We start from the raw sequence: 144,179 nt of genomic DNA on the forward strand, positions 1-144,179 counted from the left end.
GTCTCATATGTGCCCTTAATGAGTATTTGCTGAATCTGAATCCAAGCCATTCTGAAGTCAGGCAGAAGACTGAAGATGTTTCCTCTTTAAAACTCAGAATACACACACACACACACACACACACACACACACACACAGTCACACAAGTGCATCTCAGACTAGTGAGAGCTGAAGAAGCTCTGGGAATTGTACCAATGTCAACTTCCTGTTTTGAAAATTATACTTCCTTATGAGAGATGTAACCACTGGGGAAAACTAGTTGAAAGGTATACAAGAGACCTCTCTGTACATTTTTTTTTTTTTTGCAACTTCCTATGAATCTGTAATTGTTTCATAGTAAAAAAGTTTAAAAAAATTCAGGGATAACAGTAGAATATAAATGAGAGAGAGAGAGAGAGAGAGAGAGAGGGATTGTTAAGACACTAATAGTAGAAAATGAAGCAAAGACCAAGAAAGGGCAGGGGGCAAGAGAAAGTACAGGAAATCCACAGGTATTGAAAAAGGCTACATAGGGGCGCCTGGGTGGCTTAGTCGGTTAAGCGTCCGACTTTCGCTTAGGTCATGATCTCACGGTTCGTGGGTTCGAGCCCCGCGTCGGGCTCTGTGCTGACTGCCAGCTCAGCGCCTGGAGCCTGTTTCAGAGTCTGTGTCTCCCTCTCTCTGACCCTCCCCTGCTCACGCTATCTGTCTCTCTCTCCTAGAAATAAATAAAAATATTTAAAAAAAAATGAAAAAGGCTGCATAAAGCTTCTAGGGAAATGAACAGCTGTGGAGTGTTAGTCCTACAGCCTCAGATGGAGGCCATTTTCTCTCACAGCCCAGACACTTCTTGCCTGCTTACTATTCTGCTCAGAAAAATGTCTCTGGCCCCAGCCAGACCAATGTCTGCAGGTAGAAATAGGTAAAGGGGAACACATGACTAGAAAGAGAAGGTGTGCTATGGAATGAAAAAGGAGACAGGGAAAGAATAGTCGCCATCAGAAAACATCCCAAAAGTGGGTCGTTCATCAGAACCTGCTCTGAGACAAAATCCTGAATAGTACATTTGGCTTTCACACAGATTGGTGATCATTTTCTTGTTTATACAATCCACAGCAAGGTTAATTATGCTAGTGACTGTGGCTGGGAAACAATTCTTGGGAAAAGCTTTGGTAACAACAGGTTGGCAGTGTATGGAAACCATCTGCTTCCCACAAATGTTAAGGTAAACTTTCAAACTTGTGGGGTTAGCAATTACAGATTGTATACTAGTTTCGTGGAGGGAAAATACATGCTGTGTTGATGTACACTTTCTGGATCTTCCTGACACCCAGCCGAAAAGGAACACCGTGTTATAAGAAGGATGGTCTTGGGGCATATCAAAACTTTGAGTAAGTCATCTTTGTTTGCATGTATTAAGGCCAACAGAACAAGAACATCACACAAGGGAATAGAGTATTTATACTGAATGTCTCCTAAGTAAATTAAGTCTCTCTGGTTTGCTCTTGCCCTGACCCACTAATGGGAACAGGATCATAGATGGAAGATTTGTTTCTTATAAAAATATTCAGTTTATTCTACAAAGGAACATAAAATGCTGCTCCTCTGACCCCATGGCATGAGCTGTTCTCGAGGGCTGCAATTGTGGTTGTTCCGGCTGCTTTGTCATGAAGCAGTCTATTCTCCAACCCTCCCGAAGGCAGAGCTTCTGGGCTCCCGCCTCCACCGTGGAGGAGAGAAATGGAAATGGCTAATGTGCTCCCGATGTAGCAAATGCTGTCAGGGCTGCTAATCCATCACTCTGAGGGTACTTCTCAAAGAAGCAGATTCTTGTGAAAATCATTCAGCTGAAGCAGAGAGGGAACATTTTAAGTAGAGTTGAATTCCAAATTATGAATGGCAGCGGGGAGTGGACACAAATCATATTTGCTAATGGAAGTAGAAACTCTAATTGATCCCTTGTGGTTTCAGCTTGAATAGCAACACCTTATAATGCTTAGGCCCTAGGTAGCTTGTGTCCATTACATATTGAGGAATGGCCACATAAATACAGGAATTAAAGTTTTAGGTAATCTTAGATCTGTAGATGATTAACACTTTCCACATTGCATTCTCATCCTGATTGTGAGTGAGGCTGCTGCTAAAGTCTGGGAAGGGGTGGGTGGGGAAATGGAGTTATCTACCTTAATTTGTATATGTGAACATATTGTAGGAATGATTATAAAAAAGAAAATATTGGGGCGCCTGGGTGGCACAGTCAGTTAAAGCCTCTGACTTCGGCTCAGGTCATGATCTCACAGTTTGTGAGTTTGGGCCCCACATCAGGCTCTATGCTGACAGCTCAGAGCCTGGAGCATGCTTCAGATGGTCTCCCTTTCATTCTGTCCCGTCCTCACTTGCATTCTGTCTCTCTCTCTCTCTCAAAAATAAATAAACATAAAAAAATAAAGTGATAAAACAACCATATAATGGGAAAATATAAAAAAGAAAAGAAAACTTACATCCCTATTAAGAGACTAAAGAGCATTAAAACAAGCACAAAATTGGAATCAGATGACTTGTTTGAATAGAGACTCTCCCGCTAAATACTTGACCTTATGGTGGGTGAACTCTGAATCACAGAATTCTCATAACTAAAGTAGATGGGTAACAATAATATGCTTCTCACAGGACTACTGTATGAGAGACAGCTATGTCTCCCTGTGACAGATTCCTATTATTCCCCCCTTCTCATTAATCAGGTCTTGGTTTTGCTTAGGTGTTCATATTCTCCCTGGCTATATTCAGAGAAAGGACCCCTCCCAGGCCTAAATGGTTAATCTTGAGCAGTCTAAGTGAAACATGGTCATGTCATTGCCACTCACAATATCTGGTTTAGGGATAGGCATGTGACAAAATTCTGGCCAAAGAGACATGAGAAATCTTTAGGGCAAGGCAGTCTCTAAAAATGGATTATTAACTCTTACATAGAGCCTCATAAATACAAACTTCACTTTCCTACCTCAAGACATGAGACACTTGCAACCATATCAGCCATAGAAGGACCATGAGAACAAAGCCAAGAGAATTTTAGAGAAGCCACGCTAGATCAATGATAGGAGGAGTGTTTGCATAAATACATCCTATCTCTGGACGTCTCATTATGTAAGATGATAAACTTATTTTGTTTAAGCTACTTTGTTTTCTTTTCTTTTTTACTAGTAGCAACCAAGGGAATTCTACCTCATACTACATAAGAATAAAATAAATAATGCCTGTGGGGGGCTACTCTCTAGATAGGGGGTAAACCAGAGACAAATGGAACCTTACCAAAGTCACAACACAGATTTAAGCCATGCCAGCTTAGGACTGTATTAATGTAATCTGTCCTTTATTTATCATCTTGAGCATATGATAAACTCACTTTGGAGGAAAATGACATCACTGAAAGCTTATATAAATTCTTATAAATAGAGTCTGGTGTTCAATTAAATATGCCAGACAGATCAACAAGTAGGACTAAGAGAAAAACAAATAGAAAAGGAAGCAGAGATGACCTGGTTTGGAGAGTCACTGGACATGAACTTCAAAATAATTAACATGTTTTAAAAAACAAATGACAATCCAGCAAACAGAACTCCAGGACCAGATGGCTTCATAGGCAAAGTCTACCAAACATTTAAAGAAGAGTTAATGCTTATTCTTCTCAAATTATTCCAAAAAACTGAAGAGGAAGGAAAGCTTCCAAAATGATTTTCTATGAAGCCAGCACTACCCTGATACCCTCTTTGTTACTACAAAGAAAGAGAACTACAGGCCAATATTTCTGATGACCATTGATGTAAATATCCTCAACAAAATATTAGCAAACTGAATCCAACAATACATTAAAAAAAATTATTCACCACAATCAGGTGAGATTTATTCCTGGGATGCAAAGGTGGTTTAATATTCACAAATTAACATCATAAATCACGTCAGCAAGAGAAAGGATAAAAAACATATGATAATTTCAATAGATGCACAAAAAGCCTTTGATAAAGTATAGCATTCATTCATGATAAAAATCCTCAATAAATGGGGCACCTGGGTAGCTTAGTCGGTTGAGAGTCCAACTCTTGGTTTCAGCTCAGGTCATGATCTCACAGTCTCGTTCGAGCCCCACACTGGGTATTGCACTGGAAGTGTGAAGCCTACCTGTGATTCTCTCTCCCTCTCTGTCTACCCCTCCCCTATCTGTGCTGTTTCTGTCTCTCTCAAAGTAAATAAACTTAAAAAAATTTTTTTAATCCTCAACAAATTATGTTTAGAGGGAATATATCTCAACATAATAAAGGCCATAGATAGAAAAACCCACAGCTAACACCATGCCCAATGGTGAAAAAGTAAGAGATTTTCCCCAAAGGTCAGGAACAAGACAGGGATATCCACTCTCACCACTTTTATTCAACATAGTGCTGGATAGCCACAGCAATCAGACAACAAAAAGAAATAAAAGGTATCAAGATTGATAAGAAGTAAAACTTTCACTATTTGCAGATGACATGATGCTATATAAAGAAAACCCTAAAGACCCCACCAAAAAACTACTAGAACGGATACATGAATTAAATAAAATCATAGGATACAAAAATCAATATAGAGAAATTCTGTTGCATTTCTATACACTAGTAATGAAGTAGAGAAAGAGAAATTAAGAAAGCAATCCCATTTAGAATTGTGCCAAAAATAATGAAATACCTAGGAAAATATTTAGCCAAGGAGGTTAAAGGCCTGTACTCTGAAAACTATAAAACATTGATTAAAGAAATTGAAAAACACTCAAAAAAATGAAAGATATTCCATGCTCATGGATTGGTAGAATACTGTTAAAATGTCCATAATACCCAAAGAGATCTACAGACTTAATGCAACTCCTATCAAAATACCAACAGCATTTTACCACAGAACTAAAACATATAATCCTAAAATTTGCATGGAACCACAAAAGACTCCAAATAGCCAAAGCAATCTTGAAAAAGAGGAACAAAATTGAGAGATATAACAATCTCAGATTTCAAGATATACTACAAAGTTGTGGTAATCAAAATGGCATGGTACTGGTACAAAAACAGACACACAGTTCAACAGAACAGAATAGAGAGCCCAGGAATAAACCCACACTTTTATTGTCAATCAATCGACAACAAAGGAGGCAAGAATAAGCAAAGGGAAAAAAGAATCTCTTCAACAAATCATGTTGGGAAAACTAAACAGCTACATGCAAAAGAATAAAACCGGACCACTTTCTTACACCATACACAAAAAGAAACTAAAAATGGATTCAAGACTTAAACGGGAGACCTGAAACAATAAAAATCCTTGAAGAGAGCACAGGCATTAATTTCTCTTACATCAGCCATAGTAACATTATTCTAGATCTGTCTTCTGAGGCAAAGGAAGCAGAAGTAAAAATAAACGATTGGGACTATATCAAAACAAAAAGCTTCTGCATAGCAAAGGAAACAACCAACAAAACAAAGAGACAACCTACTGACTGGGAAAAGACGTTTGCAAATGATATATCTGATAAGGGGTTAGAATCCAAAATATATAAGGAACTTATATAATTCAATACCAAAAATGATAATAATAATCCAATTAAAAAGTGGGAGGAAGACGAACAGACACTTCTCCAAAAAAGAACTACAGATGACCAACGGACACATAAAAAGATGCTCAACATCACCGATCATCAGAGAAATGCAAATCAAAACTACAAGGAGATATCACCTCACACCTGTCAGAATGGCTAAAATCAAAAACACAAGAACCCACAAGCGTTAACAAGAATGTAGAGAAAAAGAACCCCTCATGCACTGTTGGTGGGAATGTAAACTGGTGTAGCTACCTAGAAAAGAGTACTTAAGTTTCTCAAAAACTTAAAAATAAAACTACCATATGATACAGTAATTCCCCTACTGGGTATTTACCTAGAGAAAATTAAAACATTAATTCAAAAAGATATATGTACCACTATGTTTATTGCAGCATTCTTTACAATAGCCAAGATATGGAAGCCACCCCAGTATCCACTGATAGATGAATGGATAAAGAAGAGGTGGTATATATAAATAGGCAATGAAATATTACTCAGCCATAAAAAGAATGAAATATTGCCATTTGCAACAACATGGATGGACCTAGAGGATATAATGCTAAGTGAAATAAGTTAGTCCAAGGAAGACAACTGCCATATGGTTTCACTCATATGTGGAATTTAAGAAACAAATGAACAAAGAAAAAATCTCTTAATATATACTCTTAAATATAAAGACTCTTAAATATGAAGAGCAAACACATGGTTATGAGAGGGAAGGTGGGTGGGGTGATCAGTGAAATAGGTAAAGAGGATTAAGAGTACACTTATCGTGATGAGCACTGAATGATGTATATAATTTTTTTTCCAAGTTTTAATTTAGATCCCAGTTAGATCACATACTGTGTAACATTAGTTTCAGGAGTAGAATTTAGTGATTCATCACTTACATACAACACCCAGTACTTAAAACAACAAGTGTCCAATGGGGCGCCTGGGTGGCTTAGTTGGTTGAGCGTCCGACTTTCGCTTAGGTCATGATCTCGCATTTCGTGGGTTCGAGCCCCGCGTAGGGCTCTGTGCTGACTGCCAGCTCAGAGCCTGGAGCCTGTTTCAGAGTCTGTGATTCCCTCTCTCTCTGACCCTCCCCTGCTCACGCTGTCTCTCTCTCTCCCAGAAATAAAATTAAAAGAAATAAAAGGGTCCTCCTTAAAATTGTTGAATCACTATATCATACACCTGAAACTAATATAACACTGTATGTTGATTATACTGAAATATAAAAATAAATAGATTTCCTTCCTTAAAAACAAATGACAAAATGGAGAATGTAATCAGAAAGTTGGAAGCTATAAAAACTAAATTCTGGAACTAAAAAAATATAATAATCGAAATTAAGAATTCAATATGAACCTGTAACAGTGAACCAGAAGTCACAGAAACTATTCAAGCAAACACAAGAAGAGTAGAAAAAGATGGAAAATTTATAAAATACCATGAGAACATAGGAGAGATAATTAGAAGGTGTATCATATATATAATTGGAATCACATAAAGGGAGAAAAGAAAGGGTCAAAGGCAATATTTGGAACAGCTGGAAAGTATCAAATTTGACAAAAGACATGAAATTACGAAGTAAAGCAGGATTTCTACAAATAAAACCACACCTAAGCCTATCATAATAAAACTACTAAAAACTTAAAACAAAATCATATTAAAAGCTGCCAGAGGAAAAAACACATTTACTTTCATAAGAGCAATAACAAAACTTAATGGCTGACTTTTCAGTCGAAACTTGAGAAGCTAAAGAACTATAAAAATGCTTTTAAAGTGCTTTTTAAAAGTAACCTGCCAACCCCCAAAATTAAAAGCAATGAAACTGGTATATACTCAACAGAAATAGTGTTTACATCCTACAGAAAGAAGAAGACATGTACAGTAATGTTCATCACAGATTTACTCTTAATAGCCAAAAGTAAAAAACAACTCTAGTGTCTATCACTAATCAAATGGGTAAAGAAATCATGGTATATTCATATAATGGGATACTACATGGCAAAAAAAAAAAATGAACTACATTATTCATAAAAGATGAATTATTTCACAGACCTCATGTTGAGTATGAGAAGCCAGAAAGAAAAAAAAAAAAAAAAAAAGGAAGAAGCAGCAGCCAGAAAGAAAAGTACATTTTGTATGATTCCATTTACTTCCATTTATATGAAGGTTAAGAACAGACCAAACTAACTCATGGTTGGAGAACACAGAATTGTAGTTACTTCTGTAGCAAGGGTACTGTTTGGGAGAGAGAATGAAAGAGCATTCTGGAATGTTTCCTAGGCTCAAAACCTTGATACGAGTGGTACATGTAAAAATTCATCAAGCTGAACATGTAAGGCTTGTGCTTTTGAATATGTGTAAGTTGTCTCTCAGTAAAAACAATGTTACTTATATCAAGAAAAAGAAAATGAAGAGTAAATAAAAATATTTCTGTACAAGCAAATAAAAAAAACTCTGAGAAAATGTGTTGTCAACAGAATTACACTAAAAGAAATGCTAAAAGCAGATTTCTAGACAGTAAGAAAATGATCCTAGGCAATAAAATAAAAATGTAGGAAATTGGTAGGCGATTGGTAAAGACACATAAGAATACAAAATTAAGTGATATTATCTGGATAAAACAATAACAATGTCTTGTGAACTCTAAAACATGTGTATTATTTTACTTGGCGTTAATCACCAAAAGTCGGGAAGAAAATAAATGGAGTATAAGTGTTCTAGGCCCTAGCAATGTCTGGGAAGTTATGCAAGATCTAATTCATATTACACTGTAATTATTTAAGGATGCTTATTGTAATTTCTTGGACCCCACTGTGGTAGAAGAACGTATAACCAGCAAGTTAATGGAGTAGAAATCATAAAGGTAGACGTGGTAGAGAAAAGAGAACTGACAGACAAACCAGGAATCACAGTAAGTAGACTAAATATCTCAATTAAAGACAAACATTGTCAGACAGAATAAGACAAACACAACAATATGCTCCTCATAAGAATAAGAGATGCTCTTTAGGGATGCCTGGCTGGCTCAGTCAGTTAAGCACCCGAGTCTCGGCTCCAGCTTGGGTCATGATCTCACGGTTCGGGAGTTCGAGCCCCGCACTGAGCTCTCTGCACTGACAGTGTGGAGCCTGCTTGGGATTCTCTCTCCTTCTTTCTCTGCCCCTCTCCTGCTCTCTCTCTCTTGCTCTCTCAGTGCCTCTTTCTCTCTCTCTCTCTCAAAATAAATTAATAATTTTTTTTTAAAAAGATGCTCTGTAATCATGAAGACATAGACAAACTCTAAGTAGAAAGATAGCTTCTTAGGCCGAGTTTCTACAGAAACAGACCCTGGCACAAGAATGTGAGTGCCAATTACTTAGGATTCAGTGAACCCAGGATCATATGCAAGGTAGAAAGAAAATAAGGCAGAGGCAAAAGCGAATATTGGATGCATTCATGGACAGTTTAATTCTTGAGGCAATTCCAACTGAATCCTGACATGGACTGCTGAGAAGTGGCATATAATATGTGTCACATATTACAGTCTCCCCCAACAGATGAGGGAACAGAGGTATTTACCCCTAAACTCCCTAGATTATTGGAAGAGGTCTATATCTGGAGCACCACTAACCACCTATGTCCTGCCTGCCCCCGTGAGTCAGGTCAACAATACTTCAATGAAAATAAAGGAAAAAGAAAACAAATTTTTAAAGATAAATCTGTCAGGGGAGTCATGGGGGCCTCACAAGGATTCCATAGGATGGTTTGGTGCATAGCTCAAGTGGGAGTGCTGAGCAGATAGGAGCAGCACATCAGTAGCTTCAGCCACAAACGGAAAAATATATACCATGCCAATGTTAACTCAAGGCAAACAAACAGAAACGAAAACAAAAACTGGCATGGCCATGCTAATATCAGACAATGTAAGCTTTAAGGCAAAACACGCTAGCAGAAATAAAGAATACTTCACAAAAGATGTAGCATTTACTAATTAATATAAATTCATCGCATAGCTTCACAATACATGGAATACAAACTGACAGAAGTCAAGGGAAACAGAAATCTACAATCATAGCAGAAATATAAGCATGTCTTTCTCAATTATATGGACCCTGACAAAAATATCAGTAATTTTAAAAGAGGATCTGAATAACACAAATAATACTCTGGAACTAACTGACATAGAACACCACAAGTAGTAGCAGAACACACATTCTTTTCAAGTATGCATGGAACATTTATCGAAATTGGCCATATGCTAGACCATAAAGAGAGTCTCAACAACTTGTAAATAACTGAAGTCATAGAGAATATGTCCCTGGAACACTGTGGTTCACGGCTAGAACTCAGTAAAAAAAGTCTAAATAGAAAATCCCTAAAACCAAAGATTTTGTAAAATATTTCTAAATGGCCCTTGAGACAAAGAACAAATCACAATGGAAATTAAACAATATTCTGTATTAAATTACAATAAAACATATCAAAACTTGCAGGATAGTGATGAAGTTAAGCTTAGAGGAAAATGTGTAGCCTTAAATGGATATATTAGAAAGGCAATTTTAATCCCTAGCCCAACAGTTTAAGTAATTAATTCTAAAAGGAGAAGGGAGGAAATTTTTTTAAAATGNTATTAGAAAGGCAATTTTAATCCCTAGCCCAACAGTTTAAGTAATTAATTCTAAAAGGAGAAGGGAGGAAATTTTTTTAAAATGCAAAAAAAAAAAAAAAAAAGATGAAATGGAAAAATTCAATAGTGGAAGTGAATAAAGTAAAAGTAATTAGTAGAAAAACAAAAGGAATAAATTCTCAGCAAGAAGAGAGAAAGAAAAGAGAGATGATAACTAGGTCTGAAAAAGATTAGATCACAACAGATGTTATAAATATATGTTTCTTAAGAAAGAAGGATAAGAGGATATTATGAATAACTTTATGGCAATAAATTTTTAAAATTTAAATAAAATTGCCAAATTTTTTACAAAACAAAAACTTGCCTATTTACTTGGAATAAAAACTTGTAAACTAGTACAAGAATAAAGATAAAATGTGAATGATTTCTATTTAAAAAGTTAAATCTCCAATTAAAACAATCTACCAAATGTACAAGTCTCTAAGGCTTACAGAGTCTCACTGGTTAGTCTTTCATAACAAATTTTTTCAAATACCAGAAAAGGGGAGCTAACTTTACAGGACCAACATAACCTTAATTAAACTATCTAGCAAGAATATTACAGAAAAGGAAAATGTCAAAGAATCTCTTTCAAGAACATGGAAAATCCTAAATAAAATATCAACAAGTCCAATCTAGCAATATGTAAAAAACTATTGTACCCAAGGCCAATAGGGTTTATTCCAGAAATAAAAGCTTCTGCTTGGGTTAGCACTCAAAGTTCAATCCATGGAACCAGTACATTAATAGAATAAAGAAATAAATGAAGACAGTCTCAATAGATGAAAGCATTTCATAAAATCCAACACCCTTCATCTTAAAAATTCCTAGCAAACTTGGAATAGACTGAACTTTCTTAATTGGATAAATATAATCCTTTAAAAACATCAATTATCATACTTAATAATCAAATATTGAAAACTTTCTTCCTGAAACTTGGAATAAGAAATATGCTTGGGGCGCCTGGGTGGCTCAGTCAGTTAAGTGTCATATTTCAGCTCAGATCATGATCTCACGGTTTGTGGGTTTGAGCCCCACATCAGGTTCTCTGCTGACAGCTCAGAGCCTGGAACCTGTTTCAGATTCTGTGTCTCCCTCTCTCTCTGCCCCTCCCCAGCTCATACTCTGTCTCTCTCTGTCTCAAAAATAAATAAAACAACAACAAAAAATTTTTGAAAAGAAAACATAGCGACCTGGGGCTCAGCAAAAGGCCAATATTGTGTATTTCAGTAGCCTCTAAAACAAGTCTTTGAATTGCATTACAATTATTCAGTTTCATTTTATAATTATTCGGGTCCACTTACATATGCATTTGTGTCAGACCTTTAGTTAACATCGAATACCAGGTCCTGGGCTATGAACTGGAAATTTATGCGGGATTATTGTTTTTATTATGACAGCATGCTACCCACCCTCAATGACCTTACTGTCTAATTAGAAAGATAAACAATTGAATTAGCAACATGATAAAGTGTGTTGTCTGTTACAACAGGGGAAACTATGACCTAGATCATCAAGTAGAAATACAATCATAATTAGTATTGTTGTCAAGAAGACATGACAGACTAAAATATATTTTAGCTTAAAATCAAGATATTAAAATAAGTTTTAGGCTTTTATGTGGATGTTCCTTAATAGCTAGAAAAATATTAACTTTTTGGGATGGTGCAGAATAAATGAGAGATTACTCCAATATGATTGATCACCTGCCTTTGTTTTACAGTAAAATCAAAGCCCATGAGCATGTCTGATTCCACCTTCTATATCGAGGAGGATATTGTGAAATAAACAAGGTCTTTGGAGGTGCAAACATTGAGTATAAATATCAAGTGTGTCCCTAGTGTCTCTAGTTCTTTATTTCTATTAGAAAAAGCCATTCATAAGAATATTGGCACAGGCTTGCTGTGAGAATGAAGGAAAACTGTGTGTATAAACATGCTTTGTTAGGTATTCTCTTGATCAGAACCTTTTTGGTTGCAAGTGCTAAAAATCTAACTTAAGTTAGCTTTAAAAATTGGTATATATTGAAAACTATGGGCACACAAAAACCTGCACATATACAGTTATAACAGCTTTATACATAGTTGCTAAAACTTGAAAGTAACCATGATGTCCTTGAGTAGGTAAATGAATTAATAAACTGTGGTACATCCAGACAGTGGAATATGATTCAACTCTAAATAGAAATGAGCTATCAAGCCAGGAAAAGACATAAAGGAACCTTCAATGCACATCATCAGGTAAAAGAAGCCAATCTGAAATGGCTACATATTTTCTGATTTCAACTACATAACATTCTGGAAAAAGAAAAACTATGGAGGTAGTAAAAAGATCAGTGGTTGCTGAGGATGGAGGCCGGGGCACAGTGAATAGGTGCAGCACAGAGGACTTTCAAAGCAGTGAAAATATTCTATATGATACCATAATAATAGACACTTGTCATCATACATTTGTCCAAACCCATACAATGTATAGCAGCAAGAGTGAAGCATAAGGTAAACTATAGCCTTGGCTGATAATGCTCTATCAATATAGGTTCACCAATGCACCACTCTGGTGGGGGATATTGCGGAAAGCTCCAAATGTGTGGGGTCAGGAGGATATGGAAAGTCTTGGAAACTTCAACTATTTGGTGAACTTAAAATTGCTCTCAAATCATGTCTTTAAAAAAAAATGGTGTTTACTGACTCCAATGACCAAAAAAGGTGGGGTGGATCTTACCTCATGCTCTGTTGGACCTGGAATGAAATGATAGTCTGATTGTCCTCTATATCTTGCCTTTGGTATACTCTGTTGGCCTCATTCTTTCCTACTGTAAACAGACTTCTGAGTCTTCTTACCTCACCCTGGCTGGCAAGCCTACAGGAGAGGAAGTCTCTCTCTTCACTTTTGTGTATATACATTCCAGGGATTCTGATTGTCCAAGCTTTCCTTCTTTACCGATACTTTGAGTGAATAATTGTGACTGGCTGGATCTGCTCATACTTTTATTTGCCCTGTGTGGAAATGAAGAGGTATGTGGGATTAGCAGCCCTACAGAATACTGTGGAATATGTTCTGGTATAGGAGCACTTCTCCAAAGAAGGGCTAGAGGAAAGCATGATGGGAAGTCAAATCTATACAATCTGTACAGACAGCATACCTAAAATTAAGATCTGTCCATCTCTACAGACATGTCACAGTACTCGAGCTGTATGATCTTGGCCTAGACATTTCATTCCTCTGTGCTTCATTTTCCTCAGCTATAAAATAAGGCACTTCTAGGGCCATAAGCATTAAACAAAATCATAAACCTAAGATGCTTTATATCTTGGACACAGAATTACTCTGTACATGGTAGCCATTAGTAATAATATTAACCCCCCCCTCCCCCCGCTCAAAGATAATGGGAACAAAGGCTTAGAGAGGGTGTGACTTGCCCTTGGCCACATCCATTCAGCACCCTGATAGAGAGATCTTAACAGCAAGTACAAGAGCCTGGAGCCCTGCAGAAATCCTTGCACTCTGGGATTAAACACAAATGATTTATCAATGAGGACATCTGGTCCTGGGGGAGAACAGGCTTACTTTTAGTTGTGCTTCAGGACAATCGTATAATAAGCGTAATGTCTTGTACTGCATGGTGCTTTTATTTTCCAAAGTGTTTCCCATCAATTACATCATTTTACTCTTAAATATCCCTATGAGTCAGGGAAGACATTATCACCATTAGTTGTTGCTCTCATTATTGATTTTTTCCATGCTCTGTTTGTTATAGAGCAAATACAGCCATTCTCATTTTTAACGGTTTCTAATTTTTTTTTCAATGAATTCTCGTGGTTAGCTTTCTTTAACTTGAACTGTTGTCTCCAAATTGAAAATGGCACATTTTCTTGACAAATGTACGGCAAGATGGCTTAAAAGAGAATCACTAAGGAGTGGAGAGCTGAAAACGCCTCTTTGCATGCAAACCAATGGATTACAAAACCTGTTTCCCAATCCTGAACTTCTACAGCAGCTCCAGTCAGGAGGACCAAGGAATCTGTGAACTAGCTAACACCACAAGTTAGCAGATGTTCACATGGGTCCCAGGCAGTTGCCAAATGAATACATTTCTCAACATAAACAAAACCAATGGAAAGTCTGGGTCTCATGAGATCTTGAAATCTGCCAAATTACTCCAGCGGAATGGAAACAAATTTTTACCTTCTCTCATTATACCGAGTAGAAAGTCTGATCCAGAAAGGGGAGGTAAAGGCCAAAAGCTCTAGATTCTACCACTCAGCTCGGCCACTGACTAGCTGGCTTCCTTAGCAGCGTGACTTGTGCTCTCTAGCAGTCATTTCTGGAGAACAGAAACACCGTGAGCTTCTGGATTTACATCCAGACCTATGTTCTGAATACATGACATGTTACTCAATTTTCCCAGTCCTAATTCGATCACTTGAACTGCTTATCTTTGAAGATTAAATAGCATCACTATGTATGAAGACCTAATACAGTACCTGGCACATAACAGAGATCAATAATTATCAACTTCTCTTTCCCCAGAGCAAATCAAACAATTAAGTCTATATATACTTGATATGCAGATACATACATAGGTACATAGATGATAGTATAGACATAGTTATAATATATGCATACACATTATAAGTATAAATTAACTCAGTCATTTAAAATGATTATAAAAATACATAATACATAATATTTAATATCTATTACATTTTATGCCCTGTTTTATTTTGAATTTTTTCTAAATTTATTTATTTAGAGAGAGAAAGGGAGGGGCAGAGAGAGAGTGAGAGACAGAATCCCAAGCAGGCTCCACACTGTCAGCATGGAGCCCAACGTTGGGCTCTAACTCACAAACCAGGAGACATGGTTTGTGACCTGAACAGAAATCAAGAGTCAGATGCAGTCAACCCTACTTTGAGTTCTTGAATAAATATTACCTCTTCAAAGAGAGTGTCACTGTGTACAATCCAGAATAGGATCAGCCTGTTCTTCATACAATAAGTATTTAAGGGCCTCTTCTGTGCCAAACACTCTCATGCATATAGCTACTAGCCAAACAGATGTGGTCTCCGTTCTATATCTAATGGATGGTCGGGCAGTGGTGATAAGGGTTTGCTCCTCCCTGAGGAAAGTACCTAGGGAGGATCTCTGGAGAATGTATCAAAAGGCCCCTAAACTCATTCTCAACTGAATTTAGCCACATGAAAACAGAGGCAGAGGATTCTAGATAGAGCAAAGGGCACATTGGCATTAACTTTAAGGAAGAAGCTGAAAGACATCTCATAAGGCAGAATCTGTGAGAACTGACAAGTTGTCCTTGTGGCCAGAGACAAGATCTTTATCTATAAATGTAGGACAAGCAGCCACTATTTGTGAATAGTGTGAAGAAAGGAATTTCAGTTTCTTTAAAAAAAAAAAAAAAGTCAGTGTACATGTCTACAAAAACAAAACAGAGAGAAGCTTAGCTGCTTGACTTGCTTGGGTAGCCAAAAATTCTCAAATGAGTCTCTAAAGGAATCTGTCCCAGTCAATCCAATGCCTAATGGGAAATCTGGTTTCAGAGTCTGGCTGAATAACTCACATGTCTTTGGGCCAGTTGCTGAACACCTAGGCCTCAGTTTCCCCATTGTCAAATGGTGACAATCATAGACCAGCCCACTCCTCTTTTCAACCATTCTTAGGAGACCAACACTTTAATGAAAGGGGTGTTTTGATGTCACCTCCTGCCCCTGTGATTTTATTCATCATAAAGCCTGATTTTATCATCAGCCAGTAACCACTTACTTAAAAAAAATGGAAACATCCTTGTATAGTAAGACTCTTGTGGGAATAGTAAGGGAATTGGAACTCACTTATAAAAATCAAGTAGCAAAACGATTTAGCTGTTGGTTCACTCCAGCCTGGGCTGTGTTTTGCATGAGAAATGAGCTCATCTCTGAATGTAGCAGATTCTGCTTGTTTGGATAGGGCTTCTAATCGAGGCATCTATATTTTGCCTCAATCACAGGAAAACAAATTGTCAGTGGCATATTGCTTTGGTGTTTGAACCATTTGTTGGATTTCCCGCCTCCCTAAATGCCTTAAACAGAAGCATGAAGCATGAATAGGCCAACCTAGAAAACCCAGTATTTATGAGCCTATTCGAACCTTGTAAAGATTTGATCAGCAAATATGCCAATTGATACACCATAATGTTTTACAACCGCAGTTGTCTTGGTCTATAAAACTTATTATAATTCTGAAGGGATTTCGGCTTTCTTTGCAGACCTTTCTGTTTTACTGCCACCTAATGGCGTATCTTAGTATTGGCAGTTTTGCGGTTGGGAGTTTCGGGAGGCAGATGTTTTAAGTATATGACAAATGATCCCGATAGGCATCTTTCTCTCCTGTCTCACTCACCTCGCTCCTCCCCCCCCCCCCGCACACACACACACTATACCAGACAGAATCTATAAGGCTGTAGCATGGATAATGGCCTATGAGGTAGAAAAGATCCCAAATCTACTTTTGCCAAAATACTGTGATCTTTAATATCTACTGGACCATTAACAAAGCTGATATTTTGACTCCTGTTTCCAAAATCTCTACCAGCTCTAATGCAATACAGAGAAACTTCTAGAGGCAGATAAGTTTTCAGCCAAATCAGTTCCTCGGATTACTAGGCTGAACTTGGCAGACTCGAGGCCCCGGCCAAGTACACTGGATGTCAAGTGGAATTCCTTTCTAAGAGATTCCTAGAGTACAGAGCAAAGGAAGTAAGAGAAAAAGCTCAGTTATAAATGCTGAGCATACAGAGAAGAAGAAAGGTCCTATTCTACAGAGACTCTACAGGCTTCCACAGAAAAAGTGGTTCTGAGGCCACACAGTAATGTTGAGTTCCATCGATCAATGGCTTTCAATCCAAGAATAGCATCCCCACAATGAACATTTGAAATTGAAGGAGGCCTATATTTTGATTGCTACCTTGAGTGGGGTGCACTCTTAGCATCTAATGCTCAGGGGTTAATGTTGTTAAATGTCCTGGACAGTCCTGCACAAATAGGAATGTTCCATCAAGAATGCCAATACTGTCCCCATCGGGAAACACAGCGTTCACTTGAGGGCTGGGGCAATTCTTCAATCCTTGTTTCATTCTTGGATAAAAAATTTTCTGAGCCCCTTCATGTCAGACCTCAAGTGAGAATCTACAGACCCGATATTAAAGATGCAGCTTCCCATAAATTTCAAAGGATCCCAGCGGGTATTCCATTCATTCTCACCAACACACCAACACTTTACTTTTGTTGATTTTCTTTTTTCCCTTGAGGATGTGGTAACTGGCCAGGGAACCACAAGACAACAGCAGAATTTTGCCACCGCCTCAGATGAGGGTGTTCTCCAGGAGAATGTTGATTACCTGCCAAAAGTACCGTGGTCCAGAGCAATGACAGCATCAACCCCCCAGGAGACTCTAGCAGAACTGCCTTCTAATTCTCCCCATGTTCACACCAAAGTGGACAGAAACATCCACTTTTCTCTTTTATGTTACACCTTGTCACCCACTCACCAAACAGGTGCCGTTCGTGTCTCTGTGTCTCAGAGTCTCCCCACATCACCCCTTTTATCATGTGCTTCTAGACTTGGGTTACTTGGGTAGGATACCTAAATTTCAGCCAAATGCTCTTATGTCTATCCTATTTCAGGCTCAGTCCTATATATTCACATAAAACCAAGTCATTCTTCTCCTTCAGCAACTCCTCTCCATTCCTGGAAAAATCTCTCATGCAAACCCAGTATCTCAGGTCTTAATCACCAGTTCAGTTCATCAATACATCTAAATCTCCGTTTAGACTAAAGCTGAAACATTCTCTCCCACTAACTAGGAACGGAATCACTGTCCTTATACATGTTGATGACAGATGATTGATGAATGGATGATAAAGATACCATAGAATATCACACGTAAAAATGCTTGACATAACACCTGGTTCTCAACTTTATTATCGTAAATATATTTTTCACAACTGTATTGTTAGCAATGCAGTTTTTTAAAATGAAGAAACCAAGGCTCAGAGTCACAGAGCAATTAATTCATAGAGTTAGGCTTCTAACTTATCTCTGATTCCAAAGCTCAGGCACTTTTGCTCAGATCCTACTAGCTCTACATTCCATTTTATGTAAAAGTAAGAAATTTTGAGACCATATAGCATGTTAATATGACACATCACATCACATAGGTGTTCTTGGCTCTTTAAGTATGTGTTTCTCTCTCATCGCATTCTGACAAGGAGGTGTTTCTTTGGAAGATATGGTCTATATTAGTTAGAGTGCCACTTGCAGCTGAAACTAGAGGGGGAATCTACTGTGTGTTGGCAGAGGTTACATCACGGGCAATGTATATCAATTCATGTTACTCTAGAGATCCGAAAAGGCAGATTATAGAAAGAAGTAGGTATCTTTCTTTCATTATGTGCTGTGGGTGGATAAACCGTAAACAACATTCCCTTCATTTGAAAGTGGTAAATGCAACAGATGGGAAAATTTCTGTTAATAGTATATTGGAAATCTTACATATCTCTATTTTGTTTGTAAATACAGTCTTGTTCTGAATCATAGTAATTCTTCTGTACGTGTGGATGTGAGACATGTAGGGCTCATCAGTGTCTACTCTCTGTTTCCAGGCATACAGACAGCATACTTCCCAGTCCCCTTTTGTAATAAGGAGGCCATGTTCCCATCTGGCCAACAGAACACTGCATGTATGGTTTCTAGAAACAGTCATTAGTTCCAGGTAGGTAACCTTCCACAACTTTCCTCGTCTTGCCACAGTCACCACTGAAGCATGTGTTGAAATGGAGGTGCCATCGGGTCCATAGAGACCAGATTGCTGAACCAACACATGGAGGGTAATTGTCCTAGAGCACTGCTAAAATGCACAGCACAATTTGCATGAATGAAAATAGCTTTTTTTTCTTAAGACACTGAGATCTTAGCAGGGCACCTAGATGGCTCAGTTGGTTAAGCGTCCAACTCTTGATTTCAGCTCAGGTCATGATCTCATGGCTTGTGAGTTCAAGCCCTGCATCCGGCTCCACACTGACAACACATAGCCTGCCTGGGATTCTCTCTCTCCCTCTCTCTCTTCCCCTCTTCTGCTTTTTCTCTCAAAATAAATAAATGTAAAAAAAAGTTTAAGAAAAGACATGGAGATTTAAGTATTGCCTCTTGCCACAATATAACGTGGACTCTCCTAACACTGTAAGATTGTTTCATTCATACTGTAAAATAGAGTATATATTTCTCTGTCCTAATCAAAAATAATAGATGCATTTCAACGTGATACGCAAGAGCTTCTACAATCTGGGCCAAACCTACTGTCCAAATTTTGTCTTCCACCATTCCACCGTGAAACTAGACACTATTCCTTGACCACATGCCATAACTTCTTGATTTTTTTTTATCTCCACTCATGTTATTCCCTGTGCTTCAAATTTGTCTCTTCCCTTTTCACATATCATGCAACTACCTACCTTTCAAAAGCCCAACTCATATGCTAGCTCTCCCATGAAACCTTCGCCAATTCCCCTATTCTGAATTTCTCCTTCCTTCACATTTTCATATTTATCTTTATCAATACTCCTTACATTTTATCCTATAGAATGATTTTTAAAATATTAGTTTCAAGTGTACAACATAATGATTCACTATTTGTAACCATTGCGAAATGACCACAAGAATTCTAATTAATATCCATCCACACACAGTTATAATTTTTTTCTTGTGGTAACTTTTAAGGTCTACTCTCTTAGTAACTTTCAAATACACAATACAATAGTATTAACTATAGTCAGCATGTTGTACAATACATCCCCATGACTCATTTATTTTATAACAGGAAGTCTGTACCTTTTGAACCCCTTCACCCATGTTATCCATTCCTCATGCTTTACCTCTGACAATCACCAAGTTTCTGTGCCTATAGGTTTTGATTGCTTTTTAGACTCCACATATAAGTGGGAAAACACCATATTTCTCTTTCTGTATGACTTATTTCACTTAGATAATGCCCTCAAGTTCCACTGATGTTATTGCAAATGGCAAGAAAATTTGTATGTACTTATCCGTCAATGGACACTTGGGCTGTTTCCATCTTAGCTACTGTAAAGAATGCTATAACGAACATGAGAGTGTAATTATCTTTCTGAGTTAGAGCTTTTATTTCTTTGGATAAATATGCAGTAGTAGAATTCTGGATCATGTAGTAGTTATATTTTCAATGCTTTGAGGAGTCTCCATACTGTTTCCCATAGTGGCTACAACAATTTGCATTCCCACTAACGGTGCACAAGAGTTCCTTTTTCTCTTTCTTTATATCCCTGCCAACACTTGTTATTTCTTGTCTTTTTGATACTAGCCATTCTGACAGGTGTGAGGTGATAGCTCACTATGGTTTTGATTTGCATATCCCTGATGATGAGTGATGTTAAGTATCTTTTCATGTATGTGGCCATCTGTATATCTTCTTTGGGGGAAAAAAGGTCCATTCAGATTCCTTGCCCATTTTTAACTGGGTCGTTGGGTTTTCTTGCTATTGAGTTATTATGAGTTATTTATGTATTTTGGATGTTAACCCTTGTCAGATGTAGTATTTGCAAATATTTCCATTAGGTGCGTTGCCTTTTCATTTTGTGGATAGCTTCTTTTGCCATGTGGAGCCTTTTAGTTTGATACAATCCCACTTATTCATCTTCACCTTTGTTGCTCTTGCTTCTGATGTCAAACCCAAAAACATCATTGCCGAGACCATTCTCAAGGAGCTTCCTGCCTATGTTTTCTTCGAGGAATTTTTGGGTCTTACACTGAAGTCTTTCAAATATTTTGAGTTGATCTTTGTGCATGGTGTAATATAGTGGTCTCATTTCATTCTTTTACATGTAGCTGTCCATTGTTCTCAACCTTATTTCTTGAGGAGATTGTTCTTTCCCCATCATATATTCTTGGCTCTTTTGTCATGAATGAGTTTACATCTATGTGTGGGTTTATTTCTGGACTTTCTTTTCTGTTCCATTGACCTCTGTGCTAGTTTTTAGGCCAATATCATACTGTTTTTTTTTTTTTATTACTATAGCTTTGTAATATACTCTGAAATCAGAATGGTGATGCCTCCAGCTTTGTCTATTTGGAGGCTTTATGATTCCATACACATTTCAGCATTGTTTGTTCTAATTTGTGAAAAAATTACATTGTAATTTTGAGAAAGATTGCATTGAATCTGTAGATTGCTTTGGGTAGTATAGTTTCAAAGTACTAATCCACCCAGTCATGGATTATTATTTATGAGCAAATTTCAACTCCCTATCGGCAATTTTGAGAGGATCATTCAAATTTGATTCATCATTGTATTTTCAACAATTCAACCGAGGGCCATAAAAGTATGCCTATAAAAATTTGATATAGATATATCAGTGATACTATCACAGCAAGTTTTATCATAATACCAACTGAGGCTTTTGTGGGGCATAATCAAGAAGCATCCCTTCTTTCAACCACTTTCTTACTCCTATTCCAAAAAGAACATCATTGGGGCACCTGGGTGGCTATGTGTGGATTTACTTCTGGACTTTCTATTCTGTTGGTGGTTCAGTCAGTTGAGCATATGACTTTGGTTCAGGTCATGATCCTGTGATTTGTGGGTTCAAGCCCTGCATCAGGCTCACTGTTATCCGCACAAAGCCCACTTTGGATCCTCTGTACCTCTCTCTCCACCCCTTCTGCACTTGTGCTCTCAAAAATAAACAGTTTTTTTAAAAAAAAAGGAAGCATTGTCTTAATTAAGCCATGCTTAGAAGTTGGTGGGAATATTGGGCACTGAGAAGTCCTGCATCTATACAAGTTCCTTCCTCTAGTCCACGAAGCAGTATTAGCAAACAGACCAGGCTTCCTGCTTCTCCCACAAGCATTTAAGAATGGAAGAGTTTATGGCACTCAGACTTGGTGGTTGGTGTTAGGAAGACTGGAACTGGGAAGAAGGTAGCAACTGCATGGAGATTTCTTGACAATATAGAGCATGCGAGGACCTGTGCTAAGTGCCTTATGTTTGTTTTAACCCTTGCACTTCTCAAGAACAGCAGAGAGCTATTATAACATGGCGGCTAGTGCATAGCCAGATTACATGCATTTAAATCCCAGCCTTACCACTAATTGGGTGACCTAGGACAGGTACTTAACTCTCCTCTACCTCAGTTTCCTTAACTGAAAATAGCACTCTCTACCTCATAGAATTAGGATGGTAAATGTGTTGGTGAATATAAAACACATAGAAGAGGGCCCACATACAGTAAGTGCACAATCAATATTGCTTTGAAAAAAGGGAGGATATAATTGTTGTTGTTATCCTCCTTTCACAGATTAGGATATTAAGGCATACATGCTAAGCTCATTGCCCAAAGACACATCACAGTAAGTGGCGGGGTTGGGATTTGAACCCAAGCCTTCGGACTTCAGCGTCAGTTGTCTGGATTCTACCATATAGCCTCTTTGAGGCCTTCAGAATCACTAGGCAAGGATGTTATGAATAATCTTCATGCTCCATGTAGCTGGAAGGAGGAGCGGAGTAGATAAGATAACCAGTGAGGTTCCTTTAACCTTGAGATACGGTGATTTCCAGATGTTCCAACTTAAAAGTAAGGCTGCTAGCCATCCAGGGCAGAGGTGATAAGAATGATCTTTCTGTGGTTTAGAGCTTCTCTGGGCTCATTCTCTGGAGACTTTTAATACAACCACGTTTCTCCAGGTCTCTTTTATTATACTACAGAGGTTAAAAACCCATGTTCCAAGGAGAAGACGTAATGCTGTAGAGTCATACACATATGAACTTGAATCATTGCTTTACCTCTTATTTGCTGTAAGACCTTGGGCAAGTTATTCAACCTCCTATCTGGTTAATCTCTACCAGACTCCTGTCCTTTGTAACTTTCTAGATACTTCTCCAGAGCCAAGGGCTTCTCCAATAATTCATGATTCTGCTATTTACCTCGTTTTCCCCTGGGCAATAATTTATTAGGTCCTAAGTCTCCTAACCCAATCTAGGCCAACCATAATTTGTCCCTAGTAAATGGGACTAAGAAATTCTAAGTGTACTGCTCTCTTGAAAGGAAATGATAAAAACTCATGATTTATTATGAGTGACTTTCTTTCCTGTGGTGTTGGGATCAGAAAACACCAATATAGAGCAAAGACTAAATGAGGCTGAAGCACAGAGAGGAGCAGAAATAAGTGTTAGAAAAAGAAAATTCTCCTCATGTCCCTGACTGTTGCAGAGGGTTGAGTTCATTTCTGCACGTGGGTTTCATGACAAACACCCCTTTTGCTAGAATTCCCTTTAGTGGAGTTTCTGCTATTTACCACCAATAGTTCTGTCCAATCTAGTACGCTGAGACCAGATTCTTCATCAGCAGGACAGAGAAAATAATAAATCCCTTATGGGATCGTTACTGAATTTAATGAGAGCCTTCCTCAGTGATGGACACATAGGAAACATTAAATACATAGAAGAAGCTATCCTCTCTGAAATTATGTTTCCGTAATATTATCATCATTATTATACTGTTACAAATTATCCAACATGTATTTGTGATCACATACTGTGTACCAGCACTGTGCTTAGTACTGGCTGCATGACAAACAAGATACAGCATTTACCATTCACAAGAGCATCTCCGCAGGGGAGAAAGATATTAAACCAGTAATTACAGTGACGAGTAGAAGGTGTTAAGACTCCTGGTTTGCTTAAGAGATCATTGCCACCTGCCTGGGGACACTGAAAATAGATAGCTTCACGTCGTTGGTAACATTTGACTTTATCTTCAAAGTTAGAAACAGGACCACAAGGAAGACATTTCAAGCAAAAACAACCACCTCCAAAAAGGCATAAGGGATAAAACTTACGGAAGGTTTACGGAACTGTAGGTAAAATGGCACAGCTTTAGTTAATTAGGCGGGGAGAAAGAGAGTGGGGGACGAGACTGGAGACGTGGGCAAAAGCCAAATCAAGGGGGCCATACTAAAGGATGCATATATTATTTTAAGGAGGTAAGCCTAATGGCAGCAAATTCCTACCAGATACCAAACGCTGTTCTAAACATTTGTTCATCTCTTTCAACTTTGCATTATTGCAGGTATTGGTGTTACCCATGGAGAAACAAAGTTACGGAAAGGCTAAGCAGTTTGCCTGAAGTGACACCATATGACGGGCAGAGCCAGGTATGGAAACCAAGCACTTAGCGCTTGTATTGGGTTGAATTAGGCCTTAGCGCAAGTTGCTATAACAAAAATACCACAGATCGAATAGCTTAAATAGCAACCACTTTTCTCTCACAGTCCTGAAGTCTGGGAAGTCCAGCATCAAAGAGACAACCAACTCAGTCCTGAGACACAGCCTTCTGCCTGGTTTTCAGAGGTACGCCTTCTTGCTGTACCCTCACAGCATGGAGAGAGAGAGAGCTCTAGTCCCTTCATTTCCTTATAAGGGTGCTAATGCCATCATGCGGGCCCAGCCCTTATGTCCTCACTTAAACTTAATGACCCCCAAAGGCCCCACCTCAAATACCAACAGGTTGGGAATTAGGGATTCAACATATGAATTTGTGGGGGTCCACAGACATTCCGTTGATAGCACATTGTATCCCCTCCCAAAATCCACATGTTGAAATCCTAACTCCCAGGATCTTAGAATGTGACCTTATGTGGAAACAGGATGATTGCAGGGGTGATTAGTTAAGATGAAGTGATCCTGGAGTAGAGTGGGCACAGGTGTGCGCACAGGGAGACCACCAGGTGAGCCAACATAAAGGTTGAAGCCCATAAGCCAAGGACTGCCAAATATTGTCAGTAAGCCACTAAAAGCAAGACTTAAGCGTGGACCAGATTCTCCTTCATCACCTTCACAAGGCACCAACCCTATTGACACTTTTTTGGACATCTAGCCTCCAGAACTGTAAAACAATAAACTTCTGTTGTTTATAATCTCCCTACTCTGTTGTACTTTGTTACGGCAACCCTAGTAAATTAATGCAGGGCCCCAAACTGGCCCATCTAATCGGTATGCTACATGATCTTGTTTCTCCAGAGCCATGAAAGGATTTTAAAAAGGAAAAGAAACTCGGCCATGTTTGCATTCTGTTAGAAAATCAGCCTGTCATTTGCTCATCTTTTTACCCGCAATCCTTCCTTAGTCATAAGGAAGATTGTTGGCTTGGGTCCCCTATGTTTCCGAGGGGAGAAATGTATAAGGCTCCAATACATCAGTATTCATTTCCTCTATTTTTGAACAGGGGGCTTCAGTGCAAAATGCCTCATTTTTACAGATCTGTGATTAAACTGTTCAAAAGAGCAGTGCTTTATTGTTTCCTGTTTATAAACTCATTCTACTTTGACTTATATGGGCAAACACAAAACAATTTTTGGAGATGACTTTTTTCCCCCTTTTCCTTACTCTATTTGATGGTAAATGTAAAATCATGACGTTTTGGGAGGAAGCATTCTTTGGTTTCATTATTACAGCAATTCATCTTTCTTTGGAGAAAGAAAGAGAGCTGCTTCTGTTAGAAGATGTTTCCCTGGAATCTTTCTCTGGTGACTTGTAATCTAAAGCTGTTGAATTCAAGGAAAGTTTTAACCACAGTATTTAATCTTCTGGAGACATTTATTACACAGCTTTTTGTTTTGCCTTGTTTAATATAAGCCACGGGAGAGATGTTCCCTGGTTATGTCATTTCATAAACCAGAGTGTGAAATAGAAAATCCCAGATAAGAAGAGGCCACTCCTCCTTAAGAACTCTATCATAGAATCTGCATTCTCTAAGGGAACTAAAGCCTTAAAACAGTGCCAACGAAAATATCAGCATTAATAACGATACTAACAATAATGGCTAACTCCCACAGAAGAGGTATGGAGGCGTGGCTATAAAAGCTACTTCTACAATTAGACACACCTGGATTTTCACTGCAGCTCTGGTTCTTCCTAGCTATGCTCCCTCCAGCAAGTTATCTCGTCTAAACCTCAGATTCCTCGTCTCTAAAATGGGGATATTAAAACCATAAGATTGTTGTGAAGATTGAATATGATATCGAATGAGAAACTTTTTAGCACAAGGGGACTTGTGTAGCCCAGTTGGTTAAGCAACTGATTCTTGATCTCCTCTCAGGTCTTTCTGTCAGGGTTGTGAGTTCAAGCCCCACATTTGGCTCCATGCTGGGTGAGGAGCCTACGTTAAAAAAAAAAAAAAAAAAGATGAGGTGCCTGGGTGGCTCAGTCAGTTAAGCATCCCACTTTTGATATCAACTCAGGTAGTGATCTTGAAGTTGTAGGAACAAGCCCCACATTGGGCTCCACGCTGTGGATGGAGCCTGCTTGGGATTCTCTCTCTCTCTGTCTCACACACACACACACACACACACACACACACAAAATAAATAAACATTTTTTAAAAGAGCTTTTAGCACAATGTCTGGCACATAATAAATATTCACTAAATGTTAGCTGCTATTGTTATGAACAAGAATATAATTTATGAAAGCTAGTTACATGTCAGGGGCCCTAGGAATATGATCTCTAATCCTGATAGCAGTCTTCAGGATAATTATTGTTTATCTCCACCCGAAAGATAAGAGGTAAATTCCTTACTCAAGGTCATTTGGCTAGGAACTGGCGAAGCAGAGGTTCCCTCAGATTCCAAAGAAATATATCCAATTTCAAGTGAATACCTTCAAACTGATAAAAGAGCTGCAGTGAAAATCCTCCCTCTTATGTCATTAGGTTTCAAGTTGGCATTTATAAAATCTTTAGGTCAAGATAAGGTCAACGGGAGCCTTTAGTAGAATAATTGATCTGATCAAAATTGATGGACTTCTTCAAGCTCTATCACAGAATTAATAGTGAAATTTAAAATGCCAATCAATTAACTGCACCCCGCATATGAACCTTAGCAACCTGAAGTTTTAAAAGTCTCTGCATTCACCAGGACTCTGTAGGTAAAGATTAATGAAGCTCATTTCAAAATATATTTTAAGCGAGAGCTACATTTTTCACTTCTGTGTTTAGGAGGTCTAGAATCTTGCCAGCTTCAAGCATAGCTGGATCCAGCCTTTTTGCTGCCATCCCCCTCTGACACTGACTCCATTTTTAGCTCTGATCTGGCTTCCTCCTCATCTGCTGAAAAGGCAGTATGTGTTGACATAAATATCTGCCAACAGCCTCGATACCTTATCCTCAGACTTTAGTCACCCCAACAGATAGTGTTTCATTCAATACCTGTACACTGGTCCTCAATAAGAATTGTTTGGCCTACTTGAGCCACAGAGTGCGATCAGTTCTATGAAGAAGTGGGTCCTGGGGCACCTGGGAGGCTCAGGCAGTTAAGCTTCTGACCTGGCTCAGGCCATGATCTCCCGGTGACCAGGCTCTCTGCTGTCAGTGCAGAGCCAGCTTCAGATCCTCTATCTGCCACTCTTTCTCTGCCCCTCTACCAGTCACATGTGCTCTCTCTCTAAAAAGTAAACAAATATTTTTTGAAAAGAAGTGGGTTCTTCAGTAACATTGCATTTGTTTCCTATGGCTACTGTAATCAATTATCACAAACTTGGTGGTTTATGATAACACAACTTTATTCTCTTAGAATTTTAGAGGCCAGATGCCCAAAATCAGTATCACTGGGCTAATATCAAGGAATTAGTAGGGTCTGGTTCCTTCTGGAGCCTCCAGAGGAGATTTCCCCCCCTCCCCGCCTTTTCTAGCTTCTGGAGGCCAATCTTCATTCCTTGGCTCCAACCTCTTCTTTAAATCATTCCAACCTCTTACTTCCATGGTCACATCTCCCCTCCCTCTTCTGTAGTCCATTTTTTGTCTACCTCTCTCTCCTAAGGACACTTGTAATTATATTTAAGACCCACCTGGATAATCCAGGATAATCTCCCCATCTTAAGATTCTTAAATTAATTACATTTGCAAAGTCCCTTTTGCCACAGAAGATAATATTAACAGGTTTTAAGGATTAGGGTGTGGATGTCCAGCAGGCCATTATTCAACCTACAACAAGCATCCTCCAGGAAGGTAGGGCAACCAGTGCAAACAAGTATTCACACTATCAGGCAAAGGAAGACACATTTTACAGAAGAGAGAAACCACAAATTATACAGAGAACAGAGAAACCATTTTCAGCTTCTGGGATCTGATTTGGCTCCTTGACAGATCATTATAATAATGATGATAGCAAACATTTATATTGCTCATTATGTGTCAGCCATTGTTCTAAGTGCTTTACTTATATAACTCAATTAATCTTCACAAAAAGTCATCCTCATTTTATAGAAGAGGAAACCAAGGCACAAAGATTTTAAGTGATTTGCCAAGATCACTTTGAACTAACAGCCAGGATCTGAACCCAAGGTATCTAATTCCTGGGTGCATACACTTGACCGTTTGGGATGGAACTTAAAGAATGGATGATGAGGGAACATAAAGGGTCTTGTACAGAGAGAACAGAATGAATAAGGCACAGAGGCAAAAAGCAAAAGAAAGGGCAGAGAAGAAAAGAGAAGAGAAGAAAAGAGAAGAAAAAAAGAAAGGCAGGTTCAGGCCAGTTAGTAGACTAGGTTGGATGGAGTATAGAAAGCCTGGAAGAAGAAGCTTGAGAATAGGGGATGGAAGACTTTGCCATGGCTGATGGGAGCCCTTTGACTAGAGACTGGGACTTATCAGAATTGGGCTTTGTCTGGCGACAATGTGAAGGTTGGGCTGGGACAGTAAAAAGGGAACTCTCCTCTTTCCTCCTTAGGGGTACTTTGTATATCATAGAATATCCTGTGTGTCTTGCCTACTAGAGAGTCACCCCTAGAGAGCAGATGCATCTACTGCATGTGCCATTAGATGATACAATAAATCACAAAACACAGTGTAGCCAAGGGGCAGGAGGCAGACAGGGTGGATACTGGGGCTGCTGCTGGAAATAGTAACACCATTTTGGAATCAATTTACCCATGTTTGCTTTAGTCTTTTGACAGTAAAAACTTCCTGGAAATTCGGGATGTGTAGGAATACATTCAAACTTTCATCCTGTCCATGCCTCCGTGGGATATTGGGTAATTTGGGTATTTACTCAACACCCTAAGCCTTGTTTTTTTAATCCTTAAAATACAGAAAAAATTATGTTATTGGTCATTGTTAACTTATAAGGTAGTAATAGTTGCCTGGCTCACATGAGGCATCTGGCATACAGATACCACTCAAACTTGTTCTTTTAATATTCTTATTTAATCTCATTGCGGTCCTACTTTTACATCTGTGCTATTAATTTCCTCATATTACAGATAAGAAACTTGAATGTCAGGGGAAAGAAGAGATTTATCCAAAGCATGCAATGGACAGGACTGGATTTGAACCGACAAATGCAAGAATCCAAATTACGTGATTAATCTCACCAAGATTAATGGTAATCTTATTAATGGTAACGTGGTAATCTCACCAAGGGAAATACAAAGCTTCAGGGAAGGGACGGGACAAGTGTGACTACACAGGTGAGCGAGATGAGCTTCAAGAAAGACGCTCACATATCTTGGAGAAACTCCAAAGCACAGTTTGGAGAACACTCAAACTCTTTTTTTTTTAAATAAATAGTTTATTGTCAAGTTGGTTTCCATATAACACCCACTGCTCATCCTCACAAGTGCCCTCCTCCATGCCCATCCCCCCCCTCCGACTCCCCCCACCCCCAGCAGCCCTCAGTTTGTTCTCGGCATTCAAGAGTCTCTCATGGTTTGCCTCCCTCCCTCTCCCCCACTATTCTTCCCTTCTCCCCCACGGTCTCTTGCCAGTCTGCAGCCACACCCTGGCGCCGGTGGAGGAGCCCCGCCCCCTCCAGCAGGTGGAAGAAATCCGGGTCCCTGCCTAGCAACAGCCTCTGCGTCCTTAGCGACCAGGGGTAGCAGCCCCGCCCGCGAGCTGGGCCCTGTGATTGGCCCGCCTCCTGGCCTCCAATCCGCCGCCCCACCCTGCGTCCCCGCAGCCTGTCTCCTGTCGCGATCCTGGGCAGAGCACAGACCGAGTATCCCTGAGCTGCCTGGGTGGGGAAACGTCGCCTCAGGGGTAAGGCCGCCCCCTCTGTTCCATCCTAGAAAAGGGCTCAGGACTGACGTGCAGAGAGGGGAGCCACAGTCACAAACTGTGGTCCTTGAAGTCTCAGACAGTTTCCAAGAGACTGTTAAGTTCCCCTGGACAGGGCTGCCGTCGCAGAGCAGGTCTTTCTTGAGTGCTGGCCACACACTAAGTGAAGCCGGGGTCCTGAGAAGACAGCTGGTCTACGTCAAACCTGCAAACTAGAAGCAGCTCTGTTCTCACTCACTGTGTGAGTTTGGTCAAATAGTACACCTCTCTGGGCCCTGGTTTACTAGTCTGTAAAGCTAGCGTTTAGATTAGAATGATCTCTAAAGAGTCTTCAATAGGTAAGAGACCCCGAAAGAGAATGATCAGCCTGGGGCCAGGTTTATAGAACTTATGAGTTGCCCTTGGCATCAGACCTGTATAAACATCCAGTACTTATCTAGTACTGGATCTCAGTTTCAAATTCACTGGATTGTTGCAAAAACACACATCAGCAATAACAAAAAAAATCCTTCTTTCCTATGTGCAGCACTCCGTCAGATGTATTATCTCATTGGATGCACCCTAAAACCCAGGGAGTAAAACTGGAATTATCCTGGGTTTTTTTTTTTTATGTTTTATTTATTTCTAGGAGAGAGAGAGAGAGAGAGACAGTGTGAGAAGAGGAGGGTCAGAGAGAGGGGGAGTCACAGACTGAAACAGGCTCCAGGCTCTGAGCTGGCAGTCAGCACAGAGCCCGACGCGGGGCTCGAACCCACAAACTGCAAGATCATGACCTAAGCGAAAGTCGGACGCTTAACCGACTAAGACACCCAGGCGCCCCTATCCTGGTTTTTTAAAAGGGGAAACTGAGCATGAGAGCTGAATATAAGATCTTCCTATTCTCACCTAAAGCCCTGGTATCCTTTCACAAGAATCACATCAGAAAGGTAGAAGGAAACCACCCGATATCAGAAAGGTAGAGTTTCTAGATGGCTCTTGGTGGACCTCTTGAGTGAGATTCCCAATTCTGCTAATTACTGATTCTATGATATTGGGTAAGTCACATAACTACATTATGCCTGTTCTCTCAACTAAAACAAGAATGATAATAGTAATTAAGAATATCTTTCACATGCCTTTGTTAGGTATGTCAAGTGAGGTAAGACTGGCAAAGCGCTGGGTTCTGCTGCTATTTTTGTTGTTATTATCGACAACAGTAAATTGACTAACAGGAAATCTAGAAGAGAAAAGATTTACTCATTTTCCAATCCAAGGATTTGCAAAGATTTTGAGAAGAAGCATGTCTTCTGTTTGGAAGACTCCCCGTGGCTCAGACGCAGTGCCTGAGATGGTGGTGAAAATCATTGGAAGTAAACACTTTCGGTACCTTGTGGAGAAGCCAAAGATGTAAGTTTACTGTTTGAAAAATGTCTGCTTTGCTGGGAAGATAATGAAGTTTGGAGTTGCTGGGTTTTTTTAATCTAGAAATTTACATTTTTAAAATGTTGTCCATGGAAAATTAAGTCATTAAGGAGTAACAGTAAAAGCAAAATAGTGTTGATAACTTCCATGAGCACTGTTTTCATGATATTTTTCATCTTTATAATTCCCCTTACTCCTTAATTACTTAGGCAGATTTTCCAAATAGATGAGGAATGTAAGCATTGAGGAATTTATAAATATTAATGGAGTATTGCTGCTGCTTCTCATCAGGTATGCCATCTACTACATGTAGTACTTTTTTTCGGGGGGAGGAATAGTGTTAGTCAACTTGTTATGAATTAAAGGGGTGGGATTACTAATGAATCATAAGTTATAAGATTTTCATTTACTCTTATTTATAGTCTATACTCCTCCAAGCAGGGGCTTCTCGGAGCTTAGCTATGAGGTCTTTCTTCCCTCCAACACATCACGATCACTCATGGATCCTTAAAATTCACCAGATACTTGGCACGGAAGGCTATGACTAGGTCTTCCTTCAGCATTTTGGTGGTTTAAAAAAGAAAAAAGAAGGCGCTAGACCTGCCTTTCTTTTAGTATCATTCCATAAATAGCAGCTAGTCAATAGTGGCCTTTCCCTCCTGAGATTATTCCCTTAGCTTTTCATTTTTTTCAGAAACCCACAGACCAAACACAGAGACAAACAGAAAAGACCTGGCCTCACAGAACATAGGTGCAGAAAGTGGTGGATACCAAACCTGGCTGCCATCAGATACATTGAGAAAATCCTTACAAATACAGATTTGGAATCCAACCCAAGACCTACTGAATCAGAATCTCTGAAAATGAGGCCATCAGGACCACTGTTACATGGCATAGGCATTGGCAGGGTAAATTTAACTCCCCACCATCAGTATTGTCAGCCCAGAAAATTTCCAAAGTGAGTGCTATAATCAATTAGTAATGTCTGTCCTGGCACAGCAAGGGAGCTTTGCAGCCCGTGAGTCCTGCATTTGGGATCCCCACAGAGCTGAGAGATGTGAATTTGAATCCTGGCTCCATGCCTTCCTGGCCTTTTGGCATTAAAAGTTAATTAATGTCTCTGGCCTCAGATTCTACCATCCATTAAGTAAGGCTAAGACACATGTATCTAGTAGGGTTGTTATGAGGGCCAAATGAGAAAATGTAGGCAAAACACCTTTCCAGTGCCCAGGAGTATAGTCAACATGCTCACTCAATGGTTCTGCTGTTACTACTGAAGCATATTTTTCCCAGGGATATATGACATTTAATAAAAACTCAAATCTCATTCTATGGAATGCTTGCCATCCCGTTTTATATTCTGACTGGAAGGTCTCTTTCCTCTGTTTTGTAGATGAGAAAACTAAGATACTGTGATATAATCTTGGAATAATCTTATAATGATAAGATCTATTAAATGTCCCTGCTTGGCGAGGAAAGTCCTTGGGTCAGTTTGGATGCCCTGCTCAGTTCTCCTCCCACCCAGAAGACGACATTACTACTCTACTAATTCCATCACACTCTGGGGTTCTTTATTTAGCCTCTTGTGTCCCAAATCCCTTTGTTTTTCCAGGAATAGCAGAGTCCAGTATGTTCTTAAAAGGGTTGTTTGGGGAGGGTCCTTGTCCTTTTAAATAGGGAAAATTTTCCTTTGTCTTATGAACAGGTGCCTTTTATATTTTTCTCTTTACTCTTTAAACTTCAGAATCCAGGGAATAAAAGAGTACATTCGATTAGATACATTTACTGTGAAATAAGAGACAAGTTCTTTCTCTTCTGGGACAACCATCAGAAAAAACAAGTTTAGAAAACATTGAGACAGGTTGTTTTGTTTCTGTTTTCTATGGGCTTGACGTTACTGTTGCTGGAATTACATAGGACCGCTAACACACTTTGCTAAAATATTTCTGTATAGCTCAAAAACAAATGATTCTCAAAAGGTTCTTGTGGCTGAGGTAAAAACGGACCCACCACTATCATGCCATGCATTTCCTAAAAATCTATCTCAGAAGCATTTTAGTTGTGCTAAGTCTTCAGCCCAGATCTCAAGGAGAAATTTGTGTACAAATTTATGCTTTCTATAAGGACACCAGCCAATTGGATTAGAGCCCCATCCTAGTCTAGTATGACCTCAGTTTAACTAATTATATCTGCAATTACCTTATTTCCAAATAAGGTCATATTCTGAAGTTGTGGGGGGGAGGGGGTTGGACTTCAACATATGAACTTTAGGGTTCAATTCAGCCCGTAACAACCAGTCTCACATTTTATAGATGAGACAACTGAGGCCTTGGTGGGCTTAAAGTGAGGCTGGTTGCTAACAACTAAGATTGGAATTGAACTCCCTCCCTCTTTCCTTAATTTAGCCTGTACAGTTATTGACAGATGAAAGAAAAATATTCAATACCCGTTTAGTAGTCCAAGTCTTCACACGGGAGATCAATTTTCAGACTTCAAAGAGTAAAACAAGTGTCCCCAAGTTTTGCCATTATCCTTTGTCTCCCATATTACCCCACCAGCCTCTTTCTCCCCACCAACCCACTCTTTCTCTCTATGTACTCTCTATGTACATCTAAAGGCTTATTCCTCAAAGGGTAGTCCATGGAAAACCAGGATCAGCCTCACCTGGGAGCTGGTTAGATGCAGAATTCCAGACCCCTCTCTAGACACAGTGAGCCAGAATCTGCATTTTTGTCAATTCCCAGATGATTCCTAAGCAACATTACAGTTTAAGAAGCCCATTTCTCAAGTACGGCAAGCATTATCTTTCTAAAGTGCAGATCTAATCAGGTGCTACCACCTTCAGCCCCAATTCACTGACCCACCCCCACCCCTTGTGGACTTCCATGACCCCCACCCCTTGTGGGCTTCCATAACAACCTGAAGGGAGTACTACACTTTATGATGATTTCCTATGCATTTCTGCCTCCTCCACTTAACTGTAAATCCTGTGTGCACAACTGCACCCTCAGCACTGAGTACAAAGTCTTTACGTTCTGAAAGCCTAATAAATGAACTAGGGTATAGTGGATGCCAAGAAAAATAAAGAGCTAGAAAGGCCAATACTTAGTTGCTTTAAATACAAGTCTAAAGGCTCATGTTGCTTAAGTATCTTGCAGATATTACTATGGAACTCTGAGGAGTAATCTTCCATAGCTCATCGAGAAGAAGGTAATACCAACTGACACGAGACAAATATTCCCATTTTCTAAAAGGAGATAAAAGTAGGTAATAAAACCACAAAACCTGAGGCTGGTCGACAATCCCTGGAAAAATTGCAGGCCAAAGAATTAAATATGTTAGCTGTGAAAACAAAACACGGAAGTGATGGTCACTAAGGGTTGGTACATGTTGACTAAAACCAGATTATGACAACATGGTGGTGATTGAACAATTGATGTCAACACTATGTGTTGGAGGTGGGGAGGTTGAGAGGATTTGTGCATAACCCTGTTCTTAGTCAACATTTTAAAATCCATAACTGAAGGAAGGCAGACAAATCACTTCAGTAAACATATAGGAAGAAGAATGGTGGAAAGCCCTGGCAGGAAAATGAGCTAAAGCCAAGAAGACGAAATCAACAGAGATATACACAAAGTCTATGTTTAGATAAGAGTACATGTAAATGTTTCTATGGAATAAAAGTCTGGGTTTTACTTATTGTGAAATAATAGAAAATATATATGTTGGTCTCCATTCCTAGTTCCTGACACAGAGCTCCTAAACCCCTTGCAGTTTCCTAAGAGAGAATAAGAGCACCAGGTGCATCTTTTGTTCTAGTATTTTGACTCTGGTTGCTGACACAAAGCTCCTAAATTCCTCGGAATTTCCTGGGTGATATGGTGTCTCTGTTTCTATGAGGTTACTCTCAATGGGCTTCTGGACAGCTTTAGGATGGAGGTTGGTCACCAGAAAGACAAAGCCATGATTAAAAACAGAACTTCCAGCCCTACCCTCCATCTTCTGGGAAGGGGTGAGGGGCTGGAGACTGAGTTAATGATTAGGCATAAGGAGATGATGAAGCCTCCCTAAAAGTCTCACAAGTATGGAAGTAAGAGAGTTTCCAGGTTGCTGAACACATCAATGTGCTGGGAGGGTGGTGTGCCTGGTCAGGGTACAGATGCTCCACGCCCCTTCCCACATACCTTGCCCTGTGCATCTCCTCCATTTGGCTGTTCTTGAGTTATATCCTTTTATAATAAATTAATAATCTGGCGAAGTAAACTGTTTTCCTGAGTTCTGTGAGCTGCTCTAGCAAATTAATCAAACCTGAGGAGTGGGTTGTAAGAACCCTGATTTATAAGGGGCCTATCAGAAACACAAGTAACAACCTGGACTTGTGATTGCTATCTGAAGGGGGGTTGGGGTTGGGGCAGTCTCGTGGGAATGAGCCCTTACTGCATGAGGTCTGTGCTAACTCTAGGTAGATACCGTCAGAACTGAACTGAATGGTTGGGATACCCAGCTGGTGTTGAAGAATTGCTCGGTGTGGGCAAACCCACACACATTTGGTGACCAGAAGTGTGTAGTCGTAGTAGACAGTAGAGGAGAAAATGGAGTGTTTTCCCCTCTACACTTGGGTTTGAGCTCAGCATGAGCTGAGAGTATCCACAGAGCGGGATGCGGGAGCCCCACTCTATTCTGAACACAGTATGTCACCCGTGCCGGACTGTGCTTCTGCAGAACACATTTTAGGAGGGACCCTGGCACATGAAAAGTGTGGACACTAAAGGTGCTGTATGATGGAGAGTCTAGGGTATGAAACGTGGCGTAGAGGAACATTTATAGAATCTGGGGATTGAGTCATTAAATAAAAGAGGAATTGGGTTCATTTCAGGAAAGGCCTGTGAGTCGAGATGCTTCCCATGAATAAAGCTGGCCTTTATAGCTCCTTCCAATGCCAAGAATCAATGACCCAAAGCACTTCATTCCATTATTCCCTTGCTGTTGGTATGACATTGTTAAACACGGGGGAAGCTGACTGCACATTTGTATGAGAAAGGGTAGCAAATATTTGTCATAATGTGTGTTGATATTTGTAGCCTAGAAATACAAAGTTTGGGTACTTTTCCCCACATGATGATCCTGGAGCCCCTATTTTGTCATTTTTTGATCCCTCCAAGCCCTTCATGTTAATATGTTGTTTTTTACATCTTGAACTTTTTAAAAGTGCTAATGTTAACAGTTTTAGAAATTAATGCATATATGGGGTTCCAGAAATAGCCTTTCCACAAATATTAATTCAGCACCTACTGAGTGCCAAGCCTCAGGAATACAGCAGTATACCTAAAACTCTAATGATGGGGGACATATAGCAAACCTATGAATAATGACTGTTCACATGAGGAAAACTAGAGAGATTCATAACAGTATATCGAGTGACGAAGGGTGTTCCCACAAGGCCTATTTGAGCAAATGGCATTTGAACTGAGACAAGAGTCAGAATTATACAATAAAAATTATCCATGGTTGGATAGCAGTGAGCTGACCAAGCCTGGCCCAACTTAATCCTGGTGGGCGTGGCTCACCGCATTCCAACTTTCTGTAAAACTGGAAGTTTCAGTTTCTTCTTCTTACTCCTGCCTCAGAAAAAGAGGCTGCAACTTCCCACAGGCTCCACGTTCTCCAAATAGTAGACATATGGCTTTCCCAGCACCTGCTACAAACAGCGCTACAATTGGCCACCTGGAGCTCAAGCAGTTTTTTGTGCAAAGCCACCTCATGCTCACTTTGTAAAAAGTGAGAGGACACGGTTTTCCAGAAGCACAGCACCCAGAGACTGGGGACCCATGCAGCTGCCGCTTTCCCGCCTGTGAGGTTCAGCCTGTACCAAGTGACACCACAGGTGTTCTCCGTGCTCCTGGTGCCTCCCCAGATCTGCACAGAGAATGAACCATGCAAATACCCAAGGAAAGAGCATTACCGGCAGAGGGAGCAGCGAATGGAAAGCCAGGAGGCATGTTTAGGGAGGAGCAAGGAAGCCGATGTTGGTGTAACAGAGGGAACAAGGGGAGAGGGGACAGGAAATGAGGTCAGAGAGGCCGGCAGGGCTCAGATCACGGAGCCTGTGGGCCATGGTAGGTAGGAACTTAGGATTTGTTCCATGTAGAATGGGAAGCCACTGGAATACTATGAAGGGCAAAAGTCAGAGTCAAATGTATACTTTCTAAGAGATGGCTCTGGCTGCTGTGTGGAGGCTAAATTAGAAGAGACATGAGTAAAAAGAGAGAGACCATGGGGCGCCTGGGTGGCTTAGTCGGTTAAGCGTCCGACTTTCGCTCAGGTCATGATCTCGCAGTTCGTGGGTTCGAGCCCCGCGTCGGGCTCTGTGCTGACTGCCAGCTCAGAGCCTGGAGCCTGTTTCAGTCTGTGTCTCCCTCTCTCTCTGACCCTCCCCTGCTCACGCTGTCTCTCTCTCTCTCTTTCTCTCCTAGAAATAAATAAAAATATTTTAAAAAAAAGAGAGAGGGAGACCATTTAGGGTGTCATTATGGTAATCCATGTAGGTAATTGTAGCGATGACTAATTATAGTCTCTATATTAAACCGGGATAAACTTTGTAATTTGAGAATTCAAGTACCCTGTTCTTTTTTTTAAAGACATAACTGATCATAATACCTTATTTTTGTTTATTGTTTTTCTTGCTATATAATCTACATATATCTTAGTATCCACGGACGCCATCTTCCCTTAACACAGAGCAACATCAGAGTGTACACTTTTATCTCCATTTTCACAAGTTCAAAGTGGTGGAGAAATATGTTAAAATCATACTTCTCTGATGTCTTTTTACTACATTTTGCTGTTTATTAATCTCCTACAATGGTTGTTTATTATTATTATTATTATTATTATTATTGGCACTGTGAGGCATATAAAGAAGCATGAGATACTGTTTTAGACATAGGCATAACACCTTAAGTAAGGGGACGCCTGGGTGGCTCAGTCAGTTGAGCATCTGACTCTTGATTTCGGCTCAGGTCATGATCCGAGGGTCATGGGATGGACTCCTGGGACAGACTCCTCACTGAGCATGGAGCCTGCTTAAGATGGTCTCCCTCTTTCTCTCTCTGCCCCTCCCCCACTGCCCCACTCGTACTCATGTTCTCTTTTTCTCTCTCTTAAAAAACAAACAAAAGCCTTAAATAAGAGTATATGGTATTACTTGAATGAATGCTAAGTGAATGTTATAAAAAAAAAAAAAGGTGCCCATTGGTCCTAAAGAGTCAGACTATGAGGTAAAAGTTGTTACTTTACCATTTGAAAATCTATATTTCAAAAAAACAGAACAAAAAGTAAAAGGCAAACACAGAACACTATAACAGATGGCAGGGGAAAATTATTCTTCTTACTGTAGGAAGAGCTCTTGCAATGGAAAAGGACAAGCAGCCGAGTTGCATAAACTAGCACAGGATCTAGACTGGCCATTCACAAAAGAAGACATAAACGTGAACACCTAGAGGGGAGCCTGGGAGGCTCAGTTGGTTAAGCAACCAACTTGATTTCAGCTCAGGTCATGATCTCATGGTTTGTGGGATTGAACCCCACAGTGGGCTCTGGCTGGCAGCATGGAGCCTGCTTGGAATTTCTCTCTCTCTCTCTCTCCCTCTCTCTCTTTCTCTCTCCCTTCTCCTCCACCTGTGATCTCTCTCTCTCTCAAAATAAATAAACATTTTTAAAAATGAACACAGATATGTATGTGATGAGGGTGGGGGAAATTCAACCTGAGTGGTAATGAAAAAAGATTTTTTTAATTTTTTTAATGTTTTATTTATTTCTAGGAGAGAGAGAGACAGCATGAACAGGGGAGGGTCAGAGAGAGGGGAGACAGAATTGGAAACAGCCTACAGGCTCTGAGCTGGCTGTCAGCACAGAGCCCGACGCGGGGCTCGAACCCACGAACCGTGAGATCATGACCTAAGCGAAAGTCGGACGCTTAACCGACTAAGCCACCCAGGCGCCCCGGTAATGAAAAAAATTTAAACAGCAATGAGACATTAATTTTACCAATAAAACTAGAAATGATTTTATAATGGAAATATCCAGGGTCGACAGGTTTTAAAAAAACAAAGAATAGTCGTATGCTATTGGTTTTTGATACCTAAAAGTGCATGTACTTTAGCCTCAAAACTCTCTGAACCAACTCTGTAGAAACAATCACAGACAGATAGATGGTTTGACTTTTTAAATTTACATAATAATGTACACAGCTGGGTCCAGCAGGATACAGATTACCTAAATCGAATTAGGATGATTCCAGAAGGGTTTGTAAAAGTCAGGGAGCTGCGAGGTGTCGCACAGGAACCACAGGCTAGCCGAGCCAAGGTTGCGAGCGGTCCTCAGGCTGCAGAGAGGAGAAGATGGGAATGTTGCTAGGGAGGCAACCCGTGGCAGCTCAGGCCACCTTGAGAAATGTGGTGGCATCTGGGCGAGAAGTACAAGGAACTGAAGGCAACACTGCAGGGACAGAGCCATCCACTGGCCAGAGCCAGCCAGAGTCAGAAGGGACCAGAGCAGATCATTAGTCCACACCAGTCAGCTTCCTGAGTTGAGGACGCAGGCAAGGAACTGACGGCCTCGGAACATGTCCAGCAGGGCAGCAATGTTTAAATTAGTAAAACTGGCGGCACAGTAAATGTTCAATAAACTAGGACCCGTTAAATACATTGTGAATCCATGCAGTGAAATACTATTTAGATATTTAAAATGTTCTCACGGAGACATAAGCATTGATGTGTAAAGATATCTGTATTATATTATGGACTGGAAACTCTTTTAAAAGATTACAAAAGTGTATGATCCTAGTTTGGTTTAAAAGCAAAACAAAATTTAAATGTTAAAAAAAAAAGGGGGGGAGGGAGCCTGAGTGGCTCAGTAGGTTAAGGGTCCCAGTTAGGCTCAGGTCATGATCTCATGGTTCATGGGTTCAAGCCCCACATCAGGCTCTGTGCTGACAGCTCAGAGCCTGGAGCCTGCTTCAGATTCTATGTCTTCTTCTCTCTCTCTCTGCGCCACCCCTCTCACATTCTGTCTATCTCTCTCAAAAATAAATAAACATTAAAAACAAAACAAAAAACAACAAAAAAGCAAGACAAAAGTTCCTGTGTATATATGTGGAAATTTTCTATAAAGAGATACTATAGTACCTTGCCACATTTAGTTTAACTGATTATAATTTTGAGAAAGCACAGGTTTATAGTTGTGTAGTCAATTTTTTTAGAACTTAATTTTTTTTAGAGCAGTGTGATTTACCGCAAAATTTTTTTAAATTTTTTTATTTATTTCTGATAGAGAGACAGCATGAGCAGGGGAGGGTCAGAGAAAGAGGGAGACACAGAATCTGAAACAGGCTCCAGGCTCTGGGCTAGCTGTCAGCACAGAGCCCGACATGGGGATCGAACCCACGAACCATGAGATTATGACCTGAGCCGAAGTCGGACGCTTAACCGACTGAGGCACCCAGGCACCCTGATTCACTGCAAAATTGAGAGGAAGATACAGAGATACCGCGTGCACCCTCTGCCCACACAGATGCCCAGCCTCCTCCATTTTTACATCCCCCACCAGAGTGATACATTTGCTACCGTGATACATTGGCTACCGTTGGTGAGCTCACACTGACACAACATAATCACCTGAAGTCTATAGTTTACATTGTGGCTCACTCTTACTGTTGTACATTCTAAGGGTTTGGACAAAGGTGTAATAGCATGTATCCATCATTACAGAGTATTTTCACTGCCCTAAAAATCCTCTCCTCCTCCCCTCTAGTACACATTTTTTTAATGTTTTATTTATTTCTAGGAGAGAGAGAGAGAGAGAGAGAGAGAGAGAGACAGCATGAGCCGGGGAGGGTCAGAGAGAGAGGGAGTCACAGACCGAAACAGGCTCCAGGCTCTGAGCTGGCAGTCAGCACAGAGGCTGACGCGGGGCTCAAACCCACGAACCACGAGATCATGACCTAAGCGAAAGTCGGACACTTAACCGACTAAGCCACCCAGGCGCCCCCACTCTAGTACACTTTTTAAATCCATGATCTCTTGATACCCCTGATTCAGTTCAACCTAATCAAAGTAACAGTATAATTGTTACTCCCCATTCCCATAGACTGAGTGCATGTACCCAGGGGGTGGTCCAGAGAGAGAACGGTTTGTGCTGCGTTCTCTCACAGTATGGACAGAAGTCCTAGCTCAGAAACTGTGCCTTAAAGCAATGAAATAATTGAGGGAAAGGCGAGCCAGTTGCACTGCCATTTTGCTTAGACTTGCAAAAGCAAAACAGACTAGAATGCAAGTGCAAAGGACATTAAATTTCCAGCTGCTAAAGGCTGGCTCAAAGATTTAAAACCGGCTCAGTCTGCAAACCTCCTGGATATAATCTACTTGAGGATATCATGGTGACACAATGTTGCAGTTTTTTATTTGTTTTTTTCTTTTTGTAAAATTAAGGAAAGTGACTCTAAAGAATTATGCTTTACCAGAGCAGATTTAATAGTAATTAATCTACTTTGTTTGTTTAAAGTGGGTGCTTTCTAGAGCTTGGATTCACTGTTGCTAGTAAATTACCAGGTGGTCAGGTAGATTACATGGACTGTTTCTCTTTTTACCTATTGAAATAAATTTTCCTCCCTTCTTATGTACTATAAAACTTTGATCTTGTGAACTTTAGTTTTGCTTATCAGTAAATAAAGTTTTGAGGGTCCACAGGAAAGAGCATCCCTGCTGTATTTGGGTGATAAGGGAAGTGTTTATAAAAGAGAGAGCACTCTAATTTAGGACTAACATAAATTGTACATCTTATATTGATAAGGATAATTTTTCTAATCTCACAGATGAGAAACTGAAAATCAGAGATGGGAAGTAATTGCCAAAGTCAAATACATCTGGGGCTAGGATTCAGAATCAGGTCTATGGGACAGAGAGTTCATGTCCTTAACCACTATATTGCACTGCTTGTGAATAAAGGTTAATTTTGCATAATTATGGAAAAGACTTTTTTTCATTCTCTATGCTTCTCAAACTTTAGTGGGCACAGGAATCATTTGACATGTTTGCTAAGAATACAGATTTTCTTGCCCTGTTTTGAGAAAATTCCAGTTCAACGAGGTCAGAGTGATCCAAGTTGTGTTTTATTATCCAGCACCCTGCCTGATTATGACCCACCTCAGGTGGTCTGAGTTTCAAAGGTTAGAAATCACTGTCATTGTCTGCAAGTACAAGCCTTTCATCCTATCTGGAATATTTTCCCACTTCTTACTTCCTCTTTCAACTACATTTTAAATGTCAATTCCTTTGTGGAAGAAGATTCCAAAGTGAAATAAGCATTACAAAGAGAATCATTGAAAACGGGATGGGACAGATATTAAGGAAGCCAGGCCTCAACACTGTCTCCTGTTTCAATTTCCGGAACGCTGTGAACTTTTGATTTTAGTCCATTACAACTTGACAATTGCACCGTCACCACATTCTGGGAGATACTCTTCTATGCTGGCCTGAAATTGATATAAGGTAATATCTGTTAAGTAAACAGCTACTTATATATTAGTTTAACTCTGTCAGCACCAATCATAATTCCTTGGAAATAAGCTATACAATCTTGTAGGTTTTGCCTTAATAAGCCAGTACTCCTTGCTTATAATTTGGAGCACACTTTCAATTTTGGTCCACTCTGTGTCTCCGAGATTGCAGTTTCTCAGACCCCAAATGCTTTTGGTTGCTTTCTAGCCTCTTCCTCTTAGTCAATATCTTCATGGAATCATCTCCATCCTCCTTAAGCCAGTTTAGTGTGAAATTCCTCTGTGATCTCCTTTTTACATAACTCTATTTTTCCATTATCACACAGTTTTTCATAAATTTAAAGACCACACAGTCTATCAGACGCTCAGTACATTAGTAAGATAGTAGTATCTTATTAGATCTGAAAGACAATTCAAATAGAAGAAAACATCCATGGTGTAAATATGTCTCACGCTGTACAGCTGCCTATAAGTGAAGAAAGAAGGATGCAGAAGAGTAAGGTGTGCTGTGGTATCATTTTCTATAAGCTGCAAGTACATCACACCAAAGAACAAGTGTGGGTTGGATTGGTTGCTCATCTGGCATCTAAAATAATCCTTTTATTTCACTCTGTCATGAGCAATCAACTTTGGTTATTTTCATTGATGTCAGAATTCGGTTCAATGTTATGAAGAAAGAAATGGGATACTTTGGGAATAACTCTGGGAATATCATGAAGTCCTTGCCCCCGGGAAGTTTACAAAGCAAAGTGGAATGTCAGCCATTTAAGGGTTCTGTAGAGGGACTTAAGTCTAGCTGGGAAGCTGGACTAGATGCCTTGATAGACGTTTCTTTTTATTAACATGGTAAAAGAGAATAAAAACATTATTGCTTAAAACAGTTCATATATTGTGGGTAGAAAATCGAGGAATAACAGAGAGGAAGGGGTGTGTGCTTTAGAGCCACATGGATCTGGACACAGGTCCTAGATCTCTACTTGTAAGGCAGCCTTGAGTAATGCACTTAACCTCTTTGATTGTCGATTTTTTCATCTACACACTGGTGATAAAATACCCGCTTTTCAGGATGGTCAAGACAACATGGAAGGATTTATGTAAATTTATACATGATAGCTGACACATGAAAGCATTTAGGTTCGTTCATATAATTCCAATGATGAAGAAATGATTTGGGCACAGGTTTGGGATTTAAATGAAAGTACTTTAAAAATCTTTGCAAAGGATAAATTTCTGTGATAATGATATATGATATGGCTCTCTGGCATTAAAAAAAAAAGATGAAGAAGAAAAAAATAAAAACCTCTCACAGTTCATCACAATAATATTTGCCACATTAGCACAGGCTTCACAATTCAGCTTCCCCCGTGGAGTTTGGTGAGATTTTCAGCTGCACTCCCCTCCCTAGTCCTATTTTATATTTTTATTTTGCTGTTGTCTTTTTAAAAAAGGAAAGTCTCATTGTGTTGATTATCCACTATTACTTCCAAATAAGAACATGCTTTCATTTACTGAAATTAGATCCCCATTCACTGCCTTGGCACACTCAGGACTGTCTTCTCCAGAGGGTTGGGGGCCTGTTAGATGGCACACAGTTGGAAGCTGGTGGCACTGAGTCGCTGCCAAGGCTGGCAGACCTTTAAGATGGCATCTGGTGACCTTTTCGCTGAGCCCCCCTGGGTCCTCCGTTTGAGATTTGATGTTCTCGGCAGGGGTGTAATCCAAATCAAATGTGAGATCTGGTGAGTTGGAGTTACACGGGTGGTGGGCCGATGGGAGGTCTCTGCACTGCTTTGGGCACTGGAGGCTCCCAGAAGCCCTTGCAATGTTTCTTTCTAACCCTGAGACTCTGAGCTCTCAGAGACGATGGCACAAAAGGGCTGGTTTGCGGGAAGAGCCCAGTGTGACCGAGAACAACTGAACAGCTTTCGCCTCATTTATATATCATCCAGCAATGCAGTAATCCTAATTGCCGTAGTTCCGGGATGGCACTAAACTATTCACGGTGTCCCTGAGAGCAGCAGCTGAGGTCAGAAGTCCATAGGAAGAAGCTGGTTGTGCCTTGTTTCCAAGATGGCGGGGATGGCTTTTTTTCCCCTTCCCTTTTAAATGGCAAATTTCCATTTTCGGTTCCTCAGGTAGAGAGCACACAAGCCTCGGAGAAAGAACTGTGGGTTTGTGAACAGCCTAACAACCAATGCGTGTTGACAAATTGTTTGCGCTAACAACAGGCACATGCCATTTCTCAGCTAGGGAGTCATTTTCATGATAATTTTAAAGTGCTATGTATGTTTTTTTTTAAAACAGCTTTTACTTTGAACAAATTTAACAGGTTATTTTTGGTTTTACATCTACTGTGACTGCTTTAACAGACAGGCAGATACATTTCACGTTTCTCAGGCAAGTCTGTCCTGAGACCGCCCACAAAAGAATTTTGAAGGTGAGGAAAGAAAAGATGATTTTCCCCCCTTGCCTTTATCAAGTGGAGTTAGTTCTCTACCCCAAGCCCATGGTTGCCTTCAAATCTGCACTCCCTCCTTCTCTACTCTCTGCTCCTCACAAAATGTAAACTTCATTGGATTCTCTCCTGATTCTATGTGCAATAGGCACTTAGGGGCCATCAGGCACATTTAGGTTTAAATTCTGCTTCTGTTGCGGAATCTGGTCTGGATCACTGGCGGAAGAGCCAAGTGACACTCGGAGATCTTGGAAGGGAGGAAGTTTATTTTACACTGGTGGGCTCAGAGGAGATCATTCTCCAGAGGTCTGAGCCCGGAGCATCAGCAGCAGGAATAATTTATAGCCTGTTACTTCGGCATCCCTCATTAATGCATGCGACAAGCAGGGTGGGAAGAAGAACCCAGAAGGGGGAGCCTTTGATCAGGGACAGATATTTCCTTATCAGTCTTGTCAGCCATCTTATAACAGATTTTTCCCTATCAGTTCCACTACTGAAAAGCCATGTGCACATCAACTCTCTGAGCCTTAATTCATTCACCCTAAAATGAAAATAATAATAGCACCTACCTATAGGGTTGATCTCAAGATTAGTGTTCTCAAACTAGTGTGTATGAATGGCTATAATAGGACTGTCATGTAGTTAAACACTCAGTAATATTATTTTTGCAACCATTGCAAATAATAGTTATTTGTCTTTCTTATGAACTTCAAATAGCACTGATTCTTTGTAATATTCACTTGACATTGATTTATATACTAATTAGTTAGGTTTCATATTTATGTAAATTGTACACTAATTTCTTTGAACAGGTTATAGAAAAGTGATGTATCTATTATATACACACACATAAAAATGCACATGTCATATATATAGTCTCACCAAATTTTCACAAACGGGTTAAACCCCTGTAACAACCACCTTGGTAAAAAATAAAAACAAAACAAAAATTTAAAAAAAATGAATAGTATGGATACCACAGAAGCCTCTGGTGTTCCCTTCTGGACTCTATACCTCCCTTAAAAGGTAATCACTACCTAGAAGCTATCGATCTGATTTCTAGAAGCAAGTTTTTACCATTTGTTAACTTTAATCTTTGTGTTATTTTTGGACAGCCAAATGAAATTAAATTTCTTGAGGTCAGGGATCATAGGTTCTACATCTTCTCTCACTGCAAGAATTATTTGTTAAATACACACTCATGTCCCTCACTTTCCCATCTTGTTCTATTGTAATTTGACTGCACCTGCCTGGCCAATCCCAGCCCTGAATGTGCCCATCTCTCCTTATCTGCATCTCCACAAGGACTCCTAGGCAATCCTAGAAAGAACATGCACCCTCTCAGTCTGAAGCCACACAGCTGTGGTCTCCAACCTTCCTGGCCCCTTGGTTGTACCCAGCCAACCTTTCTTCTTGTTCTGATCAGCTCTATTCCACTTTTCATAGCAGTTGCCTCAAGCCATCTCCCCTTAGTTCAGATTTCCTCCCCTAGCACTTCCCCTTGAGAGCCAACAGGTAAGCATACGTTGTATATCAAAGAGAAAAGTCAAGCTGTCACCCAATTGTCTACATCCTCACCTATCTCCCTACTATCCTACCTCGAGGTTTCATTTCTACCTCTGTTCTCTCAGTGACACCCCATCTCACTTTGTCGAGATTCATCATATTTCCTCAATGACATCCTCTCTTTCCCTCTGGCCCAGTTGGCTCTTCACCATTGGCATTTAAATGTGTTAAAGTCTCCACTGTCCTTCAACATGATCACAAGAAAGCCCCCACATGACACTCCAGGTACCAATCCATCTCTCGCCTCTTGCAGCCAGACTTCTTTGCAGAGGTCTTTAGACTTCTGGTATTTGGTTTCTTGTCCCCTTCTTTCCCCAGCCTACTTCAGCCCAGTGTCCATCTCTATTACCTCACAGAAGCTCCTTTATCAAGATTCTTGTAACATCCTTATGGCCTAAAACAATGGACACTTTCCAGAACTCACCTTTCTCAGGAGCCCCTGACACTGTTGACTCTGCCCTCCCTCTGGAAACATCTTCTACACTTTGCTTCCAAGACCCCACACTCCTGGTTTCCCTTCTGCCTTACTGAGAATTTCTTCTAAATCTCCTTTAGGGCTCTTCTGCTCTTTGTAAATGTAGGTGTTCCTCAGAGTTCTTTTTCAGACCTTCTTTCCTTCTCATGCTGCCTCAACCAAGAGGATTACTATAATACGTACATTCAAATCATTGCCTCTGCTTTGTTTGGCTTTATCATCTCAACAAGTAATGGAGTGATTGTTTTATGCTCAGATAATGTCATTTAAAATGGCTCTTTCCTGTTGTATCAATACTAACAGCTAGAATTTACCATGCCTTCTACAGCTATATAGAAATTGACTTCTCCTGATTCTAAAATCATATTGTAATATCATAAAATAAACTTATAGTAATATTCTGAATTCTGCTACCCAGAGACACTTACTGTTTATTTCTGGAGCATTTCTCTTTAGATATACTATGCACTCTCACACATAAACACATACATTATGTACACGAATTTTACATAGTTGGGAGATCATTATAGTTTTCACTTATTTGTATAACTGGACATTTTCTCATGTCATTAAGGCTATTCCTAACTATTCTCATGGCTTTATAAATTCTCTATGAACATAGAATGAAATATTTAACATATTCACCTATTACTAAATACTTAGAATTTAAAATTTTTCTTCTTTTGCATCCTTTTCCCTAATACACAATTTTAAATTGTGTTAAATATTGATTTAGTAGGTTAAAGCATTGCCCCTTCCTGACTGACCCTTCATACATTTTGTCAGGTCACTCACTGTATTAATTATATCTATTTATATGGCCACTAGCATTTGACTGTCTTATTTTCAAAGAGGTTTTCTAAATTTAAAATGATGGCTTATAATTGCTTTGATTTGTGAGTCTTTAGTTATTAAACAAGGTGGACCTTTTTATTAAGTTCGTTTATTATTTGCATTTCTTTGAATCGTTTCTATAGTTGGTTGTTCCTTTTCTTTTCTCTATTTAATATTAAATTTAAATGGGGAACTTTGAGAAGAAAAGAAGCCACTGGGTGAGGCACCTGCGGAAAGGCATAGAGCTGGCCTGGAGCCAGCAGAGGCCCTTGACTTTCTTCCTCTTCTAGTTGCAAACACTGAAAATACCCATTAGGCTTGTGGGTGAGATACATGATAAGCTGTAGGATTCACTTTTGACACTGACATGACTTACATTACATTTTCTGGGAGCAGAAAGATAGATTCTTTTTATGAATAGGAGGAAGAGGTTGAGAAGAAAATAGCACAGCCTCTGCAGCTAAACGATCCATACATACTCAGATAACCAACGCTTGCTCCTTCATTCCACCGTGCTGAGTTACCACTGTTCACAGCGCCAGAGTAACACCTTCTGTTTCGTATGCCCACCCAGTGTGTTCAGAGTCTGCCCTGTGAGTAACAAAGTGCAAAACTGTTTCTTCACAGCAAGGAAAATGAGAACTTGAAGGCAGAAACTCCAACAGGACTCCACAAATGCATGATTGCTAGTGCAAGACGGATGAGCAGAGACTCCCCAGCCCCTACTAATCCTAGTGCTCATCAAATCAATCATGACCCAGATGAGGAGGAAGAAAGCAAGCACCCAGGGAACCACCAGAGCCCGGAGAACAGCCAGAAATTCCTCACAGGAGCACTCAGAAGCAGATTTCTGGATGGCAGAGTGAGTGACAAATATCCAAGCTTTCTTTTTTTTTTTTTTTTTTGGTAATTGACTAGGAAAATTCAAATTAGGCTGGAAACAGATTCATACCACACACCCTTATACTAATGGTAATTAATATGTTTTGCATAAGACAGACTTAGGATTCATTTTTTAAATCGGAAAATACATTTGAGATCATTCTGTATATTGCACTCTGGATGACGACCCAGTGGGTAGGCCAACCTACTCTACTTGCAGCTAAATCGGTGACAACCATACAGTGACACTTGCAAACGTACATGCAACTCTGGGATGTGCTTGAGGAGAAAGGTCTGTTTAACATTGCAAGGAGAGGTCATTTATTTTCAAAATCCAATGCAACCATAATTATATATTAAAATATTATCAGCCCAGGCCATCTTAATAGAAATATATATCACTGCACTCTGTTAAGAATGAACCAAACAATTCACAACAAGCTAACTTGATAATGATGAATCCATATGATTAGTAATTTGTAATTAAAAAGCAAGAATAGCAGCAATTGAATACTGGGTCCAAATCAAGACAAAACTAATGATTCATTGATAACAAAGTACCACTTCCAAAAATTGCTGAAATTGCAATTAGACAGATTCATAGAGTAGGAGTTTTGCCGTGCTGCCAAGCATTAAGTGACAGCCAAATATTTTAGTAGAATACTGAATTAGAGTCTGCAGTAAACTCTAACATAACTATTTTTAGTTTATAATTTTAATAGCCCTCACTAAATCACTCAGACACTAGCTAGTCTTTAGTCACCTGAGAAAATAAAAGCCTATAGATGTGTGATCTTTTCCTCATAAAAACCCTACAAACTTGTAATTTCAAGTGGTAATGGCCCACCAGTGAACCTCAGGCCACACACTGCAAGGTCTAGTTGAACACGGGTCCAGAAATAAAAGTGACTTGCCCAGAATGTCAGTGGCACAGCCTACACTGGAAATTGTGCCTCCTAATCCCCAGTTGGTGTGTTCTTTTGGCTGTCTTATAAGTAGTCCTTGGTTGGTTGGAGCAAGATATAGTGCGTCCACAGAGGTAAAATTGTGAACTTCCAAAGACCTCTGAATTTTTAGGTAATTTTAACTCTGGCATTAATGTATTTATTGCTACTCCCCAAGGATAACCTTGGTAATAATATCATGTTACAAAACACCTTTTTTTATTGACTGATTGCTTTCAGATAAATTATATCATTTGCTGTTTGGAATTAACCCCTTGAGGTAGGTACCACTGTTTTCTCTATCACTATGGTATAGATGATAAAACTAAGGCTCAGAAGAGCACCTGGGTGGTTCAGTGGGTTAAGCATCTGACTCTTGATCTAAGTTCAGGCCTTGATCTCAGAGTCATGAGTTCAAGCCTTGTGTTGGGCTCTATACTGGGCATGAAGCTTACTTTAAAAAGGGAAGAACAAAACTGAGGCTCAGAAAAGTTGAAGTGGCTCATAAGTATAGAGAGAAGATGTTTACCCAGGTTTTCTTCTCTCTCTTTTTTTCCAAGTCATCTTTCTAATTATAAAGTACTGCATACTGATGTACAATTTTGGCAGATGGAGAATATAAGAAGAAAACTCAACAAAGAAAGATAATAACATATTTCTTTCTTTTCTTTTTTCTATGCATAGATGTAGAATGAGAATCATTAGGTATGTACTCCTTGTTATCCTGCTCAGTTCATTTCATATTACAAATTTTCACCCCAGCTTCAAAAAATTCATTCAAAGCATCATCTTGAATGGCTCTATGAGAATCATACTCAGAATAAACACTTAAATACTATTTATAATGTGCTGGGCACATTCTAAGTTCCTTACATGTATTCACTAACTTATTACTCCCAAGCACCCAGTGAGGTAGGAATTCTTATTATCTTCAGTTCAAACATGAAGGAACTGAGAAACAAGGAGGTCAAGGGCCTTGCCCAGGTCATAAGGCTGAGAAGTGACAGAGTAGCAGTTGAAGCCCAAGTCCTAGGTTCCCAGTCACCACCAACTGTCTTCATTCCTTCGCATGGATATAACATGGCTCATTTAACTAATCCCTTACTGATGGGCATTAAAGTTATTTCTAGTTTTTCTCTTATGAATGGAAATGTGTTTCTTGACACTCCCTCTACCACATCAAGCAGCCCATTCCTGAAATAGGTTCTGCATTAGCCATTATCATGGCCAGAATGTTCATTGGGTAAGCTGTTCTTGGACCTGCAAGATATGGATACTTTGCTAGCTCTGTAGTGCCAGAGGGACATGGTTCGCTCCTCCCTTCCCAGAACTCAATGAGGTTTCCTGTGGGAAACTCAGAAGGGCTAACGCCCAGCCACCAAATACAGCAAGGCCTCCTGGGAGGTGTGTTCTGACTAATTGGTCTGTCTGCCGGGTATATGGTGCTGGCCTGCCAGATGGCAGCCACAGTTGCCTGGTACAGAGGCACTCATTACCACCTTGACTAAGTGGTAAATGGAATTCTGTGGCAGTGAGTGAAGCAAACCAATCAGAGCTCCTTCTAGATCCTTATCTCTCACACATAGATGAAAATATGCTTTCCTGCCTGGGATGTAACAGGCAATCTGGACTGTCTGAATTTGCTCCAAAAGAAAAGTTGCTGATAAAGACTGAGCTAACGTGGGTGAGGACGGGCAAGTGTGAAACTCTTTTCTAAATTACAGATCAAGTTTGAAGACTATCATTAGTTAGTGGGAGGTAAGTAAAGCTGAAAATGCTATGAGAACTCATCTTTTCATACATCTGAGAACAGTAAGAGGTCTTATAAATCAGCAAGTACAAATCTCCACTTCAGAAATGAAGAATGAGGGGCCCCGAGAGCTCTCGTGATTAGCTTGAGGCTTCACAAGTCAAAAGCCTGGCTCTTCTTCTCAACAGTAGCCCTAGAATCTTTCTCTCCCAATCCTGTTCTTTATGTGTCTTTGAAAATACAAATATTGTTTGTATTATTTCTCAGAAGCATCAGCTCTGCCTTCTCTCAGAAAATAAAAAAGAATGTGTGACTAGCTACAAACTCAGTAGCACGGTTTCAAAAATAAAATGAGAGCGTGTTTTTTGCATCTGGCAGCATGAAAATGAAAGTGTTAGTGCTTTAATTTTAATAATTATCATAGCCGATTGGAAATGTGTTCTTTTCAAAGTGCTTTTGTGTGTTTTATCTTATTTGTTCTCCACGGCAGCCCTGTGAGGTAGGTAGAGGCACATGATGTTATCCTCATTTTGTACATGAATAGACAGACGTCAAGGACATTTCCACTTGGCCGTGCATTGGTAGATTCATCATGTTCAAAACGGGACCTTTGAACCTGCTCTTTCTCTGTGGTCTGTCTCACACAGTAGACCCACATCTTTGCCAGTTACACCAGCAAGAAACCTGGCCATGCTTTCCTCCTCTCTCTCCCTGAATCTAGCATCACTGAGCCCTTTAAATTCTACCCTTTATGTCTCTCAAAAATACCTTCTTATTTCTGCTTCCTCTGCCATCACCCTTGTCAGACCACCATTGTACCTCAGCAAGATGACTTTAATTATCTTCAAACTGGCTGTCCTTTTCTATGCTTCTCTCTCTGTCTTGGTCAGCTACTGTAATAATACTGCTGTGTGACAAATCACCCCAATACTCAGTGGTTTATGACAATAATCATTTATGCTCACATCTGTAGATGTGAGCTAAGATAGGTTTTGCTTTTTTTTATTTGGACTTTTCTAGGCTTGGCTGCAAATGATAGATTTGTTCAGGTATGCTCTGGGTTTTTCTTACTGTTCTGAACCCAGTAGGTTCTTCAAGGCAAGTTCTGCTTATAGTAATGGAACATTTCAAGAAGACAGGCTCAGACACAAGTACGTATTAAGTCTTTGCTTGTGTCATATCTGATGTGGGAAACAAAGGCAGAAGAAAAAATTAAACTTCCTTGCTATGTACAGCCCATTGACAAGTCCATGAGACAGGTAGAGTGACCTTCCTCTGGGAACTCAGCTGCCTCAATGCTGACACTTCGCTGAGGGCAAAAGGTGATTTTAGCTTAACATTTTCCTGACCTCCAGGATCCTGTAAGTTTCCTTTAACTTCCTCAAAGTTGACACTTTGCTGAGGGCAAAAAGTGATCTTAACATTATCCTGACTTCCAGGATCCTGTAAATTTCCTTTAACATACAAAAATTCCTTTGGAAACTCCCTTTATCTCTACCCCCCAAATATATGTTTGCAATCATCCTCCAAGCACATGGCTCACTGATATACATCTGAAGGGTTTTATTTGATGTGCAAATGTTGGGGTTCTGAAGCCAACCCGAGAAAAAATTCTTAGGATGTCTTCCGTGCAAAAAGGTCATTTTATTAAAACACAGAGACAGGACCATGGGCAGAAAGAGCTGCCCTGGGATTGTGAGGAATAGTTGATTGTATACTTGGGAGCTGAGGGAGGTAAAGACAGGGAAGTTTCCAGGAGTATTTTAATATGCTAAAGAAGACTTCATGGGGGTACTGGAGGCCTAACTATTGTCAAGCTAAGGCTATTTTTTCCCTCTAGCAAAGTACTACTATTAAAACAGTTGGGAGTTAGTAGAGGAATGTTCTACTCTGCCAGCCTCAAGTATTTGTCAATGGGCTATAGATTCTAAGGAAATGGAATTTTATCTACATTTCCTTTTTGCCTTTATTCCCCACATCATTATGATTAAGGTTTTATTAGACAGTAATAAATGATCCTCTCCTAATAATAGCTAGCCCTCTTGAGGTCCTAGAAACCTTCCAAAATTCCTTAGAGACTTATGCTATCCCTAACCCTCTCCCAACTTGAAAGTATATAATCAGTCACCCATTAAAACCCCAGTGCAGCTCTTCTGCCCATGACTCTTGTCCCTGTGCTTTAATAAAACCACCTTTTTGCACCAAAGATGTCTCAAGAATTTTTTCTTGACTTTTGGCTCTGAACCCCAACATTTCCACGTCAGTATCTATGAACATCTGCCCCATTGGCCAAGGCAAACCACATGGCAAAGCACAACACAACTGGGGCTTCTTTTAGGAGTAACTTCTGAAGCACTCAAGTGTGGCCACTACTTAAAAGACTTAAAACCATTGCTTAATCCCCTTTGCCCTAGTATAAAATGCAAACTCCTTGATGGCCTCTCCAGCTCACTTCTGTTCTCTCTGCTTCTCTCATGTGCCCACCTTTCCCTAAACAATCTCTGTTTCCCAGATATAGTTCTGTTCCATTTTGTCTTCTATGCTTTGCCTATGCCAGTCCTTTTGTATGAAATTCTCTTCATGTAACCCCTAAGTACACTAGGGTCTCAACTTACTAACATATCAACTCTACTAAGCATCACTGTCTGATCACCAAGATGGTGGCAAATGCCTTACTTTTTGTAAGGTACTTGTAAATCAATTTGTGCATACCCCTATAGCAGACTTTGCTATACTATTAAAATGGGTTGTTTCATCTAAGGTAACCTTGTGTGTCAATTACACTCACGATATTGATTAAAATTTTGGTAATGGTGTGAAGTCAGTGCTCATATCTCTGTTTGGTAGGTGAGAAAACAGAGACACAGTGATGTTAAGTAACTTGCCAAAGCTCATACAACCAGTTGAATATTGGTGGATCTAGGATCTAGGATCTAGGGTGTGAGCCCAAGTGGTCTGGATAGACTACACCTGTGTTTCATGATTGGACCCCACACCTCAGGAGAAAAATTAAAACTCTCCCCAAAGAGAATGGGATTCAATACCAAGAAATACTATTTTGTTGAGTAGATTGAGCTTTGGGGAGCAAGAAACCATTATAGTATTTTAGAATTATTTTCCTCCAAAGAATGAAATTTTGCCCAATAATAAAAATAAAATAAAACAATAAAATAAATCTTAAAGGCTCCTAGTAGTCAAAAGTGGGATATTTTGGCTATAAATAAGAGTAACAGTTTTAATGGATTTAAATGCATTGTATATGCTTAAATCTATATCTTTATAGTGATTTAAAAAAATAAAAACTCATTGGTCGCCTGTGAAGAATTCTAGGGAACAAATTATTCTTTAAATTGGTAAATAATAGGGGCACCTGGGTGGCTCAGTGGGTTAAGCCTCTGACTTCGGCTCAGGTCATGATCTCACTGTTTGTGGGTTTGAGCCCTGCATTGGACTCTGTGCTGACAGCTCAGAGCCTGGAACCTGTTTCAGATTCTGTCTCCCTCTCTCTCTGACCCTCCCCTGCTCACCCTGTCTCTCTCTCTTTCTCTCAGAAATAAATAAAACATTGAAAAAAATTTTTTTAAAGAATTCACATTCCTAACATGTTCCTATGTGACACTGAGGTTCCTGGCCCAAGGACCATACTTTGAAAAACACTGCTTTATAGATACATGCCGAATAAAATGTGGAGGAAATAATACGCCATCTGTGGTTTACTTCATTTCTGGTGGCAGGTGATGTGGATATAAATAAAACAAGAATTTCAGTTAATAATTACAGCCTGGTGATGAGTAGATGGAATTCCATTATACTTTCCTTAATACCACATGTGCCTGTGTTTGAAGTTTTCTATAATTACAAGTTAAAATGTAAAGAAACTATAAATTTTTACAATGATAAATAAAATAGTCAAATGATTAATGCTAATACTTACTGTATGGACTTAAGGTATATATTAAAGTCACATGTTAAATGTATTAATTTGGAAATGCTTTTTTTTTCAATTCTACATTTCTTATGAAATCCTATCAAGCTTTTTATATCCATCTTTCTTGTGATTGTATTTATTATCACTAGCATCTCTTTTTGAGCCATTTAACAGCTTTCTAGAACACATCAACACCTTGGTCTAAAATGTTGAAGAAGCAGAACTTTTCAAATCTGCATTAGATGCGGTCTCTGCAGATTTGCTCTGAAGCACCAGCTATGCACTGCACAGTGTGGAGACAATCTATCGTATTCTCTTGTATTGGAGGAAGGTGTTCATGGATTCCACAATATAACCACTTTAATTTTTTTTAATTTTTTAATATTCATTTATTTTAGAGAGAGAGAGAGAGCGAGCACAAGCAGGGGAGAGGCAGAGAGAGAGAAGGAGACATAGAACCTGAAACAGGCTCAAGGCTCTGAGCTGTCAGCATAGAGCCCTATGCTGGTTTCAAACTCTGGAACACGAGAGATCACGACCTGAGCTGAAGTTGGATGCTCAACCAACTGAACCAACCAGGTGCCCCCATCACATTATAACCCCTTTAAAATATTTTTTTAATAACTTGTTTATTGTGAGAGAGAAAGAGTGTGAGTGGTGGTGGGGAGGGGAACAGAAAGAGAGGGAGACACATAATGCGCAGCAGACTCCAGGCTCTGAGCTTTCAGCACAGAGCCTGATGCTGCAGGGCTCGAACTCACAAGCTGTGAGATCATGACCTGAGCCAAAGTCGGACACCTAACCAACTGAGCCACCCAGGCCCCCTAATAACCAATATTTTTAAAAAACACTTATTTACACTCCCCAAGCCCCAAGAATTGCTAAATCTGTGTTAAATCTCTTTTTTTAATTTATTTATTTTGAGAGAAAGATACTAAGGGGGGGGGAGGGGTGTGCAGAGAGAGTAGAAGGAGAGAGAATCCCAAAATGGAATTCAATCTCATGGTCATTAGATCATGACCTGAGCTAAAACCAAGAGTTGGATGCTCAACTGACCGAGCCACCCAAGCACCCCACCCCTCCCAACCCCGAAGTCTGTGTTAAACTTCTGTGCTTCATTTGTAACAATCCTTCTAGGTAAATATCACAAGGCTTATGCCCCAAATTCATTGTGTGCCATCCACAAGCACTATTTTGTGATTCAAAGAAAAGCAAAGGAGAGAAATCTGTAGAACTAGAGATTTTACAGATACTCTGGCAACCTCTGAAGTCAGATACATGGTAATTCTTGGTCAAAACATTCCATGTTATCTTCTTTGACACTTTGTGAATACAATGTTGGGAAAAACAACAGCCCAGGCTGATTGATATCAGTGAAGGGGAAATCTGAAGCCAGGCACAGGCCTCCAGAGCCTCAACAGGCCATGGTCAGCTTTCTCACACCGTGTTTCTCTATTCATTCTTCAAATCTGGCACTGTTCTTAAATGCTGGGAGTCAGCAGGATGCAAACAAGACAGTTCTGGCCCACACAGAGCTCTCACTCTATTGAGACACACAGCAAATAACAAATCCAGTTTTAGAATTTACAAATTGTTTAAAATGCGTTATAACACTCATTCCTCACAGCAGTCCTGGGAGTAGAACATACTTTCATCTTTCCATAGGAGAGGCTATAAAATTTAGTCTATGGACATCTAGGCTAAAATATCTGTGAGGGCAAGAAGCACACCTTTGTTCACCTGTATCTGAAGTGAAGATAAAGGCACTCAAAACGGTGTTTACATGAAGAAAGGGACACCTTGACTCTATTGGAATGATGAAGTATTGATGAACGCTCCTTCAGAACCCTGCAACATAAGGGCAACTGGTGGCTCAGGCAGTGAAGTGTCTGCCTTCAGTTCAGGTTATGATTTCATGCTTTGCAAGTTTGAGCCCCATGTCAGGCTCTGTGCTGACAGCTCAGAGCCTGGAGCCTGCTTCGGGTTCTCTGTGTGTGTCTCTCTCTGGCCCTCCCCTGCTCTCATTCTATCTCTCTCTCAAAAATAAATAAACATTAAAAACAATCCTGCAATATAGAAAGAAGTGTATCAATTCTTAGAGGCAGAAAAATATTTATATGTGGCTGAAAATGGAAATGTTTTATATTACAAGTAATTTCCAAAGAAACATATTGTTCTAAGAAAATGTTCTAGGGGCACCTGGGTGGCTCAGTTGGTTAAGCATCCAACTTCAGCTCAGGTCATGATTTCGTGGTTTGTGAATTCGAGCCCCATGCTTGGCTCTGTGCTGACAGCTCAGAGCCTGGATCCTGCTTTGATTTTGTGTCTCCCTCTCTCTCTGCCCATCCCCCATTCATGTTCTGTCTCTCTCTGTCCTCAAAAAGGAATAAATGTTTTTAAAAATTAAAAAAAGAAAGAAAAAAAATGCTGTAGGAAACACCTGAAATACCAAACCAGATACTTTACAAGATGAAACTGCTCTGTGGACTAAATGTAGATACTCTCTCCTCCTGGGGCAGTGGGGGAAATGCAGGGCTCAAATCTGATCTGTACAACTTACTAGGGGGGAAATTTTGGACAATTCCCTTTTTTTAATCTTTATTTATTTATTTTGAGAGAGAGAAAATGTGCATGCACATATGCCAGCAGGAGAGAAAGAGAATGCGAGAGAGAATCCCAGGCAGAGAATCCAAAGCCTGATATGGGGCTCGATCTCACAAACTGTGAGGTCATGACCTGAGCTGAAATCGAGAGTAGGATGCTTAACTGACTGAGCCACCCAGGTGCCCCAATTTTGGCCAATTCTGACCTAGTCATAGCTCTTCTGAAAACATTTCCATGGCTCCCCATTGCCAAGAGGCTACTAGGACTTAAGGCAATTCACCCCCTTTCTCCTACCTCCCTCTGAAGCCTTATTTTTTGCCTTTTTCAAAACTTAAACTATGCTCTGGAAGCATCCATGTCTCTCTTAGGAGCATGTGTGCACCTTTGAGGTTTTCAAAATCCAGTATCCTTTTCCTGAGCCATTCTTCTCTTCTCCTCTCTCTCCACTAGTTAGCCCTCTGAATCCAAATCGACACCTCTTTCAAGCCTAGACTTAAATGTCATTGCTTCAAGACCTGAACCACCAAGCCCAGCTTAGGTGGCCCTGTGGACAGTTCTGACAGTGACTCTCACTGCTCCATATGGTACTGTCACAAGTGCTGGTGTGTCTCTCACTGTCTACAAGCTCAGTGAGAGCAGGGGCCAAATCTCTTTTGGTCACTCAAGTGCCTGTCATGGTACCTGGCCCAGGTCAGGCAAGCCACCAACATTTCCTAAACGAAGGAAGAAACTTACTTAACTTCTGAAAGCCTTGGCTTTCCAGATATAAAAGGGTGTTAACCTTACTGGCCTTATAGGGTTGTTGTAAAGATAAAAACAAATGACATAAACAAAGCCTCCCTGTGATGCCTTGTACAGAGTATGTGTCCAAAAAAGTCTTATTATTTTTTTAAGTTTATTGATTTATTTTTAGAGAGCATGAGTGTGGAAGGGGCAAAGAGAGAGAGAGAGACAGAAAATGCCAAGCAGGCTCTGCGCTGTCGATGCAGAGCCCAATGCGGGGCTCGATCTCATGAACCATGAGATCATGACCTGAGCTGAAATCAAGAGTCTGATGCTTAACTCTCTGAGCCACCCAGGCTCCCCAATGTCATTAATTTTATGCCTATTCTAGAATTCCCTACCACTCCTGCTCACTCTTCCCACTCTAGAGAGCCTTTTGATTTTTCTTTAAAATCCTTCCCGACTGTAAAGGACCTATAGGTTGCTATCCATACTGACAGGTTATTCACCATGACTCTCAACTGAGTACAGATATTCAGCTTTCAGTGAATCCTTCTGATAATGTCTCCTTTCATTAAAAATAGTCATGTGTCTTAATATATTCCCAAGATTTTATTTTTATCTGGTATGACACAGTAGCAGATATGGTGACAACTGCCTTTGAAGGAATAGTTTCTCACATTTCCCACCCAAAGGAGGCATGCCATATATCGTAGGAACCCATGGGGAAGCCCTAAGCTCTGTCAGGAGGCAGAAGCGAGGGGAAAGCACAAGCTACAGTCTTTATAGGGGTTTCCACAGGAAAGGCAAGGCAGTGTTGGGTACACAGCTTAGGACTGGCTAGCTTGAATAATTCCAGCAGGCTTTGAGCAGAGGGGCTGTCCCTAATTGTCCAGTATCTGGACTGGGGTGATTTGGGGCAGGGGAAATACTTGCTTCATGAGAAATCAGTTAATCCTGGGAAGGGCAATCTCTTCCAGCCGGCAAGGCTGCCAAAGGTGTCAAAACATCATAAAATACAGAAAAATTTTTTAAAAACATGATTAATACACCTATGCTATTGCAGGAGGGAATGGTACTTCATCACTCAGCCTTGTCCCATCATTTATTCTATTGTAAACCTTAATAACACTGCTCTTGGGATATAATATTCTGGGCTTTTTAATTTCTTCTATTCCATTCCTGACAAAATTCACAGTTGCCCTTTCTGCTCTTCCTCAATCTGCTAATTAAAACAGTCTAAAGAGTGGTTGGCTGGCTCAGTCAGCAGAGCATAGGAGTCTTAATCTCAGGGTCATAAATTCAAGCCCCACATTGGGTGTGGAGCTTACTTAAAAAAAAAGAAAAAGAAAAAAATATATATAACAGCCTAAGGATACATTGATATCTAATAAGAGCCCCTATATTTGCCTATAAATGCCTTATATTATACTATTTCTCCTTTGTGTGTCATCGACACCTTCTTTCTTGCACAAATGAAACAGCATTGTTTTACTGTTGATAGATTTGTCAACTGTGTTAACTGCATAATGCTGAGATTGATGTTGAGACAAGCTTTCTTCTTTGGGGACTCATTGATTCAATGACTACATGGGCTGAAGTCGCTTGGAACCAGGAATGTGTTTTAAGAGATTGTTTCCTCATTCATATTCTCCCTTCTTTCTCCTTTCCCTTTTCCTCTCCCCTTTTGACCTTTACTACTATTTGTCTTTGTTTCTTTAAGATTCCCAGCCAGACAAATGCCCATTGTAGCTCGGTACCAACTGGAGACCAGTCCCTATCCTATATTCATGGCCTCCCCAGGAGAAAGCTCAGAGCCTGGTCTTTGGAACAGATGGCAAGGGGAAGCTCTGACCAACCTGAGGTATGTATACGAAGACTTGACTTGTTTTCTATTGTGGATGAAAGGGTATTACTTGTTGCCTGTATATTTGAATGTGCAGCAGATAATAAGATAATGGGGGACACTAGAGGCCATATGATGAATCAGCTTCCCAGAAGCCCCTTGGTAAGCTTATAGGCAAACCTTGACTGTCTCAGCTTAACTTCTCATCTTTCTTCCACCTTCTTCCTCTGGATACAACGTGTCTCTAACACTTGGCATTCTAAATTCCCTTATAATTAAAAAATTATTTGGTAGAAGACAGATGATATCCCTTAAGGAGACTTCTAATAGAGTATGTGCTCTAAAAAGGTTTGCTTCTTTTCTTCTTCTGAAGGCAACAGTCCAAGGCATTGGAGATTAATATTTGTGCCCAGAATGAATACCTACCTCTAGGTGTTACCAGCTGCGCTGTTCTAGGCTAGGCCTGAAAGTGAATGCTCTGATATCAGCCCCTCTAGGCTTCTGCTTCTTTGCATTGGCCTTCAGCCTTCTCATTTTAGAGCTGTGTTACCTTATTGCTGCTGTTGCTCTCGTGTCAGGATTTTGGCCAGAGGCCAAGTGGAACAACAAGAGAAGATGCTTTTCTTCTTGCCCTGGTCAGAAGAGAGCTTCACGCACGCCCTTTGAGCTCCAGCTTACTAGAAAAGCTTCAGAAAGAGCTGAAGACCCTGGATCCTATCTCTTCGGGATTTCTTCTCCAGTCTCAACTGAGCCGTCTTTTCTTAAGACACGAAGTCCCTCTACAGTTACCAACAGTCAAGGTCCTGTGCCAGAGATTTTCTAAGAGGGACTCTCCAGAAATGGTACGGCCATGTTGCTATTCCAAGCATGGGTTCCTTTTGTTTATTTTACTTGCACACATAAGAGCAATAGAATTAAAAGTTTAGTCTCTCTTTCTTTTTTTTTTTTAGTTTCTTTTTTAAAAATAACCGTACTATTGACTCCTAAGATACAAAGCTTATTCATATTTATATGTGGAAGTTTCTAGTCAGAAGAGAGCAGAATAAAAAATGGATTAAGGCCTCTTAGTCCTATTTAATTTCTTTTTAAACGACTGCTGTTCCTGACTTTCATTGTCTGCTCTTAGCACTATTGGGTTACAGATTCAAGAAAATGGGCCCACTTGAGCAACTTACAAGTTGGTCAGTTTGTAGGCTCTGAGATAAGATTGGAGAATTTGACTAGGATGTATCATTCTAGAGAGTTCCTAAAGAGTTAGAGGTGGGAGGTATCTTTGAAATCTAATTCACCACCATGTTACTAACTGGGAAACTGAGACCCAGAGTGGGGTAAGGAAATTGCTCAGTGCACTTCAGAGAATTAATGGTGGGCCCAAAGCAGAGATTAAGGCTCCCCAGTGACAAGTCCAGGGTTCTTACTCTGAACACTGCACTTTCCTGGAGTTGTATGCCCACCAGAGTCCCTGGGATGTCATCCAGACCAGCAATGGAAATGGACAACATTCTTTCAGTCCTTTCCCATGTTAAAAAAAAAAAAAAAGGACCAGGGAGGGGATGTTTTAAGATTTTTCATTTAGCTTAATAAGAACCTGTGCTGAAATAATCCAAATATATCTCCTAGATATATCTAAATACAAGCAAATGCTATATATAATAAATATATAAGGTGTGTGTATGTGTGGGTGAGAGAGAGAGAGAGAGAGCAGCTAGAGACTAGGTTATGCTGTAGTAACAAATAGCCCCAAGTTTCAGTGACTCAAAACAACAAAAATTTATTTCTCAGTTACATTTCTGTAATAGGTCAGGCACAGTTTTGCCGTTATCTTACTATCTTACTTCCCAAACACAGGCTGATGAAGTAGAGACTCTAGCGTATTTTTTGCACATGCTGGCAGAGGGGAAAAGAAAAAGAGAGAGAGAGAGAGCTCTGGAGGGGCTCCCATGAGCAGTTTAATGCTCAACCAGGAAGACCGTGTGTCACTTCTGCTCGCAACTCATTGGCCAGAATTGTTCCCATAGCCCTACCCAACCACAAGGCAATCAGGAAGGGAAAGGAGTAGGAATATTTGGTTTTTAGAAAGCACTAATAATTATTATACTATATTGTCAAGGCTGTTTTAGAAACTTTTAATGGTAAAAAAAATTCCAAATACCCTCTATCTCAACGGGCATTTCCCTTACGGGCATTTATTTCCCATCTTATAAGTACATTAAATGAGAGTGTTCTTTTTCATATTGGATTTTCAGGTGAGCTATGGGAAACTCCTCTGGTTTTTAAAAGCTGCAGCTTCAGATGATCCACAGCAAACCCAAAGAGATGTGGGCAGCAACGAGGGCAAGAGTCAGGGATATCACGATCATGGCCAAAGGTACTTTCCTTCTTTTCTTGGGCATAGTGTTCCTAGATTTCTAGAATTGGCAGTAACATCAGAGGCTGGAAAGCTCGCCCAAGGTAGAATCACTTTGTCTTTCACCAACACTTGGCTTATGCTGATCATTTCCTCTCTCTCATACAAAGGCCAGCACAGAAAGTTACTTGCAACAATTGCATAGTTTCTTGAGATCAAGCATATGACCTTTTTTTTTTTTTTTTTTTTTTTTTTTACGAGACTGCCATGCAAAAAGGAAAACCCTCATTATGAAGTAAGGAATGACTGTAGGCTGGTGCAGAGCTCCAGTCTATAAGGTATGATTCCAGAAATAGGCTTGGTTAATGAACTCCTGGTTTACATGCACTAGCAAAGAAAAGTTTCAGCTACAAGAATCAATAATCCCTTCACATAATCTCAAAGGAAAGAGATGACACAAAGTAAAAATAGGATATGAGGAATATCATTAGAGATGAGGCACAATAAAACATGACAGTCTCGGTCCTCCAAGAAAGTTGACAAAGTGCAACAGTTAGGAGCATCGCCTCCATTACCTGAAGCCTAGGCTCAATTCCTGTTTCTGCCATCTAATGGCTATGTAACCTGGGGATAGTGAACTACCCTCTCTGTGCTTCCATTCTCCAACTGTAAAATAGGAACTGTAAGAGATTTCCCTTCACTTCATATATTTATAAGGGTGACTCAATAAGGGTAACCAATGCAAAGTTCTCAAAAACAGTATCTGATACATAGTAAATGCTAGATAAGAGTGTTTTTACTTTTTTTAAACTATCTTACGAGAAGAGACTCTTTCAATTGCAAATAATGAGACACAGTGATTAAGAGCCATGGTATTGGAATTTATCACTTTGCTCTAGGGAACTAGAGTTTTCCTGTAAAAATGTCCCTGGGCCAAGTGTTACACTTGATTCCTTTCTACAGTGTGCTCTTTTCATGCCTTTTTGGCATTCATTGAATACCAGCTGCTTGCCAGGCACACCTTTCTGGGCACAGTGAATTCAGAGGTTGGCAAGACTCAGTCTTTCCCTCAAGAGCTCAAAATGCAAAGAAAGTGACACTGCCATGTGGGTCTGTGTGTCAACTATCTGGGAGCAATTATCCTATGGAGGACCATAAAGCCCCAGAGGTGTTTTTTAAGTGTATTTATTTTTATGAGAGAGAGAGAGTGGGAGAGGGGCAGAGAAAAAGAGAGCCCCAAGCAGGCTCTGCACTGTTGGCGCAGAGCCCAACACCGGACTCTAACTCACAAACCGTGAGATCATAACCTGAGCAGAAATCAAAAGTCAGACACTTAACCCACTAAGCCACCCAGGCACCTGTAGCCCCAGAAATTTTTAATAATCAGCAACCACACATCATAAAACACAGATCATGAGACTTGGGCCCAGAGAGGTGGTGGACTATGCACTAAAACACATGGTTACCCATTGGCAGTTATGGGTATTATGGGTCCTGCACAGGAAGGCTTTCCTGAGCCCTAGACTAGGTTACATCTCTCTGTGGTATAATCCCACAGTCTATCCCTTGCCTGACAGTCAGAGCACTTGTAGCTACATACTTGAAATTGGGGGTTAGCAATAATAGCGTCTGCCCCAGCCAACTCGGTGTCTAGCATAGTTCCTGGCACCTGGGAGATGCTCAATGAATAATTTTTTAAATGTAATTGGCACCCTAATTACCCACTTGCAGGGACATCTGGATATCTACTCTGTAAAAGAGGTGCACAGAGAGATCATTTTGAACTCATCAGAGAAGGTGCTACTTTATACAAAGCAGACTGCATGTTTGTGGAAGTGCAGCACTGATGGCCTGTAATGAATCCATGCTCTTTGTTAATCAATGTGCTACTCAGGAAAAGGCTCTCCCGTGTTCTGTCAGGGAGAGCCTTTAACGGGGCGGCTCTGTGATGTTTAAAAAGCCTCCAGCAGCACCTGTGGCAACAACAGTGGCCATAGCTCTCCTTACCTAAGTTGGACCAGATGATACCAACTCCAGCAGCCGGTTTCCTAAGAACCCCCACTGGCTGAAACAAATGGGTTCCGTACAACTCCCTCCCATTTAGCAATTGGTGTTTGGAGTCAGGGACCAAAGCCTCATGAATTCCTACCCCCGGGAACTGGCACTGCAAGGAAAGGAATGAGGAAGAACTTGCAATTCAAATTGGGGACAGATACATCTGACTGGCAAGGCCTGGGTCACATGCTCACTCCATCAGCAAAGAGAGACTAGTAAAGCAAATAAATAGTTGGCATTTGCCTCAGCTGGAGTGAGAGGCAGACGCCTGAGCTAGAGAACTCTCTGCACAAAGGAAGGAAGGTGCAGAAACTATGTGACCAAAACAAGGACACACAGCCACCCCTTCCTGTGCCCAGCTTTTGGAAATTATTAGCTATTAGACGAAAGCTCGAGTAAGAGTCACAGAGCAAAAAGAAGATGCGATATGACCTTTAGTCAAAGTTAAACACATATAAAAATAATCGATTCCAAGTACTGTACAGGATCCCCAGCAAATAGTAAGAAACAAAACAGAGTTGACCCACATCTGATGGAGCAGTCTCGTAGGGAAGTCAGACATGAAACAGTAACCAAAGAAATAAAAGATGTGATTGCAATATGAGGGAGACTTACTAAAGAAAAGAACAAGGAATATTATAAAAGAGTCGATCATGCACAGGGTGCTGGAGCACCACTGGGAGCCAATTGGGAGCATCACTTCCCAAATATTCATTCAGCGACATCAGGTTGGTAGCTTGAGGTCAGCCATGGTGGGAATACTTACACCATGAAAATTACAAATGCTCCAGATCAGGGCCTTATCTTGGAGAGCAGGTGATAAAGTTTACTGGCACACCACTGAAAGGAGGCTGATTTACAGGAGTGGAGGCTGAGGGATGTCACAGAATGTCCCTGTAGGGAAGTGGCACTTTACATTGAGATGGTGGAAATTAGCAAAAGCTCCACTGCTGAGAAGATAGTTCAGAGGGATCTGGAAAGACCATTATTTGAGTGCTAAATGAGCAAACATCTCAAACTGGTTAAATCAAATAAATACATGACTGTAACACCTTATCACCCTGTGGTTGTTCACCTACTATTTAAAGTAACAATAGTCAATGAGATAAACCATCTTAATAATTATAAACATTTGCAAAATCATTATTACTGAAACTTTTCTGGGTTTTCCAGATACAAATTGCAGAGTCAAGGATAACAGAGGAAGTTCACTCGATTCAAGAGTTCCTTCTATATAGGTTCCCTGGTTACCGGGATCTGGGAGGATCTGCTTTGCTTTGCTCGTGGCAATGAACAGTTTGGAAATTTGATTTCCTATCAATAATTATCTGGGCTTAAGAGAAGTAAGATCAGGCAGCTAAAGTAAACTATTGTGGTCACTTCTGATGTTTGCTCTCTACCTGGAAAAAAAGAGCTGGAGATTAGATTACAAAGTTTGGTTTCTGTTCTAGTTGAAATGGTGCCTCGTGGAGAAGAGACTCTAGTGGTCAGGAGAATGGAATAGATTGGAATTAATCTAGGAAGTCTTCATGCTCGGATGTGACCAGGTTACTGAGATTTAGAAGACCTTCCTGGATGGGTTCTCTGGTTTACAGTATATGTCGGGGGTGAGAGATGTGGTATGAAAACATAGGGAGGCTCTGGGCAGATCATCTCTTCATAGCATGTCCCCCGCCCCTCCAAACAGTACTGCTCCTCAAGGTGCCAGCTCACAGTCAGAAGTGAGCAAGAGCCTGTCGGAGATTTTGATGGCATTAAGGACAACTAATGGCAAACTCAACATAGAGAACCTCAGTCGGAATTTTCGAAGGGAAGATCGCTTGTTCTCTGGCTCCCTGCCCCTACCCAAGGTAACCAAAACTCGAGTTCAGAGTTGTTGACCTCCAAATGCTACCTCAGGGCATTGGGTCTGTAAGAAACCACAGTTATGATCTGTGTTCTGCCTGTGGATCACATTATAGATTGTTTTCTGTGCCTGAGGAAAAAAAAAGAAAAAAGAAATGGGATTGTGGAATGTGCAGAAATTGGTCCAGGAACTACTTACACTGAGATATGTTTTATGTTAATAACAGAGAATATGACAACACCCAAGTAACATTTCACAATGGAAAACAAATATTTTTCCAAGGCCAAGTGTTCGTTTCTCACACCCAGTACCAGCTTCCAGTGACATCAGCATGTGGCACGTGCTTTAAGAACACCAAAGTTTAGGAACTAATGTGATTTATTACTGATTGAGATTAGTCTGTGGTTTGGGAGCATTAATTAACAGTGCAGATGTGTTTTATGGAAGAAGATCCAGAACCACATTAACTCAAGTGTTGTCTTCAGCCAAACAAACCCTAGGCATGAGGCTACTTCAGACACGGGAAATAATAATTGCGACCATTACTACAATTCCATTAACAACAACTTGTCACCACCAAGCTTCATTGAGTTCTTACTAAGTGCCAAGTAATGCACTAAATGCTTTAGTTACATTATTTTCATTTAACATTTACCGATAACTACAAAATCCAGATAGATGTTATAATATCCATTTCACAATGGAAAATACTGAGTCTCAGAGAGGCCAATTGAATCACCCAAGGGCTACAGCTAGCAAGCTGTAGAGCCAAGGTTCAAACTACAGAAGAGTACAGGGATACTGAGCACCAAAATTGGAACTCTATTAGGCAGAAGATGTCTGGAAGCATCCATAAAGTCTGGGACACAAGACTTAGAATTCCAGAGGACTAAAGGGATTGGAAATTACTGGGGGAAAGAAAAGGAAAAATAAAATGTTATAGAAAAGATGGGAGAATGCCTTTAATCTAGGCAAACAGGGGTTAGAAATGAGAGAGAATTTAAAAGAACATGTGATGTCTGCTAAGGAAGCAAGGATACAATATACTGACAGTGGATTCTTATCTCAGAACAGGAGCAGCTTTCTCTGTGCTCTCATTTATGCAGTCAACTAATCATGCAAAGGCAAAGGTCATGGTACTGTGTAAATGTGTGTGTATGCATGTGCATATGACACATGCAAGTATGTTTCACTAGAAAGAGAAAGGGAGCACACTATAGGAGATTCCACCCAACATAAATACCTTTCACTATGTTCATAAGATCAGTAAGAAGCAGCGATTCTGTGTTAGATTGGAAATTACACAACACCACCATTGGAGCTTGAATGTTCTCAGGTACTTGGAAAATAAAACATAAATAACTTGGGAATCAAAATAAGTTTTCTTAAACTCTTTGAGTGTTCAAACCCAGTGGAAAAACTAGGTTTGAAATATCTGCCTCCTGCATCTATTGTAAGGACTAAACAGGATAAATATGTGAAGGCACTTAGCACGCTAATATATGAGGCACTCCGTAAATACTAGTTTCCTTTTCTTCTGATTAAAAAAAAAAATCAGTGTTTGGTTAAATTATTACTCAAAACAGCCCAAGGAAGGGGAATCTTTCCCAGGGTCAAGTGATGGCCACATTGAGTGCTGGCTCTCAGAGCTAGTTCTGAAAGCTTAAATTTGTGGTTCATATACAAGGAAATGGGGCACATTTTCCTTGAAGCTGGTCAGCCTCTCTTGAGCCATCTGGCATCTCTTAAGACATCTGGAACTCACTCAAAGTATATTACAGTCTGGGAGGCATATAAAATAGAATTCTGTTTCCCCAGAACGTGAGACAAATTGAGGCCCAAGGGACACTGGATACAAAAAACCAGCACCAGCTGTGCGCCAACATTCATGCTTTTGGACACAGGACTTGAGAGTACACCAGGAAAGGGTATGCGTTAGAAGGGCTTGTCTTTTTAACCAGTAATTCTTAATCTCCTTAGAGCATAGGGGAAAGAATCATTGACTTCCTTAAATTTCTCATGAAGTCAATGCACTCTGTGCCCCTGTATTGGAGGCGTCGGTGGGGGTTGCCGTCTTCACAGCCAACATTTCAGAGGGTTCACAGATTGTCTGTAGCCTCTCAAATCAATGTAGTCTGAAGGATCATCTATGGGTCTTGCTGCTCGAATGAAATTTTTCTCTTAAAGAACAGTCTAAAAACTTATCAAACATCTACCATCCCCATTCTGTGGACTCACTCCTGTGTCTCTAGCACATCTTGATGCAATGATGGCTTCTGGCAAGATTGCTGAAATGATGTAGATCCACAGCCAGTGTTCTGAGCATGATGCAAAGGCACTAAGAAGAGGAGAGTATTATGATTTCAGTTGCTGGGTTCTCCGGGAACCCAGGGGAAAGGTGACGTTTCAAACATGTCACAACTCTGTATGACAAATGCAGTGATGACAGTAACTTGGAACACAAAGAAGGAACACCAAACTAGCCTGACTCAAAACCTTCCGGAAGAGATGATGCAAATGCTAAGTCTTAGAAGGCAGGTGAATTTGACAAAGAAATCGGAAGAGAAGCAAATGAAGGGATGGGAGAGGCATGTAAAGAACAATGTGGTGGCACCTGGGTGGCTCAGTCGGTTAAGGATCCGACTTTGGCTCAGGCCATGATCTCACAGTTCATGAGTTCGAGCCTCGTGCTGGGCTCTGTGCCGACAGCTAGCTCAGAGCCTGGAGCCTGCTTCGGATTCTGTGTCTCCCTCTCTCTCTGGCCCTCCCCTGTTCAACACTGTCTCTCTTTCTCTCTCAGAAATAAATAAAATAAAAACGTTTTTAAAAATTTTTTAAAAAAGAACAATGTGAAATGGAACTGAAATGAGAGAGAGCCCAGCTAATTCAGGGAACAGTAAGTCATTCATGTAGATAGAACCTAGCAGGTACCTGGTGGCTGAGATTGGTGGGAGATGCTGCTCAAGGCAATGTTAGAATAGAAAGTGGGAACCAATTTATGAAAGGTCTTTCTAAGGAGCTTAACTTTATTCTGAGGACCAAAAGGATCATCAAAAGGTATTAAACAGTGAATGATATGATCAAATTTGAAATTTGAAAAAGCACCCTAATGGAATAGGAAGAATTAGAGGCAAAGAGAGCTCTTTAGAAGGCCGTTCCAACAATTCAAGCAAGAAATTATGAGGTTTTAAACCAGGGCAGAGCAGGAGAGATAGAGCTATTAAGGAGGTAGTAAAGTAGGTCTTGGTAACAAACTGGATATGGGCCCTGAATTAGGAAGAATATAAAATGACTCCCAACGTTTTGGCTTTGGCAACTTGGTGACTCGTGATATCATTCTCTGCAACAGAAAACAGAAAAGGAGTAACATTGGAGGAATAGAGGACAGGATGGGGAGTTCAGTGTTAAACACATGGATCTGGGTTAAGAAATTAAATAATGATTTAAGGGTCTTTCTTCAATATGGAGTTGAAGCCATGGGAGTAGTCAGGGTTACCCAAGGACATAATAGAAAGTGAGAAGGGAAGATTGAGGAGGACTTTCATTGTAAAGGAATAGGTAGAAGAGAAGGCAATACAGGAGACTAAAAACAATCAAACAAGACATGGGAGTGATCAGGAAAGCCAAAAAAGATATCTATAGAAGGATGGTATGATCAGCCATGTTACATGCTGTGAAGATACCATCTATAATTAGGACTGGAAAATGCTCAGGCAATTTCAAACCATGAAAGTTTCAAGTGACTTGGCAAATACAGTTTAAGTACAGTGATGGGGTAAAATGCAAATGGAGCCATAAGTGGGAAGAGAGGAAGTTGAGAGAGCATCTGCTTGCCGCTCTTTCAAGGAGCATTTTGAGGAAATGAATGTTTATTTCACATGGCATTTTCTAAATAATGTGGACATTTGATTTACTTTTGATTAAAAAACATCTCCTTACTAAACAGAAGGAACCACGCACAATGAAATGCTTTCTTATTGAACAAGGGTCATCATTACGTGTAGTCATGCTCTAAACAATTTAGTAATAATCCTGAATAACACTACATTGGCAGAATTTTCTGGAAGATTTTTTTTTTTCTCCTTTATAACTGTCGGTTCTTAGCAGCTATCAATCAATCTGCTTCTAGGAACCCTGATGTACTATTTCTAATCTGCTGTTCATTTTAGCCTAGAGCAAAACTCAGTGTTGCCAGAAGTAAATGAACTGTTTTTAGAATAACCTCTGATGTTTAAAAATACATACATTAATATGCTCTAATCATGAGGCTAATTCAATTCTTGTTTATGGAGTAAAATGGCATAACGTCATTGATTTCTACTTCTCTAAATTTACTTTTGCCAATCTCTGCCCAAACACTCTCTACTCTTTTCTGTCTTCAACTCATTCATTCACTTCCTTTTTCCTCTACGTATTCATCTGTTCAATAGTTATTGATCCTTTATTTTTCAGTAGGTGCTACACAATGGTCATCCGAATATGAATGAAACACAACCACAGTCCTCAATAAGCCAGGGTTTTGTAATAAAGCTCTAGTGAACAAATAATTACTGCCCAGTCTGGAAAAGGGTATAAAACTATAGTAGGTGGATAATGTCAAAACATATGCAGTTTTGAAAAAGTACCATACTCCTTCTTATCCACTAAATACACATGCTTTACTTCTGTCTGGAATTTTTATTGACCCCTTATTCTTCTGGTAAACTCTTACCAAGTTTTCATTTTTATGTTTCACATTGATCTTTTTTCCTCCTTTAAACATCCCTGACATTACTTACTCCTCTATACCTCGTAAGTAACATGTACAAGTTTTAAACTTAGATTTGTTGTCTATTTCCTTCCATCATGACAAACCAAGATTAGTTTTTTTGGTCACTATTTTAAAATCTAGGCTTTATTCCAAAATCTATAAGGAACTCACCAAACTCCACACCCGAAAAACAAACAACCCAGTGAAGAAATGGGCAGAAGATATGAACAGACACTTCTCCAAAGAGGACATCCAGATGGCCAACAGATACATGAAACGATGCTCAGCACCCCTCCTCATCAGGGAAATACAAATCAAAACCGCACTGAGATACCACCTCACGACAGTCAGAGTGGCTAAAATGAGCAAATCAGAGAACTCTAGATGCTGGTGAGGATGTGGAGAAATGGGCACACTCCTACACTGTTGGTGGGAATGTAAACTGGTGCAGCCCCTCTGGAAAACAGTGTGGAGGTTCCTCAGGAAACTAACAATAGAACTCCCCTATGACCCAGCAATAGCACTGCTAGGAATTTACCCAAGGGATACAGGAGTGCTGATGCATAGGGGCATATGTACCCCAATGTTCATAGCAGCACTCTCCACAATAGCCAAAACATGGAAAGAGCCTAAGTGTCCATCAATGGATGAATGGATCAAGAAGATGTGGTTTATCTATACCATGGAATACTACATGGCAATGAGAAAAAATGAAATCTGGCCACGTGGAGCAACATGGATGGACCTTGAGGGTTTTATGCTTAGCGAAATAAGTCAGGCAGAGAAGGGCAAATAGCATATGTTTGCATGTGTAGAATGATTAGGAGGAACTTAACTGAGGACCATGGGGGAGAAGAACGGGGGAAAATGGTGGGGAATGGGAGAGAGGCAAACCATGACACTCTTGAATGCTGAGAAACAAACTGAGGACTGATGAATGTGAGGGGGAGGGGGGATGGGCATGGAGGAGGGCACTTGTGGGGATGAGCACTGGGTGTTATATGGAAACCAATTTGACAATAAACTATTTGTAAAAAAAATAAATAAAGTTTTTACAATAAAAAAAATAAAATAAAATCTAGGCTTTATTATTATTCAGCTATGGTCTGACCAACAGATCAGGAGATGACTGCCACTGAAGAGACAGTTTGTTACTCACAGTTCCCAAGGGGAGGGAGCATGGCACATTCACAGAGGCCACACCAGAAACAGCAGGGTTGGCCAGGAAGCAGAGGGGTTCAGGGGGAAATGTGGTCACGAGCCCTCCCCATGGAATGGGCAAGGCAGGGTAAGCAGGCTTAGGATTGGCTGGTTTGATTTATTTCAGTGAGCTCAGGGACTCTGGGGCTGCCTAGTACTTGGCCCTGTGGTGATAAGGGTACTAGGGGGTGGGGGCACAATCACTCCATGGTCTCAAAGGCCCACAATGTCAAATCATCAGGATAAAAACCATGCTTAATGCATTCACTATACTGAACTTCCTCTCAAAGTAGTAATAGTAACTACTATTTAATCCAAACACTAAATTAAACATCTCTTTTTCTTTGTCCTTTCCTCCCTCCCTTCCATTTTTCCCTCCTTCCCTTCTTTCTCCTTGTTCTCTCTCCCCCTTCTCTCCTCTCCTCTAATCCCTCTATCCTCTCTCTCCTTTCTTTCTCTTCCCTCCCTTCCTTCTCCTCACTCTTTCTCTCCTCCCTTCCTTCTTCTCTTCATTTCAACAAATATTAATCAAATGCCTAACTAGAAGCCAGGCACTATTCTAATTGCTTATTTTCTCATGTAAACCTCACAGAACCCTAGGAATTTGAAAATATTAGTCTTATTTAGTAGATAAAACACCAGGCATAGAAGGTCACACAGATCACAGACAGCAGATCTGGTGTCCAAAATGAGTCCTGTTTCATTCCAAAATCTATATTTAAACATTATGCTAAACACACAACACATGCTATCCTACCCCTAAAAGTCTGATATGTTTGAATCTAAGTGTCACCCACTCACCGACCTGAGAACTGAACTGATTTTTCAGCTAGACTTGGAAAATATTAAGTACGTGGGAAACTACAATGACACTATATTCATTCATCCAACAGAAATGTGTTTGGCATCTGGTTTCTAGACTGAGTTCCATCATTTATTAACTGTGTAACATCAAGGAAGCAACTTAGTCTAAGTCTTGGTTTTGTCATATATGACATGCAGATAACAATATTGACCATGCTAATACATCAAGTTTGTTTTATAAATCAAAGGAGATACACAAAAAAAATTTGCAACTTAGCTATATAAAAGTATATATAATTTCTAGGCCTTAACCACCCATTCCATTGCTGTCAAAAATTTAAGACCAACCTTTCAAAGTCCAATGGCTTCTGAATAATGAATGGTACTGATAGGGAAAAATCTGTTATAAGATGGCTGACAGGCAAGATAGGGGAATTCCAATCCCTGATGGAAGACTCCCCTTCTGGGTTCTTCTTCCCACCCCACTTGTCCCACTAAATTACTACTAATGAGAAATGTGGAAGTAACAGACTATAAATTGTTCTCTCTCTGCTTACCCTCCAGTCTCAGGCCTCTGAGAGAGTGATCTCCTCTGAGCCCACTAGTGTAAAATAAACCTCCTGCCTTCCAAGATCTGAATGTCTCCTGATTCTTCTACCAGGTGATCCAGACCAGGTTCCGTAACAATAACTCTGCACCAACCGAATAAAAATTTGCTATTTTTTTATTTTAATTTTTAAAAATCTTATTACAGTATATTTAACATACAGTGTTCTCTTAGTACCCGGTGAACAATACAGTGATGGAATAATTCCATACATCACCTAGTGCTCATTCAGTTGGATGTTCTTGTCCTAAGTGATATTCTGATGGGATAATGCATCTCTGGGTATTAGTTCTTTGTCAGAATCATATGGGTTCTAATTATGGGAAGGAAATTCAAATCTTAATTTCATTATAATGAAACTCCAATTTCTTTCTTATTCTGCAGGTCCGGGCTATCTGTGGAAAGCATGGATTATATCTGACTTTGAGTTTTTTGGAAACATTGCTAAACCATCAAGATTTGGGTTACTATGGTGAAATAAAGTAAGTTGATTTTTTATTCACATAGTCCTTAATTAGGACACCAAATACTGAGATCTGCCGTTAGACGTTTTTTTGTGTGAAGCTATCAATTTCATCACTTGAAGATAGTTGAGGAATGTTTGCTTATATTAAGGAGAGAGGCTTCTCAGTCATAGAAAGATAAAACAGGAAACTTCAAGTTCCAACTATTATAGACCATCAAGAATCAGATTTACCATTCCACCTTAAACAACTAAAAATCTGGACAAAATATGTGCAACAATAGTTCTCAGACATTTGACAACAGACAGCACAGGACAGCAATTCCTGAAGAAGGAAAAATAAATAAGGTAAGCTAAGCTTACTGAACAAGAAGAGGAAACCCAGAGCCCAGATTCTTCTTCAGTTAAAGGAATGACATTTAGAGTTCAAGAAGGCCAAGAAGGCTAGAAAGCATGGTACAGAGCAGTGAAGAAGAGAGATCCAAAGATTCCTCTCTGAAGATTTCTAAAGAGTTGCTCTTTAGTCTTCATGTGAGTACTGGCTAATGTATCTATTTGAGGAAATTACCCAACGCCAGATGGGGGAATAAAGAACAAAAGAAAGAAGCAAAAATTTTTAGATCTTGTACCAGGGTTGGGAATAGTTCATATTTCCACCAGTCAACTTAAAACAAACCATTATAAGTTGTTATATGTAAGCCTCATGGTGCCCACAAAGCAAAACCTATAGTAGATACACAAAAGACAATGAGAAAGGAATCTAAGTATACCATTAAAGAAAGTCATTAAACCACGAAGGAAAAGAACAAGAGAAGAAAGGAACAGAGGAACTACAAAATAACCAGAAGGCAATGAACAAAATGGCAATAAGTACATACCTATCCATAATTACTTTAAATGTAATTGGACTAAATTCTGAATCAAAAGATACAGAGTGACTGAATAGATTAAAAAGAAACAAGACATATCTATATACTGCCTGTAAGAGATTCAGTTCAGATGTAAAGACAATGCACAGAATGAGAGTGAAGGGATGGAAAAAGACGTTCTATGCAAATGAGAACCAAAAGAAAGCTGGGTAGCTATAATTACATCAGATAAAATAGACTTTAAAACAAAGATAAGATGGAGATGAGAGAATTCATAACAATCAGAGCAGTACTACAAATATTAAAAGAAGTCCTCAGGCAGAAGGAAAATGATCATTTTGGATCTACACACAAAAAAGTAAAAGCCCTGGAAATAGTAAACGTATGGATGAATTAAAAATATATCTTTTATTTAAAAAGTCTTGAAAAGATAATTAATTATTTAAAGCAAAATAAGAATACTACACCATGGGATTCATAACATAAGTGCAACATTTGACAATAGGATACAAATCTGGGAGGGGGAAATGAAAATGTACGGAAAAGTATGGTTCTTCTACTAAAAATTAAGTAGTATAATTTTGTTTGAAGGAAGAATGTAATGAGTTAAAATGCTAATTAAAAAGTAAAATGGAAACAAGCATATTTAAATGATAAAAAAGACAAAAAAAGAGGGAAGGGAAACAAACAAATAAGATAAATGGAAAATAAATATCAAGATGTGAGACTTAAACCCAACCGTATCAATAATTACATAAAGTATGTAATTCAGTATGTATTACTGAATACATAGAAAGTTAATTAGTAAAGTAACTCTATGTTCAGAATACGCCCAGAATCTGATTACTTCTCACCACCTCTATTATTACTTAACTGCACCTCATTCAAGCTACCGTTATCTTTCTCCTGGATTACTTTAATAGCCTCCTAACTGAACTGGGTTTCTCCCTAGTTTGTCCTCAATGCAGCAGCTACAGTGATCTATTAAAACCTAAAATAATCTATTTCATTGTTTTGCTCATGAAACTGCAAGATAATCTTATTTTACTCAGAGGAAAGAAAAAGGAAAAAAAATCAAAGTCCTTATAAAGGATTTGACGTGATCTGCTCCTGCCTTGCTTCTCTGACTTCATCTACAACTTCCTTTGCTCATTCTGTTCCAGTTACCTTGTGCTCTTTGTCTTCCTCACACGCACACATCCACCTTAGCAACTATCCTCTGAATGTATCTTCTACTTAAAATGTTCTTTCTCAGATATCCTCATGCTAACTCTCTCACCTTTATTTTATTTTATTTTTTGCTTAAATGTCACCTTGTCTGTGAGGCCTACACTAAACATCCTAGTTAAAGTTGTAGTCTGTCACCCCTCTTCTGCTTAACCTGCTTTACTTCTGCTTTCTTCTACATGCTTATCGACTTCTAATACGTTAGTTGATTTGCTGATGTATGAAGTTTATTGTTACCAGTCAATCTCTGATAGACTATAAGCTATAGTTCCAGGGGGCAGGCAGAATCTTTGTTTTACTCATTGATATATCCTAAGGGTTTACAGCGCTTCCTGGCACATATTAGAATCCACTAAGTATTTATGACATTGAACTGAATTAAGGAAGGGATGGAATCTCAAAATAGTCTCAAGGATGCATACAGATACACAAATTGTGACTAGTCCCTCTCATGGTCAGATTGAAGAAGGCCATTCCTAACCACCTCATCAAAAGCAGCTTCCTTGTGCTATACTCTCTCTTAGCTCCCAGCTATTTTTTTCCATAAAATTTATCATTATGTGTAATTATGTACTTACGTGATTTGTTACTTTAATGTCTAGATCATAATATCCATGCTGGCAAGAAAATGACTGTTTCCTTCACATTAGATTCCCAACATCTTGTAGGCCAGTACTTGGAACATGGAAAGTATACAGCAAATATTTTATTAATTCATTTATTCATTTATTTAACAAATATTTATAGAGTTCCTACTGTTTACCAAGTGCTACTCTAATCATTATGAATATGGACATGAATGAAAGAGTCTCCCCCCTCTTGAAGCTTATATTCTTTTTTCTTTAACTGAGAGAGAGTAAGAGAGGACATGAGTGGGGAGGGGCAGAGAGAGAGAGGGAGGAAGAGAGAGAATCCTAAGCAGACTCCACACTGTCAGCACAGAGCCCCACACTGGGCTCAAAGTCACAAACATGAGATCATGACCTGAGCCAAGATCAAGAGTCAGATGCTTAACTGACTGAGCCATCCAGGTGCCCTGAAGCTTATATTCTATTGGGAAGAGAAACAATAAGTAATATGGAATGCGTGGCCATCACAGGATGATAAGAGCAATACTGAGAAACAAAGAAGCCTAAAAGTTAATGAGAACATTTTAAGTGATAAATAAATGATGGGAGGAGGTTGAGCCTAGCTAATGAATTTCCACTAGACCAGATTAGGACAGGAAAGTTTCCCTTCTCTAAGATCTTGGGGGTGGTTGAGTAAGGGGGAGGGAGGTGATTAAGCAGCAAGAGCAGAAAAGTGGGTTAAGAGCCAAATAGAAAACCAATAAGCTAAAATTGGGAGTCCCCAAAAGGTACCAAAATAAATAGAGAAAATGAAAGTATCAGAGCTCACATTATACCTGGTACATAGTATACTTGATTAAAAGATGGGGTCCAGAACCAAGATTACAGGAAACAACTATTTGAGAGTAAGAGTGAATGGGGAGCAAATGAGGTTAGCCTATGTATATCAATACTCTCAATTCCCCACTCTTTTAAATGCATATGAGAGAAGCACACAGGTTTCTTTATTCACCTGTCTTTGACCTTTGAATGTTCAAGGACATCAAACCAAGAGAACCAGTGAAGAATTGCATTTATAAGTGATACACTTGTTTCATCCTTAAACAGCCATTGGCTAAAGCTTCTTCTGTTGAATTAAATCCATTCCGTTAAGGGCTTTGTATGCAAACCTATATCCTTAAGAGATTAAAGATGCAATTTAGACACACATTTTAGGAGCTGAATGCACGAATCATTATTTTAATACATATTGTCCATTAATCTGCTGTTCAATTGGGAACCCATTTGGAATGTGGCTGCTTGCTAATTAGCAGGATTCTAGTGCTGAGCTGCTTCCTGATTAAATGTCCTTTAGAATCAATAAAACATCAGGAGGGATTATGGTGATGTGGGATTAGCCCCATCTAACCAAATAAAATGAGTTGTGTTCCCTTCTTAAGCTGTCACGTTGCAAGAGCTGATGAGAGGAGCAATTTCACGAATGATGTTACAAAGTTGTTGTTTTGTGTGTGTGTGTGTGTGTGTGTGTGTGTGTTTAACACTGAGATTTTTGTTTTTTGCCATTTGCCTACCAATTAGCAGAGACATTAGTGAATGTCTGCTAGGGTAAGGCGATTTTGAGAAAGACTTGATTACGATTTCAAATCTCTACTCTGAATCACCCTTATATAAAATGAGTTCAGGTTGTATCGGATGGAAATTATTATCCTCGCTCTTGGCCAGGAACACGTAAGTCAGAATTAGCATTTAATGTGTCTGTGTGACTTTGCAATAAATGGTAATTAAGGAGGGCAGAGACAGAACAGGAGGCGAACTAATACCCTAAAATTGTATTGGCAAAATTAAATGCTTCAAACCCAGTTTAAAACACAGGCACACAAGCCAAATTGTGTTGGGGGAGGGGATAAATAATGTAGCTGCTCGGGGAGCCGCATAAATAGAGTGGAGCAATTGACGCAGCCACGAGCAGGACTTATCATACACATCTGGCCCATCACGGAGAGTGCAATTAGGTTGAAAAGGACTGGTTTGATAATCCCAGGAACAACTAGAGGATTTTAGGAGATAAAGCAAACATGAGGTGTTTGATTCAGCAATTACTTGTAAATGGGAATCGAAAAATTGGTAGAGAGTGAGCAATTACAGACCTGTTATGAACCCGCCCATCGGCTGGGTTTTGGAAACCGGACCTCTCTTTTAAGAGTTCATTAATTCCAGTCTTCTCTTGCAGAAGTCCATATCCATATGGGATGGAGATAATAATAATAATTATTATTATTTTGTATAATAGTATCTATATGGGGTGAAAATAACAATTATTATTTTTAATAATATAATTCCTATTATTATTATTAATAGCCAACATTTATATAAGGCTTACTATATTCTAGGCAATGTTCTAAGTGCTTTACAAATATCAGTTCTTTTCATCCTAGTGAATGCTCCATGAGGTAGGGACTACTATTTTTCAAAACAAGAAAGAAGGTAAAGAGAAGCTAAAACCAATAGGTAACTGGTAAACAAATTCATCAATAAGGCTGAGTCAAATGCAGCCTCCCCAGCTTCAGAGTCTTCACTCTTAATACACTATGCTGACGCTCCCTCAAGTCTAGGAAACTCAGAAGCTTATAGGATAGTGGCCAAGCACAGGGGGTTTAGGCAAACTGACTGAGTTCCAAGGCCAGCTCCACCCTTGGGCTTGGTGCTGAGCGTAGGCTGGATTTGAGGAGATCAGTATCTCCTATCATCTCTACTAAGATGCAGATACAAAAGCTCTGAGATGCTATCTTGTATCTGAGATACAGACACAAAAGCTCTTGGGTTCCAGAAGAAGGCATGACCCAGAGAAGCCCAGGGCTTGGAGGTAACTTCTCACTGGCATGGCATCTCCTCTACCCCTCAGTCCCTGTCCTTGGGGAAAGGCAGCATGAGCTGGGGAAGAACATGGGTTGCCTAGATAGAAATCCTTGCTCTGAAATGCAGTTGGGCAAGTAACTAATTTCTCTTAACCTTAATTTCCTTATCTGTCAAATGTAAAAAGAATCCTTTTGTATGGATTTGAGAATTTATTGCCTCTGGGTCAAGGAAGCACTATGCTTCTCACTGTTAACTGGAAGGCAAAAAGAATGTGACATAGCGTCTATGATCAAGAAGGTGAAAACAAAGGAAGATGGTGGAATAGAATGAGCATCCCAGTCACTGAATTAAATAACGTAACCATAATAATCTCCTGACTTGAACGCATAAGGGATTGATGCATGTGTCACTTAATGTGAAGCCAGATGCTTTACGTGGCTTATCTCACTTCATACTTCCAAGGCCCAATGAGTTTACCCACTTCACAGATGAGTAAACTGAGGTTCATAGACCTTAAGTAAATTGTCCTAAAAGATGCGCTTCTTTGAATCTTTGTTTTCTATTATAGGCCAAATCACATCTCCCCAAACTAGTATGTTGAAGTCCTAACTTCTGGTACCTTATACTATGACTGTATTTGGAGACAACGCCTTCAAAGAGGCAATTACATTAAATAAAATGAGGCCATTAGTGTGGGCCCTAATCCGATCTGGTTGGTATCCTTACAAGAAGGGGAAATTTGGAAACAGAGACACTGAGGATGGGCTAACACAGAGAAAAGGCCATGTGAGGACGCAGAGAGAAAGCAGCCATCTCCTCCCCACCCCAAGCTAAGGATGAAGTCAAATCTGCTGACACCTTGATCTTGGACTTCTTGCCTCCCCAACTGTAGAAAATAAATGTCTGTGGGTTAAGTCCCCTAGTCTACAGCAGTTTGTTATGACAGCCTACCTACCTCCTCCTTCTAGCATATCTTGTACCCTTTCAGCTGGCGAAGAGAATAGGATCCTTCAGGGCACGGCTCTAATGGATCAAATGCTTCAGATCATGGGACTTAACCTATGATTCTAGCATTCTGAGCAGAGCTGGCAGTCTGGCACTATTCTATACTACATCTCAGCTGAGCCTGGTGGGGGACGTGTAGGGGCTAACAAGAGAAAAGAAGGGAAAGAGTGTCTCAGAGGGAAAAGCAGTATGTGCCAAGACAAAGAAGCCAGCAAAAGCATATCAAGTCTGGAGAACTTGGTTTTGGCTGGAGCATACATTTCACAAGGTGCCAAAAGGTAACGGGTTTGGAAAGCAGCACCAGCACACTTTTGCTTTAAGCCTGTATGGAGCTCACAAAGAAACAGGTCACCTGTAATTAACTTCATCAAGAGTATCAGGTTATTTCTATGAAATAGCGTTTAGGCTTTTGTTTACATTTTCTTGATATATAAGACTTATTATATAAAATGTCATCCACTTAACAATTCATGATTAAAATTCCAATTGAATAAAAAAAGCCAAACCAAACAAAACACCAGTAGCAAAAACTAATAAGCACTCTAGTTGTCAAAATCTAGAAGTAATCTCCACCAACTACAAGTAAATGGAATCTGGGAAAATCAGCAAGTTGGTGCCCATACTTTGCCTTGTCTACCTGTGAGAAGTACAACAGACAGAAAATCCCTTGTCTTTTCACCAGACTTCCCCTTGATTTGGAGGCCCAAGTCTTCACCAGCTACAAAATGACACAGGCACTGCTTTCTATAGCTGCCAGAGCACTCCTGCCCTTTTTCCCCCACCCAAGGATACACACATGTACACTTCTGCAGAGACTGCTTTGCTGTACCTATGCAGAAGGCACAACTCCCGGGAATGAAGAGCAGAAAGTTGGGGTGAGGAAGGAGGGAGGAAGTAAACATGGCTATGATGTCTGCATCTGGTGAGGCATAATTCCGGGCATAAAAGTCATGTGAGTTGCAGCAGAGAGAGGGATATCACCAGTAGTTCTATACGCTGAGTGTGTCAATTATGACAAACACGCCCTTGGTCCCAGCCAAGGGCCACCAGCCATCGGTGACGGTTATCACTCCCTCCTTGACTGCAGGGCTAAATAAGCAGTAAATAGGGCCAAGGGAAAACTATTCAACTCATCTGCTGGGTTGTGCAGAATGTGAACAGCTCCTCATTTGACAGTGAATAAAGAGAAAACCCCAAATATGAGGTCTAATTTTTAAGCAACTGAGCCACCCCGGCACGAGGTCTAATTTTTAAAAGCCCTGCAGAACATAGACAGGTAATGGCAATCTGGTAGGCTCCAAATAGCAGCAAACTTTTGAAAATGATTTACGCTAAACACTAGAAAACATTTAGCGAACTATGGGCGTTCTCTGTAGGCTGTATGGAGCATGTCTTCTATTGAAACCAATTGGAAAGTAATAAGCATAATGAGATTAAAAGGCTATTAAAATGAATTTTAGAAAAGCACTAAAGTGAACAGAAGAAATTAGAAAGAATTTTGTAAAATATGTACACTTTCAAGGAAACTGGAGCTTCTACAGCCATTATTAAGAAGTAACCAGGACTGGAGCGCCTGGGTGGCTCAGTCAGTTAAGTGTCTGACTTAGGCTCAGGTCATGACCTCACTGCCAGTGGGTTCAAGCCCCATGTCAGGCTCTTTGCTAACAGCTCAGAGCCTGGAGCTGTTTTGGATTCTGTTTCTCCCTTTCTCTCTCTCTCTGCCTCTCCCCTGCTTGCACTCTGTCTCTGTCTCTCTCTCAAAAATAAATAAACATGTTAAAAAAAGATAATCAAGATTGTAACTATGTGTGTTGCTATACATTAACTAGATTAATTGTGATCGTTTCTCTGCATATACATATATTGAACCATTATGTCATACACCTGAAACTAATATATTATTTATAATTATTATAAATAATTATTTATTATAATTATATATTATATATTATAAACAATAATTATAATATATTGTTACATATCAATTATATCTCAATAAAAAATATGAGACAACCAAGGAAATCTGAATATTGCCGGATATTTGGTGATATTAAGATATTTGTATTACATTGTTAGGTCAGCAAACCTTGTCTATAAAGGGCCAGATAGCAAACGTTTTAGGCTTTGTGGGCCTACAGTCTATTTCTGCTACTCTGCTATGTCACTATGGCCTGAAGGCAGCCACAAACAACGCATGACAAATGGCTGTGGCTGTGTTCCAATAAAATATTATTACTAAAAATAAAAAAAGGAATCAATAAAAAGTAAAATTGACACCAGAGAAAATCTAATACATAATGTCAAACTTGAGAGGTTTCCACAGAATCTAGAAAAGAAAAACAGAAAAGAAAATGAGAGAAGAGAGTAGACATAGATGAATAAGAACAGAAATTGAACCTAAGAGGCCTTGGCATTGTGGAAGAAGAAACAAGAAAAACAGATCAAGAACTAACAACAAAAGCCACAGCTGAAGAAACTTCACAGAGATGGGAAAAAAGAAGAAACTCTCTGTGTACAGATTGAAAGGATTCAGTATGACTAAGCTAAATTAAGAAAAAAATGTATCCATGTCTATCCTGACAAAAGTTTTGTGTTTCCAGAGACGACGAAAATTATTTAAGGATGTAGGCCAAAAACAAAAGAAAGCTAAACCAAAGCAAATAAAGGAAAACATTAATCTTAAATGAACCCAAATCAGCCTGACCTCAAACTTCTGCAATAATAAATATCAGAAGACACTGGAGCCATGTTCACGGGATTCCGAAGGAGAAAAAAAATGTAACTGAAACCAAATTCTATTACATTCACATGTAAGGCCGTAGAGTACAATGGTTAAGGGTGCAGGATTTGGAGTCAAAGAGCCTGAGTTTAAATTCCAGCTGCCCCAGTGATCAGTGTGTCCTTGGGCAACTCACGTGTTTCATAGGACAGTGGTTGGTCTAAATTAAATGAGATAATTCACATGAAGTACTCAGAGCACTTACTAAAAGCCATTTGAACTTAATAAATCCAGTGGAAGTCAGAAGTTTAACTCAGATCTGCCTGCATCTAAAAACAGGCTCACACACCTTGTTGTCCAGTCCTGACCTCTCTGACTCTGCTTTGGGAGTTTGGCACCCGCCTCTGTGATTAGAATTACAGTACCTATAAATAAATTTTAAAAAAACATTAAAAAAAAAGAATTACAGTACCTATAATGGTAACTGGGATCCATTCTCACATTTAAATTGTCAATGGCTCTTCGAAGGTTCCAGGGTAATGTAAAGACTATGGAAGGAAGAAAATATTTTATTAGAAGGAGCTTAAGATTTTCATTGGTCACATCAATCCAAACACCATTTAAATCAGGCGGTATCCAGTTTCAATACTTAACAAAATTTTCTCACAGTCTCTTCCTCTTACTATTAGCGCTATTCAAGAAGGGACAGGAGAGTTTCTGGTGCCATTTGATCCAGATGCCCTATCTCATATTTGATAACTCCTAGCAGCTCTGAAAAATAAATGTTGGATCATGTGGAAACATCAATGGAGCTAGGATTTTGTTGTTGTAGTGTTGTGGCTGTTTTTCAAAGGGTCAGAAGATGCAATAGGCATAAGCCGGGCCCTCCTAAGAGGAGAGAACTGCAGCAAGCATAGGAGACAGGGGTTTCTTTTATTGTAGTTCACTTGCAGATCTGTGCTAATATCAGATCTTTGCATGATTATAGATACCTCTCTAGAATGCTGCTTCTCCTGCTTTCTTTTCCCTGCCTAGCGCTTCAGCAGTTGATATAGTCATCAGCTTATCTGGAATTGAGGTGCTGCATACCTATGCCTTATCTATTCTTGTGCCCAAAGTGACAGGAAGGTCTGGAAGCCATATTTTCTATATGAACCAAAGAACTTCTCCGATTTGTGATGTCATGTATAAGTTTCATGAGGTATAAGCAAAACAAATCAGTTCCGTGTCTAATGAATCATTTTTATTTTATTATCACATGAATTAGACCTCTTCTAGAAAATCCAAGGCTTCTTTATCTCACAACTTGCTCTTTATATTTGCTTGACTTCTGATGGACAAGGAGGAGGTAAAAATTCTTATTAGAAACAGTTTGGTTACTAGCAACAGAAAGTGCCTTTTGCAATCATAAGCAAAGGAAATATTTTGAAAGGATATGGAGTTATACACAAAACTGGGGGAAAATAAAAGTTTGGGAAAAACCAAAACCCCAAATTTTTCTTGAAAGAGAGAGATACAGAGAAGGAGATAGAGAATGAACAGGGGCAAAGGGAGAGTAAGAGAGAAAATCTTAAGCAGGCTCCATGCCCGGCACAAAGCCAGCCGTGGTGCTCTATCTTACAACCATGAGATCATGACCCAAGCCAAGATCAAGAGTAGGGTGTTTAACCAACTGAGCCACCCAGGCTCTCCCAGAACCAAAAATTAATGAAAGAGACAGAGAATGGAAGAGAGAAGGAAAGTAGGGAGGGATGAAGAAAGTGATAAATAAATAGGGATTAATTGGACAAGGTGAGTCACCACATTGGCTAGGGTAGGGTATGGGACATTGATTGTAGTCTATCACCCCAGAGAAGAACATCCTTGTGTATAAATGGAGGGTGGATGTTAGGCAAGCAAATACATGTGATTTTCACTACCAAAGTGTTCCAAAGTACTTACAAGCCTTAAATGACTCTCTCTGTCTGTCAGATGCACATATATTGCTTAATGCAGTTTCTGTTGGGGATTTCACTAAACATTGTCTATTCACACTCAGCGCCCATTTCTAACCCCTCCTATGTTTTTCAATACTTCCCATTCTTGGGAAGGCTGCAAAAGAACATTTGACACCAAAGTTCTGGAAATGATTTAAGTTCCATCAGTGAAATGCAACTGCATGAGATTTGAAAGGCAAGAAGGGGCAGGGAGGGACCTTTCAAGTATTTATTTTTCTGCAGTAGTAGCAATGCCAGACCCTGGCAGGCGTCAGATTTTCCAGTGGCCAAAACAGACTTTGTACTGGCCCAGTCACCAGTCTCACAGTCAGGGGCAACTGAGGCATCAGTCAGAATTTCCTTCAGTTCACTGGTTTCGGGACTATACCTACTAAAGCCTGAGCCTACCGAACAGCAGATGCAACCTCTATTCTACTGACTCTTGCGATAATTTTGTGAACCGCTAACTTCCCTATATTAAAGCCCTTTCTAATAGAGACAAGTGAAGCCATTTCTGTGTCCTGAATTACACCGTGAACGACACAGGCATCAAAAGGCTCCCTCAGTGTCACTATCAATATAAACTTTGACCTTTATTGCACATTCTTCCAGAGCTACATTGATCACCAATACTGTGTGTTTTATTTTCTTGTGTAGGTGGCAGAATTTTGTTGAACTGTTGAGTAAAGCTTCCTCTGATTTGCCACACGATTTGCCTACAGGTGAGTTGGGTTATTTAGTTCCCTGAGTGACTTCCTGTTTCCCAGAGCTACACTTGATTCTGTAGCTTCACTGTACGGGTTTGCTTGTTGGGTTTCGTCTCACTGCTTCAAGAAACGTAAATGGCTCACCAGCAAAGAAAAAGTAAAAGTCAGAGTTGCCTCACTGGCTATCCTTTTAGGCCAGTTGGATCATGAAAGGCATAACCCTTCAAGTTCTATTATATCGTGAAACAGTCTCTTGTGATAGCCCTTTAAGATGAATACAGCACACTTATGGGAGCAGTTGATGTTATTTATTAGAATTTCAGTTGCACAACCCCTTAGATCTAGGAATTCCTCAGCTAGGTACTTATCCCACTGGCATCTCACACACAAAAATAATTAAATTAATAAAATAAAATAAAATAAAATAAAATCTCTTGCAATATTGTTTAGTAAATGCTTCTAAACATGGAAACAAAAAAACATTTTTTTAACAAAAATAAGAATGGGAATGATGAAAAATCCTTCCAGGGACAATTTAATTAAATTATAGTAAATGCAGTTGATAAAACTATGCAGCTGTAAAACAACATGGCTGGCCTTGATACAGGAAGATTTCCAAGACATATTATTAAGTGAAATTATAAAGATTAATTTGGACAAAATATTTAGCAATTAGCAAGTTTTAAATATGACAGGTGAAAAAATATGCATTGATATTAATCTGCTGTTGCAATTTCTCTATTTACCACATCCATCAACCATTTACTAATTACCTTTTGGCTCAAAATACAAGGTACCGAAAGCTTGAAGGGATTGGGGGTTGGGTGCACAAGAATTAGAAGATTCAAGGAGCAAAAAGAAAATGGTGCATGTATTCATTTCCTTAAGGCTGCCGTAACATGGTACCACAAACTGGGTGGCTTACAGTAACAGAAATCTATTCTATCACAGTTCTGGAGACCAGAAGTCTCAAATCAAGGTGTCAGTAGGGCCATGCTGAAAGCTTTCCTTCCTTACCTCTTCCTGATTCTGGTAGCTCCAGGCATTCCTTGGCTTATGGTTGCTTAGTTCCACTCTCTGCCTGTCTTCACCTGGGCTTCTTCCCTCTTGGTCTCTCTCATGTCTCTTTATCTGTATCTCCCTCTTCTTTTTCATATAAGGACATCACTGTTCATTGGATTTAGGGTTCTCCCGAATCCAGAACGACGTCATCTTAACTTGATTACATAAAAAAGATTTCATTTCCAAATAAGACCACATTAATGGGTACCAGCGTTAGGAGACACAATTCAAAGCATGACAGTGGAGGGAACCCAGGAATTAGTAGCTGTAGGAAGCAGCTATCATCCTGAGGGCTGAAGGAACACAGATAAAGGGTACTGTTAGCAGAATCCTGGCTAGTGCTCCTATGTAGCTGATTCTAGGATCTCCAAGAATATGTCAAGCACCTAGAGAAAGAATTTTGAAGGAGGTGCCGCACAGCTGGTTCTTGGAATGCCACATAGTTTGAAGCTCAATCCTTTACAATGAGGCTGGTGCTTGGATGTGTGACAGAGCACCTTGTGGTCAATACTGGGCCCACTGAATGGGATGTGCTGTAGCTGTTAATCTGAATTTTGAGTTTCCACATATGATTAGTGCTGAGAATGCTGAGAAGCGTTATAGCAGTAGCTCTCCCCTGATGCTGGACAGATACTAACAAACTCCAAAAACAAGAAGTGAGTACTTCTACTCTACTCACATTCCAATCTTCCTCCCAGTGTCTACCATTGCTGGAATTTAGCCTAAAGCCAGGAGACCAGGGAATCTGGGTAATGGAGTTGTAGATCCCCTGCCCTGCATTACAGAAAAGAGAGAGAAGGGATGTGCTAGACGACAATAGGGTGATATCAAGTGAGGGTTCATTTTTCATGGTGAGGTCTGTAACTTCAGAGAACTCATCTTTGTTGAAAAGACAAAACAATTACATCAAAATAACAACAAATATTTAACATTTTTTAATGTTTAGTTTTTGAGAGAGACAAAGTATGAGCAGGGAGGGACAGAGAGGGAGGGAGACATATAATCTGAAGCAGGCCCCCAGGCTCTGAGCTGTCAGAACAGAGCCTGGTGTGGGGCTTGAACTCACGAACTGAACCGTGACTTCATGACCTGAGCCAAAGTAGGATACTTAACCAACTGAGCCACCCAGGCACCCCTCAACAGCAAATATTTAAACCAAACACTCTCTCTCTAATATAAGCCAGGTCATTTGATGCATTAGTTTGCTAGAGTGGCTTAAACAATAGACATTTATTTTCTCACAGTTCTGGAGACTAAAAGTTCAAAGTCACAGTGTCAGCAAGCTCAGTTGGTTTGAGGCCTCTCTCTTTGGCTTGCAGATGGCCTCTTTCTCACTGCATCCTCACATGGTCATTTCTCTGTGCATGCACATCCCTGGTGTCTCTGTATGTGTCCAAATTTGTGGTCTTATAAGGACACCAGCTAGATTGGTTTCTTCATTATAATGGCCTCAATTGAACTAAATCATCTCTTTAAATGGCCTGTCTCCAAATACAACCACATTCTGAGAAACAAGGATTTAGGGCTTCAACATAAGAATTTAGGAGGACAGAATTTAACCCATAACATACAGCATAGAAAACCGTATAAAAATATGTGTTGAAGTCACACTTTTACAACTAAATAATCACCTTCTATTCGAATGCTTATTTTACTTCTCTTGGACCCGTTTTTCTCATTTGCAAAAAGAACAGCAAATGTGAAAGAAATAAAAACCTGAGCTACTGCTCTGACTGGATTAAGTGGGAGTCTGACAAAAGTTTTTAGGCAATATTGCATTCTGCAGAGGGACAGGACTGTGGCAGTGTTATTGTTGCATTGGTGTTGTGATGGCCTGTTGCTTACTGAGCAAGTTCATGCCTTGATCTCTTCCCGTTCTGTATTGCTAGAGCTATGCTGATAAATGCTCTTAGACTCTCAAGGGGGCATTTATTCTGCCAGTTTTCTAGTTCCACAGGTGAGTATTATGAAAGAAGGTATATTTTAAGAAACTAAAGGCAGGTACTCATTTGGGGTGTGAAGAATTGTGATGTATCTCATTCCTGGGGCCTGTTTTCATTCAAAGATTCTATAATAACCTGTTAAAATGATTTATTTTTACATATACTGCTTAATATCACAAACTTCACCTCATTTTAACCCACAAGAATCCTATGAACTTGTTTTTTTAATATACCCATGATTATCACATAAATACTTAATATCTGTGACTTATGCTAAGATATAGACTGGGCTACTTTACAGTAAGACCAAATCTATTGGCATGATCAACACAAAGACTAGATAAAAGACAAAACAGTATTTCTCTGAAAGCTATTATTTGGAATTCAAATTGAATATCATATACAAAGGAGAAAAAAACCCTTGGAAGAAGTTAACATCGTATAAAATCTTTAGAATTGTTCATATAAAATTTCCAGATTCAATTATAAATAATCAGGAATGATACAAAACAGGAAATGGATTTTAAAATAACCGTAATTAATATATATAACAAAATGGATAAGATGGAGAATTTTAGCAAATAAATCTATAAAAGGAATCGTATGGAATATCTAGAAGTAAGTAATATATAACCTAAATTTTAAAAACTCAATAAATGAGTTGAACAGATAGTTGGGCATAGCTGAAGAGAGGATTAATGAACTGGATTATAGTAAGGTAGGAAATACCCATATTGAAGCATGAAGGAGAAGTGAGGCTAGAATGCACAAAAAAAGTATAGGAGACATATAGGAAGTGGCAAAAATATCCAGTATATATGTAATAAAGTCACAGAAAGATAGGGGAAGAGAAGAGCTGAAGCAATACTTGAAGCAATTATGACTGAGAAATTTCCAGACCTCAAACCACAGATCCAAGAAATGCTATGAACTCCCATGAAGACAAATACAGAAGAGCTTAGACCCCTCTAAACATGCTATGGACTGACATCTACGATAGTATTTCACAAAAATGAAGTATGCCCAAGTTGAATCTTTTCACTGTGGAGCCTGTGAGTGAGGATGAGGAAGAAAAAGCAGAAGCACAGAGCAGGGATATAGCAAAGCTGCTATCGGGAAGAATGACAGTAGCCTCAAAGGTGCATTGATCTCCTCAAACATTTCTTGAAGACCTATCACTCAACACAGGAAAACGACCAAGAGTTTAGCCTCCCTTTTATTATGGGGGGGGTAAAAAACCATAGTCCTTCCCACTTAGAACTATTTCTATTGAAGGAACAGAAAAGCCAACTCGGCTGAGACAATACAGAGGTTTGGTTTATCTAAATGAAAAGTCTGACAGCAGCAAGAACCAGAGACATGCTTTGATCTAGTCATTTAAATAATAAAATCCAGGATCTGGCTTCTCTCTGGCTCTCTGCTCTGCTGTACACGGTGCTGCCATCATCGTTAGGCTCTACCTGGTGGTGCCCCAACTATCCCAGGCACTTCTTCCGCAATCACAAAATAGCTATGACAGCTATGGTCATCCCTTTCCCAACACTGTCTTTCCGCCCATCCTGCCCAGAGGAATTTTACTAGCTGAGAAACGGTAGCAGATCTCTCCTCTAGTCTCAGATGCTTAGAGTAGATTTTTATGTTCACCTTTGGACCAAGGCTGTGATTAGGATAGCCATGATAGTCTTCAACTAACTAGAGACCAAGCTTGGAGCTGGAACTGGGGGATCATTCTTACCAAACCACAGCACTAGGATGGGGGAAGAGAGGTGCCCACAAAGCAAAATATGGTTCCTATCACTAGAAAAGGATAATGAAGGGGACAATCACCAGAGAAGAAATGAATGATGGAAGCCAAAATAGTAATAATAAATTCCAGTCACCTGCATGGCCCATGAGACCATTCAGTTCTGTGAATACTTGACCCACTTCCCTTTTCATCCTGCATCAACAAGGCTCTCCTCTCAGCTATTGCCTGAGTGCACCAAACATTCCTCCCTCCCTTGTGACCTTTCCCTTTATGATAGCTTTCTCTGGAAATGCTCTTTCTGCAGACATTTGCATTCCTTTATCCTTTGTTTCTCAGAGCTCTATTTGAATGTCACTTCAAGAGGCCTTTGGTGAATTTCCTCCCTTAAATAGCAACTGCCAAGACTTCCCCACCCCATAATTGGCTGCAGTGGCATTTCTAGCACTTATCACTACTTGATATTATTCTACATATCTATCTGTGTGCCCTCACCCCTGGAATGCACACTCCCTGATAAGATTGTCTCATTCATTGTTGTATCACAGTAAGCATGTAACAATGGTTGTTGAATGCGTGAATGAATTAGAATCCCAGACCTAACCCTACCTCTGTTGTCTTAAGCAAGAAACTGAACCTCGTGTTGCCTCAGTCTCCTCATTGGTAAAATGGAGACAATTTCTACCTCACAGGGTTATTCTTTAGATTAAGTAAGAAAACACGTGAGAAGTGTCTGGCATATATTTAGATATTTGACATACATTAGTTTCCTTCTCATAAAAGTTTCATTCACTAGGTCTGAGGAGGCCAGAAGTCTTTATTTAAATCAGTTGTTTTCTCCTGTGGCTTCACTTTAGAACTACTTAGGGAATTCTTTAGACGTTCTGAGCTGGGTTCTCACCCCCCAAGATGCTGATTTAATTGGTCTGGTGTGCCGCCCAGGCACTGGTAGTTTTTAAAGCTCCCCAAGTGGTAGCATATTAACAGCCAGGGCTGAAGATCACTGATTTCAAGTCATTGGGGAGGGGGGTGGGGGACAGGGAGGGCTGGCTGCGTGATGATCAGAATCCACTGGAAGCCCTGTAAAATCTGGCCCTTCCAACACCTGGAAATCTCTAGAAGCCAGCTTGGCTTATTTCCCCCAGTACAAATCATCAACTGGCAGACTAGACAGATGGTTATTATTTATCCTTCCTGCTGCGTTAGAAAAAAAAAAAAAGAGCTCTGCCTCGGGTTTCTCCAACCAGTTTTACATGTGCAAACCATTACCTCCTTATATGCTCATAGGTATTAGAAGGGAGAAAGGGAAGCTTAAGAGAGACCAGGGAGACTAGCACGTATTTTCTCCTAATGTAACTTTGAGAAGTGCAGACAAAAGAGAGAAACTGGCCTGGGACAAAGGCTAGGTTCTAGCTCTTATGCTGAAAGGGATGATGTACACCAACAGTGCCCAGGAAAATGCTTGGCACATCATAATTAATGCTAAGTCTCCTTTTCTGGGGGACTGAGATTTGTTTAAGACCATATAATAATGCTAACACAATAACAAATAATAATACCTTGCACTGAACATCTTCCCTGTGCTAAGTATTTTCTCTCAGTAACTTTTTTCAGTCGCCACAGTATTATTGCAGACTGCCAGAAACATGCCCTTTTCACAACGGACAACATTAGGATGGGAAAGCTGGCAGCTGGTAAAGGGAAGAATCAGGTTTAGCACTCAGGTCTGACACCAAAGTTTTTCTTGCCACCCTTATGCTACATACTGCTTCCAGAATCCTTTTAACTCTCAAACTTGGTCATTCAGAGAAATTGGAACCTTTTCTCACTGGCAGGAAGCAGAAAGCTTTTCTTCCACACACTGGGTGAAACGAGCAGGGGCCAGTGCTACTAGGTGATGATGGGTTCCCATGGCAAATTTTCAGCAGATTAAATGAGATCTGCCTCAAAGGGTCTGCCTTAACTGGCTATCATGGTTCTCATTAAGCATCTATTAAGTCTTACTCTAGCATCTGGGTTAGGAATAGGGGGCGGGGATAAAGGAATGAAGAGAAGGGGCACCTGGGTGGCTCAGTGGGTTAAGCGTCCGACTTCAGCTCAGGTCATGATCTCATGGTCCATGGGTTCAAGCCCCACATCAGGCTCTGTGCTGACAGCTAGCTCAGAGCCTGGAGCCTGCTTTGGATTCTCAATCTCTCTGTCTCTCTGTCTGTGTGTGTGTGTGTGTGTGTCTGTCTATCTCTCAGGAAAAAAAAAAAAAAAAGAAATGAAGAGAGAAAAAAACTCTCCTCCCATAGGGCCTGAAAAGGTATTAGAGAAATAGAACTATATAGTCAGTGGCTCCATTTTCAAGGCTCCAAATCAGGGCACCTGGTCATTCATTTAGTCTAACCAGTACTTATTCTAATGCTGGGTGCTGGAGCTTCCAAGATTATGAAGTCACCTTATCTTCATCAAGAGACTGAAGGAGAAGATGTATAATGGCTCATAGGTACAATATTAAAGGTGTAACAAAAGGCATTTCAATCTGATATGTAAGTTACCTTACATGAGCATCCTCATGCAGGTGCCACTATTAGTTAACATTTATCGGGCACTTGTTATGTGCCAGGTGTTTGCTTTACAGCTTCTAGTCCATTTGATCTTCATAATAACCCCTGGACAGCACTATCCAGCTTTTACAGAAGTGGAGACTGAGACACAGTGACGACAAGTAACCTGCCCAGGGTCATGCAGCTGATAGAGACAGGAGCTGAGACTCTAACCCAAGGCATCCAGCTCCAGAGCCCAAAACCTCCACTCTCCGCCTTTCTACAAAATGTATCGATTAAACCATTTTTATTGAAAGTAGTGAGGCCCAACTCAGGAACAATATGTATTTGTTAATGGCACAGTTGAGTAATGCAATATATATTGAAGCTGAAGTTCCCAGAAATGTGTATTGTGTGGTCGTCGCATGGGTTTGTAAAATAAATGAGTAAGTCACCCAGTGGGATGGAAGTGGCTAGTGATGAGTGGATGATATGTGCAATAAGCCTGAGAGGGTGCCAGCAGAAGGGAGCCATGTCTTTTTCCTGCATCCTAAGGAACTTTCTTCTACTCAGGAAGGCAGCAGCCGGAACAAGTAGTATCTGGGTAGTAGAACCCCCTGGGTTAGGGATGATGTCCAAACCTCTTCCTGTACAGCACCTCTGAACACTGAAAGGGGCAAGAAAGACACAGGGTTTATCTGACCCACTCACACACCTGCATGGAGCGAAGGGCAGAGGTTCCTGCTTCTCTGTAAAGAGGCAGAACCGTGGAAGGAGGCCCCTTGTCACTCTCCAAGCCGTAAACTCCCTCCTGACTCAAGGCAGCTCTATAGGCTGTTGTCTCTTTATCTGGGCCTCTGTTCGGCATCACTGCCAGCATCACTGTTACTGGAAACTCCTATTCATCCCTCAGGCCCCCAGTTTAAGCGTTACCTTCCTCCAAGGAGCCTTCTCCGATCCTCCACCATTCCCACCGCTACCTCAGTGTATGTTCAAATATTTCCGCATTTTCCTTTGTTGTGTTTCTGGTAGTTTGTAACTAAATAATAACGTTGAGCAGGTTTTTAGCATCTACTCCCCTTTTGTGAGCTCCATCAAGGCAGCCACCAGATCTCTTTCATCTACCAGCAGATCCCTAGCATCCAACACAGTACCAACCAGGTAGCAGAGCTTCAACATTCTCTTTGCCTGCATAGATATGCATATGTACTAGAATGAAGAGGCCCAACTAACCCCTTCCATGTTTTCTTTCTTGTTCAGGCAAGAAAGCAAAAGAAACCTCCGCCACTACAACACAGGCTGAAGTTCCTAAGGTGTCTCAAGGCCAAACAGAACATATGGTATGCACCTGGCTACGCAGAGCATGGGGAAGGGCTTCAAGGATCCTTGGCCTTCTATTCTCTGATGCTGGGTGGGGCCCTCCCTTCTGGGTTTTTGATTTCCACCCAACACCTTGATGTCAGGCTATCTTTGACTTTGAGAGTCTCCTCCAACAGAGAAGGGAGGAATAACTCTGAGAGTGTGGGTTGGTTCCCATCCCAGCTGGTATGCACACAGATCTCTCTCAACACAAGGTGATGGGCCCGCCATCTGCCCCAAGAAACCAGACTTGTAGCGTGGCTACAGGTGTCCTTCCAAAGCTTGTGACCAATCCCCCAACTGCCATCAAAATAAAAGATGGCTATAAGACCTATTTTAACATCTTAAGTCCAGCTTCCAGAATCTGAGGGTGACCTTTTCCCCAGACATCACATTTTAAAATGTATAGGGCTCTTTGATTTAAGAAAAAAAAAAAAAAACAAACTGGCAAGCAGTTAAAATCCGCTTTAATATTCCCAGCACTTAGCCAAAAGAAGATGCAGACAGAATTGCAAAACAGCCTGAGTTTTTCTGTTGTTGTTGTTTTTTTAAATGCCCGGATTAGAACATAATTCATCTTAAAATGACGGGAGGCCTCTTCATGCACTTCACACTTTGAAATATTTTAGAAAATAGTATCCATTTTGGCAAGCCTCTTGCCACGCAAGAAACAACAGCAAATGCTTTTCTCCTTGAGTGTTAAGTCTGTTGTGAATAAGATTATAAAAAATATACTTTGCTCTTTTATTTTGCCTCTTGTTTGAGGATTTTGCTGCATCCCCTCTGCAATAACTGATTCTTGTCACATTCCTGTATAAGCAGCATTCACTGCCCCAATTTTTAGAGAGTGAAACTAAAGCAGAAGTTTGGTAAAGCAAATTTCCTATTTTCCCAGGGAAAATCATTTATTTGTTCCCTTATTCATTCAGTAAACATGTCTTTAGACCCAAGGGTGTGCCACCCACTAACAAGACCGTGAAGATCCACCAGTGACTACCTCACAGGCCCAGGCTCTAGATCTCTGGTAGAGGAGAGAGATACTGTAACAATCACAATATCCTGAATAAGGGCTAGGATGGATAAAGGAGCTACAAAGAATCACCCCTCAATCTGCCTGAGCTTTGGGGAAGGCTTCGTACAAGAAGTGAAATAGGAGCTGGGTCTTGAAGGATGTGTAGGAGTCCTCCCAGCCAAGGCATGAGTGGTAAGAAGAGCTTTCACAACAGAGGGAATAGTATATATAAAACATAAAGGCATTATACAGCTTCATTTTTTTTCTGGGTTTATGTGGCTGGAAAAAGATGAGAGAAAAAGATGCATCCACAGGGCTGAAAGAAAATAAGCAAGGACAAGAATTTGGATGGTCTTATGTGCCAAGTAAAGAATTTGGACTTTATTCTGATAGCATGGGACTAAAACAGTATAGGATGTGTTACTTACTTTCTTACTTACTTCCTTACTTATTTAGTTGAACCTAATTCAGGTCCATACAAATCTCCCCCTTTCCCTGCTTTTAGTGGTCAAAGAGGCTATTGAAATGTCTGAAGAAATACAAAGTTATTTTAAATCAGCTTCTCCGATCCAACAACTTCTTTGAATTCTCTACAATCATCCACCAAACTCTATCCAAATGTGCATTTAGCTGGGTAGATTAAGATGATCTAAAGTGTTCACCAGATTTCTTTTTTTTTTATGTTTTTATTTATTTCTAGGAGAGAGAGAGAGAGAGAGACAGCGTGAGCAGGGGAGGGTCAGAGAGAGAGGGAGTCACAGACTGAAACAGGCTCCAGGCTCTGAGCTGGCGGTCAGCACAGAGCCCGACGCGGGGCTCGAACCCACGAACCGAGAGATCATGACCTAAGCGAAAGTCGGACGCTTAACCGACTGAGCCACCCAGGCGCCCCTAAAGTGTTCACCAGATTTCTAAAGTGGCCCAAGGCTCTAAAGAGTAGAACCCTATTTATTTACCTTTGAAAACTTTCAGCTGTTTCTTAACATTGATTTTATCAGGCGGTGTGTTTACTGGCCCATTTTCCATTAGATGCCCAGTCCTGCACCATGTATGTAGACACATGGTAATTCTCTCCACAGCCATATAGATAGACAAGATGGGCAACTCCTGGAAAAGTGGGGTTGGGCAGATCAAACAATAGACGTCCACTCTCTTCATGGTGAGTGACAGCATGGTTTACACGGTGCTGCGGGGACTCATGTGTCTAACTGTTCTAAAAGCAACACTATTTTGTGCGGGACACAGGGTTAGAACACCGCAATGAGCTGGACATGACCTCTGCACCCTCCTTCTAGTTTTGTGTTGACCACTGACCGTCTGATCTTAGTCAGTCACATCTATTCCCTGGGCTGCAGCTTCCTTTGTTAAGTGAAGAGGACAGACAGACCACAGAGGTGCTTTATGCTTAGTTAAAATGAGCCCAGCAGCCTAAGATCACATCAGTCTGGTTTCAATCACTTTTTGTCAACAATCTCACACTCATGTTGCAGACGTTTTCCCACCAAGAAATTATAATAGGCATTACCTGAGGCCCACCCCCTTGTGTATCCTGTTAGTATAAAACAGAGTAGAATATCATGAAAAGCCTCAGTTACAAAAACCTTTGTTTTGTGTAAAGCAGAAATGCAACCTGAATTAAGTAATGATTTCACCCTTCTCCTAAACACACACACACACACACACCCCACCCCCCACACAAAACACTCAACATAGTAGTTTATATCCAGCAAGAATTGGCAGATATGGTCCTATCGCACTGAGGATTTGAACCACATCCTCTGGCTTTACACAGCCAGGCCTTGCAATAAATCTTGCTAGCTGTGTGGCCTCCTCTTTGGCCAAGAGACTGGAGGAGCTCTTTGTGGTGAATGTATTGCCAGTGAGATGCCTGTGTTGTTTTGGTAGAAAATTCCAGAAGAGGAGCTGCAACCAGAAAACCCTCCTGCTGAGATTTCAGCCCCCAAAGGTCCCCTGAAGGCTTTGCAGTTCAGGCCAATCTCACAGCCTTTCATGACTCCAATGGTAAAGAACAGGAATGAGTCTGAAGAATATGAGACATGGATTGACAGGTTCAGGAAGCTGGAAAATGCCCTCTACCTGTGTGACCTGAGTAATACAGGTGAGGTGGGAAGCTCACAGCTGATACATCTTTCTATTTGTGTTTTGGTCTGGAAATGGACACCTCCTTCTCTTTCACTGTGTGTGTATAGAAACCATGTGCACTGGTGCTGGGGTCACAAGTGGGAAATTCAAAGATGAGTCAGAACCAGACATGAATCAACCACCAGTTTGCTTACAGTTTCTCTGTGTCTTTGATCCTCCTCCATTCCACTACTGGAGTCTAACCCACAATCCAATCTTGTTTCCAAGATTTCCTAACCAAAGTCTTCAGCTTGCCCACTGACAGGCTGAGCTCCAAACTACTTAGCAAGGCAAAGGCTGGTTCTGTCCACCTGACCAGCCTCTTCTCCTTTAACTCATTAGTCTCTCAGCATATCGTACTCTGTCTCAGGGAAAGAGCCTGTCTTCCTCAAACATGCCATACTTTCTCCCATGGCTGCTCCTTTTCTAACCCTATGCCCAGACAGTCTGAGCTGTCTACCTCTCTTCTTCCTACCCTACCCCTTGCCAACTCTTCATCTTGTCCACCTAGCAAGCTCCTGCCCAAATATGTTTTATGTTAGAACTCAGGCTTTACTCCTCTGAGACTCCCATGATTTCCCCATGACAGATCTAGGCCAACCTTTATCTGGCCTCCTAGAGTTCTTTAATTATCATATTTGATATATTGTATTTTTTCATTTGGGGACGTACTACAATATCACCAATAGACGATCTTCCTTTTTTTTCTTTTTTTTTTTTTTTAGCTCTAGCACCTTGCATCATTCTATTCAACTTTTTAAATCTGTTTTAATGTTACTTATTTTTGAGAGAGAGAGACAGAGCATGATGCGGAGGGGCAGAGAGAGGAAGACAGAGAATCTGAATCAGGCTCCAGGCTCTAAGCTCTCGTCACGGAGCCTGACGTGGGGCTCAAACCCATGAACCCCAAGATTTTGACTGGAGCTGAAGTTGGATGCTTAACCTACTGAGCCACCCAGGCACCCCTATTCAACATTTTTTTGAGGGAACAAATAAATGAGTATAAATACATACATAAATCCAAGATGGAAGGTGATAAATACCATTATAGTGTGCTATGTGTGCATTCAGAGAAAGGAGAATTCCTTCCTAGTGAGGTGATCAGAGAAGGTTATGTTAGTGTGAAGTTAACCATTAAGGATAAAGTGCAGTTTACATACAAAGGAATGAAATAGACTTTTCTGGCAAAAGTGCAAATTATCCAAGCAAAGAGTTATGTGTGAAGCTCAGTGTAAGAAGTTTGGTTTGGAAAGAATACAGGGGCTATTAAGAAGAATGTTAAATGATAAAGGTAGAAAATATAAGATTCTCGATCCAAGAAGATCTTAGAGGCCAGACCAACGAATCTGGATTTAGATCAAGGAGAATGAATTGCACTTTGAGTTTCTAAGCAGGGAAGTGGTATGATGAAGTTATATTTCAGAAAGACCCTCAATGGCTATGTGCAGATTGAAGGAGAAACAGAAAGTAGGAAAATGAGAAAGGAGGCTATTGCAATGTCCAGATGAAAATGAAGGCCAGATCAAGGTCAGAAGCCTGGGGAATGGAAAAGAGGGAGCAGATAATAAAGCACCTGGACTGAAATCGTTGTACTTAATTACATTCTGTGTTTATGATGAGTTAGTGTATTATGTGTGGGGCCTAAAACTACGGAGTGCATGGAAGTAGAGAGAATGGTGATTGCCAGGAAAAATGGGAGATGTTGATCAAAGGGTACACCCGTTCAGTTATAAGATGAATGAGTTCCAAGGACTTAATGTACTGCATGAGGACTCTAGTTAACAATGCTGTATTGTACACTTGAAAGTTGCTATGAGAGTGGAGCTTTAACATGCTCCCCACCACAGCAACAACCACAATCAAATGGTAATTGTGTGTGATAAAGGATATGTTAACTGACCTTATTGTGGTAAATATTTCCCAATATATGCATGTATCAAATCATCATATTGTACACTTTAAACTTACACAATGGTATATGTCAATTATATCACAACAAAAGAAAGAGCAGATACATTAGTACTCTCTAGAAGTAATCATGTAACAGTAGCAGTGCTTGTATTTTCATTCTCTGTGTATATTTGTTTCGTTTTGTTTTAAATTTCCAAAGCACTTAACTCTAGACCATAATAGTATAACTACCATTCAACTCTAGACCATATAAAGTGTAACCACCATATAAAACCCAAGGACTTCAAAGAGAGGGGGAGAAAAAATTAATGAAAAATTCATCTAGCTAAATTAGAAAATCATTTATTAAACATGTGTTATGAGCCTAGCACTGCACTAGAGGCTGGATCAGAAGGAAAACTAGAAAGGATGAGACATAGTCTCTGGGGGTGCCTGGGCGGCTCAGTAGGTTAAGCGTCCAATTTCGGCTCAGGTCACAGCTTGTGAGTTTGAGCCCTGTGTCAGGCTCTGTACTGACAGCTCAGAGCCTGGAGTCTGCTTCCAATTCTGTGTCTATTTCTTTCCCTGCCCTTCTTCAAGTCTCTCTCTCTCTCTCTCTCTCTCTCTCTCTCAAAAATAAACAAACATTAAAAAAAATTTTTTTTAAAGACATGGTCTCTGGCCCCAAGGAGCTTTTAGGTCTGACACCAAGATTGACAGTAGTTAAATGCTGAAAAGCAAACATTTTCAAGGACAACATGTAGTAAAGTATTATAATTGAAGACACAAGATTAGAGTCCAAGGGAAAGAGAGTAGAGATTAAAAGAATTTCATCTTCTAATGTGAGATGAGTATTCAGAAAGGGCTACATGGAAGAGAGCGCTCTTCCCAATGTCCACCAAAGGTTCGATCAGAGGAGAGCACAAGAAAAGCTGAGATAGATCACTTAGAGATGACAGTGGACAAAAGGAGATTAAAAGAGTACTGAAAGGGTGCCTGGGTGGCTCAGTTAGTTAAGCATCCAACTCCTGACTTCGGCTCAGGTCATGATCTCATGGTCTGTGAGTTCGAGCCCCACATCGGGCTCTGTGCTGACAGTGTGGAGCCTGCCTCGGATTCTGTCTTCCTCTCTCTCTGCCCCTCCCCTGCTTGCTCTCTGTCTCTCTCAAAATAAATAAAAATTAATTTAAAAGAAATATCACTGAAATAATCACGAATCTAGGTATTCCTACCAGAGTGGTGATGGGGTTACAAACAAAAACAAACTAACAAACATCAGGTGGAGAGAGAAGACTTTTCAAAAGAAACAAATGCTAGGTTGCAGGGATGGATGATGGATCATAAACTTAGTTGCTAAAAGTCTCCCCAAAGACTGGGGCCTTTCTCATACTTCTGAACTCTTCTGAGGAAAAACAGAGTCTTGTTGATTTTGGAGGTCTACTCCAGCAAATTTGAAATGCCTCTCTCATGGTATCTTCACTATTTATGCCTGTTTTCTCTGTTTCTATGAAATTCACTGGTTCCTTGTCAGCCAGGGAATGTGTCAGCCTGATCTGGGAACATCTATAACTATCTTTAATGAGGAAAGAGGATTAACTGAGGTCATTTCATTGGTTTATTCACCACAGTATTTAGCTGACCACCACAGCCTCATTCTAGACACTGAGCAGATGATACCTACTTTGCCTATTGATGAATCAGTGTTCTTTATTATGTGCAAGGAAATATGTAGGCCAGGGTGTTCTTCATTCAGGGTGAAGACAGACCATCCATCATCAAATTAGTGTTTCTGGGAAGCTACTCTGTGCTTATTTTCTAACAGGGGTGGTCAAGAAAATATCCTTGAAGAGGAAGAATGAGAAATGACTGTGAATAACTGGTCATGTTTTCTAAAGAAAAAAGGGCGGTTGGAATAAATGTTTGAGTGAATGGTAGATTTGGAATCTTCCCAATGAACTGAAGGCTAGATAGAAAACGTTTTTGAGTTCAAGGAGGCAGAATGCAACGAGAGCCCTCAAGGACATTCTTTGCATGAGTCTGGACTTTGCACACATTGAATCACTAACTCCTCACATCAACCACATGCTGAAGGGATTAATGTCCTTATTTATGGAGGAAAAAGCCAACCTCAAAGTGGTGAAAGAATAGCCAGTGGGGAGTTGAGCCATAATTCAAACCCAGTTCTATTGGACTCCCCACTACCCTAAACGCCCATGACATACCAGAAAGAACATGAGGTTTCACTTGTTGCCTTGCTGGTTGGTTCTTTGTTTGTTTTTACCAGAAGACTTAGATTCAAGTCCAGACTTTACTAATTGCTGAGCCCTGAAAGCCAGTTATTTATATTCTCCAAGCCTATTTCTTGATCTACAAACTGTTAACAATAAAACATACCTCCCTCGATTTGAGAAAGGATCAAATTAGATTTGAGAGTTCTTTGTAAACTGTAGAATAAAGATGTCAAAGAAGGTCTTATTAGTCCTTTAGTTTTGGTGCTGGTGGGACAAGAACAGATTTTCAACACTAAGATGTATTGTAAGTGTTATTTTATGCAGCTCTCATAGGCATTCCCTAATGACAATAAATTAGACAGATACAAATTTCAGTCAGTGGACTCTTGTTTAACCCTAGGAATCTTCCACCAATGGTAAAGCTCAGAAGATAGTGGAAAATGTTCCCATGCACACCGGTGGTGATTTCTAGATGTATTTTTTAACATTACTTTTAATTTGTAATTAAAATATAAACTCAGTTGTGTATATTTTAAAAATCTCTTGTTAAGATACATTCTTATATATTTTAAATAATATTGATGCTATAACTATTATAATTATCTGATAATAATACTTGCATTAATGAGTGCTTACTAGTTCTGGGCACTGTGTTAAGCTTTCATTATATGCATTTTAATTATCCCTATATTAAAGTTGAGGAAACTGAGGTTCAAAATGTTAAAGTAGCTTCCCCAGTCAGAACTTATTCCAAAACCCAAGGCTAATATTTCTAGAGGCAGAATATGAGGAAATGTCTTGAGGGATCCAACCTAGACCGGACCAATAGCAGCCACCAGATCAAGAGAACTGCAGAGATACAATTGGCCAACTCAAAGAAAGCCATGTCTGCCAAGATCAACATTCTAATAGAAGAGATAGACAATAAACAAATGGAGAGAGGATGGGATGGGATGGGACAGGATAGAACCAAACAGAACGAATAGAATAAGTCACATTAGGACATGTCTATAGCCCACTGTTAAGAATAGCCATCAGAGAGCAGTTCAAAGGGGAGCATCATGCTCAATAGTGTTTGCTCACTTAAATATGAATGATACTTGGGGCACCTAAGTGGCTCAGTGGGTTGAGCATTAGACTTCAGCTCAGGTCTTGATCTCGCAGTCCATGAGTTCAAGCCCCACATCTGGCTCTGTGCTGACAGCTCAGAGCCTAGAGCCTGCTTCAGATTCTGTGTTCCCCTCTCTCTCTGTCCCTCCCTGACTTTCTCTCTCTCTCTCTCTCAGAAAAATAATAAACATTTAAAAAACACACAAATAATACTTGGCAGCTTAAACAGAGATAACAGGTATCCAGCAGACACAAACTCCAACGGGCCAGTAGTGACGTTTACAGCATGACTGGGGACCACCTCCGGTCTCTTTGAGAAAGAATTTCACAGTGGCTATCACAGCCCGCACCAGTACAGAAGAGGAGGAGAACAACATGCAAGAGATGCATCTTTAATCCCTAGAAGAGATATTTAAAAACTTCCCTTGACACCTGTGGTGTAGATCCTCACAATTCAAGGAACATAGTTAGGGAACAATCTGAGCCTTACTTGCAACAATCTCTTCCCCCTTATTTTATAAGGTGGTGCAGCAGTTAAATGCATGGTTTTAAGCAGCCTTGGGCAAGTAACTTACCATCTCTATGCCTCAGTTTCTCCCTCTGTAAAATGGACTGTTGTGAGTATTAAGTGAATTGTTACTGGTAAAATGTTTGGAGGAGTGCCTGAAATATGATAAATGGTATGTGTGTGTGAGAGAGAGAGTCATTATTGTTATTGTTGTATTCTAGTTAATTTTCTACATATCTTATCATCTCAACTGGTCAGGGATCTTCCTGAGGTAAAAGGTCACTTCTCTAAATCCTCTATATTCCCAAGCACGTATCTGTATCTAACATATATGAGCTCACAATTAGGAACTTATGAATGAGTACTTGATCTTTGCTAATGCTGTGTTCTACATTTAAAGCTCTTCTCTGCAATGGAGCACCCAGGTGGCTCAGTCGGTTGAGCCTCCAACTTCCACTCAGGTCATGATCTTGTGGTTGACGAGGTCGAGACCTGCGTCCGGGCTCTGTGCTGACAGCTCAGAGCCTGGAGCCTGCTTCAGATTCTTTGTCTCCCTCTCTCTCTGCCCCTTCCTTGATTGCTCACACTCTGTCTCTCTCTCTCTCGCAAAAATAAACATTAAATTTTTTAATTAAAAAAAAAAAACACTCTTCTCTGCAACTACCAAAATCCACCTACTCTCAATATGGAAAGCACCTTGGTACTGATACATATAACACATGGGTACCAGGCTGCATCCTGTGATAAGCACGGCCAACTCTATTACACAGATTGAGACACTGAGCCCTGAGCAATGAGATGACTTACCTGTAATCACACAACAGATAGGAGGGGGTCACAGTAAATACATTTCTAGAAAAGCATAGAAATGAGCTGTTTGAATCCTGCATGTTTAGGAACACGTGTGGCTACTTTATAAGATAAAAATAAACCGGAACAATTATAACTTGACTTTAGCAGGTACTCCACCTGTTATAAAAATTGGCCTTAAAAGTTTTATGGCCACAGAGAACAACCTTCAGTTGCTTTAAGAAGCTTCAAGTGTCAAAATATTAGCATTTTAGCATTTTGTTTTTACTCAGAAGTCATTTGAGCTAATAGATTTTTTTTTCTCTTTTTTGTTTTCCCCTTCTTTTTTTTCCCCAAACCTTCCACCCACCCAACCCAAATGCAGGAGTCCTGGAAAAGGAACGGGCCAGACGCCTCATTCACAACTACAATCTCATTTACAACCTGTCCCTGAGCCCTCGGAAAATCGACCAAGCCTTGCGGAGATTCTGTGCAGGAGAAAATATGCTCTTGGAGCCAGCACTTCGGTACTTAAAGGAGCTATGATAACAAACCCATATTGTGAGAACAGATGTTTCCCTTTTCTTCCTTTCTACCCAGACACGTGTTTCTCCCCAGCCCGTGTATGGTGGCAAAGGCACTGTCAGAGTCAAGGCCGATTCAGCAACTGGAGATGCTTTGGACTTGGACTTCATTTCTGGCTATGCTGCTCCCTTCTAGGCAGCCTAGAGTGACCCGAAAAAAACAGGTTTCCTCTCCTGGGGTGGCAAGAATCCAATGTCTTAAAACCCCCTTTAATTCTAACAAAGCTCCTTGTTAACATTACATGGTTTTGTCCCCTACATTGCTGATGAATCTTCGCTTTTGCAAACCCTGCAATTCCATAGAGTAAAAAATACGCCAGATATTGTCAACTCCCACAAATGCCTGTCACATAAGTATACCTAAATATATCATTGTTGGATGTGGAAGCCAGCCTTTCCTCCAGTCGCTATTCTAGGAAGGATTTCCACATGATAAGGAAAATAAAACTGGTAACAATATGTTAATACTGAGGGTAGAGCAGAATTCCAGGCGAGGTTTTCTGAACAAGTGAGCCATTGTACTCATTACAGGAATTGCTGCTGTTACACTGTCCCAGGCAGATAGATCTCCAGAGTACTGGATACACTTCTCAATGTGTGACACCAGGCACAAAGGGTTCTAGAACAGGTAACATCTTCTTTGCTCTCTCTGGCAGGAAAATCAGGCGAAACTTCCCACCAGTCCCCATAGTTTTTTCTATCCAACTTTGCACCTCTCCCAGAACACACACATACTCACACATCACACCACATAGGGAGCATGAGCTCACTGAAGGAATACTAGCCTAGGACTTCAGGGACAAATGTGTTCCCAGAACCATTATTAATGTGGCATGACCTGGATTCTGCTTTTCAGATCTGTGTGGGAGACTGGAGGAAGGAGTTAGGTCAAGGGGAAAAGCAGAGAGATCCCGAAGTATCCCTTTTTATCCATTTTACATAGGGGCATGTCTCATAAAATCTTAACAAGCCCTTAAGAATAAAATAATTTTGATCTATTAACACAAATGATCTCTAAGGGCTTCAAGGGTGAACCTGCTTTAGTTTTTATGATCCTTGAGTAACCCAGAAAAATGCCTCGTAAAGCAGACTGACCACCTCTCTAACAATTCTAGAACCCTTGGACCTAGTTGCCTTTAAGGTCAGAGAAGTAAGCAGACAAACGTGGCTTTCTCAGGCACTCCAAATTTCAAATGAGGAAAATTAGAATATTAGATCAGACAATTCAGTATACATTGGGCAACCAATGTGTGCTGGGACCTGGGCATATTTTGTTTCATCCAACTGTGACAACTCGATATGGCAGGTTTCACAACTCCAATTTGCAGATGGAGAGAGAGAGGCTCAAAGAAGTAAAAGGTGGAAGAGCTGTTGAGAGTGCTTGCCTGTTGATAACTGGCCAGAGGGATAGAGCCTCCTGGAGAACATGAAGAATGCTGCATCCACCCTGCATCTCTGTGGGGAAGTGAACTGGAGAGAGGGCTGGGTGAATGGAGGCCCTAAACATGAAGGCAGGGTTATCAGACTCAATTGTGGAGTCCTGGAGAGCAGTGGTCTTGCCGTACCCAATTCTTTTCTGTGAGATCTAGACTAGCTCCTCATGGATAGCCTTAGCACCCAGCAACTCACACAAGTGGAGGCGACTCCGTCATCAGAGACTGCAGCAGAAAGGTGCCCTAGGGCATTGTGACTGTAGGTAGTGCACACCCTGTATACCTGGAGAGCTTGCTGACTGAATGCTTCTCTGAGTGGGTGGCAATGGCCAGACCTGGATCTACAGTCACCCCGCCACCACTAGCCACCCTTCAACAGAGAACAGAAAAAGAATAGGCTTTAACCCAGCCCAAATCCATCTCCATCACTTCATAGGTAGTACCTTTAGAAAGGGTTTAATCTCCATGAGCTTCAGTTCCTTCAACTGTAAAACAGAAATAATAAAAACACTGGGTGTTTCACAGGAGTGTTGTAAACACTGAGAGTCATGCCATTTGGACAGTTCCTCGCACGTAGTAGAGAAGGACCTTTCTTATGTCCCTTCCCTTAGCAGCTGAGCATCAGGATGCTTGAACTATGGTCTGTGTGAAATGACACAGGGACATAAGGTTACCCCTAGAGCAAAAGCAAATTTTGAGAAGTATCTGCCTTCTAGAACCAAGGAACAATTGTTTCTGGATCATTTCCTGTCTGGAATTGTTCACTACTTTACCCCAAGATGTGTGTGTGTGTGTGTGTGTGTGTGTGTGTGTGTGTGTGAGTGTGCGTGCACATGGGTGCACTCGCATATATACATTTGCAAGACTTCCAGTTGGCATAAGTAAATACTTATTAATGTTTTCTGAGTAAACATTAAAAGAAGCAAACTCAAGTCATAGAAAAAAGCTAAGATAGCAAGGTGACAATGTGACAGTAGATGTTAAACGAAGCCTTACCACAAGGCAAACCATTGAACACAAACAGGAAAATGCTGTAAGGTCATTATGGGTTAGAATATTGGCTTGACCTCTGTGCTGGGACTTCTCCATGGTTTACTAACGGAAAATCTATTACCTTTCTCTCTTTTTTCCCCCTAAGGTCTGCGGTGTTTTGTATATTCCCCATGACTGTGAACTTCTAACACTGGGTAGAGAAATTCTGCTGTCTGTGGCTTGACCAGCTCTCTCTCTCTTTTTCTTTTTAATGTTTTATTTATTTCAGAGAGAGAGAGACAGCATGAGCAGGGGAGGGTCCGAGAGAGAGGGAGACACAGAATCTGAAACAGGCTCCAGGCTCTGAGCTGTCAGCACAGAACCCGATGCGGGGCTCAAACCCACAAACCATGAGATCACAACCTGAGTCGAAGTTGGACGCCTAACTGACTGAGCCACCTAGGCGCCCCTGACCAGCTTGCTCTAGCAGAACCTTTCTCCGTGTGTGTCTGTGTGCAGTGGACTGGTTAAACCCCAGTATGCCCTGGAGAGAATTCGGGTCAACTGTATCTGCCCCAACCATCTGAAAGCCTTAGCTTCTAAAATGGGTCACTGAAGAGGTGATAGAAGTTGAGTCTCACCGGTTGGACAGGTTCTTTCATGGATGTGTGACCCTGAGCAACTCACTACCTACCTCAGAGTCATTCATATTAAAGGAGATAATGGTACACATTGCCCAGCTATATACCTGTCATATAAACATGCTCCATAAGGGAAAACTGGCTTCCTATCTTATTCATATACAGTATTTCCATTTACCCCATTCATTGGACCACATCATTAAATACATTTTCCAAGTACAGACCACTTCCAAGTCAACAGGTGGCTCCCTGATTATGTAGTCGTGGAGGGCAGAGACCATGCCCTACACATTCTTATTCTTCATTCTCCCACCTGCCCGGACTCCTCAGAATAACCTAACTGTGCTAGCCTTACTACTATGCCCATTGTACAGACAAGAAACTGAGGCACATGGTAGTAAAGATGCTTTCCTAAGGACTAAGAGCTAGTGAGTGCCTGAGTCAGGATTAGGATCCAGTGCACAACTTCAAGCTCAACGGTGTCCTGCAGGTCACAGTTAGAGCAAATATTCTCTAGTGTGTGTGATCTGTCTCCCCAGCAAGTCTGGACGTCACTTCCAGCCAGGGCTCAGGTCTTCCTCACCTTTGTCTCCAGCACAGAGCCCAGATTCACCCACAAGTCGGCACCTGGAAAACATTTGTAGAATAGAGCCCCGCATGAAACTTTTGAAGCCCTGTGGCCTCCTGCCCTCTCCAGCTCTGCCAGCTTCATCACTGCCTCGTGGGGACTGAAATGAAGGGTGTTTTCAGGACTCTTGGCATCCTGTGTTCACACAAGCAGAAACACGACTGTATAGATCACGCAATCCAAAGAGTTTGCTAAGTGCTCGCTGACTCTTCAGAGGAATTTCCCAAGATCATTAAGAGAAACAATATGGGGTTTGATATTCTAATTGGGATCAGCAACTGGACAGCTTTGGAGCTGGCCAGAGAACTGTGAAGCTCCACAAACAAATGCTGGCCTTTCTTCTCTTTCTCTCCTTGCCCTCCCCCCTTCATTAGAGCCTTTCAGCTACTGTTCCAATGCTCCTTAGCAACAAAGGCCGGGGTTCCCAGAGCTGGGGTGCCTCAGGAATGACAGCCATTCCTCTCATTAGCATTCAGGCACCTCATCTGCCTGCACAGTTAGCTGTGGGACCAAGCAAAAGGCAGTGGCTTGGGGGAGGCCCAGCATTTAGCGTGGCTTGTTGGGAAATGGGAAGCCTCCACAAAGAGTTTCCAAACAAAAGGCATCAATATTATTTGTGGAGCCATCAGACTGCCTGGAGCACAATATGGCTCTGGCTCAGCCACATGCTCTCTCTCCAGGTTCTGTGTGAAGGCTTGGTGGGGACTTCCCAGACACAACATGGCCCTGAATGTCAATACATTGGAAAGCCTCCCTCCTCCCCCCGCCCTCTGCTGCCCAGTCTCTCCTCAGGCTCAGTTTATCCAGGTTGGACAATGGGTAGACTCTTAACTGGCAGTGGGGGTGCCCATAGGAGGGGAGTTGATGGAGAGTAAATGGTCAGATGGTAGGACAATTCCAAACAGATGGTGCTGCTAGGAATGCATTCCAGACAAATTCACAAGCAGACTGAGCTCTGACGAAGACTTAGCTATTGGAGAACAGTTGGTGCCTTGTACCGAGCCCTTGCTCAAAACACACATCCTGCTCTTCCCTGCAATCTTTACCGGTCCCATGAGGGAACCCCTACCTAGGTCTTGTCTCACTGGAATTCCAAAATACTGATCAACAGGCCAATCCCTGGAGGATTCCAACCAACAAAACTATTTCTCAACATTCTCATCTTGTCTCTAAGCAGAGTTTCCTTCAGACTCCCTCCCCACCTCCAGGGATGTGGACCTCACTACTTGTCCTCTCTAAGACAATTCCTTCTCCAAACAGCTCCAATTTGCTCATCTAAAACTGGTCTCCATTTTAGTCTCCTTTCTACCCTCCCTTGTGGCCAAAGAGGATGTAAAGTTTGATATGTCATTGCAACAACAGCTGCGCTAATCCTATGCCTGACCCTTCTAGGGACCAGGGAGCCAAAATCAAAAACAAACAAACAAACAAGGATAAGAAAGAAAGATTCTCTCTTCTAGAACTGATTTGAGTTGGAGAGAGAGCTCAGGAATGCGCCCTTACTTATAAAACTTTCCAGGGGCACCTGGGTGGCTCAGTCAGTTAAGCACCCAACTTCAGTTCAGATCATGATCTTATAATCCATGAGGTCAAGCCCCGCATCAGGCACTGTGCTGACAGCTCAGAGTCTGGAGCCTGTTCAAATTCTGAGTCTCCCCCTCTCTCTGTCCCTCCTCTCTCTTTCTCTCTCAAAAAATAACAATAAAATATTATTTAAAAACTTTCCATAATCCATACTCTGACTTACACTCTCGATTTTTACTCTGTGTGTACCTCTGAATCAACAGCCCACCCCATTAAGCCATCTCAACCTCAGAATATCCCCCACCAGCTGCCCTTGGTTGGCAACATTTCTTATTCTTTACTCAACCATGATACCACCTGCCCTTATCCACCCATGTGACAGAGAGATCAAAAAAACAGAAAGGGGGGTAGGTGAGGTGTTCTGCTCCCCTTTGGGTCCAGAAGTGGAGTGAGGAATGGGGCAAGGTATAGATAGATGGATTTTACTCAGCCTGAGAAGAGACACGCTAACAATCAGAACTGATAAGCAATAAAGTGGGCTGCTTTCCAAGGTCAGTAGCTTTCTGTCCTCAGAATCACTAGAGATGGATGAAAATGTGTCAGTGATGGGAGAGGTAAGTAGTTCCTTTCCAGCATAGAATAACATGAATGACAGAAACTTTGGGTTATGAAGTCAAAGTTTGCCGGGTCTTGGCCACCTTATCTCAATGGCAGAAAAGGTGAAAAAAGGCTTCCCTATTCCTAGACTGAATTAGTGCCCCCTGCTCTTTTGTAAACATCATCACACTTGAAATTATATCAACATTTCCCTTAGTTTCCTTAGTTGACATGCGGTCCAGAAGGCCTGGTCTAATCAGGCGCCTACTATTTCTCAAGCAGACCAAAAACAAAGTTCTTTGCACAGTGGGAGCTTCCAGAGCCTACGATCCAGTCTACACCCTGCCTTTGGAAGACATATTTGGGTTTCATCATTCCACCACCTCCTGGAGTGAATGATTTCTGACCAGGTCGACTGTGATGTCCTGTGGAGTGTTTAGGGCATGTCTCCAGATAAAGCCTCTATCCTGAGGGGAAAAAAATGCAAGAATCAGCCAGGGGTAGAGTGAAATGCAAGAAGAATGGTGAGCATTTTGCAGATGAAGATGCCAAGATTCGGAGAAATTCTGTAGTTTTGCTAAATGTGCAAGAAGAGTTGGAGACAGAGATAAGAACTTGCCTTCCCTTGCACGGTTCTTAGTGGCCACTCCATGCCAGGCCTTCCAGTTCCGCTCCATCCTGGCTTATTATCCATTTGCCAGCAGTAAGTGTGCCCCATCCCAAGAGCAAGATTGGCAAGGCACAAGAAACTGTGATCCCAAACACTGTGAGGGCTTGGGATTTGTGCCCTGCCAAGGGTCACTGAACCCAAAGGAAGGGGAAGGGAACGCGCAGTTCTGAACACATGCCATGAGCCAGGTACTATCATCTCACCCAATACTCATGAGAGCCTTTAGAGGTGGGAATTATTTCCACTTAGGAGTGAAGAGCTGAGGCTCAGAGGCTCAGCAAAAGAGTGGTTGAGTCAAAATTTAACACAGACCTTCCCAACTCCAAGACCTGGGAAGACCCCCACCCTGGGTGGTCTGGATGCTGCTTCCTTATGGAAGTTCTAATTGCCCTGGGTCTCTCGTGTCTAAGGAGGGAAAAGAGGAACTCAGACCTGTATAATTCTCTCTTTCTTATTTAACAAGTATTTACTGAGCACATACTATGGTTAGGATTCAGTACACAGTTTGAGTGGATTTCCCAAAATCCTAGACTTCCTAGGATTCCTTCCTTGCTCAGATACCACTGACTAACTTGGACTTCCTCCCTCCCTCCCTCCCTCCCTTCCTTCCTTCCTTCCTTCCTTCCTTCCTTCCTTCCTTCCTTCCTTCCTTCCTTCTAATCCTGAGTGCTAACAATCAGGATTGTCTGGAATTGTCCTGTTGGTAGCTTCTCATCCTGACATTTAGTGGATCAGAAAATGCACGTCCACTCCCACTTACCTCTCTCCCCACTTAATCCTCCTAACCCTGAGAACACCACTCAGCCAACAGTATGGTTTCACTCAGCCCTCTCTGGGATCCTGATGAGGCATTAGTGACTTATCCCTATATGGATAATTAGTGATTTGTTGGTCTGTGGCCACCATGAAAACCACAGACATACCACATGGATGCTTTAGCAGGAATCATTTGTCATTCCTATCCACCCATCCGTTCATTTATTCATTCATCAGTTCAACAGAAACAAACACCCCATTGTGCTTAGAGCTGTGCAAGGGCATACAGAGATGAGTGAGGCCGGACAGGGAGTCTGTTAAGCAAAGGCAGACCCTAAAGCAGCTGAGTACAACAGAGTATAAGGGCTGTGCAAGAGGCACGCCAGGAGAACTCGGCCACAGCGGAGGGGCACACAGCTCAGCCCAGTGATAGGACACAGTGGTGGTCAGGGAAGGCTTCCTAGAGTATTCATGACTGAGCCAAGTCCTGACAAAGGAGAAGCAACTGGCCAAAGTGGGGATGGGAGCGGGGCCCCTGGGTAGCACGGCTGAGTTCCCCGGATAGGCCCAGTGAGAGGGGCAAAACTTCTGAGACATGACCCCACCCTCTGTTCCGGGAACTGCGGCCACACACACATCAAGCACGATGTTCCAGGTGAAAGTAGAGGAGACAAAGCTGGGGACGATAGAATCAGGTCTTGAAAGCTCTTGATGCCCAGCCAAGATTCCATACAAAGAACAAAGGGGTGTGGTGTGGTCAGATGAATGTTTTCGTTGTATATAGGGTATGTGGGGTGGGGGAGGGAGAGGGGAAGCTCTGAGACACAAGCATAGAGGCAGGAAAACCTCAAACATCATAGACGTGAAGGTTCTTCATCTGTAAAATAGTAGGCTTTAAAGTACCCACTTTTCGGGATCATTATTAAGGCTGGATATAAGGTATGGAAACCCCACAGCCAGTGTCTAACACTACACAGGCCTCATAAAATGATAGCCATGTAGTTTATAATATCCATGTTCTAGACTAATCTGATCACAAAGGCAAAGGACCTTGCGATAAGAACAGCCTTTCTTAGGAAGGGCATGAAGGATAAGGCCATCAGCAGAATAGCTTCAAGGGAGTCATTGACACTGACACACACACAAGTAAATAATTTATGTGTTTGAACCATTTTTTGAAGGCCTCATTATTATTCCTACTCCCTGCCTCACAGTGACGCTGGTAGTCACAGCGCATTAGTTAATTTCATGGCCCTGTTGTGAATCTTAACAATATTTCATCCTCCTAATTCAAAATATTCATTCCAAGGGGTTCCAGCTTCACAAATAAATAATTCCTGTTGGAAAATGGAGTTTTTCCATCTGCCCAGCCCATTTTCCATCTGTTCCCACAAGCTCATGGCAGGACGGAGCTGGGTCTTGAAGGCCCCATTGATTAGTCCTGATTTAAGAAGGAATGGTTTTCTCCCAGATGGATTGTGCATTAGTGATAAAGATTAGTCTCCACTGTTATTAGTTACTATCTTAGGAGACAGTTTTAGAGATCTGGAAGTGGATTAAAAAGTACACGCTAGAGAAAAGGAAGGAGAGAAAAGTCACATTGACTTAGCTCCCACCATGCACTTGATCCTATAGGCACTGTATGCACTGCACACACATAATCTGACCGCTGCAACAATCCAACAAGCAAACGTGATTGTGCCCATATGACACATGAGGGAAGTGAGGGTCAGAGAGGCTTAAAAACTTGCCTAAAATCACATAATTTGTAAATAAGGCAGCTAGGACTGAGTCCAAAACTCAGGCTCTCTCTATAACAGCAAAGATACAGACTTTTTGAATGGAAAGTACCTTGACCAAAGAATTATGATTTTGTTTCTTTTGATAACCCTGTCACATTATTATAGAAGAGTGTCCCATGAAGGAAAGGCAACCCATGTTTAGGTCCTTACAATGACAATGGAGTTGGACAAAGGAAGAAAGCCACTTACTGATATGATCAGAACACAGCCCTAGCTGAGAATTTACAACAGTAAACTAGGAGTTAGGAAACATGGACTCATATTTTGGACCCCCAACCTATCTTAATAACAAGAACAAGTCACTTAATTTTCTGAGCCTTAGGCTCCCTCAACTAGAAAGTGAGTCTACCCTATGCTGCCTCTTCAGTGAACCTCATAGGCTCTGGAAAGGCACATCTATAAGGAGCATGTTTATAGAAGGGAGTACAACTTATCAGTGGTAAAACTCTGTACAAATATTAGATAACATTTTCATTTCTGTGCCTGCTTGCAACAAAATGTTTGCCTGCAGTGAGATAAGGAGCCTGTGTCACCGTATAAATGTATGCAATGCTTCCTTCATTGAGGAAGTCTGGCTACAAAAAGTATTAGTTGAACTAAATGGTGTGCTTAGTAATGCACTTGGTTTACTCCAACACAGATTTAAGCAAACAGTCCATGGGCCAGCACCAGTCTGTGGCCCACACATTGAGTCTTGACATCAGGAGTACCTTGAGGAAAGCAGATGGTGTTAGCATTAAAGTATACAGTCTCAGCTCACTATTTATGAGCTTTATGTGACCTTGATCAAATTATTTCATCTCTTGGTGTCTCAGTTTCCTCTTCGATAAGACAGGCTTAACAACACCAAACTCATAGGGTGGCTGTGAAGATGAAAAGAGGATCTGACTTCCATGAGTGACCGTGTAAGACAGGGCCCAGGACACAGTAGCCAGTGAAAACAGTGAAAACCTAGCAGCAGCGGCAGCAGCGGCATCAACCGAAGCATCTGTCTTCCTGGTCTACCACAGTGTGTATGTTCCCACTGTGAGGGGTTGTATCTTGGTTGCGGTACAATCAGTTCAACTCAAGGAGGTCATGGTGCTACTGGCATCCAATGAGCAGAGGCCAGAGATGCTGCTGGTACAATACATAGGACATCCACGCACCCCCCCCCCCCACAGAACAACACATTATCCAACCCAAAATGTCAATAGTGCCAAGGTGAAAGATCTTGCATTGAAGTCATTCCTTTGGGTTGAGTCTCCTGCCATCACGTGAAGATTTAATAATAGACTTGGGCTTTAATAAACTTATGGTCTCAGAGAATGAATGTCAGCTCTAAAAGAAACTCTTGACCCTAAGAGTCACTATTGTGTGGTCCAAATACCCATTTTACTGAAAGTAAACCTCAGAGGAGCAAGGACTTGCCTTCTCGCTGTCTCATGCAGTCATGAAAGTGATATTTTTGCTTCTTTTGTCTTTCCATCTTCCCTCCTGAACACACACACTTCCCCAGATGGATTAGAGAAACCCGAGGTCAAAGTCACCAGGCTACCAACTGAGAGAGCTAAAATCACACCCCATATTTCTAGATCCAGGGGCTAAGAAACTCAAATAGGAGAGAGGTCAATGTAGTCCAGGACACCTGCAGCTCAGAGATTAGGCTTCCGCATCTTGTGACACTTCACCCCCACATAACGCTGCACAGACGAGGGAGGTGTGTGGGAATCAGTGTAGCAATAAGAAGAAGTGAACTCAGAGTCAGGCTTGGCACCGAGTGCTGCTCTCCAACTCTTTCTCTGGCCAATTACAGGAAACCTAGAATATTAGCACTCAAAGTATCTGTTGCACACTTCAAGCCCAAAGTCTGCAAAGATTATTCTCCCTTATTATGTCTCTGTCTCTCTCTCTGTCTCTCGGCTTCAGATTCTCCACTAATAAAATAATGGTAATAAAACATACCTACCTCATAGAGCTGTTTATAAGATCAAATAAAATCAAAAGTACAAATGCAACTTGTTAGTAATAGCTAAGAGTACAGACCAATTATGGGCTGGGTAACCTTGGAGAAATCACAAAACCTCACTCTGCCTCAGTTTCCTCATCCCCAAATGGGCTTAGTAATATTACGACTTACCTCATATGGCTGTTGTGAGAATTTAATGAGTTAATATACATGAAGTATTTAGAACAGTGCCTGACTCACAGCAAATTTTAGGCAGAGTGTTAGCTAATACTGTAACTAACCATCCTTTGCCCTCTGGTTCTTCCTAGTGAGGTCGAAGAGCCACCCACATGCAATTTTCCTAAGTAAATCATGGCACTCTATGACAGCCAGCAAGAAGCCAAGATCCCCCCAGACTCCATGATAGTCATCTTCCTGCCAAATAGCTATTTCAGGATTAGGAAACAACAGCTCCCTCTGCTGCCAAGAACGGAAACAGCACTGTCATCCCCTCTGATAGCTTCATTAACATTCTGTCCTTTCTGCCCGGTCCATCTTGCCTCTTGAAAATGCGCTTCCCAGACTGATGAAATTGCTTCTATGTACTAATATCATCAGTGAGGCATTTTCCTAAGCAGCTGACTCATGACTTTTTTTTTTTTTTTTTTTCAATCCAAAGGAACCATCCTTCTAGGCTCTAGTTAGAATCTGAAGAGCTGCCTGTTCTCCAGTTCCCATTAGGAAACAACACTCTGGAGCCTCAGTAACTGAAGAGGGCATTCTCTCCACTGGGAAAGAAGCAGTGGAATTGGAGCATTATAACAAATTGTTCCCATCCAGCAATCACTTTGTAATGTGACTATTTTCAAGGTAAACTCATTCGTCTTGTTGAACAGATGGCAGGAAAAAAAAAAAAAAAGGAAAAAGAAAAAAAATCCCTCTGTCTTTGCATTTCTGACTCCCCTCAGAAAAAAACAAAAAACAAAAAACAAAAAACCTCTATCCCAGATTCAGAGGTGAGTAAACAGGCTTTTTATCCAGATGGATCCCACGGCCTGAGTAAAACAGGACAGCGTGCTCCTATTTCCTTGGGAAGGAAGCTAGCACTCGTTGAAAGTCTACAATGCCAGACATTTTTAAGTATTATCTTCTTTCACGACAGCCTCATCAGCTAAAATTTACCATGCCCAGTTATAGACGCAGAAACCAAGGCTCTGTGAGGTTCAGGAATGTGGGCCTGAGGTCACATGCTAGAGCCAAGGATTTGAGCTTTGTCCACCACGCCATGCTGTCTTTCAAAAGACTCAGAATCATTAGGGGATGATTGTGACCGACAAGCGGTTGAGATCGCACCAGAAGTGACTGAAGAAGAGGAGCCCTCAGTACATGGTCTGGAGAAAAGTGGTTCCACTATTCCTCCATTCACATGGAGCTTCAAAGGGCCTGTGGTGGGCTATGCCTCCAAACCTACTCCAGGAAGCACCCTCAGTCATCCTGCAACTGACCTTCAAAGTGATGGGGCCTACTGAAATATTCTACCAAACATTTAAGGAAGAAATCATACCAGTTCTACATAAACTCTTCCAGAATATAGAAGAGGAGGGAACACTGTCCAATTCCTTTCTTAGATTATCCAGATACCCAAGCCAAAGACATTATAAGCAAAGAAATCTACAGAACGATATCTGTCATGAACATAGACTCAAAAATCCTTAACAAAATACTAGCAAGTCAAGTCCAATAATACATGAAAAGTCTCATGCCACATGAAGTTTATCCTGGGAATGCAAGGCTGGCTCAACAATCAAAAGCAGTATCAACGGATGAATGAAGAAAAACCATATGATCACCTGAATGGACACAGAAAACAATGGAGTCCAACCTTGGTGTTCTCCAGATGAGAAGCTCAGGCCCACAGTGGAGAAAATATATTCCCGGTGTAACAAAGGTGTAACAGATCTAGTGTAACAGATCTGACAAATCCGGATTTAGAATCCAGCTCTCCAGAGCTCAGAGTTGTGTGGGCCTATTACCCCATGGTGGGAGCCAGAGCAGTCCTTAAAGTATAGAGAGGCAATAATCCAGAGACTTCATTCCCAGGTCTCACATGATGAACTGAAGTGGGGAAGCCGGGACAAGCTGGCTCTAGCTCACACCATGCAGGAAACACCTGAGGTCCACGCACCTAAGCACAGAACCAAGAGACCGTTGGGTCAGTGCGGAAGGATCATGTATCCCCTGTACAGACCTTCCAAAAGAGGTAGAAATTGCAACTGTTAAAAACATGACATAAAAAATCCACCTCATAATTTGAGAAATACAAACCACAGCTGTATTTCTTTTGAAGCAGTTTTTAAAAATCACAGAATTTTTGTGAAAATAGGAAAAAGGTCTGTGAAAACTTGGTACAACTGAAATGACAGAATCCTCTCAGTCTGGCCCCCCTAGCCAGCTGGGGGCCAGCTAAGCGACCTTCACAAATGTTCAATTTGTCAGTACCCTACATCAAACCATTTGTAAAAGCTTCCTCACTCTTCTTCAGTACTTTGATATTTGAGTCACTACCTTAACAATGGAAGTCTCTTTATTCTTAGTTGCAGCTTTTGGAAAATAATGTCAAAACCAAAGTGTCTGGGTTTTTTGTTTTTTTTTTTCAGGAAAATTCTCAGCAGTTCTACACCCAGAAAACTTCCTCTCTATCTACCATTTCCCTCCTCAACACACACACACACACACACACACACACACACACATACACAGCTACTTACATATACATACAAACACATACATACTCTTCTCTCACACACACATACACATTCTTCTTTCTCTGCCTCTCCCTGACCTGGTTCAGAACTAGATGGACAAGGTGAATGCAAACCATTTGTGTCACCAGGCCGATAATCAACTACAAACTGACCTCAGCCCCAGCATCTTCAAAGTGAAGCAGAAATTCAATATGCCTTTGCTCCATGCATGTCCCTCTCATACTAGCTCTTTTAAGTTGACTCAAATTGTCTTTGAACTTTACAGTTTAAAAGGGACCCAGACATTTATTATCCAATAGGCCCCAATTTCCCAACAAGGAAAGTAGAGCTCAGTGGAGTGGTAAGTTTCCTCCACTCACCCAGTTGTACGTGACGGAAGCCATGAGCTTGGACCGTGCTGGGGGTTGGGCAGAAGTATCGTGGCACCTGACCTCGAGGCAAATGTGTAAATAGTGAGTGAACAATAGCAACCATTTAATGAGTTCTTCTTATACTCCATGCACTGAGCTACCTATTTTCTCCTCAGTATTTCCTTTAATCCATATGGCTACCCACTGGAGTAGGTGTGATTATACCTATTTTTATAAAGGGAGAAATGAAGCTGGGAGGTCATCAGCACATCCCAAGTTATACATAACAAGTAACTGGCAGGCTCAGGATATAAACTCCAGCCTGAGGCCAGAGCCTGGGCCCTCCACTGCCTTTGACGGAATCTTGGAAAGTCAAGGATCCAGAAGGAGATGGGCACAGTATGCTGCGGGGTTAAGTGTGCAGCAGAAGTGGGGGTGTTAGGGAAAGGGCCTGTGGGGTTGAGAAGTGATCACAGTTTCTTGGGGGGGGCTATCAGAGAAGATTGAGCAGCAGTTGAGAACCCTCTTGATGGAGGGACAGGATTTAAAGAGGCACCGGTGAATGAGAAAACACCAGGTTTCTGGATGCAGTCCATGCTGCCCACAGAGGCAGAGAGGTAGGAAAGTGTGCTGCGTATGCAGATAATAGCAATCCTGTTTGGAGGGAAGACACGGGCACTTGCTGTCATGCCCAACTTGTGATGTGTTTTGCAAGAAAAGTGATACTGAATGGTAAAGGATGGAAGGTTTCACTTCATGTAATTTTTATAGGAATTATAGTCAGAATTCTCCCTGTAAATATCATGGTTCCTGCACTCAAGAAACTCACCTTCTATGGGAAGGTCAACAGTTAAATGAGCAGGTACAGGACAGGAGTGATTCCCAGGAGAGGGTAGGGACAGGATGATCCTGCCAACAGGGACTTCACGAAGGTGTGTTAGAGAGCCAGGTGTGAGCTGAGGACGGAGGGGCTTGCGGGCATTGCCCACGCGATGAAGGATGAGGTCCTGGATAGAGGCAACAGTTTGCTTAAAGGTCCAAACAGGAGACAGATCAGAGCTTGTTTGTGAGGCTGCAGGTGTTGAGAGAGCAGGTGGGAACTGAGAACACGTGAGGCCAGAGGGGCCTGCAAGGGGTCAGCTCATGAGGAGACTGTGTGCGGTGTGAGAGTATATGGTGCCCTGGCCCAGCGCGGGCACGGGCTGGCTTCCCTCCGCAGCCAGCAAATCAATTACGCCCTCCACCGACTTTCGCCTTGTGTTTAGAATGCATGGAGTTAGCCTGCCAAACATCTGCTCTCGCTATTAAGCATGCCATGGTAACCATTGCACTCCCGGGCGTCAGCGCCACCAGGATGGGTAATAATCACAAGTGTCAAAAATGAGAAAGAATGGGGAGGGAAAGCTGGGCAAAGCCCAGCGGCAAGATGATTGGGCTGGCGGCTCCACTCCGGGGCCCCGCCAGCTGTACCTTCTGCTGCCCCTGTTGGGGGCAGGGGAATTAATGCGGTTCTGGCCTCCCCTTGCCCCTTCTGTTGATCCCTCTCCCTGTATTATTCATCCACTGCTTCGACCGACATTGGAAAATGTGCCTCGCCTTTGCCAGAACAACATATGTGCCCCTGCGTCATTGTGTGTGATAGATAAACCCGCCAACGGTCCGCCAGACCTGGGGGCCCTCTGGGTGAAGACCCCACATTGACACAGGCAGGCAGCATGGCGCCCTGGCAGGCGTGCGGCACTGCAGACAGACAGACCTGGCTTAGCATTTCAGCTTCGCCACCTCAGGGGCCTGAGACCTTGGGCAGATCTCTTACCCTCTCCAAACGCCACTTGTCTCTTTTGCAACATAAGGGTAGGGACGCTTGCCTCATAGGGTTGTCTGAGGGCTCAAAGACCATGAGTGGGAGATGGCTCAATGCCTTTCACAAGCATTCAAGGTTAGCTACTATGATCCTTTTCCCAAAAACACTGAGCTTAAGAAAAGAAAAGAAAAGAAAAGAAAAGAAAAGAAAAGAAAAGAAAAGAAAAGAAAAAAAGAAAGAAAGAAAGACAGACAGACAGACAGACAAGGAAATGCTAGGCACTATACTGAGTCCTTTCTTCAAATTATCGACTCTCCACAACCTTACAAGGCAGACATCAGGATCCCCATTTTACAGAAAAGAGGACTGGAGCTGAGCCGTTACTGGTTCATCCAAGCCACAGAGCTAGTGATGGGCAGGCCAGGTGAGCTCAGGGCTGCGTCCACAGCCCGCACTTCCTGCCTCAGCCCTGCTGCTTTCTACACCTCCAAAGTGCTCCCTGCATTCAGCTGAAATCTCCTTCCTGATAAATATTATTCGCAGGCCCCAGCTCTGCTCCTGGCATCACATGAAATAAGCCTGGTGTCTCTATGCCCTGCAAGCTAGCTGTCAGCACTGCTCTCACAGGTGGGCCCAGAACCCCACGCTCCTGGATGCCATGTGGGGTTCAGCCGCTCCCTTCCAGTCTCTGAGTCAGGAGTACACGCTGAGTACCTGAACTTGGAACTGGCAGGGCCAGTGCCGTCACCTGGAACACACCCAGGATGCTGTCCTCTCTCTCTGGATCCTCTTCCCCAAGCCAGGCACGCAGTACCGTGGGCTCCAGCGCCCTCTTGTGTAAAGGGAGAGAAATCTGCAGGAAATAAACACGGGAGAGAACGGGAAGAGGCAGAAGCTCATTGTCTCTGTTTAAAAAAAAAAGAAAGAAAGAAAGAAAGCAAACCGGCTCACCCACCCCCACCCCCACAGCTGCTGTAAATTTGTATTCCGGCTTGAATGTCCGTTGTGAGCTGGGAGATTAGCTTGCAGCGGTCTTTAGGTAAACTGACTCCTGATGGTGTCAGTCTTTCAGGAAAGAGGCAAGCCTGTCCCCCATGCCCCCCACCCCTTTCCTTCAGCCAAATCTCATTTAAGCCTCCACCCCAGTGTTTTTCAGCCACTCCAAGGACATAAGGAGAAGGACATGTAGTCATGTCTGGGTCCGAGCATCTGAAGTAGAGAGACCATTCCGTCTGTGCCCCATAGGGACCAGGGAGGGACTGGGGACATCATCCAGAAAAGGTGACCGCTGATTGACCTGTGAGCTTGCCTGGGACATTTGGAGGCTCCTTACCCCCATTACCCCTGCCCAGGGGATGTGAATTCTGTTTCCCTTTCCTGCTCCCAGGAGCTGCTGCAAGGGCACCCCTTTGAGATAATGATGTGATGCCGAGAACGCTTGCCTGGTATATGTGACTGGACAGTGTTAAGGCCTCTTTATAAACTTTTAAGATTTGGTGGGTGAGCAGGTACAGGGATTTATTTGTCTTGCTAGTGCCGAGGGCAAGCCTGGTGCGTAAGTTCCCTTTGCTTATTAAAACTGCCGCGTGCCAACCTGGGACGTTCTACCTCTTTCTACCATCTCCTTGCCCTCCTTCTAGGGAGCTTGGTTTCGGATTGAATACACCTGGGGAGCTCCCAAGAGGGTGTCCAACCAGCAGTGACAGCAGAAAGGGAAACGAGTTGAGGAGGGATTTATCTGAGGTAGTCATGGGGAGTAAGTAAGAGCAAGCTGAGGTCAGAGAGCTCCTTGGGTTGGCTCTCAGGGCTGTGGAAATATCCACCCCGGTCCCACTCTCCTGCTTCATGCAAGTGGTATGTGGGAAGTTTGGTCCAGTGAATCAACCATTCCCTCTACCAAAAACTCTCTGGGTATCATTGAGAAAGTAATTTCTCCTCCTCTGTGCAAAGTGGGTCAGAGGCCGCTTCCATTCCAATACCCCACAAGCTCTAACATAGAACCATCACTGGATCCATTTCAAGCATCCAGCAGACATCTGAGAGACTTGGGCCATGGGATTACTAGGCTTTTATAACAAAATTTTAAAAAAAGAACACATTTCCATTGAACATGAACTATCATCAAATATTTATTGAGCCTCTACATGACTCAATAGATATGCTGTTGACCCCATGGTTTTCTTCCTTCACAGAAACAGGTCAGTCTTCAACCAGCTGAGAATGAACAACAATATGAAGGGTTTTTTATTGCATTCATTTAGCATCCTAACAACCAAGGAAGCTTACATGTAGGAATGGAACTCAAAATTCCAGCTGTTTTATTCCTCATACACAGGGCTATAGAACATCAGCTTCCCATAATTAAAACTTTGTCAGTGGTTTCAAAACTATGTAGCATGAGCCACTGAGTTCCACCTTGGATGGAGCCACTGAGACGGGCACATGCCAACCCCAAAATGGCACCAAACTTCCCTTTTAGCAATCTGTGTGCTCTGTCCCCCCTCATGAGTGCCCCTCATGCCTGCCCACATCCCCCACAGCTTCATCTTCTGGTGACAAGGCCACAGAACCACACACACTGTTCCCGTCTGTTCAGCCAGTGTTGATGACCTGAACCAGGGTGCCCCACAGCTCTGCTGGGACCCTCTGGCATGAGAGCCAGCACCCAGCTGCCCTGTACCTCCTGTATCTCTTCCCCGTCTCTTCTCCCTGGTTCTCCACCAACCCCGCCAGCTGTCCTCTGCTAAGATGGTCTAGCTACCTCCTTGTGGGGGACAACTGGGACCAAGAAGGGAAAGAAATGAAGTGGGGACGCAAGACAGATAAGAGACAGGAGAGAAAGGAGGGTGCTAAGGGAAAGGAGAAAGAGCAATGAAAAGATGGGGCTATAAAATAATTTCAAATATGTTCATGCAATGCCACTCACACAATCCCATCTCTTGTTTGGTAACTTTGGAGATTTTTTTTTTCTAGGAGAGAGAGAGAGAGACAGCATGAGCAGGGGAGGGTCAGAGAGAGAGGGAGATACAGACTCTGAAGCAGGCTCCAGGCTCTGAGCTGTCTGTCAGCACAGAGCCCGATGCGGGGCTCGAACCCACGAACCGCGAGATCATGACCTAAATGAAAGTCGGACGGTTAACCGACTAAGCCACCCAGGCGCCCCTGGAGATGTTTTTTAAACAAACCTTTGGGGGAAGGAACAAAGAGGGGCAAGCACTATAGGGTTTGTGTCGAGAGCATAACATTGGTTTCAAATAAGCCATTTTGGACTCACCTCTGTTTCCTTGAATGCAATGTTAACATCTACAGCTGGAGATCCCAGCGGGCACGGGCTACCTGCATCTCTTTCAGCTCACATTCCGCCCATTTGGGAGAGCACTGAAGAATCATTCCTGCAGTGGAAGCTGTCTGATACCTGACCTGGGGGCTTCTTAGGGATACGAGCTTTGCAAACCTGGCCAGGCTGGAAGACTGTCCGGCAAGGTGTCTTTTCACGTGCTTTGAAAATGATTGAGCCTTTGATCTTGATCACAAGACACAAAGGATTCAGATGTGTCAAAATATTAACAAAATATATGAGACTACCTCCAAGGGCCAGTATTTCAGTACTTCAAAATAGCATGTCAGAGCATAACCCCATCGTGTCTACACCCAGTACAGCTCATGCTTTCTCATGAGATAGGCACATGAACATGAACTTTGCCCCACGACGTCAACATAGGAGGCAGAGGCTGTGCCGAGTGTGTTTTCCATCTCATTCAAAATTAAAGCCCGGAAATCCAAGCCTTGCTCACAGATACATACTCAGGGATGGCACACACAAAGGCAAGTCTCATCTGCAGAAGGCAGATAACAAGGCAGATGCAGGCAAGCAGAGGCGGCCACAGCCCGGAAAGGAAACAGCAGCCTAGAGGATGCCTTGATAACAGAATCCCCATCCCTGCTGTTCATGGTAGGCCACGTTCATGCAGCTTAAGGGTTATTTTCTCCTTTAAAGAATAGGTTGGGTTTTAAAACCTCATCTTCTTCCAGCTGACAGTCTCATGCTTTGCCAGGCTCTGTTAAATACTGACTCATTGGAAAGGAACAGCCCTTTCTGAGGGATAAATTGGATGTGTATTTGTGTAAACCTCCTTTAAGAGGTTTGCATAAACCCCTTGTGATTACATGGCCTGGAGATTTGCTCCTGGCTTCGTGGCCCCTCCACCAAGAGCTTTCTTTCGTAGTTATCTCAGCTCATTCTTAAAACTTGTGTAAGCTTTTGTATCTGGGGTTCTCAACCAAAGCCAGAAAACTGCATCTGCTCAAAGGCTGGGTGGCTCAGAGACGGAGTCTCAGGTCACATTTCAGTGGGAGAAAAAAGAAGAAGATTAGCTATACACTGTAAATGCAAAGTGATTGGTTTGGGGAGTAGTTTTGCCTGAAGACCTAAGATTTCCTTGATCTAAAAACCTGGACCTTTTCAACCACCCACCACCGACACTGAGACATAAATGCTGTGACTTCACAGTGCACTAACAATCACCCAGAAAGTAAAAAATTCAATCACAGGAGCTTGGTTTAGTGACACGGATGAAAATGTATACTAGTTACCTCTTTCCCCAGACATGAATTCAGCCAGCTTAGTTGGTGTCACAACTGAGACAGTCACAACTGGAGCTTTCATCTGCCTTCGTTCCCACTCACTGTTTTTACAAAGATGCTCCTACTTAGAAATCCAACTGTTGTTTTGTTTGTTTGCTTGTTTTTTGTCAGGTCCACATGCATTTTTCCTAGGAATCCTACAGAGCCCTCACCAACAAGCACTCACCGGTTTGTTACATGTTTAATACATTAGATATGTCATTAGTGAATCAAGCAAGAAGAACATGGGCTTTGGAGTCAAACAGGCCTGTACTTGTTCTCAGATCTATCATTTACCAGCTGCACAATCTACCTGAACCTCAGTCTCCTCATCTGTAAACTGGGGATAATAAGAATTAAAGAAAATATACAACAGACGATAGCTTCGATAATTCAATTAAATGAAACAATAAATGTTCTTAAGGTACCTAGGATGTAGCAAACCTTTTATAAATGTCTTCATGAAGAACTTCAAGACTGCCCAGGAAAGCTTTGGACGCAGGAAAAGATGAGGAAGGAGAAGAACATTGCCATGAAAAGTTAAGGCACCATCATAAGAAGACTGGGCTGAGCCTACATTACTACCGGGCTGAGGGTCAAGCTTAACCAATGCTACTTCTATCTTCTACCCTCCTGCTCCTGGGCCAACTAATGACAGGACCAGGAAGGATCTATGATACACATCGGAAGGTAGATGTTGAACATCACAACTCTCCCAAAAGAAATTAACCCTACCATTCACCAAAGACAGGGGAATTTACCAACTAACACAAAGTCATACTATTTGTGTTGATCAGAGTCATGCTGTAACACCAAGTTCATTGCCACCGTTCCACTGAGATGCTACTACCAGGACAACCACATGGCAGGCAGAGGGAAAGGGGAGGCCATGCAGCCAAATAGACAAGCCAGACCACTCTGACAGTGGGTGGCCGCTCATGGTGTCTCTTACTTCTGTGTCTTTTCTCACAAGTGTATTAACTCTCTTCTTGTGTTAGTGGCATAGAGTTAGAGTAGCCCAGGTGTCCGCTCTCTGAGCACTGCTCTTCTCTGTCCACAGGCACTCTCCAGTTGATTTCATCTAGCCCATGGCTTTGTACATACCACCTACATCCAGTGTTTCCCACTTATCTCCCCAGCCTGGCCCTCTCCTCTGAACGGCAGGCATCCAACTCATTACCAGATATCTTCACTTGCGTGTCTAATAGGTACCTCAACTTTAATAGTTCCAAAAATGAATGAATTCCCCACTACCATCACAACTCCAAACCTTCCCCACCCTCTTTCAAAAAAATGACAACTCAGTTGAACCTTAGAATCATTCTATTTTTTTTTTAATATTTTTATTTATTTCTAGGAGAGAGAGGGAGAGAGAGACAGCGTGAGCAGGGGAGGATCAGAGAGAGGGAGACACAGACTCTGAAATAGGCTCCAGGCTCCGAGCTGGCAGTCAGCACAGAGCCCAATGCGGGGCTCGAACCCACGAACCGCGAGATCATGACCTAAGCGAAAGTCGGACCCTCAACCGACTAAGCCACCCAGGCGCCCCTCAGTCTTGATGCCTCTATTTGTCATATTCCACATCTATGCTATTAGCAAGTCCTATAAACTCCCATCTCAAAATATATCCTCCCTTTGACCTTTTCTTGTGACTTTCCAAATATCATTCTGGCCCAAGCTTCCATACATTATTACAATAGACTCTTAACAGTCCCCAAGCTTCAACTGCACCCCCTTCCAATATAAATCTTCTTTCCACATAGCATGAAGAGTTTATGCTTTAAAATATAAGGCAAGGCATATCATTTCTCACTCAAAACCTTCCATTGGCTTCTATGGCATTCAGAATAAAAGGTAATCACTTTGAAAATCCTCATAATCCCTCAAATTTTGCTGAATTTATCAACCTATAAGTTTTTAAGTAAATTTACAATATGGAATATTCATCCTATTTTCTAGAGGAAATAAATCAAGATTTCAGGGGATACCAATCCAATTGGTGGCCAACCATGAACTTTATATATTTCTTATATTTGGGGACTCCCTATATGATACAGGTCATCTCCCCAAAGTAGAAGTCAGACTTAGTTTTTTCCAGTCTCCCTTATAGCTAGGATATTGGTATGTGACCTAGGCCCTGCTCATTAGTTGCCACCTCGGCAAGACTTTCATTCACAACATACACTGTAAGGAAGCAGGCACTGGTCGAATCCATTCTGGAGTGGGTAGATGGAAAAGAGTGGTGATGTGAGCTTCCATGGACATCAGTGCCAGAAGTCCTCGAGGTAGTGTTCACATTCTCTGTCTCCACACTGCCAGTGTCTCGTAGAGGTGGGCCAGCATGAAAAGCATTCCAGAAAGGCACTGGGTATTGTTCTGCCTGTGCAATCATTAGACCCTATTCTCTATCCAACCTGGAGTCTCTTTGACCTCCTAATACTTGTTTACATTGGCTTTAAACCAGTTCAGATGGGTTCTCTTTATGGCCATGATTAACCAGAGACCAAATCTCTCAGCACCTTTAAAAAAATGAGGTCATTGGTCTTCTGCTTGCAAACAGAGATGCATCAGTGGACCAAATAGATAAAAACCATCATTAATAGTCTCAGATTTCATTTCTTAGGTATCAAAACAGCATAAATGATGGTCAGTGTTTTGCATTATAAATGTGAATTTATAAAATACGCCTGCACCAATAGAATACAACTTTTATGTGTTTATTTTTCAAATGAAATCTTATATTATACTCTAGTATCTAAAAGTGTTCTAATAAAACATTTTAAAGCTGTCTTGTTTATAGATGAGAAAACTGAGCCCAGGGACACATCTATTTGTACAGGAACTTATAGCTATTCATAAACAGATGCAGAGCTAACCTTGAGCCCCCTGACTCCCAATTCCATGTAAGTTCTAATTCAAGATCGTGTCTCAACGGAAAGTAAAGACTCCAACATATACTTATACAACAGTGTGCACAGCACCATTAATCACAATGGCCAACTGATAGAAAGAACCCAAATGTCCACCAACAGAGGAATGGTCTACTCATGTGTATAGATTCAAATGTAACACAGGTGAAAAACATGCCTGCGTTTATTGCGTTCAGGAACACACAAAATGTTGACGCCCGCAACATTCCTCACATGAAGCCCTCCAATGTCTTCCTGTCACTCCTTGAATAAAATCTATACTTCTTATTCTGGCCTGCAAATCTCTACAAAACTGGACCCTGACTGCTACTCCATGCTCATCTTCTGTTACCTTTCTTGGATTAGACTCTGGCCACGCTGGTCTTCTTGGTAAGTATACAAACTTACCAAATTTTCACCACATCAGAAACACTTTGCACAGGCTGTCGCCCACCTGGGATGCTCTCCCCATGGCCTTCACATGGCCTCCTGCCTCAGGCCTCAGTTCTGCCGCACTTTCAAATGCCATTTTCTCAACAAGGCCATCGCTGACTCAAGTACCACTTCCACACACACTGACATCTCTGTCTAGCCAATTGCTCTACTTCATTTTCTTTCACAGCAATTGTCACTACCAGAAATATCATATATTTATTTGATGCTTTTTTCTTTGTTTTTCTCTAGAATGAGGGCATTCTGGTTTGTTTTGTTTGTTTGTTTTTGGCTCTAAATAACTCATCATGGAAGTCCCAGGGCCTAAAGCAGTGTCTAGCACAGAGAAGATGTTCAATAAACAGTTGCTGAACACATAAATGAATGTTTCCCCCGCTCATCACCAGACCATAAGCTCCTGTAAGATAGGTTATGGGGGCTTAGTGAGCTTTCATGTGGAGAGGGGACCTGGACTCTGAGACAAAGGGCAGCCCCCCACTGTTGTAAGGGGTTTGAGTCATCACATATGTGATGGCCATCATTGATACTCTACACCCAGCAAGATTGAGTAAGACCAAAGAAAGGAGAGGTTTTCCTGGACTTTCCTAGATTTTCTCCAGCTCTATGATCCTGCTTATTTCCTACACTCAGCTGACCACACAATCTTTGAGTCTCTTCCAGTGGCTAAGTATCCTTTCTATGCTCTTGGGCTGTCTACCTGAATCTCTTCCTCTAAAGCTAAGCACCCCGTTTGTTTGCTTATGGTACCGCATGAGTGTACTTACTTATGTTCATGCAAACCAATCACAGATACAAGAAGGATCCTGTCTTGTTCGTTGCTCTATCTCCAGCGCCTGGCTATGCTGGATGGGGTCTGGTGCACAGTTAGGACCTCAGCACATAGTTGTTGAATGGAAGAATACATGAATAGATGGTGGGTCCCAATTTACATTCCCTCTATATTAACTGTACACCTGCATGCATAATACACAGTGCTAGACAGTGAACCCTCAGAACAGAACTAGTCTCTGCTCTGGATTGGCTCCTGATTTCCACGGCCATTGCCTTCTCTGGTTCGGCCTGGTTCCCTGATTAGGGTTATTTCTAAAACCCCTCTCAGCTGTCCTCCCTGCCTCCAACACCAATTAGACAATGCCTGATAACTTCACCTGGCATTCTGTATGTCGGCATCTGGATTCCCCCACCCCTAACAAGTCCCACGCCTCCTCTTGAATCTGCCATTGCTAAGCACCAGCTGATGATAGCCCAGACAGAAGCCATCTGCTGGTTATTAAGGAAAGTTAAATAAGCAAAGGAGCTCCAGGGAAGTTTAGCAAAAAAGAACACCATATGCATAGAGAATTGGCAACCGGTTGGCCCCTCTGCCACAAGGTTCATTATGGCTATGTTAAGCATGCTTCACTCGAGATTATTCAGCTTATTGGCTCGTGGGAAGCCCTTCTGATGACTCTGCCCTTATGCTCCCTTCTAGTGCAAAGCAGCCCCACAGCACTTCATTATATACTTCTGTCATTCACTCTGTCTCAACCATAAGTCTCACCAGGGACCAGGGTGGGCCCGGTTCTGGGCACCAGTGAGTTCAGCCCACATAATACTTTTTGACCTGTGTATTGTGTTGTTCGTCATGGTGAGCAAAACAGACGCTGTCCCTGTTCCTATGGAGATTATAATGGAGTCACTGAAACCACGGTGTCAATGACAGACATGGGAAGTGAGGTAGGATATCTAATCCAAACTGGTTCTCAAAGGTCTTTAAAGGTCAAAACCAAGAATGTCAAAATCATCACTTAAAAATGAAGCCAAAGCTACCACATTTTAAGGCAAAAACCAGAAATTAGCTTAACATGGGACAGCAGAAGAGCAAGGTCAGGGGAGAAGCCTAGAGACTGCTGAGTGACTGAGAGGAGTAGGGCCCAGGCTCTACGATCTTACTTTTAATGACCAAACATTACCCAGTGCACAGAGAGGCCAGGACAGTGTTTAAGAAAGGGTGGGCTCATTTGCATATTTATTCATTCAGTATTTGGCTATTAACTGTGATGTTCTAGCCCTCATGCTATATGATCCAAAAGACAGAGAGGTAAATAAGATCTAAGACCAGGTACAGGCTTCTTACAGGCTTAAGTAAAAGAGAAAGACTCCACATACTAACTAAAATATTAAGACACTCAGAAGCTTCTGACTTAGTTACCTGAAATAGAGACGGGTTTTTTGCTTTATTAAAAAAAATTTTTTTAGAGAGACAGCTGGGGAAGGGCAGAGGGAGAGAGGGAGACACAGAATCCAAAGCAGGCTCCAGGCTCTGAGCTGCCAGCACAGAGCCTGATGCAGGGTCCGAACTCACAAAGTGTGAGATCATGACCTGAGCCAAAGTCAGACACTTAACTGACTGAGCCATCCAGGTGCCCCTTGCTTTATTTTTTTTTCATGTGAGACCTTAAAGAGAAATGTTGTGAAGGGTTGAATTGAAAGACCATTTATTTCAAGGTTAGAATAATAGATAAGCATTTTTTTTCTGGGCCTTAAAAACCACATGGAAATTAGACACGCAAACACGTAGTCAGGAAGAGTCTTAGGAATACATACAAGGGAACTAGTAAGGCAATGTAGTATGGTGGTAAGGAACAGGATCATGTGAATCGAAGTGATCAGAGCCAAATCTTGGCCCCACCATAAATAGTCGAGTGACCTTGGGCAAGTTTTTTAACTTCTCTCTATCTCACTTTCCTCAGCTAGTGTGGAGATGGTTTTCAAATGTGGCTGCTACATTCCTTCCCATACTCCCTATAAGGTGCCTTTGCCACTCTTTCCTTCTTTTTTTTTTTAATTTTTAATGTTTTATTTATTTTTGAGAGAGAGATAGAGACAGCGTGAGCAGGCGAGGATCAGAGAGAGAGGGAGACACAGAATCCAAAACAGGCTCCAGGCTCTGAGCTGTCAGCACAGAGCCTGACGCAGGGTTCGAACCCACGAACAGTGAGATCATGACCTGAGCCGAAGTTGGACGCTTAGCCGACTAAGCCACCCAGGCGCCCCTGAAACGCTTTCCTTCTTAAGGAGCCAACAGAATGTGGTGAAACAATGCTGTGCCAATCAGGGCGTAGGCTTTAAGAAGCCTTGTGGCTTCTGCTTTCCCCTCTTGGAGGACATGGAGAGAAACTCAACCTAGACTTCTGAGTGGTGGCAGACCACGTGGAGAAATTGGCTACATGGAAGAGAATCAAGATGCCTCAGCAGAGAGCCAGCATCCAGGCCTCAGGTGTTACATGGCGCCATCTTGGATCTCCCAGTCTCAATCAAGCCACTGCAGGCAGCACCACATGGAACTGAGATGAACATACTCACTGAGCTCTGAATGTCCAAAGTCCTACCCCCACAGAATTGGGAATGATGAAATGGCTGTTGTTCTAAACCCCTATATTTGGGGATGATTTCGATGCCTTCTACAGCTGGTCAACAACCCAACTATCTAACTCATTCCATATACCTCACTACCACAGGCGGTGGCAGAGTTGGTGAGCAAAACAGAAACAACTCCATGTATTCCAGGAATAAGGAATTCCATATGGGAGTAAGGACTCGAACATTCATTGGAATAGCTAGAGGAGCAAATGTCAGGGAAGCCGCCGCTGAAGACTCAGCCTTGGGAATTGTAAGGAGGTGATTCTAAAGAGCTTGCCATAAAGTTGATGAAGATCTCTGTGGAGTTCCCACCAATTATGTAGTGGCAAAGCAAATGGCGTCAAGAGCTTGTCGGAAAGCCTCTGAAAACCCCTTATCTGCCTGCCCTGGCTTATGGCTACAGCTGACTCTTGCTTCTCCTTCCCTTCCATCTTCCAAATCCCCTGCTAGGGCTGTTCATCGGCCAGTTCTAACCTGAAACCCCATAGGAAGGGGATTCCAGCACATGGAGTGCACAGCTTCCTAGAGTCGTGGGATGGAGTGCTAGTGACGTCAAGCTGACAACAGAACATGCAGCCCGAAGAACGATTCACTGATTGTTAGAAAGTCTTGATTCTCCTGGTCATTTTTTTTTTTTATGTTTTATTTATTTCTAGGAGAGAGAGAGAGAGAGAGAGAGAGAGACAGCATGAGCAGGAGAGGGTCAGAGAGAGAGGGAGTCACAGACTCTGAAACAGGCTCCAGGCTCCGAGCTGGCAGTCAGCACAGAGCCCGACGCGGGGCTCGAACCCATGAACCACGAGATCATGACCTAAGCGAAAGTCGGACGCTCAACTGATTAAGCCACCCAGGCGCCCCTCTCCTGGTCATTTCTTGAATTGGACTGTGTTCCTCCAAATCCTGTCAAGTTAGATGAGAGAGAACAAGGGAGAAGCAAGAAGGGAAGGAAGGAAGAAAGAAGGAAGGAAGGGAGGCAGGGAGGAAGGGAGACAGGGAGGAAGGAGAGGGAGGGAGGGAGGAAAAGAAACCCATGTACGCAAGAGTATCCATGGGATATTGTCCTCTTTCCCCAGTGATGGGTAGCACAGATAATAGCAGCAGTCCTGAGGCAAATACAGGCAATGAAGCAAAACTACCCAGGGTGACTGGGGCCATTATGAAAAGTCCCTGGCAAGAAGTCTCCTGCAAAGGAAGAGTAATAAGGGCTTTTAGCCACTGGAGATCAAGGTGTCCCAGAGATCGGGACCTGCCTCTCTCGTGTTTGGAGGTGCCTGAGGTTTATTCATGACAGAGTTATTTGGAAACACATGCAGTCTGCAGACTCAGTGGTAATTATTGGCATTCACTCATCCATTCTAAAATCACTTTACAAACTTCTCCCATGAACTGGGGACTTGTCAACGGATAAACAGTTTCTTCCCTGGTCTTGCAGAAAATTGGGCAAATAAATGAAACATCTATAATACACTAAAATATATCTGTGTGTGTGTGTGAGTGTGTGCACGTGTGTCTGTGTGTATGTGTGTGTGTGTGTGAAAGAAAGAGAGAGAGAGAGAGAGAGAGTGTGTGTGTGTGAGTGTGTGTGTGTGTGTGTATGTGTTTATATGTGTGGCTGTGGGGAATGTAAAGATATAATCCAAGCACCAAATGAGAAAGCAATTGATTCTAGGGTTTAGGGGTGGAATTTGGAAAAGCTCAAAGACAAATGGCTTTTATATGCATACTTTTGAAAGATGGCTAGAAATTTACCACAGACAAAAGAGGTCAAGGGTGTTTCATGCATATGCAAAAGCACAAAAATGTGAAAGTGTACAGTGCCGTCTGGGACCCATAAGTTGTCCAGAAGGTCTAGGATCAAGTATTTTGGAGGAGACAGTGCTCAGAACCAGGGTAAAAGAGTGGGCTGTGTCAAGCTTTAAAAACTCCTGAAAGCCATTTTGGAGAATTCACATCCCGTTCTTTAAGTCAGTAGTTTCCTAACGGATTTTCATATGCACCAAGAGTTGACCAATACTCTCTGCTGGGATATTGAAAAAAAAGGTTTGAACTTCTATTATTATTGCTAACTATAGCCATGGAAAGGAAGTACTCAAATAAAACTGAAATAGAATAAAACGTTTCAAAAATACTCAAATATATCCAGTAATATTGCTCTCACCATAAAAAAAAATGTAAGCCTTAATACAGCAAGATGCTTCCAGTGTATCTTTTTAACTATTTTTATGTTTTGTAACATACATGATGTATAACTATAGTTGTACCTAATATGATGTATAAAGATCTAAATGAATCTATGTTGTGTTGCGTGCTGAAAGGCATTCTACTAATGAATGTGCATAATCAAAACATTTGAAGGGCACTCGGCATGTAGTGGAAAGCCAGCAGAAGGTTTCATGCAACTTAGTAGCCTATTAATGTCAATTTTTAAGACATTTCACTCTGACAACTATTTGGAGAATGATTGAAGGAGAAAAAGGATGAAAACAGGAAACCATTTAAGAGGACAGTTCAGTAGTCAAGGTGGGAAGTAAGGGTGCCTGAATTAGTTGCTTAAAACTCTTAGGATGAAATGTAGTTAAGAATATTTGAAAGCAGGGGTGCCTGGGTGGCTCAGTCGGTTAAGCGTCCGACTTTGGCTCAGGTCATGATCTCGCGGTTTGTGGGTTTGAGCCCCACGTCAGGTTCTGTGCTGACAGCCAGCTCGGAGCCTGGAGCCTGTTTCAGATTCTGTGTCTCCCTCTCTCTCTCTCTCATCCTGCCCTGCTCACGCTGTCTCTCTCTCTCAGAAATAAATAAAACATTAATTTTTTTTTAATTAAAAAAAAAAAGGAAAATTTGAAAGCAGATGCACCGGTTTGCTAGTGAGTTGCATAGTGCTAGGGCCCGGAGTGTGCAAGTCACAAAAGCACTGCATTCCTCCAAAATAACTCAGGCTCTTGATAGCAGGGACACATGGGTCCCACAGTATTTTTTAGGCAAAAGTTATGGAGATTTATTCTGGTATAAAGGGAAACAAAGGGCATTCCAGGCCATGGGATCATACATTCAGAAGCCCAGAGCAAGGAGTGTGGGAGTGTGCCTGGCATGTGCAGGGAAGAGAGAAATACCCTGGGATGTAACCAAGGCTAGAAAGGTTACCTGGCCTCAGTTCACAGAAGGCTAGGAATGCTATGCTCCCTAAGGAAGTTTTACCCCATGATCAGCTTAAACAAGGGATGTTCTCTGAAGAAAGACGGACATAGCTAGAATTTCATCGATGAATAGCCTTAGATCTGGGGACACAGGTTTGGAAGACAGCAAGGATAGATGGAGCTAGAGTTCGCCCCGCGACTAAGCTTCTGTAATTTCATCTTATGACCACATGAGAGCTGAGCTTCTGTCATTTCATCTCATGACCACATGAGGGCGGACTCAACCCACTGCTTCCCCAAAGTTCTCAGGCTCAGCTCAGAACTTCCATCAGATTTCACCTGAGCGTCCTAAATAATCACACACTCTTGGGGTGTTCAGCATGGCCTGTCTTTGGGAGAATGCCATTTTTGGAAATTATGGTTTTTTTCGGCTTTCCATTCATAGTCTTGAGATTCCCAGGTCAAATTCTTACCTGTTCTTTTGGTTTTCAAAGTGCACAGATGGCATCCCATCTGTAGTGGTAAACACCACTTGTAAAACACCCCTTGCTTTACAAAATTCAGCACACCGTGTAGCCTAACCCCATTACGTCCATCTTACAGACAAGAAGATACAGATAAGTCCAAAGCAGGGCCATGGCCAGAGAAAACTACAGTTAGGAAATGAAAGGAGGTAGAGAGGCAGAAAAACAGGAAAGATTTGGAGCATAGGTAATCTGGGCCTCAATCCTGTCTTCACCACTTATGGCTGATTAACTCTGAGCAAGCTCCTGATCTCTTCTGTGCCTTGGATTCCCCGTCTCACCTTCCTCAGATTAAATTAGTTTCTAAAAATCTGTTTTTAATTGCTTCCAATGATGCCAGTACTTAACAAGTACCACATGCATTAGGTGTTATTATAATTTCAAAGATTATATTTTCCTGTTTAGAAATTCTATTGGTGCTAATGTAAATATGAGTTATTTCACTATGTGTGAAATACCCCATTGTGACCTTAATGAAAGCTAATCTTTTCATTATCTTTCTGAATATTGGACCTATTTTCCTTAATGCCTCCTTCAGATTGCTTTATTTTCTTCCAAGAGTGTGAATTCCAGACCTTCTCCTTCTACTTCCCCTCTCTCCTTCTCATTCTCCTTTTTCCCATTGCTCTCTACCCTCCCCCTTCCCCCCCCTTTTCCTCCTCCTCTTTCTTCATCTTCTGACACAGTCAACAAATACTTATTGAGGATCCAGTATGTGCTAGTCACTGGTGATAACACAGTGGATGAAATAAATTAAAAAAAAAAAAGAAACCTCTGTTTGTGGAGTGCGTTCTAGTGCGGAGCAGAGGGAAAGGGAATCAACACAAATCAGAGCATGTAGCATGCAGAATGAGAACTTGTGCTACAAAGGAAAATGGAATGGGAGGGAGAGGATTTGTCATTTTACATGGGGCAGTCAGAAAAATCCTTCTTGAAATGATAATTTCTGAGCAAAGACCAGAAAAAGGTTAGGGACAGAGTTGTGCAGGTATCTGGCGGAAGAGCTTTGTAGAGAAAAGAGCAAGTGCAAAGGCCCTGAGTCAGGAGTGTGCCTGGCACATTCCAGGAAGGTACCATGACTGTAATAGATTAAAAGTGGGGAGTAACAGACAAGTAAATGACAAGAACCAGACGATACTGGACCCTTGGGGACATCATGAGGATTAAAGCCATTGGGCAGCTGTATGAGCAGATGAATGACATGACCCAATTTTGTGTTTTAAAGAACTGCTGAGGCAGACAGTCTCTCCTTTGCTGTCCTGCCCAGGGCTCCCTTGCAGTGTATTCAATAAACTTCTATGCCCTTTGTTCTGTCTTGAGTGAATTCTTTCACCACCCATGCCACCAGCCTCCAGGAGATAGTGTTCTCCCACATTTGGTGACCTCACAGGGAACTTCTGCCAGACCAGAACTTTCCCTGGATTATCCAGGAAATTCTCCAGACTTTCTCTTGAAGGCCCTGGCTCTGGTCCTCCCTGGGGAACCGATTGCCTCTGATCAAGATCACTCCATGGTGAGGATTTGAAGCCCCACAGGGAATCAGTCAGACCACCCTTTCCCAGAATGATGCATAATTGCCCCCTCTTGCCCCTAATTAGGAGGGAATCTTTCCCTCCCTCTCCTCTTTCTTCACACCTTCAGCAGCCTAACGCTAGTACAGATAACTGAAGACATCTGGCCAGGGTGGCTCCCTGGTGTGGTCTGAAGGTCTGAGGGTGAACAGGTCAGACAGCCAATTCCTGTGAGGACAAAGGACACCTTTCCTTGCCCCTCCCACTCTGTCCCCCCAAAGGCCTCCATTCCCAAAGTGCGGCACAGTTAGGAGCAGGAGCTTATCCAGGGTGAATCTGCACATGTTATGGACTCCAATGCGACAGCCACCACCTTGCTGTTTTCAGTCCCCCCCCCCCGCCTTTTTCCTTGTTCCCATGGATCCAGCTTCCTCCTTGATCTACAGGCAAAATACATTCGTACACATTGGAGTGGCTACCTCCCTCTGGGACCATGCAACCCAAGGATGGTTTCCCCGGAAAGAAACCTGGTCATGGCTATTCTGGCTTCTTCCTTTGTTAGGACTGCTGCCCCCAATCCTCATATTCCTGACTACTGGTCCCACTCTCTTCAATCACTTTGTTAAATGTGTCTCTTCTGGAATCCAACAATTCCATATACGAATGATGGCTCGAGAAGGATTCCAGCCCATACCATCGGAGGACCCCCTTCTCCTAAATCCCATGGACCTGGACACCAAGGAATTTCACTCAAATCTTCTACCAACACATTAATAAAATACCAGGCTCTGGTCTTGACCTACACAGAACCCCCAGTGGGCCCACAGGTCTAAGTACAGACAGTGTGCCTCCCCTCAGCATGAAGCAGCTCCTGAAGATGGGACGTCCACCCCAATGTCAAAGACTCATCATTGTCCACCTGTTAGAGGGGAACAATGTAGAGGCCACTTCAAGTCAACAGGTTTGAGCAATGGAGACCTGAGTAAGGTAAAAGGGTTCACAACAACCTTCGGGTAAATGCAAACAAGCTCCTTACGACTAAGACCCACTCAAAATAGCCATAGGCCCTAGCTGGCCAATGGGCTACTGACAGCTGGGCACAATTCCGTATGTTCCCATACCTCACACTCCCCCCAACACCTAGCTATAGCCCCCCACCGCTGCCTCCTGCCAGACAGCCTCCCCATTGCTAACCTACCTGCCACTCCCTTGCAGTGTATTCAACAAACTTCCAGCTCCACTGGAAAAAAAAACAAAATTGCTCAGGCATGAAGCTGCATGCATGTTTCAAAAGGCAACCACAGAAACAGGAAGACCAGGCTTTTGCAACGATGCAGGTGAGAGATAATGATGATCTGTGAACGATTGTTAACAGTGGAGGTGGTGAGAAATATTTGGGGCCTGGATGTACTGTGAAGATCAACTCAATTGGATTTCCTGATTTACATTTGGAGTATAAGAAAGAGAGGAAATGAGTGTTATTCAAGGGCTCTTTGCTCAAGAACCGAGAAGGATGGACTTGTCACTTCTGAGAGTCTGGAAGACTCCAAGAGATGGGATTTGATGCAATCAAATCAGGTTAACACCGTGATCTCCCTTGTGATTGGCTAGGTCAGCTGACTCCCAAGTCGATAATGAAAATCAAAATGAAAAAAATAGCCAGAAAAATATGAAATAAAGGAAAGTTGTGGAGTAGGGGAACTAAGGCTAAAACTTTACTGAAGAAAACAATTAAGCTCCTGTGATTTCAAATTTCAAAAAAAGAAAAACTTAGCACATGAATAGATAGAATGATCAACAGACAGAAGGCTAACATAATCTTAGATCGATCAATCAATAGATAGATACATATATACGGAGGTAAACACATAGACAAAAGAGAGGGAGGGAGAAAGTATTTTATTTTCTAAAAAAAAGATATAGTATTTCAAATTGGTAGGAAGAAGATGAATTAATTAGTAAATGGAGAGCCATTGGGGGGAAAAAGAAGTTAGAGCGGTATCTCCTTCTCACAGCGAAATAAGGATCAGATGGGTCAAAAATATCAAAGTAAAAATCAAGCAACAGCAGACTGGAAAGAAAATGTGGGGAAATTATATTACTGCACACAAAGCTGTGAAGCCCTAAAAAAAAGATTGGTAATTCTGACTCTACATTTAAAAACAAACCTTTCCATGGATTTGAGCCCCACATCGGATTCTGTGCTGACAGCTAGCTCAGAGCCTGGAGCCTGCTTAAGATTCTGTGTCTCCCTCTCTGACACTCCCCTGTTCATGCTGCCTCTCTCTCCCTCTCTCTCTCTCTCTCTCAGAAATAAATAAAACATTTAAAAAAATTAAAAAATAAAAAACAAACCTTTCTATTAGGTAAAAATAATATAATCAAAGCCAAAAGACCAGGAAGAATGTGAGGAAAATATTAATACCATAAATAATGGATGAAGGTCATGATTTCAGAGAAAAATAAATGTAAATGTCTTTTACAAAGATATGCACCACATTATTTTGAGGTTAAAAATAATATAATTAAAAATAGTGAGTAATGGGGCGCCTGGGTGGCTCAGTGGTTAAGCATCGACTTCGGATCAGGTCATGATCTCGTGGTTCGTGGGTTTGAGCCCCACGTCCGGCTCTGTGCTGACAGCTAGCTCAGAGCCTGGAGTCTGCTTCAGATTCCGTGTCTCCTTCTCTCTCTGACCCTCCCCTGCTCATGTTGTCTCTCTCTCTCAGAAATAAATAAGACATTAAAAACATTTTTTAAAATAGTGAGTAATAAAATTGAAACCAAAAGCAATCATTCCTCATTCATCCAATCAGCAAATAACCACTAGCTCTAAGCTGGCAAGTAAACAGACCTCTTCACGCAGAGGTGGTGGAGACTCTAGAAAAACCAGTTACATCAGTATTTAAGTGAGCATAACTCTTTGATCCAACTTGACTACTATTATGAATTTACTCTACAGACATTTTCACTCAAGAATTTTTAAAATTCAGGGCAGGGCACCTGGGTGGCTCAGTCAGTTAAGCATCCAGTTTGATTTCAGCTCAGGTCATGATCTCATGGTTTGTCAGTTTGAGCCCCACGTCAGGCTCTGCGCTGACAGCATGGAGCCTGCTTCGGATTCTATATCTCCCTCTCTCTCTCTGCCTCTCCCCTGCCTGCTCTCTCTCTCTGTCAAAAATAAATATTTTAAATTAAAAATAAAATAAAAAGCATTTTTAAAATGCAACTACATGTGTCTTCCCGGAACCATTGTTTATAATTAAACTGCTAAAAACAACATCAATGTTCATTGTAGGGCCGTTATAGGTGGTCATTTTTAAAAACTACTTAGAGCTAGGGGCACCCGGGTGGCTCACTGGGTGAACTGTCCTACTTAAGTGTCCTACTTTTAACTGAGACTCAGGTCATAATCATAGGGTTCTTGGGTTCCAGCCCCAAGTCGGGCTCCACACTGTCAGCATAGAACCTGCTCGGAATTCTTCTCTCTCTCTCTCTCTCTCTCTCTCTCTCTCTCTCTCTCTCCGTCTCTCCTTCACTAGTGTGCACGTGTGTGCACATACTCTCTCAGATAAACTTAAAAAAACATACTTAGACTGATACGTACTGACATTAAATTGTCACTGAGACATTTTATTAAGCGAGAATTGCAGGGTTTAGGATCCTATCGATGATGAGGAACCATGCGCACATTAACACGATTAAACTATGCTGGGAATACAGGTGTGTGTACACCTGCAGCGACGTTCGGCACACAGCCTCCGCTTCACCAACCCCGGCTCCCTCAGCACACCGCAGCCGGGCTTGCTTTCTTGACACTCCACGGGGACATTCTGGGAGGAGCAGTGACTTCCACAATGTCCACTCCAGAGGTCACTCTGCTGTTCTTCCCTTACTTTTACCTCCACAGATTCAACACAATAGGTATTTCCTATTTCTGGAAAATCTGTCCTCTCATTTCCTCTGGGATGCCAGCCTCCTCTTTCTCCTCAACCCCCCACCCCCACCCCCCAGGGTAGGCTGATAATCCCACACCTTGGCAGGACCCTGCGGACTTCTCTCGCTCAACCTGAGGTCATGGGATGATCTCACCCAGACTTGCTCGCACTGGCTGGCTGCTTAACAAAACTTCAACTTCTGCATGTACTTTCCCAGGTTTGTTTACCCTACTTCTAAGAACTACCTGCTCACCCTTGCTTTGCCCGCACCTCATATTTCTCCTCCTTCATCCCTATTTTCTCATGACCAAGCTGCGGGACCCTAAGACATCTGTTAACTGCCGTTTGCGCTTCCAGACTCTCCCTAGTGTGAGCAGTTACATAAAAGCCTTCCTCTGTTCTCTACTTGGCAGGTCTTTCCTTCAGGAGGCAGGTTTGCTCCTTCTCTCTTCCACTTCCAAGTGTTGGCATCTCAGAGACTCTCTCCTGGGACCTCTTTATGCCCCCATACATACTCCTCCTCAGTGATATCATCCAGTCCCACAATTTCAACATACTTCTTCCCAGAACACCAGACCTGAACATTCAACTGTCTGTTTGACATGTCCACTTGGGTATCGAATAATTACATCAAATTTAACATGGCCAAAAGGGCATTCTGTATTCCAAATTTAACATCAATTTTCCCCCATCTTTTTTTTTAATGTTCATTTGTTTCTGGGAGAGAGCCCGAACAGGGAAGGGGGAGGGAGAGGGCACAGAGGATCTAAAGCAGGGTCTGTGCTGACAGCACAGAGCCCAAAGCAGGGCTCGAACTCACGAGTCGAGTCGTGAGATCATGACCTGAGTTGAAGTCCGGTGCTTAACTGACTGAGCGACCCAGGTGCCCCAAGCTTTCCCCACCTTAACAAGTAGGGCCACGACCTACAACCAAAACAGTAACCTAGTTTTACTTAATTGTCAAAATAAGATGCTTTACTTTTCTGTGCCTCCATTTCTTCATTTGGAAAATGGGGTTCATAACAGCATGTACTTCAGAGTATGGTCATGTGGACTGAATAAAAGAGATATCACCATCATTATTTTTGATGACTCTTTTTCTATCACCAGGCTCATCTTATCAACCCTGCCTCCAAAACCCATTCTGAATCCCATGTCCTCTCTACTATTATCATACTAAGATATGCTTAGTAAGCACCAGTCTGCTTACAATGATTTCCTAACTAGTCTCCATTCTTCTCTCTTTTTTTAATGTTTATTTGTTTTTACTTTTGAGAGAGAGAGGAGTGCATGCACGTGCTCGCGCACATGTGAGCAGGAGAGGGGCAGAGAGAGACGGAGAGAGAGAGAATCCCAGGAAGGCTCTGTACTGTCAGCACAGAGCCCAACGTGGGGCTGGATCTCATGAACCTGTGATATTATGACCTGAGCTGAAACCAAGAGTCGGACGCTTAACTGACCAAGCCACCCAAGCACCCCACCCTTCTTCTGCTCTTACACTTACAATCCATTTTCTTCAAGGAAGATAGTGTCATTTAATAGGAAAAAGAAAATCGGATCATGTCACTTTTTGATTTAAA

The 144,179-nt window shown here is 41.4% G+C and overlaps 1 protein-coding gene across 1 annotated transcript; it reads left to right on the top strand.

The window, feature by feature from the left end:
• Positions 1-28,913: 28,913 nt before the first annotated feature.
• CUNH1orf87 (chromosome unknown C1orf87 homolog) lies at positions 28,914-106,497 on the top strand. The gene is made up of 12 exons (XM_039238045.1): positions 28,914-29,015; positions 30,275-30,354; positions 49,285-49,519; positions 61,212-61,352; positions 61,913-62,176; positions 63,581-63,702; positions 67,424-67,586; positions 75,328-75,425; positions 87,285-87,349; positions 95,875-95,954; positions 98,891-99,104; positions 106,041-106,497. The coding sequence occupies exons 1-12, from the start codon at positions 28,914-28,916 to the stop codon at positions 106,199-106,201; spliced, it is 1,725 nt and encodes a 574-aa protein (XP_039093976.1). The 3' UTR covers positions 106,202-106,497.
• The last annotated feature ends 37,682 nt before the right edge of the window (positions 106,498-144,179 follow it).

Source organism: Hyaena hyaena, unplaced genomic scaffold (genome assembly GCF_003009895.1).
Source record: "Hyaena hyaena isolate Hyena2069 unplaced genomic scaffold, ASM300989v1 scaffold_5, whole genome shotgun sequence".
In the NCBI taxonomy this organism is placed as follows: Eukaryota; Metazoa; Chordata; class Mammalia; order Carnivora; family Hyaenidae; genus Hyaena; species Hyaena hyaena.

Excerpts from the sequence above, each read along its gene's own strand:
- CUNH1orf87 (XM_039238045.1), top strand. The coding sequence starts at position 28,914 with ATGGAAGACTTTGCCATGGCTGATGGGAGCCCTTTGACTAGAGACTGG. Across the intron at positions 67,587-75,327 it reads GCTCCCTGCCCCTACCCAAG|GTCCGGGCTATCTGTGGAAA; the intron begins GTAACCAAAACT and ends CTTATTCTGCAG. Across the intron at positions 75,426-87,284 it reads GGTTACTATGGTGAAATAAA|GTGGCAGAATTTTGTTGAAC; the intron begins GTAAGTTGATTT and ends TTTCTTGTGTAG.